The 144,179-nt window shown below is 37.1% G+C and overlaps 1 protein-coding gene across 1 annotated transcript; it reads right to left on the bottom strand.

Annotated features, from left to right (window-relative positions):
• Window positions 1-41,153: 41,153 nt before the first annotated feature.
• On the bottom strand, window positions 41,154-132,417 carry LOC128982888 (uncharacterized). The gene is made up of 2 exons (XM_054401938.1): window positions 128,058-132,417; window positions 41,154-41,419 (listed from the first exon to the last, which is right to left on the bottom strand). Exons 1-2 carry the CDS (start codon window positions 132,278-132,280, stop codon window positions 41,356-41,358), a joined length of 4,287 nt encoding a protein of 1,428 aa, XP_054257913.1. The 5' UTR covers window positions 132,281-132,417; the 3' UTR covers window positions 41,154-41,355.
• Between the last annotated feature and the right edge of the window lie 11,762 nt (window positions 132,418-144,179).

Raw genomic sequence — 144,179 nt, 5'->3', positions numbered from 1 at the left:
TGAAATTATAATGATATATATTCATAGACGCCAAACTGTTTACTCCGTGAATGAAATAGCTTAGAGTAAAAGTCGTCCTCTCTGTCTTAAGTAGACAACAAAATTGTTGGTCGCAAAACGTAAACAAATAAAAAGAAGAAGAAGGTAGCTCCTAATGTTATTCTTATGGGACAAATTTAAAATTGTTTTTAAGGTTTTTAAAATTACTATTGAACGGAATTGTCTAGAATTTTAATGAGGTCTTCCCACTGGTGTCATAATTATTTGTGCAAAATTTGAACGCTATAAGTGCAACGATTCTTGAGTTTTTGGTGCGAACACACGGACTCACAGACAAGCGGACAACTTTTCTCCGACTCCGCTATACACGATACATACCCATGAACTTTTGAGAAAACTACAAGTCACACCCCCATAAACCATATACTTAAAATGTTCGTCATGACGAGAAACCTTGCGCAAAATTATCTATTATTTCATAAAATGCCCTATAAGGTCGTAATTGCTTTCCAAAGGGAACTTTCCATTTACCTAATGTTAAAAATACCTCGGCTGCTATTATTTGTCTGTATTACCATTACTGTATTCTGTTTTGTTTATTTCATCTTAACTTAACCAATCTATAGTTTTATTAATACTAATGTAGTAAAACGGGGTGGAGCCAGTTACGTGGGTAACAGCTAGTTTGTTTAAAATCTAATTTACACCATTATTGTTATGTTAATACAAATATTTAGTCTTCATCAGCTCACTCAAATATTTCCAACACACTTTAAAACCAGTAACTCTTTTCAGACACTCGTAAACAACGTGTTTCTAATAGTCTATTCATAGGTTTGGATGAACATTGACATGGTTGATTGATATTAAGTTTAAAACAGCTGAAATTATTTTGTTTTATATATATATATATATATATATATATATATATATATATATATATATAACGAAAATCAGTAAACAATGCACCTATTTGATCAGTGGTGTGATGGTAGTTACCGAAGGCCCTATATACCATATGTATATTCTTTGACCAAAAGTCTTCACCTGAATGTTTTCCCTCTGCGTTTTGGCCATATATTGGTCGTATTATGGGCTTGTGGTATGATTCTTTGTTTACATTTACGTTGTGATTTGGTAACCATCCAGGGAACCCTAATGTTTTAGGTTAGTTTTAAATTTCTTAGGCTTAATGAAATTGAAATGTGTTTCTTAAAAAACCTTACCAGTGTTTGTCAAAACAACCTAGTTAAGATTGGCTAAAATATGATTAGCTGTTATTGCGAGATGTGATTACAAAGTTTGCATAAGGCCCGATCTTAATCAGCAACCACTGATAAATGACAAAGTAAGTAGCAAGTAGTAAGTAGTAAGTAGAGTAGAGCGACGGAGGTGAACGCCCTACAGGAGTGAGGAGTGAATGTACTTGCTCGGGTTACCGCCATAGCTCAGTGGTAAGTTCATTGACCCGGCTCATGAATACTGGGTGATTATTGGTAAATGTCAACGTACTGTATACTTCACGTGACCCCAGTGATTGTAATGATAACAAGTAATTATAAGTACAGTTGTAGGATTACACTCGCACCCTAGCACGATTGTATTCTATTTCACCACACTTAGGATACTTTCTTAGCCTTAGCCTTAACAAAAAAAAGGTTGAGAAATCTTATGTCCAATTTCCCCAAAATTGTTGTTTGTATTACTAGGTGGCGTTCGCAGAGGCATCCACAAAATTGAGCGGAGCCATCAAGGGTTCATATTATATTGTTTTTGTCGTACTGCGGTAAAAACAGTCTTTTTTAATGCATGCGTTGCGGGTCTAAATTAGCATTTTTACTCTTTTGGGAGTAAAAATCGTTTTTAGCCTCTATGGAGTAAAAATCAGCTGTTGTAAATTTGTTGTAAAATTCGATTTCAAATGATTGCATGTATCGAAAATATGTATCGATTCGTGCTTCGTAATCATTTTAACCTACAGTCTACAGTCTCCCATAGCATTTTAGCATTGCTGATATATTAATCCATTCCCACACACAACACTGCTCAACTTTACTACTTCTTTCACCACCCCCTACGTCGTGGACCTGTTTTCCTCTCTTCCCATAGCATTTTAGGATTGCAAATACATTGATGTAACTGCCAAAGACAGTTCCACACTCTCCAATAATAGCCTTACTACTTCCCATTCACCATTTCCTACGTCATAGACCTGTTTCCTTCCCTTCTCATAGCATTTTAGGATTGAAGATACATTAATCTAACTGCCACAGACAGTTCTCACACTATGCTCACATTGACTGCTTCCCTCACCACTTCCTACGTCTCGGACCTATTTTCCTTTCTTCCCATAGCATTTTAGGATTGCAGATCCTTTAATCTAATCGTCATAAAAAGTTCCCACACTCCGGACTGCTCGCCTTTACTACTGCCTTCACCACTTCCTACGAAACGGAACTGTTTCCCTCCCTTCCCTTAGCATAATTGGATTGCAAATACCTTAATGTATTGGTCATAAACAGATCCCACACTCCGGACGGCTCGCCTTGACTACTTCCTTCACCACTTCCTATATCGCGGACCTGTTTTCCTCCCTTCCCATAGCATTTTAGGATTGCAGATACCTTAATCTAATCGTCACAAACAGTTCCCACAGTCCGGACTGATTGCCTTTACTACTTCCTTCACCACTTTCTACGACACAGACCAGTTTCCCTCCCTTCCCATACCATCATAGGATTTGCAAATACCCTTATCTAATGGTCATAAACAGATCCCATCCCCCGAACAGCTCGCCTTTACTACTTCCTTCACCACTTCCTACGTCGTGGACCTGTTTCCTTCCCTTCCAATAGCATTTTATTATTGCAGATACCTTAATCTAATCGTCATAAACAGTTCCCACACTCCGGACAGCTCGCCTTGACTACTTCCTTCACCACTTCCTACGTCGCGGACCTGTTTCCTCCCTTCCCATAGAAATTTAGGAATGCAGATACCTTTATCTAATCGTCATAAACAGTTTCCACACTCCAGACTGCTCACCTTTACTACTTCCTTCACCACTTCCTACGTCACGGACCCCAAGCGGGACCGCGTCTCGTTGTCCCGCCGTCTAGTTGTACCTACGTCTACTTGTACCTCGAGGCCTAGGGACAACTAGTCGTAGGTACAACTAGACGTAGGTACAAGTAGACGGTGGCACACCCGACTAGTTGTACCTGCAGATTTTTAGGAGGTACAACTAGACGTAGGTACAAGTAGACGTAGGTACAACTAGACGTGTATCCCACCGACAAGTAGTATCACCTAGCTTGTACGGATGCGACCAGTTGTCCCTACGACTAGTGGTCCCTTCTAGTTGTACCTACGTCTAGTTGTACCTACGACTAGTTGTACCAACGCGTATTTTGCGTCCTTATAGTCTAGTTGTATCTATCCTTCAATTCGTTACCCTGTTTAATTGATTACTGCTTGAATACTTTTTAATAATACCCTTAATTAAATCAGAAACTGCAGTGTTCTGAGTCAATTGAGTATGATTGGCAAATATTTTTCATCACACTACGATGTTTTAGTAGTTTTACAGACGTTAATTGGAGGCTGATAAGCTATGCTTTGCTGTCCAGGGTCGAAATGGCAGCTATAGTTGTGATTAAATTTTTCCAGCCCTAGTACCGAAAATCGCTTATTTAATTAAAACATTTATATATATTATTAAACTCTGAATTTATTTATTTAAGATAATTGTTTTAAGTTGTTGTTAAAGATAATTAATGTTAGTTTTCTATAGAAAGGTAGAGTTTAAGTGGAAAAAACAATGATAGCAGATCTTGACAAGAAATAAGGAAAACCAAAGTGTAATATGGATAAGGACTGACCAAGGGACACAGTACATTGTTATCAAGAACAGGGTTTTCTCAATGAGCTGCAAACAAGCCAAAATTTCCTGGCTTTTGTAGCAAGTTGTTCATAAAATCTTTTTGTAAAATTGTATGATTTTTAAAGAAATGAAATAAATCCCTTAAACTGGTGACAAGTTGAAGGGGAGATACGTAGGTACAACTAGACGTAGGTACAAGTAGGCGTAGGTACAACTAGTCGAAGGTACAAGTAGTCGTAGGTACAAGTAGTCGTAGGTACAACTAGTCGTAGGTACAAATAGACGCAGACGTATGAGGTACAAGTAGACGGTGGCGTACCCGACTAGTTGTACCTGCAGTTTTTTAAGAGGTACAACTAGACGTAGAGACAACTAGACGTAGGTACAACTAGACGTCCGCACCATCGTCAAGTTGTACCTACAGCTTTTGACGAGGTACAACTAGACGCCTGTCACTAAAATGCAGCAGGTAAAACTAGTCGCCGGTACAAGTAGACATCGACCCCCTCAAGCTAGTGTCGTAATTTGATTATATTTATGATCCATACCGTTTCTGTTCTAATATCCGTGTAATAATTCTATTAGCTTTTTCTTTATCTACTGCATTCAAAAGTCAACAGCTGATCATATGTCTTTGTGTATGTGTCAAATACTGCTTCCATAAGGATTACATTGAAACTTTGAGACCCAGTGGGGCGGATTCCTGAGAGTATCTTTTAACGCCATACAGATGTTGGCACTCACCGATATGGTCTTTATCACCATGTAAAATTTGAAAACGATCGATTCAGCCGTCTAGGAGGAGTTTGCGTATTACGAAAAGCATAAGAGTCGACGTATAAAAGCTTCGCTCGCTCCGCTCAACGAAATGCATAAGAGTCGAAGTATAAGAGCTTCGCTCGCTTCGCTCACTCCGCTCAATAACAAGACGCCGATAGTAAAATGATGCAATGATCTGCACTTTGATAGCGTTACTATACAGTACCCATGTTTTCTTGTTTTTACTTTAGAGTAAACATATCTAATAGGCATGGATGTACTCAATCTATTATTTTACATTCTTTAGTACATAGCCTAAGTTTTCTTTAGGTAAGTTCTTGGCTAATATAAGTTCGTTGTGTTAAAATTTATTCAACACTAATAAAGCAATCGCAGGAATAAAACACCATACATAGTATACCATTAATTTACTTTATGTGTAATATGTTTCATATTAACATTGACTTGTGTTCTTTAATATGTTATATAATTTATGCCTGCCTTCTTTCTTTATTTTAATTGAACCAACATATGTTTTATTATTATTATTACTTTAAAATAATGTCCAATAAATATACACAACTTTTTTTTTTGTCAAAGTCTTGTCTGTCTTTAATATTTTTAAATTTGGTGCCGAAACCCGACTTTATCATGTCAATAAGGAGATCAGAGAGGGAAAGACACCCTCCAGACAGATATACTCCAGCAATTGGGAATAACAACGACAAAACTGTTAATCCAAAGCCAAGTAAAGACCAACCATCACTATCTGCCAAATCTAGTACTTCCTCTAGTAGACGACGATTAATGGAAGTGGAGTTGAAGAAGCTGGAAGAAATACAGAAATTGGAAAGAGCCCATGAAGAAAGAGAAATGGAGCGACAACGACAAGTTGAAGAAATGGAGCGACAACGACAAATGGAAGCTAGAGAACTAGAGCGACAGAAGCAACTGCTGACAGCGAGAGCTGAGCTTGAGTCTGCTTCAGTGTGTGGCAGTCAACAGTCAAGCCGCCCTAGTAATCGATCTGAAACCAAGGTAGGACTTAGCATAAATCTTGATGATGAGGAAGAACCGCAAAGCAAGGTTGAAAGGTGGTTGAATGAAAAAGAACCGACAGTTCTTAAGTCCTCATCAGCCATCATGACCTCAGCCGTGCAAAAGCTTGCGGATACCTTCCAAAAAGCTATACAGCCTGTTTCATTTCGTCAAAAACTTCCAAGCTTCAGTGGCAAGCCTGATGAATGGCCGATATTTTTTTCGGCGTATGAAAAAACTGCCTATCTTTTTAGTGAGGATGACAACCTCATAAGAGTAAGAAATTGCCTAGAGGGAGAAGCATTTAGAATGGTTAAGCCTCTTTTTGTCTCAAGTCAAAATCTTAAGTCAATTATCAAGACCTTACAGATGCGTTTTGGTAGACCAGAACTCATTTTGGAGTCAATGTTAAAAAAGACTCGTAGACTACCTCCGTCAAGGAAGACGACACTACAAGTCTTGTTGAGTTTTCGACAAATATTTTGAATTTTACTGCTACAGCAGAGTCATTACATCTAGAAAATTATGTATTAAACCCTTACTTACTAAATGAATGTCTCAACAAACTTCCCTATAGTTTAAAATACAGGTGGGCTGAGCATGTAAGTAATAATGCTCTAAGCAGTCCCGACTTGAAGGAGTTTTCCACTTGGTTGGAAAAACAATGCTCAATCCTGAGTATTTACTTTCGTCCTACAGAAGAGAAACTCTGGCAGAAGAAAACTGACATAAAGCCGGTTTATACCAGTTCTACCGAAGACAAACAGTTTAACTGTATGTTTTGTCTCGACAGCCACGAAAGTGAACGATGTGGAGTTTTCAGGAAGGCAGATGTATCGCAGAGATGGAAAATGATTGTCGAAAAGAAACTATGTTTCTTCTGCTTTCAACGTCACCAGCTCCAAAAATGTAAAGTAAAAAAGGTTTGTGGGATAAATGGGTGCAGGTTGTTTCACCATCGTCTTCTCCATATTGACAAAATTGAGAGGTTTCCCAAACAAGACAGCGAACCGCAAAATAAAGAAATTATTAGCAGTCATGTTGTTAATAACCGTGTTCTACTAAGAGTATGCCCAGTGACATTATATGGCCCAAGTTGTCAGATTGACACTTACGCACTCTTAGATGACGGGTCAACAGTATCTTTGTTGGATTCAGCTACAGCCGATAAATTAGGCGTCAACGGTAGTATTGAACCCCTCACGACATGCTGGTCCAATGCAACCCAACATTTCGACCCAACATCCATGACTGTGAAAGTTAAAATTAAAGGGTTATATGAGGACGAAGTATTTACATTAAACAATGTACGAACCCAGTCACCATTGGACTTACCAAAACAAATGGTGGATACTGTCAAACTGAAAAAGAAGTGGTCTCACTTACGGTCAATTGGTCAACCTTTACCGTCAGCAAATTTGAAACCTACAATACTTATAGGTCAAGACAACTGTGACCTTATTCTAGCAAGGAAAATAATTGAAGGTCCTCCCAACTCTCCAGTCTTGTCTTGGAGCCGTTTAGGCTGGACATTGCACGGTAAATGTCATGAACACATTGGGTGAGTAGATAGTCAATTCACTTTTTAACGTCTTTTGAAAGTGAAAAACTTCATGATATTATCAAAGATTCTTTTGAAATCGAGAATTATGGCGTGTCCCTAGTAGAAGATGACAATGTAAAATCAGTTGAAGACGAAAAAGCCCTCAAGATTTTAGAAGATACGACCAAAAAAGTAGAGGATAGGTATGAATCCGGCCTACTATGGAAGTCAGAAGACTTTAAATATCCACCGAGCTATGAAAATGCGCTGAAAAGGCTTAAGGGTATTGAAAGGAAGATGGCAAGAGACGAAAACTTTCATAACAAATACAAAGCCAAGATCACTGACTATGAAGAAAAATGTTACATCAGAAAACTACGTGATGACGAAGCTAATGTTATAAATGACCGGACTTATTATCTGCCTCATTTTGGGGTAATAAATCCAAACAAACCTGACAAACTGAGGTTAGTATTTGACGCAGCTGCTAAAGCGAATGGTGTGTCATTCAATGATGGTTTGCTTAGTGGTCCTGACCTTTTGAACCCTCTGCCAGCAGTACTTCTCAAATTCAGATTAAGAAAATTTGCGATCGCAGGTGACATACAAGAAATGTTTCATCAAGTACGTATCAGAAAAGAAGATGTCGATTCGCAAAGGTTTCTATGGAGAGAAGATCCGAACAACGAACCAGATACCTATATCATGGAAGCAATGATATTTGGATCAACGTGTTCCCCGAGTACTGCCTTGTATGTAGTAAACAGCAACGCCAAGAGGTTTCTACAAATTTACCCAGAAGCAAGTAAAGCGATCCTCTGCAGTGAATACATGGACGATCTACTAGACTCTACTGATACAGAAGAAGAAGCTAGAATTAGAATACAACAGATAACAGAAATTCACAAGTCCGGAGGTTTTAAAATCTGTAACTGGTTGTCAAATTCAAAAGAAATTTTACTTGAAATACCGGAAGATTTGAAGACAAACTCTACAAAACAACTGCAACCTGAAAGTCGTCTACCTACAGAACGTATCCTCGGAATGTGGTGGGATGCTGAAACTGACCACTTTTCATTTCACCGGAACGCCGAAAAGGTACAGTTAGTTGAAACAAGGTATCCGACCAAACGAGAAGTTTTAAGAGGAGCTATGTCCATTTTTGATCCATTGGGATTAGTTGTACCTACTACTATAAAAGGGAGAATGCTTGTTCACGACATTTGGCGAACAAACATAACATGGGACGAAGTTCTTTCGATAGAACTTAGTAAAAAATAAAAAAAAATAAAATAAAACTTAGCAAGACTGGCTACAAGAAGTAAAATGTCTGCAGAGCTTCACCATACCTCGATGCTATTTTAACGTCAAAACAATTGAAGAAGTTGAACTCCATACGTTTGTTGATGCTAGTGAAGAGGCCTATGCAGCAGTTTCATATCTACGCCATGGATGTGCCAGAGGTACTTACAAGACCATGCTTGTTATGGCACGTGCCAAAGTAGCACCACTCAAACAAACAACCATTCCCCGACTAGAACTCCAAGCAGCTGTTCTTGGATGCAGAATAGCTTGTAGCATCATAAAAGACATTGACTTAACTATTTCTCGTCAGATATTTTGGTCAGATTCTGTAACAGTTTTGCATTGGCTGAAATCCGACCCTAGACAATTCAAACAGTATGTTTCCAATAGAATTGGAGAAATTCAAGATTTGTCTAAACCTGAAGAATGGAGATGGGTTCCATCAAAACAGAATCCGGCAGATGTTGCAACTAGAAGTAACAAAAAGTTTACATCAGCCATGCATTCTGAATGGATCCAAGGACCCTCATTTCTAATGCGAGAATCGAGTGACTGGCCAATACAACCGTCCACACTACAAGTCAAGAAAAATGAAGAAACAAAGAAGAAATTTGTCGGAGTTGTGAACCGTGATGAAAACCCTCCTCTTCTGACAGTTGAAAACTTTTCTTCTTGGGAAAAAGTGACACGTGTGTTAGCATGGGTACACAGATTTATTAACATGCTAAGGCCCCATACTACCGCCACCACCAAAAAGAAACTGAAAACTGTCAACGTAGATTTTGGAAATATACCAGAACTTCAACCAGAGGAAATTCAAAAAGCTGAACATACATTGATATCAATGTCTCAAAAGGCAAGCTTCAATGAAGAAAATAATTTACTGCTGAAGAACAAACCCCTACCAAAGTCCAGTAGGATATTCTCTTTAAATCCCTTCATTGATCAGTCCTTAATAAGAATGTCGAGTAGAATAAATAGTTCACCAGAAATAAGCGAAGAACAAAAGCATCCTATCATTTTAGACGGCAAAAGTCATACAGCTAAACTAATCGTAAAAATGTTTCACGAGAAATGTTTCCATCAGGGCATCGAGACTGTTATCAATACTGTATGACTAGACAACAGTTCTGGATCTTAAACGTACGATCAGTCGCCAAAGAAAGTTCAAAGGAGCTGCATGAGGTGTAGCATAGACAATGCCAAACCTTATCCTCCTCAGATGGCTGCACTACCACAGTTAAGGACCTCAAAAGTGCAATATTCATTCTTCTACACTGGAGTGGATTATTTCGGACCTATCGAAGTTACTGTTGGCCGCAGACATGAAAAAAGATATGGTGTCCTATTTACCTGTTTATCGACTCGAGCAATTCATATCGAAACGGCTCATTCTCTTAACACAGAGAGTTGTATAATGGCGATTCAACGATTCATCAGCCGAAGACCAGTTCCCTCAGAATTATATTCCGACAATGGCACAAACTTTGTAGCTGCAGATAGGGAACTTAGAAACGCTGTAAAGTCACTCAAACATGAAAAGATCCAAAAAGACGTGGTGAACTACGGGATAAAGTGGAATTTCATTTGCCCGCGAGCACCACATATGGGAGGCTGCTGGGAAAGACTTGTTAGGTCTGTAAAGACCGCATTAAGGAGTGTTATGCGGTGCCAGTACCCAAAAGACGAAGAGCTTCAGACATTCATGGTTCGCGTTGAATTTATAATAAATTCTCGCCCACTCACACATGTTTCTCTGGATCCCAATGACCCCGAACCAATCACACAAAACCATTTTCTAAGAGAAGCTTACAAAATCAACCTAAACGAAGAACAACTGTGTAAACGACAATTAGCTCGTGTTAGATCACTCCTAGACGGCTTCTGGAAGAGATGGGTGCACGAGTACCTTCCATGCCTTTCAAGACGGTGCAAATGGCACAAGAAATTGGATCCACCAAAGATTGACGATCTTGCAATAATAATTGAGGAAAACTGCCCAAGAAATACATGGCCCCTTGGCCGAATCTCGGCTGTCTACCCAGGTCACGATGGCCAAGTCCGAATAGTAGACATCACAACATCAAAAGGAACCTATCGCCGGCCTCTGACTAAAGTTGCAGTCCTTTCCGTTGGAGGGGAAAAGATGTAATATGTTTCATATTAACATTGACTTGTGTTCTTTAATATGTTATATAATTTATGCCTGCCTTCTTTCTTTATTTTAATTGAACCAACATATGTTTTATTATTATTATTACTTTAAAATAATGTCCAATAAATATACACATCTTTTTTGTCAAAGTCTTGTCTGTCTTTAATATTTTTACATTATGGATTAAAAAATAAATTCCTTATTGATAAATAAAAATAATAAAATACCCCCACCGCAGCAAACCTGCAGACTAAGCGAATTTCCATTTTCCTGATTGGATTTACACTAAAATGTCTACTTAAAAATATAACATTTATTTCCTATTTAAATAGAATTAGTTTAACAAGTACTCAGGTTTGCTGCATCAAGGAGGGTAAAACTGTTTTTTTATGTTAATAGTTAGTAAGAAATAAAAACATTTTCCAAATTTGATCAAAATATGTTCATAAACAAGCAAACTACATCAGTTTACTTGTTCTCCATAAGAATATCATGGGAATTTTAAATTTACATTTTTTTTTAAATTTTCTCCGTAACCATTAGGCGCATAATAACGCTTCAATATACTAAATTATTTGTTTTTTAAGCTCTACAAAATGGTTTGGAAGGAAGTTGCTAAATTTTATGTTTTTTGGGTCAAAAATGGGAAACCCCTATTTTTACCCCATAAAACCCCCCGTAAACCCCCGTTCCCACACTCCGATCATGCTGGTTTGCAAACCCGTTCAAATAAATGAAGGTTTACACGTTTAAACCAAATTTCATCAAAATCGGATCATTTTTGCTCGAGTTATCGTGCTAACTATGAATTTGAACGGATGGTGTTTTTGGCCTCTAGGGACCTCGAAACGAAAAAAATCGGTCCCGCGTCCAGGTCTTACCATTTGTACTACGGTAATAACTTATTCCCTATATGGGAAATTTGCTAAAAGATAACGCTAATAATAAAGCTATTAATTATAACAATATTAAGTACTATTAAGTAATCACAACCCTATGTTAGATGTTGTAAATTTAAAATAAAAATGAACACCTTTATATCGTAGGCTTTAATTTATTCGGTGCAAGATTTATAATTTCTCCTACAACTACCTAAGTAGGAGCACATAGTAGTGTGTTTTCTGTGGTAGGAGTCTTGTTTTTGCACTTCATGCCAAATACGTAGTTGATTTCTGCTTTCTTTCACTGAGCCGTACTACGGTTTTCAATGTAAAAACATAAAAAGTAAGCTCGAAATCGAAACAGCCCGGTGAAGTTATGTAAACGTTGACAACCCTGGCTGTATATTATGGTAGAACAGCTGTTACACAGATGTTGTTTACGTTTTGAATACCTTTGACTGTTGTTATAGGCTTAACCATTTTTTCCCAACCAATTTTTAGTTGAGTTCATAAATAATTATTTGTAGCCTAGTAAAGTTGTATAGTTTGTTTGGTAAAATACTGTAGGTGCAAATAGTGGTAACTGCAAGAATTCATATTTTCACAAAAATGGTCAAAAGAATCTCCGATGAAATTAAACATAAATATTACCTAGCGCAATTATAAACTGTATATCCTTTACAAGTAGTAAGAAAAAAATATGGATACTTATAGTTGAGAGATGTTTTCATCAGTTAGTTGGGGTGTAAAAACAGTACCATATCATGTACAAAAAAGTCCATCATGCGAACCTTACGAGAAATGTAATTCTTACGCAAAGTATACGCGTGTACCTTACATGCAGTTACAGCCAACTACGGTGTGGATTATATCACAGACCATTTTAAATACAACTGTACTGCATGTGTTAAGCCGTGCCACAGCCGGTGTATATATTAAATTAATGTGAAATATAAAACATAATACTGCAACCCGGAAAGTTAAGCTAAGTAAGGTCGTTGATTAAGTACAATACGTTGCTGAAAGTAAATAACAAATCTTCCAAAGAAAAATTTCATTATAATATCAACAACGGAGGTCTATTACAATCAATCTAGATTTTACTCATGACTATTCCGATACATTTGTTACAGAATGATAAAAGTGGATAAAAATATTACCAAAAGCTTGACTCTTGTCTATACAATATGCCTTAAATGTAACTTAATAACACCAAACAATTCGATTAGTCAAAGGCTGCGAAGATACTACCTATAACTATTTTAATGTTAATTATTTTTATCTTAAAAATATTGTAAACGTTGCATGTCGTATCAATTGGTCAACCAGATGACTCAAGCGGGCGGTCAATAGTATTTGTTTTAAATGTTCTTGCTTAATTGAATGAGTACGGTAATGAGTTGAACGAATTTCTCTTTTAGAGCATATTTAATACACAATGCCGAGTCTATATCAATGCATTTTTTTTAATATAGAATGAATTCAATTATTTTACACTAACAAGAAAATGTGTTTACCACTACATATAACACAAATATTGAGGCTCTTACTACTTGTACAAGTATGGTTGACAATCGTCCTTAGTCGGTGCTGCTTTGCTCTATAGGTTGCGATACTGTTCTTCTTTTAACCAACCTTTAGCCGACAGCCGAGAGTACCTTTCCAAACATTTACAAACGGCAAAACATTTCTTTAAATGTCGAGAGAGCATTCCTTTCGTTTCTCGTTATCCATGCCAAATGTCATGGCGGAGAATAGATGCTCGGAATTAGCTTTAAAATTTGAATGATTTCCAATCACGATTTTAATTACATCAACTGTGTTGAATTGCATTTTCCTACTAGTAGTACGCCTATTCTGCGCGTAGTACTACATTAACATTACTACTATATTATAGTATTATATCACCTAAAAATGATTAACAATCCAATATATGTATATCTAACTAATGTATATAACTGCCATAAACGGTTCCCATACACTCTGCCCTGCTCACATTTACCACTTCCTTCGCCTCTACCTACGACGTGGACCTGTTTCCCTCTCTTCCCATAGCGTTTAAGTATTGCATGTGCATAAATCAAATCTAACAGCTACAAACTGTTCCTTTAATCAGAACTTCTCACATTTACCACTTCCTTTACCACTTCCTTCACCACTTCCTCCGACGTGGACCTGTTTCCCTCCCTTCCCATAGCATTTAAGTAATTTAACTACCACAAACGGTTCCCACACTCCGCACTGCTTACATTGACTACTTCCTTCGCCACTTCCTACGTCTTGGACCTGTTTCCCTCCCTTACCTTAGCATTTTAGTATTACAGATAGTTTAATCCAACTGTCAGGGTTTCCACACTCTGCCCTGCTCGCCTTCACCACTTCCTCTGATGTAGACCTGCTTCCCACCCTTCCAATATAATTTTAGTATTGCAGATACATTAATCTAACTGCCACAAACAGTTCCCACACTCCACACTGCTCGCCTTGACTATTCCCTTCACCACTTCCTATGTCGTGGACCTGTTTCCCTCCCTTCCATAGCCTTTTAGTATTGCATGTACAATTAAACTGCCACAAACTGTTCCTACATTTAGAACTCGCATAAGTACTTGATGTAAAGGTGGTTTATAATACTGTACATAAACTGTATAATAACTGCCGATTAATATTGTAAAGTTCAATTTATTATTCTGGAAGTTGTAGAATTATCATGTCATAATATTCAGACGTCACACTGTTTACTCCATGAATGAAAATGTTTAGAGAAAAAGAAGTTCTCTTTGTCTAAAGTAGACGATAAAATTGTTGGTCGCAAAATGTAAACAAACAAGAAGAAGAAGAAGGTAGCTAATGTTATTCTTATGGGACAGATTTAAAAACGTATTTTTAGGGTTTTACTACCAAGTGGAATTATTTAGAATTTTAATGCCTTCTTCCCACTGGTGTCATAATTATTTGTTCAAAATTTCAACGCTTTGTCCAACTGTTCTTGAGTTTTTTACCCGAACACACAGAAGCACAGACAAGCGGATAACTAATCTCAGACTCCGACTCCGCTATACACTATACATAATTGTATAACATACAGTACATACAGTATAATGGTTTTGTTTAGATCTTTGACACAAGCAGAATTACTCTACAAAATTGAATTAATAATTACATAAAAATAGGCCTACATTATACTACCAAACTACTATTCGAAGTTAAAGGCTGTTTTGTAATACATTTTTTGGCATACTATAAGATCAATAAATCAAATGCTTCTAATTCTAAGTAAAAAGTACGAAGCAGAGAGAAACATACTTATTTACAATGCAGAACCAGAACCGAATTAGGGTTATTTCCGCACTTCCTTATCGAATGCACCTTCGCAGTTACTTTAACTAGCACATCTTAATAATTAAATGTTTACAAGATAATATTAAACTCGTAGTTATTTTTAAATTTAATAATATATAACTGCACAGTACTATATTAGATAGGCTAGTTATATATTTTCCTGTAAATTTTGTAAATCCGTTATTTCGTAAAAAATCTGCATAAGAAACGTATTGCAGGAAAAGAAACAAATTTGTGTTCAAGAAATAACCAGGCGCTCCACAACGGCAACTAGAGTCAGCTGCTCCTGACGTTTGGAAATATCACATTTTGTCGTGACAGTTCAGCTGGACTAACAATCACCTCTGAAACTCTCCCAGCTGTAAACGTGATTGTAGAAGCAAACACTGCCTCTGACTAATGAATGTATTACATAACTTGAAATCTATAAAAATAAAAATGAATCCCTTTTTTATGGTATTCCATAACTCGAGAATGGGTGCACCGCATTGGATTATTCTTGTTTTGTTGTGTTCCTTAGTGCGAAGGGAAGGTTTTCATGTGAGGAAATACATCCAACAGTTATTTAGTAATTTGATTTTAAAAATTCCTAAAAATTGCCTTTACATTAGCATTGGAGGAAAATGTTTGCATTGAACTTTGTGATTCAGTAACATGTGTTAATGTTCAACCATAAGGTGAGTGAGCGTGGCGAAAGAACTTTAACCTGGAGCACAGAAAACATATTACTATAACCCAGAATGCCAACCGCATGGTAAAAAGCATTAAGTGTTTTGAGAGAGCTTTGCCTGTCAATCGTAGGCAGCGCCACCAGCGTTGCTATGCTGAGTATGCGCTGCCTACGATTGACAGGCAAAGCTCTCTCAAAACACTTAATGCTTTTTACCATGCGGTTGGAATTCTGGGTTATGGTAGTATGTTTTCTGTGCCTGGAGGCGAGTGAGTGCGTGTGCTCCCGCTATCTCCGCGTTCCGCTACCTCCGAACTCAAATCTGTCCCGCCACCTCCGAATTCTTGAGTGACCCTTATAATCCCGTCACTGCCTGCGTTGGTAGCTGTCATTGCATCCACGGCTGCGAAGCCCCGTGGATGGAAGATTTAATGAAAATTTAAACCGTGGGTTAGGTTAGGTTGGGTTAGGATAGGTTAGGTTAGGTTAGGATAGATTAGGTTAGGTTAGGCTAGGTTATGTTAGGTTAGGCTAGGTTAGGTTGGGACGGAAAGTCTTAACGCAGGTAGTAACCGAGGATTATGTAACGCACTAGACCCTTAACCTAACCTAACCAGGTCCGGCCCATGGCTGCCCAACCGTCATAAGCAGTCACAAAGCTCCGGAGGTGATTAAACAACACAGAAATTGCAGAATACCATTTAATCTCAGTCAAAATATATATATATATGAGTACAATAACAAATCATTACAAGTTACAACTAGCCTACTCAATATTTGTTGGTAAAAAATTAATATATTCAATTACCTACATAAAAATTACAGAATGATATTAAAGGTTAGGCCTACAAATAGGTGAAAAGTTCACCTTCAACAGTTGAACGATTGACGATCGAGCGTAAGTCGTGACATGATGAATTACAAAGTCAAAACGACAAGATTTCAAATAAAATGTTTACGATTTATATCAGAACCTAACTTAGGCACTAGGGGCAAATTTAGAAAGAAAGGCCGAATAAGTAAATTTAGAGACAAAGAAAAACCAATTGTACCCACTAGGCCGGTCAAGAAAACTGAAATAAATTCTAACTAGGCTAGGCCGAGTATCAAAAATAATTACACTAAGTTTAAATTACAAAAAAACTGCTGACACATTAAAGAATTAATTGAAAGGTGTTAAAAAAAAGCAGACATTGGATTATTGTGACAATTGAGGCTGGACCGAGGATGTCCCACACACTATTTAACAGTTTGACGAGTAGAACGGAACGTATCAAAATGGAGTTGAAATTTTTAATTTGGCTAGTAACTGAGTCTGTAATAGGCCAGAGTAATAATGGAACAACACCACCTGGCATAACTGTAGGATGGTCACAGTAGGTAGGCTTCCACCGATGACAACCTGCGATGTGGCGCAGCATGGATCACCAATAGGATAGACAGCCCAAACTCCGGCAGCAGAGTCCAAACTCCGGCAGCGCTGTCCAAACTCCGGCAGCACTGTCCAAACTCCGGCAGCAGTAGCTTCTTACATGGTCAGCAGGATGTGTGTGTGTGTGGTCCTCGGTCCTCTCTTCATGGCCTCGTCACAGGTCTCAAATCAGGCTGGTGTCAGTCATAGCCGGGAGCCCTTTCAACATAATTCACAGCCAATAATATCTTGTAAAACACAGGCCTACTTCAATTACAGGTTAAGGTAGCACCCTTGATTGAAAATCTGTACTAGGCCTAGGCCATAGTTTGACTCTTGAAGAATATAAACTTCTACTAGTTAGGCTAGTTTTAACAAAATTCAGTCTTACTGGTAACAAGGCTTAGATAGGGTGAAGCCCTAGCCTACATCGTAAAACTAACATAAAACAGTACCACTTGCAGTCGTTACCAAAAAATTACTTTTACAACAAAATGACCCTACATATACAAGATAATACACTTAAACAAAGAATCTACACTTGGACAAAGAATAGGCCTAGCCTATAATAAATTTCACATTTCTCTAAACCTAGGTTCGATTCAGGGGAGAGACCGTACAGTCCCAAGTCTCAGATCCAAGGACCTAAATAAATCGCTGAAAGTTTACTTGACTCAGAACAAAGCAAATACTCACAATAAAATACTTAAACAAACTTACCACAAGTGAAAATAAAACTTTAACATTGTGGCCACACGTGGTAATCCTGCCAGTGTGTGGAGCAACAGAAAAAACTAACTCAATTGATTAATTAACGATGAAAATCACTTACCCAACATAATCAAAATTTACGAAGACATACTAGTAGCTCGCCCCTTTGATGAACTTGAAGACAACATATTAACTGAAACTGGCATTGGCATTGCCACAGATCAAAATCCTCAATACGAAGAAACCAAAAGTGGCGAGTAGTCAACGTAACCCAAGAAGAAGACTGGCCGTAGCCGACAACCCAAACGGCCCCACAAAACCTGAAATTGACGTGAAAACTGGAACGTTGGAACGTTGCGAGAACCTTCTAGAAGCTCAACGGCCTACGAATGAAACAAGCGGACACTTCCGCCTAAAAAAAAAAACTTATATGTAATAGAAGACCTGAGCCGTCAACTCGCACGGCTCAATTATAAGGGTCACTCTGAAATTCGGAGGTGGCGGGACAGGGGGGCCACCAGTTGACCGACAAGATACTTGGTCGTCTTGCCACTAGACCGTCTTTTTTAATTAAATAGATAAATACTGAAAACCAGTACGTCGACAAGTTATTTCATCGTCAGTCCAGTTGACCGGCCTGTAAATCTAAATTATTATATACGAGAAACCAACTTGTCGTCAATCCTCCCGACCGACTTACCACTTGCTCGTCTTTTAGGTGGGGATGTGTTGAGCGGCAGTGCCAGCGGCGCGCGCAGCTGTGGAGGGCACTGCAGGCGTACCAACTTCTGTATCTTGTAGCGGCGGTTTTCATTCCGACGATTTTCAGCTATCACAATGCAGCGGACTAGCGAGGTTCTTATTACGTGTAATTGTTTGTTTCTCAATCGATATTTTGTTATACACAGTACAGTGAATATAAATAGGCCTATATTAGTTTACTTCAATGAAATAAATGTTTTATTTAGCTAAATAAATAAAAATACGCCGATTGAACAAATAAAATTGTTACAGACAACAGGAAGTCCTTAATATGATCAAAAAAGTGTTTATCTTTATTAAAAAATTACTGAAATTTGTAAACTTACTGCTGGCGACAAGGGTGGTGCCATACATAGGTTTATCAATAAATAAGATAAACATGGACAACCTTATGCAGCTATAAGTCAGGAAACATTTGTAGAAACATTAAAAAGCAATACCAATTTATGAAATATGATAAAATATTTACAGGAAATGTTGATTACTGTATATACATCGTGAGTATCTCCAGCAGTTACACACTGGTGATCTTTGAGTTGACTCTTTTAAACTCATTGATTATTACTTTTTTTCGTTTTGAAATAAATTCTGTATTACTTTGAAATTGCTCGAATTCGAGCAACATGTACACGAGTTTGAATATTAAATTAACTAACATATTTATGTAATAGGAGGGTCAAATATTGTTAACAGTGGTGAGGTAACTACCGTTACATTTATTCAATTGAGAGATAAATACAAATTGATAATACCGGTTATTTAAAGCTTTGTTGTCTATTTTTCCCTCTCTTAAAAAAATAAAATAAAGAATGAATTTAGACTTTTGGTGACATTAGTTTGTACTATTTCTCCTTAAATGACACTGCTGTCTTGGTAAGCAATAGTTATCTCGGTAAACTATTTATTTGCTGAAGTGCACAGTGTGCTACTTAGCCTTAGAAACATCTTTTGTTTTATGATTTTGTTGTAGGCCTATTGAAAACCTTGTCTAGAAGGAATTCCCATTGCCTGTGTTACCGGGGAGAAGTTTTTCTTAGTAAAGTCTGTAGACGTCTTCGGTTTTACACAGAAACATGTAATTATAATTGAAGAAGTACATGTTTTATCCTCTCACGTTGTTGCGTGGACAATACTATGGTGATTCAATTCTGTGTACTTCAATTGTCTAACTGGCCCTAACTGACGCATCCTTGTTTTTTTTTTACTAAATAATGTAGTCTTTACTTCCGTGGATCTTTGCGTTTTATTGTTTAACTGTCCTCAAGTAAGTCTGTGTTCTGAGTAAGTACTTCAAATGCACGGCACTACTGTATATTCAGATTTTCTAATGAACTATCATAGATAAAAGGAGTATAGACATGTATGTATGACAGAGTATGTCTACTCCTTTTATCTATGGTACTATTTCCAAGTTCATCTGGACAACCCTGCAAATCGTTTCTATTACAAAAAATTGTATTTGGTTTATGTTTATGAACTTGTATGAGTGTTGTTAACTAAAGCTAAATTCACATCAAATTAATTAATTTAATTTATTTTAATAGTATTTCTAATTAATTTCAGTTTTAAGAACATATAGTAAATAAATCCTTGTTGAAACGGCTGTACTATCCATGCAATTATTGTCAAACTATATGTTCAAAGATTCCTGGACGGCAATGTTATAATACTAGTTGGAGCAGAGGTACTGGATCTAGGGTTAATACAGTTTTGTGACGTGTAAGGTATATCACTGCAGAAGTAGTTAGCTGAAGAATTATGACGCGGATGACAAAGATTGGTAGCTTTTGCTATAATTATAAAAAAAACCAAGTACATAAAATCATTCACAGTTTTTTTTCACAGTCTATTGAATAGCCTGCAGTTAAGTTCACTCTAATGAAGAATATAGACGTGGCCAGAGTTCCAAACGATTTAAGCAACAACTGTTTACATGAACTATCCTATATGTAAGTTTTTTTTATAGTGTGCAATGTACTTATTGAATTTTCATTAGTAATATATCATGGCTATATCGTTTATGTAAAAGTATCAAAAGATAGTAAAACGAAAACGAAACAATCAACCAAGACCAGTGACCGAAACAAGTGTCGAGCTGGCGGCGCCGCGCCTACCTCGGGATTCCCCGAGGGCAATAATTCATCTTTGAAGTAACACCGGTAACACTGACTCACTGGCCGACACGGATACCCGCCTACCACCCCCTATGTGTCGTCACCCTATGACCACCGGTCGGTCGGCCACCCATCCAAGGAAACTCTAGACATCGGCGGCTCTTTGTCGTTCGTTGACCAGCGTATTTTCTAGAGTTGAATGTATACCCTCACTCACACCAGGGAATAAGTAAACTGTAGTAGTTTTCTTGTTTATGAAAATATTTGCATTAAATTAGAAAAAAATCATTTATTTATTTATAAAATGTTATTATTTTACAAAAAAAAAAACACACTTTTACCCTCCCTGTTGCAGCAAACCTAAGTACTTGTTAAACTTATTCTATTTAAATATGGAATAACTGTGATATTTTCAAAAAGTCATTTTAGTGTAAATCCAATCAGGCAAATAGAAATTTGCTTAGTCTGCAGGTTTGTTGCGGTGGGGGTATATTTCGTCATAAACTCTTTTGCCACTTAAGAATCTTCAATAGTAAAGTGGCAACTAAAACGCGACTCCAGCGACCCAATTCTGGCGGCGCTCTAGAACTACCCGAAGGCCTTTTCCGGTATTACGCGTGCCGCATCACACAAGTAGTTTTCCCGCGCCCCTATTCAAACGCTTGTAGGCGAAGAAAAAGAAAGCGAGTTGACGACCGAGGCTAGGTCGACCCGATCGACTTCGACAGCTGTTTTACTGTCTCTCTCCCTCTCTCTCTCTGTCTTTGGATGTGTAGGGTTGGCGAGGGTTGTAAAATTGCTGAAAGTGAAAGGGACGTGGCTGGCGCTACGTTCCTAGTTTTTGGCCTCTTGATGCTAACACTGGGTCGGCTACTCGAGATCAAACAACAGCGTGTGTTTAGTACAAAATTGGGTCCACAGTCACATCTATACTTATTTAATACGCAAGTCTATACTTATTTAATACGCAAGCAGGATTTTTGTGACAATTATTCCTCCGAAACTACTGAACCGATTGACATGTTTTTGGTGTCATTGGAAAGAGCGTAACGTGAAGTTGTGCAGGAAACTTTCTTTTTAGGTAAATAATTAGAGAGTGAGGCCCTGGGACCCTTTAAAGTTTCGTATTTCTCCATAAGATTAACACGGGAAACAAACATTGTTTTGAAACTCCAGCTGTTGTCAGGAATTAAATATTAATAATTAGTTGCTCCCCATGGAAGCATGAGAGTTCTGTAGAGTTTGTAGCCTACACCTTATTGTCTACAAATTGGCTAAATAACTTAGGTACAGTACATTATAAAAGCTGACAAACTTTTTATTTTGACTTAAATTGTAAGCTTACCATTTCCCGTCCATGGGCAGTTTGATAGTTAAAAAATAACCCTTTAAACTGGAATAGGACTGTTATGTAAATTGTGAGTATTTCCATTAGTTAATAATCTTTTAGTTGACTCTTTTAAAATCATCGGAAATTATGACTGTTATTAGTTTTTTAACAAGTCATTTGTTTATATGTAACTCCTGTACTTCTTTGCAATTGCTCGATTTCGAGCAACATGTACACTAGTTAAGCTATAATTTTATACAATAGCTAAGATATTCCACATTCCAACCAAATATCTGGCCGAAAGTAGTTTTTGATTGCATTTTAATTGAATAATTTGTAACGAATCGAATTAAACCACGAATCGGACATACCATGATCCGTATGTCAAAATGTATGTTTTAATAGGTGAGGAATCCGATTATGGTATTTTTAAACTTTCGAAAATGTATGGTTTAGGCTGTAGAGATAAAATTACGGTGAAAATCAAATATATAATTTAAACGATTTTTTGTGTTGAAATTCTAAAATAAAATTCTTAACTCCTACCCCAAAATATACCGATTCATAATGTTTATTACAACTATGATCGATGATGTAGCCATAAGGTCGATACAAATTCTTATATTTCGCGCGACGAATATGAAAATATATAGATTTTTATTAAGGAACGGATTGTACAAATATATTGATCCGTATGTCGAAATGTATGTTTAAGTAGGTGAGGAATACGATTTTGGTATTTTCAAAGTTTCGAAAATGTATGGTTTAAGCTGTAGAGAGAAAATTACGGAGAAAATCAAATATTGATTTTAAAAGATTTTTTTGTGTTGAAATTCAAATATAAAATTCTTAACTCCTACCCCAAAGTATGCCGATTCATAATGTTTATTACAACTATGATCGAAAATGTAGCCATAAGGTCAATACAAATTCTTATATTTCGCGCGACGATTATGAAAATATATAGGTTTTTATTAAGGAACGGATTGTACAAATATATTGATCCGTATGTCGAAATGTATGTTTTAGTAGGTGAGGAATACGATTTTGGTATTTTCAAAGTTTCGAAAATGTATGGTTTAAGCTGTAGAGAGAAAATTACGGAGAAAATCAAATATTGATTTTAAAAGATTTTTTGCGTTGAAATTCAAATATAAAATTCTTAACTCCTACCCCAAAATATGCCGATTCATAATGTTTATTACAACTAACTATGATCGAAATTTAAACTGTGTCTATTTAAACTGTGCGTGACACAATGATGATAATATCTTACTTTTGTCATTTTTGGCTAGATAAGCTAATACGATAAAAATCGATGGCAGCGTTATTAAGAAATGTAAGCATTTCAAGTTGATCGAATAGTGGAACTAATTATGTGGAATGTTTGCTGAATAGCATTAGACACTGTGACGTTTGACTTATTTCCAAAGTCAACGAACACTGATAACCAGTGCAAATTTTAATCCAATATACCATGTGGTCCTATTGTGGTTTAATGTCAAATGCTCTTTCATTTTCAAGATGAGCTCGTTTGCATCAATCAAACACGTCCTGGTTGATGTTCGTTTACTACGCTCAATCCGGATATTGTGGCTACACAAATACCAATAAAAATAATCAATTATAATCTGCTATTCGCTTAGTTGATTTTGAAATATTTAAATTGTTCAGATCAGACAAATTGACAACAAAAATTGCGTTGTAAAAAGTCACTATGAGATATTGCTGATGAAGGTATGCGAAGGGGTGGCGAGGTCATCCAACGCGGCTTCTCTTTCATCTACGCAGTTCTAGGCTTCCCTGGACTTCCCCAATACTTTCGTTCTCACGCCGATGAAGGACAGGTCAGGTTGATTGGAAATGGAAAGAAGTTGTAAAAGGTGCTTGTCATATTTATGATAGTCTCTATTCATTTAGGGCTTATAAGGGTGTTCTTAAGTTAGGGAAAGCAGACGCGGTGGCGTTCTTTTGAAGATATTGACCGCCCTAGTGGCAAGTCCCGCACCAGTGGACTTTCCCCGAGGCTTCGGTTCTCACAGTGATGTACGTCCAGAGAATTGTAAATTAAAACTGATTTATATAAGTTCCTCGTGATTTTTACGATAGTACCTTACCTATTCGGTGAAGGTTTTTAGGGGTGTTCTTAAGTAATAGAATAGGGATGACAGACACGGTGACGTTCTTTAGAAGTGGTAGGTCCCGCTCCCGTCAACTTAAATATTTGAAGGGTTTGGTATTTTTTTTGTTTGGAGCAAATATAAGCATTTGTCAATTATATAAGGCAAGGACTATACAGATCTTAGCATACACAGCATATACAGACATTATTTTCTTCCGCGTTCTCTTCCCATTGCGATTACTTATATAGTTAAGTCTTTTTTGTTTTACTTGCGATATCAGTAATGCTCCATATTTATTATGTTGCAAATTTATTGTTAATTTGTATTTTTCAAGTTTCTATGTTAGTTTTACCTGATATTCTCACAGCAATGGCCTTTTCGAACAGAAACAAGTAATATTGGCACGGGCTGGGAAATATGTTTCAAATCAGGCGAAAGTACTTGGAATCACACGATTAGCCGACATTTATGTTATAGAAAGGATTTCATGTGTTCTAAATAACAATCTCTCTAGACATCGCCAGAAGTTATTTTACCATCCATGCGATTCGGGCAACTTTGTCTAGCGATCCTTTAAGCTCGTGATACCCAACATCTGTTGACCGTTATTAAGTCACTGGTATCGCGGTTGGTTAGTAAGTATTCCTTTGGTTAGTAATACATCATAAAACCCAAATACATTAAATAATCAATGCTCAATAGCATTCATAGGAATGCCCTTTTCCTTTGTATTGTATTTTGTAATTTGTTACTCTAGTATAGACTAGTTGTTTCCAGTTAATATTAACTATACAGTACCTATTTAAAAATCATTAAAAAAATTTAATTACCTTTTAACTTCTCAATACAAAAAAAGGAAGAATTTTAAGCGCTTAACTTTTAACTAACCGTAAATAAAAATCTTAAGCTCAATACTGTTTTAATAAAGGTTTTAACAGAGTAGGCTTAGAATACTGACTGACAGACCAGTTAAAATGTTTATCTTACTTTTAAAATGTTAAATAAGAAACTCTTCACATACCATGTCTTTTTGTAAACACTCTAACGTCTTCAGCCAAATGACCTTGGTTTCGTTGTTCTTTAACCATTATTTTTAGATCATCAAAAGCGCGGCATCTTGAAATTGTTACGTACAATTCCCCATGCTGTAAGCAGGGGATGCAGCTCTAGCAGATAAAGACCAACTTTTCGAGGACGAATTTTAGAGGAACACTCGTTTTCCAGCTGAACTTCAAGTAATAATTTCAAGACTTCATCATTCATAACTTACGCCATTAATCTGGTTCTATTAACCAGTCCTTTTTTTGGATTTAATTTTCTTAGTAAAATTACAATTACACCTTTTTTGACATAACTTGCGAGGAGGTAAACCCTTATCGAGGAGGAAAATATGTCATTCTGAACAGTGTACAGACAAAACTCTAATTTTATTTGCAGATATTTTATATACAGCACCATTTAATTAACTGTATTTTTTCACTTCTATAATAGATTTCGTTTCTCATGACGCTTGATGAACGACTTATACACCTAATAACAACTTACTTAAATAGGCAATCCTAACGAACTACTGTTGCAGTAAACTTAACTGTTACACATGTTTGAAATTTACAACATCTTGCATAATTACAATACTTTGTGCCTGTTGGCTACTATGAATCGTTTGGATTAATTTAAGATATTAAACTTTTTTGATATAGGCCTACACAAGGTAAATTGACCTCCATGTTACCCAAAATTATACACAGGTCCTATATATATACTAGTGTACATGTTACTCAAATTCAAGCAATTGCAAAGTATTACAGGGGTTATTTCAAAACCAATAACAGTCATATTTAAAAAAGTTTAACTCAAAGTTTAAAAAGAGTTTAAAAAGAGTCAACTCAAATATTACCATTGTGTAACTCAGACCCTGATTACCTAAATCCCTGATCTTCGTTATTGATAAACCTTAAGCATTCCGGCTGGTTTTCTCCTTCTCAAAATGCCTCGCTGTACAGGCAACACATGTCATTGATAGAGGGTCAAATTGAGAACGAAAAGTCTTTTAGGGGTAGTGTTAGCTCGCATTCGTAACCTAATAGTTGAGATTGTCCAGGGTCAGGTGCTGACGTGTACGCCTCCTTTCTATGTTTCGTTGTTGTCGCGTCGGAGGCATTTAAAAGAAAAAAACAACAAATAAACAAATTATAGCTACACAAAACAACGATAAATGCACAAATTTAAGTTACAATCATGCTAACACGATCTGTCATAGCGACACAAAGCAACGATAAATATATAAATTCAAGATACAACCATACTAACACGGTCCGTTTTCGTTTTGGGGGTTATGTTTACACAAACTCAAATAGTAAATAAATTTACTCAATGCGTTTCATTGAATCGAAAAATAAATAACAGTAATTAAATTATACAGCTGATCAAAATGTAAACAATTATGTTCTTCATAAGGATAACATGGGAACTTTCAAAGCCACTGGGGCAGAACCCAAGGGACTTTGTAAAAAATGTAAGGCCAGTTGGCAAATCTACGCGACACGCTCTTTCCAATGAGATGTCAATGGATAAAATCGGTTAAGAAATGGCGGAGGAGTTCAACTGACAAAGTTTCATGTAGCGTATTAATTATATATATATATATATACACCATATTACCACACTACAAATGTAATTCTACAATATACGGTACGTAGTTTTATCCAAACAAACGATCAAAACCCCCTAATGATATTGTTATTTGATTCAATAGTCAATGCACATAAGCGAGTCTTATCTTTCAAAGCAGATTAAATAATACAAAGGCAGAGGAATGCGCGAGAACGAGGTCACTTCACGGTTGCTATAGAAACGACGAAACTATCCATTAGAATTGCGCGCCAACGTCAACTAAACTCCAGACTGTATAAACACGCCGAGTGTGTAGTGTTCGACGGAGCTAGGCTACTTTCAGTTGGCAAGACTGGCTTCTAGCCTCGAGCGACGTGGTTCAACCACGAGAAGCGCCTCAAACTCCTGGGTAATCCCCGGTTAGCTCCTCCCACTCTGCCCCCTATCCCCACCTAAAAGACGAGCAAGTGGTAAGTCGGTCGGGTCGATTGACGACAAGTAGGTTTCTCGTATATAATAATTTAGTTTTACAGGCCGGTCAACTGGAATGACGATGAAATAACTTGTCGACGTACTGGTTTTCAGTATTTATCTATTTAATGAAAAAAGACGGTCTAGTGGCCAGACGACCAAGTATCTTGTCGGTCTACTGGTAGGCTCCCGGCGGGACACGGAGGTGGCGGGACACGGAGGTGGCGGGACGCGGAGATAGCGGGAGAAAACCGAGTGAGTGCACCGAACGACCTCCAACCAAAAGGTGAGTGAGCGTAGCGAACGAACCTCAACCAGGACGTGATTGAGCAATGCGAACGAGCTCATCTTGAAAACGAACGAGCATTTGACCAAAAACACATTAGAAGAGGATGACGTCTGTCGGGCCAACTAGTATCAAATAAATTAAAACTTCGTGTAATTGAACAGTAGGGAGTTATGTAACAGCATTATTTTGTTTCTGTGATTGATTAGCTTAGGTCTTAAAACACATCATGACAATAATGCAATTAGTGTACATAAAATAGCCGAATCGATTTTTTACGGGCTATTAGTTCAGCTGTGCCTCGTTCAAAACGCATCAAACGTATCCCTTTTTGGAAATATAACAATTGGGCAGTTGATCAATATAAAGTATTTCCGTTGAAGTAATTGAAGTTGAACTCTATGAGGCTCCTGAAAAAATAAGAATACAATATTATTTTATAAACTTACCTCATGTTTGTGGTAAGAATTAAAAAAACCGTGGATTTATACGTATGAGAGTATTGATTGTTACTAAAAATATACAATGAGAGAGTTCGTATAAATCTAATATGGATGTTTCAATTTACTCAACATTAATAAAAAAAACTGATGATTTCTCTGTAAGCTAAAGACTGCAATTTGTCAGAAACAACATGTCGTAATTTGCTTATAATGAAGTGGAAGATGGAGGTTGTTATTGAAGGCTAGTTATGCGCTGTACGCGGGCAATCATTATCATATGATTATACGACGCTTTCACGATCATCTGTCTAAAACGCGCTGTGTGCGCAACACAACTACGACACAATGATGATATGACTAGACGAGTGGCACCGTGTGTGTAAAAATCACTACAACGATACAATGATGATACTTATAGTGAGCCAACTGAATACTGTATACTGTGTACCTACCATCACAACACATTGATGTTAATGCTCTGTTCGGTTATAGTATCATCATCACTACAATTAAACGTCACAGAGATAAGACACTAATGTTAATTGTCTGTCAAGTGAAAGTACCATCATCACTACAGTGGTACAATGATGACGATTGACTGTCTGGTGACACTGTGTGCCTACCATCACAGAGATAAGACACTAATGTCAATTAACTGTCAAGTGAAAGTACCATCATCACTACAGTGACACAATGATGATGATTGACTGTCTGGTGACACTGTGTGCCTACCATCACAGAGATAAGACACTAATGTCAATTAACTGTCAAGTGAAAGTACCATCATCACTACAGTGACACAATGATGATAATTGACTGTCTGGTGACACTGTGTGCCTACCATCACAGAGATAATACACTAATGTTAATTATCTGTCAAGTGAAAGTACCATCATCACTACAGTGACACAATTGACGATTAACTGTCTGGTGACACTGTGTGCCTACCATCACAGAGATAATACACTAATGTCAATTATCTGTCAAGTGAAAGTACCATCATCACTACAGTGACACAATGATGACGATTGACTGTCTGGTGACACTGTGTGCCTACCATCACAGAGATAATACACTAATGTCAATTATGTGTCAAGTGAAAGTACCACCATCACTACAGTGACACAATGATGACGATTGACTGTCTGGTGACACTGTGTGCCTACCATCACAGAGATAAGAGACTAATGTCAATTCACTGTCAAGTGAAAGTACCATCATCACTACAGTGACACAATGATGATGATTGACTGTCTGGTGACACTGTGTGCCTACCATCACAGAGATAATACACTAATGTTAATTATCTGTCAAGTGAAAGTACTATCATCACTACAGTGACACAATGTACGATTAACTGTCTGGTGACACTGTGTGCCTACCATCACAGAGATAATACACTAATGTCAATTATCTGTCAAGTGAAAGTACCACCATCACTACAGTGACACAATGATGACGATTGACTGTCTGGTGACACTGTGCGCCTACCATCACAGAGATAAGACACTAATGTCAATTAACTGTCAAGTGAAAGTAACATCATCACTACAGTGACACAATGATGATGATTGACTGTCTGGTGACACTGTGTGCCTACCATCACAGAGATAAGACAATAATGTCAATTATCTGTCAAGTGAAAGTACCATCATCACTACAGTGACACAATGATGATGATTGACTGTCTGGTGACACTGTGTGCCTACCATCACAGAGATAATACACTAATGTTAATTATCTGTCAAGTGAAAGTACTATCATCACTACAGTGACACAATGATGACGATTGACTGTCTGGTGACACTGTGTGCCTACCATCACAGAGATAAGACACTAATGTCAATTAACTGTCAAGTGAAAGTACCATCATCACTACAGTGACACAATGATGATGATTGACTGTCTGGTGACACTGTGTGCCTACCATCACAGAGATAATACACTAATGTTAATTATCTGTCAAGTGAAAGTACCATCATCACTACAGTGGTACAATGATGACGATTGACTGTCTGGTGACACTGTGTGCCTACCATCACAGAGATAAGACACTAATGTCAATTAACTGTCAAGTGAAAGTACCATCATCACTACAGTGACACAATGATGATGATTGACTGTCTGGTGACACTGTGCGCCTACCATCACAGAGATAATACACTAATGTCAATTAACTGTCAAGTGAAAGTAACATCATCACTACAGTGACACAATGATGATGATTGACTGTCTGGTGACACTGTGTGCCTACCATCACAGAGATAATACACTAATGTCAATTATCTGTCAAGTGAAAGTACCACCATCACTACAGTGACACAATGATGATGATTGACTGTCTGGTGACACTGTGTGCCTACCATCACAGAGATAATACACTAATGTCAATTATCTGTCAAGTGAAAGTACCACCATCACTACAGTGACACAATGATGACGATTGACTGTCTGGTGACACTGTGTGCCTACCATCACAGAGATAAGACAATAATGTCGATTAACTGTCAAGTGAAAGTACCATCATCACTACAGTGACACAATGATGATGATTGACTGTCTGGTGACACTGTGTGCCTACCATCACAGAGATAATACACTAATGTTAATTATCTGTCAAGTGAAAGTACTATCATCACTACAGTGACACAATGGACGTACATCGTAGACCACTTCTAAATATATCTTCCGGCGTTGTAGGGGAAGGTTAGTGATGAGTTATTTTCGTTATGTAGTAACATGTGGTAAATTCAACAACTCTGGAGAATCAAGAAAATATGTCTCCCAAAATAACAATGCAAAATTCTAATATCATTGCCTGACCATATCTGTCTTTAACGTCTAGAATTATCTGTAAAAGTGATCTTCATATTTTTATGAGTGCTATACAACCACTTGAGTACACATAGACAGATAAACAACTAGGCAGTTGCTTTTAGCTGGAGTGTCAAATTGATTATAACATTGTAATAATTTAAATTATATTTATTTGGTTTTGTATCTTCAGCTAATTTTTTATTGTTTTTGTGAAAATTTCATAGTTAGTTTTGTACGATGTTTTGTCATTAAAAGCATACTATTCATGTTTAGTATATAATTAAAAACAGTTTATTAATTATTTTGCTAGAAGATAATTGATATCATTGATACATTATTCTAATACAGTTATAATTATATTCCTACATCGATATGCATCTACGCAACGTAAAACCACACGTTATGTTGTTGAGGGTGCCACAGACTAGTGTAAAACCACACGCTATGTAGTTGAGGGTGCCACAGACAAGAGTAAAACCACACGTTATGTTGTTGAGGGTGCCACAGACTACAGTAAAACCACACGCTATGTTGTTGAGGGTGCCACAGACTACAGTAAAACCACACGTTATGTTGTTGAGGGTGCCACAGACTACAGTAAAACCACACGTTATATTGTTAAGGGTGCCACAGACTAGAGTAAAACCACACGTTATGTTGTTGAGGGTGCCACAAACTAGAGTAAAACCACACGTTATGTTGTTGAGGGTGCCACAGACTACAGTAAAACCACACGTTATGTTGTTGAGGGTGCCACAGACTAGAGTAAAACCACACGTTATGTTGTTGAGGGTGCCACAGACTAGAGTAAAACCACACGTTATGTTGTTGAGGGTGCCGCAGACTACAGTAAAACCACACGTTATGTTGTTGAGGGTGCCACAGACTAGAGTAAAACCACACGTTATGTTGTTGAGGGTGCCACAGACTACAGTAAAACCACACGTTATGTTGTTGAGGGTGCCACAGACTACAGTAAAACCACACGTTATGTTGTTGAGGGTGTCACAGACTAGAGTAAAACCACACGTTATGTTGTTGAGGGTGCCACAGACTAGAGTAAAACCACACGTTATGTTGTTGAGGGTGCCACAGACTAGAGTAAAACCACACGTTATGTTGTTGAGGGTGCCACAGACTAGAGTAAAACCACACGTTATGTTGTTGAGGGTGCCACAGACTAGAGTAAAACCACACGTTATGTTGTTGAGGGTGCCACAGACTACAGTAAAACCACACGTTATGTTGTTGAGGGTGCCACAGACTAGAGTAAAACCACACGTTATGTTGTTGAGGGTGCCACAGACTAGAGTAAAACCACACGTTATGTTGTTGAGGGTGCCGCAGACTACAGTAAAACCACACGTTATGTTGTTGAGGGTGCCACAGACTAGAGTAAAACCACACGTTATGTTGTTGAGGGTGCCACAGACTAGAGTAAAACCACACGTTATGTTGTTGAGGGTGCCACAGACTAGAGTAAAACCACACGTTATGTTGTTGAGGGTGCCGCAGACTACAGTAAAACCACACGTTATGTTGTTGAGGGTGCCACAGACTAGAGTAAAACCACACGTTATGTTGTTGAGGGTGCCACAGACTAGAGTAAAACCACACGTTATGTTGTTGAGGGTGCCACAGACTACAGTAAAACCACACGTTATGTTGTTGAGGGTGCCACAGACTACAGTAAAACCACACGTTATGTTGTTGAGGGTGCCACAGACTAGAGTAAAACCACACGTTATGTTGTTGAGGGTGCCACAGACTACAGTAAAACCACACGTTATGTTGTTGAGGGTGCCACAGACTAGAGTAAAACCACACGTTATGTTGTTGAGGGTGCCACAGACTAGAGTAAACCACACGTTATGTTGTTGAGGGTGCCACAGACTAGAGTAAAACCACACGTTATATTGTTGAGGGTGCCACAGACTACAGTAAAACCACACGTTATGTTGTTGAGGGTGCCACAGACTAGAGTAAAACCACACGTTATGTTGTTGAGGGTGCCACAGACTAGTGTAAAACCACACGTTATATTGTTGAGGGTGCCACAGACTACAGTAAAACCACACGTTATGTTGTTGAGGGTGCCACAGACTACAGTAAAACCACACGTTATGTTGTTGAGGGTGCCACAGACTACAGTAAAACCACACGTTATGTTGTTGAGGGTGCCACAGACTAGAGTAAAACCACACGTTATGTTGTTGAGGGTGCCACAGACTAGAGTAAAACCACACGTTATGTTGTTGAGGGTGCCACAGACTAGAGTTAATTATTCAAAATTAGCACGATATAATTTATAAACATTTATAACTATTGAAGACTGTTGAGGCAATCATAATTGTAGGTCTACCAGTCCACGCATGTACATTGTACGGTACAGTGAGTACATACAGAAGGACGAGCAGCGACCGTAGTACGTAATAGGAAGATGATACGTAATACGGAAAATGAGGGGTTATTATGTGATTAGTACTGTACTAGGGAACATTAACATCGGTAAATATAAGCTTCGTCATTGGTCATTGGTTGAGACGGGTTATACTCCCCAGTTCACGTTTAGATGGCTCTGTTTTACTACCCGAATAAGTTAACGTAACATACTTTGTCCCTTAATATATTCTGCTTAAAAACATGAAACATACTCACTCATTTCACTCATTCCTCGACCACCCTGACAACCTCCCACCCCACTTCCCTAGGGCGGCGTGTCCTCCAGGCTAGGAGCCGTTGTAGAACAATGAGACACTAAGTATAATATGATTAACAGGGCATAGTAGGCATAGTGAAATGAAAATCGAAAATAAAAATTAAATATTTAACACAACAATTAATTAGCAGTGGTAATGCACCAATTAAGAGTATAATTTTCTAATCCAAATAAATGGCACTTAAAACACGGCACACTGTTAAGATTTCTTAAGCTGAGGAAGGAGTGATGAAACAGTTTATATACATTCCTCATTTTAACTCTTTATTCTGTGCAAACTTTGATCCATTACTGGACATTACGATTAACGTAACATTGGGACCAAAGCCTGCACAGCCTCAACACACGGAAATAGATTCACAAGGACATCACTCTTCAGCCTATTTTGAGTGGTTAAGCAACAATAACGATTTAAACTAACTATTTGACGTACGTAGGCCTCCTTTACTTACATTCTACTGTATTTTCTATTAATATACTGCAAGATAAATGACAGTTTGCGTTCGGTTTCAGTATTCTCTAAACACCACAGCGTTTAAAGCTTCAAAAAGAGTTTACGTTGGAATAACATTAACATTAAATATAATTGACGAGACAATAGTAACAGCAAAACAATGACAGAAGAATATTTGTTGAACTAAACTGTGTAATCTATAGCTTATTTTCAGTTTAGCATTTGAGGTGTAACTAGATTTAAGTTAGAAAAACTTTATCAAAATTGTTGTGTGTGTTAAAGTTGTTTGAGGGAATGTAACTTTGTTCATTAAATACTCACATATATCTTTTGGCACTTTTTCACTTTTTAGCATTGACTATAATGCTTTTAGCAAACTTTTCTTATAGGTCCAAGGGAATGACACTACCGTAGGTGATCATGTTAGGTTACATGTTTCGGAACCTTGACCATTTCAAATTCCAACCATTAGGTACGATTTTATTGGTTTTCTATGTATTTTAAAATAACGTTTGTTGTTGATCTTTTTTCTTAAATAGCCAGTAAAGATAGTTTATTTCATAATCGTTGATTTCTTAGGCAAATTGAATTAAGTACTATGTACTATGTACTAATTAAGTACGATGTACCTACTAAGATATAAAAAAAATCATTACTTTCCTTCAAATTTCCTTAGAAATGCAAATCATATCATTGACATATCTTTACCTATATTGTTTTATGATGTAATAAAAAATCTAATCAGACAAATGGGAGTTTGCTGCTAATTTGCTGAGGTGGAGGTAATTTTACTTGTTTTTGCTAATGTTTTAAAACTACACAATGCAGTGCTGCAGGAGAGAATTGTATTAACATAAGGTATTGAAAGGTTAATAATCAACGTAAAAGATTAATATATTTCTTTTACGGGAAGTACACCTGTGTGAGCCTCGCACTAGCATCGGGTCGAATGAGCGGACAGGCTATAAAATATTATTTTCATCATACTGCCTGGAAAGCAGCCGTTTCTAGTTCTCTAAATCGTCCGCAAAATCATCGTTTTTGGGTATCTTCAAATAAGGAACAGAAAAACACATGGTAAATTTGTCGGTTCGCTAACCTCAAAATTTGATCAGTGCATTATGAAAACGCTGCTAATCGCCATAGGGTTGAATGGATTATAACGATATTTAACGCTATGTTTATAAACAACAGAAATGTAAACATTGATGACGACTTTTTACAACCTCAAATTATGTGGTTTAATTTTGTAACGATTATAAGTTTATTTCCACAGTATGATGAAAATAGTTGTCCATCACACGGAGCGAAAGTGTCTTTTTGGTATTTCCGTTTTTTCATTTTTCCAAACATGACGTACCAAAAAGAGCCACTTTCACTCCTAGTGATGAAAATGTCCATTCCATAAACGTAGAGATGACAGAAAAAGTGTGGGAGGAATGAAAAAGAAATATAGATTAACGATGCTGATGCATGTAATTTATGTAAAAATACATGCACTTGGTAGGCCTATCATAGGCCTATACACAATAGTATATTATGTTACCAGTCCGGTAAGTGGTGTTTTACGGTGCAAGTACGGTACACAGAACAATTAGTACATTTTAAACTCATAACACAATTTATTTAGGACATAACATAAATTATAATATTTTTATATTTCAGAAAATAAAATAGGCCGTTGCAATTAGCTGTTTATTTCATCAGCTGACTACAAGATGGCCGGGGCCACACTTGTAATTTTCGACCAGCGAGACTGTTTTTTCCGTTTTCACGTGCGACACACGTGAAACAGTTTGCCCGTGGCCACACTCGTCTTACGAGATAGGTTTTTCGGGCAAACCAGCGAGACTGATAGAGCATGCCACACTGGCAATAAAAATCGTCCGTGACCGTGATACGCACTCCCCCCCTTCTACGCTCTCTGTACAGGTTAAAACTAGAAACGTCCGTGGAAAAAGTTCAGCGAGATAAGATGAGTGTGTTCACTCCCATAAGCCGCAATGCCCCGCGACTAGTTTTACGTGCAACGCCCGTGGGATGTTATTAGAGAATACACGTGCAATTCCGTTTGTCAGTCTCGCTGGTAAAACCAGTGAGACTGACAAACGCGTTCACGGACGTTTTTACTCTAGTGTGGCCTGCACCATATACCGTAATGTATCTCTCAAACCTACGGGTAACGCCCGTGGAAAAAATTCAGCGAGATAAGATGAGTGTGGCCCCGGCCTAAGTGCCCGGTAAAAGTACATTACGTAGGTTTTCCGTGTGCAGTGTATGTGTTACACTCAATCCCCGAATTCGGACAATGTCCGAAATTTCTACCCACTCCGCGATGTGGATAGTGTGAAATACCCACGTCGCGGAGTGAGCATTTTATTCGGTCATTGGCCGAAGTGAAATGCCCAGACCGCGATGTGGGTAAATTGATATACTCAAATGCCAAAGTCATAACGTTCTTCGGCGATTGAGCGAATCAAAAATACCCACAACGCGATGTGAGCAAGAGGGATTGCCCACGTCGGGTTGTGGGTATTCTTAGTTTGTGCAAATGCCGAATTTACGTTTAGACATGTTACCCCCACTATTTGCACTATTTGCGATTAGGATGTACGGACCTGTACCTGCATTGTGTTTTCTTTACTGTTGACCGGGGACGACTAGCCCCTAGAAATGTAATGGCAGTTGTAAATAAGACAAATGATTACTACACTCTTGGCACAAGACATGGAATTCTGGACGAACAGTTTGCGAAAACCCTATTCCAGGTGGCGCTAAATAAATTTCCTTGCCCCGAGGATGTACCCGATGACCAAGTTAACGTACGAAAAGAAGCGATGATGTCATCCGGATCAAAACAAGGTTTTTATAAGATGTGGTTGCAAGAAGAACTGTTTGAGTAAATCATGTAAATGTATTAAGTTAAACGTAAAATGCATTCTAAATGTCATGGCAGCACCTCTTGTGCCAATAAGTAAAAGTAATATGTAACAAGAACTGTGTTATGATCGGCGATTTAAGGTTACTCCTATTTTTGTAAAGCGGAAAAACATAATTTCAGTTTTTTTTCTTCTTATTCGGTAATTTGCAGTTTTCTTGTATTTTCTAAAATGATATTTGTACATTAAATAATAATCACAAACATAAATTTTATTTATTTTAGGCCTACCTAGTGATTGTGGATTTCATGTAGATTTTTTTGTACACGGTAGTTCATATTCAGGTCATATTCAGGCTATTCGGCGTTTGCGCAAAATAGAAATACCCACAACCCGACGTGGGCAATCACTTTTGCTCACACCGCGTTGTGGGTATTTTGGATTTACTCAACCGCCGAAGAAGGTTTAGACTTCGGCGTTTGAGTAAATCAGTTTACCCACAACGCGGTCTGGGCATTTCGTTTCGGTCAATGTCCGAAATAAAATGCTCACTTCGCGACGTGGGTATTTCAAACTATCCACATCGCGGAGTGGGTAGAAATTTCGGACATTGTCCGAATTCGGAGATTGAGTGTAACATATGCACGGCAAAGAGCAACTTTCTAGCCTTTCAATACGGATGGGAAAGTACCTGTTTCTGTATAGTATGATGTAAAACGAATATGAATTTCAATATTCAACTCCAACGGCTTATTTATTAAGCCCCTATATAACCGGCTGATGGTATTTGTGTGTTACTACGAACGCTCCAGGAATGGCTTCCAGTTAGCTATAAACCCAATGTTAATTACCAACAATGCTCCTACCTGTATATAGCTTCCTGTGATTGGCCATGCAGCTGGCTCGTCGATTGTTTGTGGTTAATTTCACACGTATGTTCATACGTTCTTTTTGTTTAGCCTTTCAGCTGTGGATTTATGCTAAATAAGTGCATTAATTTTTTTTATTTGTTTTTTTATCTAGAACTATTGTTTAAACTACATTCTAATTACATTAATAAATACAGTTACTAGGTGAAACTGGAAACCGAATGGAATTAGAGTACTCCTCCTTCTCAATAAATATTTTCTCTGAAATGCTGTGTTGTTTACACTATAAATCTACATTTGACCAAAAGTTCTTATTCGGTCAAAAACAATATCAGAAAAATATTATCCTATATATTACCTAATAGGCAAGCATGCTTCTTAAAAAACCTTTTTTTCTCAGCTTGTGTACATCAAAGGGAAACCTCTATGCATACTAGAAAGATATTTGACCGTAGAAGAGCAGAAACACGTTATAAGTTAAAATAGACTTTAAAATAAGCACGACAAATTAATTAAAAATTTATAAAAGTTAAATAATATGTTGTGGTTTTGAAAGAGGTAAGGTAATATGTTTTTTGGATCAGGTTAACCATCATATAAATAGTTATGTTTTGGAATGTGATCTTGAGACTCCTACTCTATAATGTAGTAACTATTCAAACTAAGAAGGAAATAGCCTACTAATTTTAAAATGTATCTACAGTAGTGTAGTCATAAAACATCTCTTCCACTAAGTGATTAACTTTAACATTTTTCTATCCTTCACTGGGGGAACATGTGTCGTATTGTTACTTATTTCCACTCACAGTTCAGACCACCTGACAAAATTAATATTTTTACATCACGAAAACAACATATTTATGAAACCAGACAAAGCTATAAAAAATTCATATTTAGGTTGTTTATATAAGCAGTTAACTCTTTGTGCTAAAACGAATGTGTATACAACCAGCTCAATAAAAGCAGAGAATACTGCATTTACAAATTTTACTCGCTGGAAACGAAAGGATCCGTTTGTAAGTAGCACATTTTGGTTGGGTTCAAAATTTACCACCGAGGCAAAACGATTAATGCAATACCCTCTTACCTTTGCAAAGATGACTTGATGACTGAAAAAAAAATAAAAATCCACGAAAATATCATGATATAAAATCTGTATGTTGTTTGCGAATGCCAGAGCTGTTATAATACAATAACAAATAATACTACTAATTTACAATATTTAAAATATGTCTACTAGGTTTATACCATTAAGAGTATATATTTACCTCAATCAAGTGTCAATTACAAAAAAAGTAGCCTATTTAACATTGATTTTCATATTTTAGCGAATTTCCCATATAGGGAATAAGCTATTACCGTAGTACTCATGGTAAGACCTGGACGCGGGACCGATTTTTTTTTTCGTTTTGAGGTCCCTAGAGGCCAAAAACACCATCCGTTCAAATTCATATATATATATATATATATTTATATATATATATATATATGTGTCCGTCAGCACGATAACTCGAGCAAAAATGATCCGATTTGGATGAAATTTGGTACAAACGTGTAAACGTACGTTTATTCGAACGAGTTCGCGATCCAGCATGATCGGACCATGGGAACGGGGGTTTACGGGGGGTTTTATGGGTTAAAAATAGGTTTTTCCTATTTTTGACCCAAAAAACATAAAATTTAGCAATTTCTTTCCAAACCATTTTGTAGAGCTTAAAAAAACAAATAATTTAGTATATTGAAGCGTTATTATGCGCCTAATAGTTACGGAGAAAATTCCAAAAAATTGTAAATTTAAAATTCCCATGTTATTCTTATGGAGAATAAGTAAACTGTTGTAGTTTGCTTGTTTGTGAACATATTTTGATCAAATTTGGAAAATGTTTTTATTTCTCACTACCTATTCACATTTTACAAAAAAAAAGTTTTACCCTCCCTGATGCAGCAAACCTAAGTACTTGTCAAACTAATTCTATTTAAATCAAGAATAAATGTTATATTTTTAAGTAGACATTTCAGTGTAAATCCAATCAGTCAAATGGAAATTCGCTTAGTCTGCAGGTTTGCTGCGGCGGGGGTATTTTCTTGTTTACAACCTGGCTGTTGCTGAACAACCAAATGGAGGTAGTCAGCTGTTAAACTACAGTTAATTAACATAAAAATGTTTTTTTCAAGAAAATTTATTATCAGCACTGGACCATAAAATGCTCTCTCCAGAAAGAAAGAAAGGGGTGATGACATTAAAGTAACTATTGTCTTATTGGTTACGAATCTTCATTCCGCTGGATCATGGGCTTTAAAATTTCACCGCAATCGTATAAATCGATTAAAACCAGTTGCAATTTAGAAAAGGCCACAAAGCAAGTTGTATTCATTAGTGTATAGGATTTTTACAAGTATAGAGATTTAATTTATGCATGTATTCAACGTCCTTTACAATATTTACATCAAGGACCTACATCGTTTTATATAAGAAGACCATATAATCATTGAGTAAAAACTTAGGGTATCGTGGAGACATGATCAGGTCTCGAACCGTCGAACAGTTTTGTTTCATTATTATTTTGGAGTGTAAAAATATCTATATCTTGGGGTTGTCTTATTTTTGGCAGTTTATACCTGGATCAACTAGAACCTAGACCATTCGGGCGTTCTTTTCTGGTTTCATTTGCAGCAATGGCATCTAGAAGGTGTAATAATGTAGGTTACTTTGTCCATCAAAGCGTACTCAATCAAACATATGGTCTTATAGTGTTAGCAAAACGGGAGTGCCGATGGAGACCTGTGGGGGTGCGCGCGTTTGAAGTGACTTGATCTGGTCTCCATCGGTACTCCTGTTTTAATAACACTGTACATTATAGTGAAAAAGCGAAGGTGTGAAACCCCCGTATAGAATGTTCTTTACTGTCAAAAGCAATTTTATTTAGAATTTCAAATTAGTTTGCTTTCGAATGAAACAACAATTGTAGGGCCATTATCGATTGAGCTTTTACCATGGATTAAAGGAGTAGCTATGCTTGAACTTAGAGATTCTCAAACGAGCGGTATGAGAGGCCTATAGTATGTACACATTGTACAATATGCATTCACACAAGGTTCAGTAACAACCATTTTACTTTCAAGTCAAGGGTGGCTGTTGATTTGCTATGTAATAAGTCAATGACACTTGTGGTTAAAAATAATTAAGTTGACCTATAGAATAAATAACCATACAATGTTATATGTTTAGAAATAAAAGCATAACGTAGTTTAAATAGGTAGTTTATATTTTTTTCAAAATCATCTCTATTTTCATTGTATTTAAATTTGAATCGCAACAATAAAGTCTTAAATTAAGACTACATATAATCAAATGTTATTTCAAATTTGTTTTTTTTTCAAACTGCCAAAGTACTAGGCTAATGTGCATTCAAAACCACCCCTGGTGTATAAAGTACAAGTTGAATCTTAAAATTGAGGTTAAAATTTTAAATGATCCTTAAATAATTTCTCATGTTTCCAAATGTTTCACCTTAAATTGCCAAAGTGCAATAGCAAACGTGGAGAGGGAATAAATAAAAGACACAACTACAGCGTTTACAAAACTTAACATAAACACACTAATATATTTATTTAACGATATTTATAAATATTTGTATATATAGGGTAGGATTGTAGTAGTAACAACGATGTCGGTGTGTGTGTGTGGTGGGTATGTCGTAGCACAGCCTGAGGTCCCTACCAAGCCCCCTGGTGGGTCTACCAAGGGGGCGGGTGCTGGTAGGGGGGTAGCCAAGGTCACTCGCCTGACACAGTCACGGGGGTAGTCCACTGCCACGGCGACGAGTGGCTCTTCTGTTGGCTGAAACAAGCAAAAATACTACATTAATCAAACAGTTCAGTAAATAGCGTTGATAAGAAATATACATATAGTCTGTCCGCAACAACGGATGGATTGCAAGTTTTGTGGCGTAAGAGTATTGTTATAACATAAAGTAATAGCACTTCTTTACAGAATTATATCATTTTTACGACATTGCGATTTAGCCACCGCATGTGAACTCTCATTCTGTTGTAGGATTTGAAGTCAGTTCTGACGTCGGTTTCATCATTGGGTGCGGTTAGGTGCTGATGTCGTCTAAATGTATTTCTACATGGGGCAATACTATACCCTCGTCATTACATTAGGTTATAATGCCAGAGGAGAGCTAGAGTTTATTTATATGATTAAAACACAATCTAAGATTACCGAACAAAAATATGATACCTAAATAACGTCTTCAGCTGTAATCTGTACTGATCCAAAATGGCAAATATTTAGGAGAGTATCAAATGTAAAATTTACAACGTCCAAAGTAAAATTGGTTTTATACTGTTTAATAATTGGAACTTTACCGATTAAAAATTATGTTTTCCAAATAAAGCATATTAAGTATAAACTAGTGGTATAAACTAGCGAAAATTCTACCAAAAAAATGTAATGTACAGACTTCTCTATTTTCACCCCTCGCTGTGAATAAAACGTGTGATTGCAGTTTCTTCGATTTCTTTGATTTTCTATTTATATTTCGTTGTTATTTCGTCACCAGCATGGCAACCCATAAAATCCATGTTAATTTTTTAAAATTAATTTTTATTACTTATTTTTGAGCCTATTTTAATTTATAATGCGATTCTGCACATCTACAGGAAAATATCTTTCCAACAGTATGCGTAGATTTTCATACATTTATTATACATCGGCTGACTAATCGGCAATAACATACATAGATAAACAACATTTAAACAGTATTAAAATATTACACTAGGATAGGCCACTTGTACTATTCGATTTGTGTATCGATAGTTCCTGTTCGATAGATCGATATCGGTGACAGCTCGTTACTCTAAGCTCGTGTATCAGATATCAGTTTGTTTTTCATTACCAGCGTTGCGCGTCACTATTGGTCGTTAGCTCGTTGTTGTGACGTCATTAGGTCCCGTGTCGTTTATTTCAACAATAATTGGATGGAAACAGTTTTACTTTGAAAATTCAGTAACAATGGTTAGGTACATTAACACAACACAACAAGCGCGTACAGTAACAAGCTACAAAGAGTACAACAGTGCTTTCTGTCGTTTAATCATAAACATTATTACTGTATCTGAAATACTCACGAACTCAATTTGAAATACAAATAACTTAAAGCATGAAAACATCATATTAGTAAACCCCCTTTTTATTAGTAAGCATAAGGTACATTTTTTTTAATTTTGACTCTATAGCTGTTTTTTTCATGTAGTAAAAACCATAACTTCATAACGATATGCAGGCCTATAAATAATTTCAAATAGGCCTACAGATTAAAGATTATTGTTGTTTTTTTAAAACACGGGAAACATCTCGATCGATAACATTTTGTACCAGGCTATTTACATCTTAAATTACAAAAGCATAAAATATGCTTTTGAAAAACCGACAATAAAAGCAAGAAAGTTCATTGTCCATTAAATACGTATTGTAACAATAGCTATGTTTCTATATACGTAGAGCATCTGTACATACGGTATATAACGATAACAATAGCTATGTTTCTATATACGTAGAGCATCTGTTCATACGGTATGTAACAAAAACAATAGCTATGTTTCTATATACGTAGAGCATCTATACATACGGTATGTAACAATAACAATTGCTATGTTTCTATATACGTAGAGCATCCATACATACGGTATGTAACAATAACAATTGATATGTTTCTATATACGTGGAGCATCTGTTCATACGGTATGTAACAAAAACAATAACTATGTTTCTATATACGTAGAGCATCTGTACATAGGGTCCGTAACAATAACAATAACTATGTTTCTATATACGTAGAGCATCTGTTCATACGGTATGTAACAAAAACAATTGCTATGTTTCTATATACGTAGAGCATCTGTACATACGGTATGTAACAATAACAATTGCTATGTTTCTATATACGTAGAGCATCTATACATACGGTATGTAACAATAACAATTGCTATGTTTCTATATACGTAGAGCATCTGTACATACGGTATGTAACAATAACAATTGATATATTTCTATATACGTAGAGCATCTGTACATACGGTATGTAACAATAACAATTGCTATGTTTCTATATACGTAGAGCATCTGTACATACGGTATGTAACAATAACAATTGCTATGTTTCTATATACGTAGAGCATCTGTACATACGGTATGTAACAATAACAATTGCTATGTTTCTATATACGTAGAGCATCTGTACATACGGTATGTAACAATAACAATTGCTATGTTTCTATATACGTAGAGCATCTATACATACGGTATGTAACAATAACAATTGCTTTGTTTCTATATACGTAGAGCATCTATACATACGGTATGTAACAATTAACAATTAATTGTTATGTTTCTATATACGTAGAGCATCTGTACATACGGTATGTAACAATAACAATTGCTATGTTTCTATATACGTAGAGCATCTGTACATACGGTATGTAACAAAAACAATTGATATATTTCTATATACGTAGAGCATCTGTACATACGGTATGTAACAATAACAATTGCTATGTTTCTATATACGTAGAGCATCTGTACATACGGTATGTAACAATAACAATTGCTATGTTTCTATATACGTAGAGCATCTGTACATACGGTATGTAACAATAACAATTGCTATGTTTCTATATACGTAGAGCATCTGTACATACGGTATGTAACAATAACAATTGCTATGTTTCTATATACGTAGAGCATCTATACATACGGTATGTAACAATAACAATTGCTTTGTTTCTATATACGTAGAGCATCTATACATACGGTATGTAACAATTAACAATTAATTGTTATGTTTCTATATACGTAGAGCATCTGTACATACGGTATGTAACAATAACAATTGCTATGTTTCTATATACGTAGAGCATCTGTACATACGGTATGTAACAATAACAATTGCTATGTTTCTATATACGTAGAGCATCTGTACATACGGTATGTAACAATAACAATTGCTATGTTTCTATATACGTAGAGCATCTATACATACGGTATGTAACAATAACAATTGCTATGTTTCTATATACGTAGAGCATCTATACATACGGTATGTAACAATTAACAATTGTTATGTTTCTATATACGTAGAACATACGGTAATATTTGTTACAGCAAAACCAATCGAATTGATCAAACAAGAGATCAAAACTAGTTTTCGTCAAGTGCAGTTTACATTCCAGGACTATTTGCCAACACCGATGTGTTGTTGAACCGTCACACTCCACTTTGTAGTCTTCCATTTGTAAATGTAAATTGAATATACTGTACTTTGAACTGAGTTTCCTTTGATTATGACGGTCTATAAAAAGTGTAAACTACAAAATCATCCCCATATTCCTTGTTTGCACAAAATTATGAAGACGTACTATCATAGCAAGTTCACTATCTTGGATAAAATATCTAATCAAATACTTTTAATGTAAGTTCTGCGGCATCGAAAAATCATAAGATCATTAACATTCGTTTTGCGAACTTCCCGCATAGGGAATAAGTATAATAATAAAGGTACCGCAGGTCTTATAATAAGAGCTGGCCATGAGGTCCCCAGAGGCTAAAAACGCAATTCGTTCAAGTTCACATATATATATGAACGGGGCCATGGGAACGGGGTTTTATAGGGGTAAAAATGAGATATTCTTATTTCTTACCATAAAAAACTAAATTGTTGTAATTTATTTATAAACCATTCTGTAGAGCTAAAAAACAAATAACTTAGTATATTGAAACGTTGTTATGTGCCTAACAATTAAAGAGAAGGTTAAAAATTAATTGTGAATTTATTTTTATGTTATTCTTATGGGAATATTTAAACCGTTGTAGTTGTATTTTTATTTCGTAAATTTATTTATTTCACGATAAACTATTGATGCTGCACAAACAATACTTCATAACCTTCCCTGTAGCAGCAAACATCGCTAAACTAAGTTTACTGATGAATGTGTCCCTTCACCTAATGTTTCACCTTTGAATAAATATGACACTAATGAGCAGATATTTTAGTGAAAATCCAATTGGAAAATGGAAGTTCGTTTAGTCTGCAGGTTTGTTGCAGGGATAATGAATTTTAGTTTATGTTTATATTGATAACAGGTACATTTTCTAGGAGAAACACTATTTACTGAAAGGAATAAAATCCCTTATCACAAGAGAATAGAGCATATTTTACTTGCAATGAATCTTTCTGCTTTGAACTGTTGTGTTCAAGTTCATAAACCGTTGATGCTACTTATATTTGCGTTCAATAAAACTAAATACATTACTTAGGACTGTGCAACGATTTTTACAAATTCAAAATATATTTGTTGTAAAATAGACTACCACCAATGCTGTAAAAATCACGGTTTGAACGTTATTGGAAATTTTGTGATTTTACCCATAAAATATCATTTTATATTACTCCCACCGCATTTATTAGCTTGTCCCCGACAAGCAAATAATAAGAGAAGGTAAGTGTCAAAGCGGTGTCAGATTGCTGATACCGGTTATTTTCAATTGGACTGCCTCAAAATAAAAAAAATAAAGCCAAAACTTTTAATTTTTTTCGAATGCCCACTGAAATTACCTAGGCTAGTAAAAAAAAATAATTGTGTATTTACCTAGAAAGCTTAGGAACACATTTATTTACGCGTTCTGTAAGGGAGATTTTGGACGATTTCTAGATTATAGCTAAACCATGCATGTATGTTTTAGCTCCACCATTTCCCAGAACACACTGTTTGTCTGTGTTTTCAGTTGCAAATGCCAAACAGATGTGGCCGGACAGTAGAGATGCAGGCAGTGTTGCATTCCTCGCCTGAAGGTCATGTCGGATGCATTACGATAGTGTAGTGCGCTCATTTACTTGGCGCAGACCACGGTAGAGCAGATGGATATCCATCGACCTTTCTTACTACAACAATGGTTTGGTTTGAATTTGCCAATTCAAATTGGAGGTACAGAGTTATTAATAAACGATCATCATAAAGCAACGATGTGTGAAGAACACTTTGTTAGATTCATTTGCATAGTTCTAGTTTACTAACTGTGATATAATACTTAGATTTGAACGTGTAAAAACCCTATTATTTGAAAACTTTTGTATATCTATAGCTATACTATTATATAAAAATCTAATGGTGTTGGTGTCTGTCTGTAGGTGTATTACAAATAGGCGCAAATATTACTGAACCGACTGGGCTTAAGTTTTACATAAATATTTCCATACCAAGGACCTTTATTGAACTATTCACACTTCGAAACTTTGGCTTTAAATGTTCTGAGGTGAGGAGTTTAAAAGTAAATATTGATTGTTCTCCATGGCTGCAATGAGAACACTCACAATGTTTACGTTTGCTTTCAAATTTCAATGTAAACAAAAAGAACCGTCAAATTACTTATTACTTAATTTATGGTGGAGCTTATTACTTATTTCACACGACGTTATTATTGTTAATTTCTTGTTCATATTGTGTTAACACTTCTGTGAATAGTGTCCTCATTAAACCAGAAATAAATGCTGTAAAATAACTTATTTCACAATTTCAGACAGCTGATCCAAAGAAATTGAATATAACATTTTACACAATTATAAGGTAGGTTATTTATTTAATCTAAAACTTAACACGGATTATTTATTCTAAAACTATGTCAATCATTATAGAAAAAAGGTGCTATAACCCTTGCTGTATCAACTCAGGCTCTGTTTTCGATTTTTTTTAGTGTCTAAGTTATGCAAACAATGTTATTTATATATTTTCATGGAAATTATGAAAATTACAATGTATATGTTTTGTATGAATTTTTAGGCTCTTTTTTATTTGAATTTGCTTAACATGCGTTTGATTAACGTAATATTTCCCCCCTTCACAGTGACTTTTTACTTTCCGCCCATACATAGTATACGGAGAAAGAATTTTATATTTAGGTAAATTTAGTAATTGTTTTTTGCTACACCTATGCTTATATTAAACAAAAGAATATCATAAATAACTAAATTGTACGCCGTTGGTTTTTGTGTTCTAAAATCTGTGGTATATGTGTAACTATATTTTAATTATTAAATGGTAATACAAAATACTCTTATTTTATCTTAACATAAATTGCAGTTTACATTTACTTCATTGCACGTGATAAATGTATTATTTTTTTTTTCTACAACACTGAAATAACCGAATAAAATATTGAAAACTAAGATGTACATCGTGTTCTTTTGTTTCTAAAATCATAATATCTGTTACTATTTTTACTTAATTTTAAATGTGAAAATGTAAAGGCAATGGACTATGAAACTGATTAAAAGATCTGGGTTGTACATTATGTTTTTCGTTGATAATTTTGTAGAGTAGAATGAAAGATTCAAAGAACCATATAATGTACTGTATTTACTATTACATTTTTTAGTCCTTGATGTTTTGATAATCGAATAGTTTTGTCTGCCGTCTTTAATGCTCAATTTAATTTGTAAATTAAATAATATGTAGGCTACTAAATATATAAAAGATTAGGATACGAGCTAAATTAATAATTTACAACTTTATATAGCACTATATATCATTTATTGAATATTTCAAAAGGCTATTGATAAGGCACAACAATATTTCTAAGGAGTTTATATTAGTGTTGCTAATGATTTATTGTGAGTGAAGATGGAAGGATTTTTATTTAATTTGAAGAAGATTGATCTAAAAAAAATCAATTTGAATTTAATAATTAGGTAGTAGTTTTGATACTTCAAACTTAAAATTTAAAACGTCAAAAATGAAGAAAAAGATATGTAAATAAGGGAGATGAAGGTAAATCATGTATGTGAAAATGATATTCGAAAATTTGTTAAGTCTCTCATTTTTAATCAGCCTACACAAGATTTAAAATTAATCACAATCAAAATTCCAGTACTTCCAGATTAATTTCCACTACTTACCAGATTTAAAAGCCACAAACGTTTGTATAAAGGCCATAAAGCAAAGGTTGAATTTTTATTCTAAAAGCGTTGGCGGGTGTGTAGCTATTTTATATACAGCGGATGTAAAAGTGTTATAAAGATCAAAATATTTATATTTTGTGTCCTCTTCCCGTTGCAAAGCACTGGTACAACAGCTAGTACATCTATAAGAAAGGGAGTCACTGAAAAACACGTAGTATTACTACGTTTGTTCGTGCCAAAGAAACTATGTTTTTTCCTGTAAAGGTTATTGCCGCGCAACATTTAATATATCTCTTGAGCGGTAGAAAACGTAAAAGATAGGAAGAATGGAGATAAGCGGGGAATAAAAGGTTTCTGGCCAAATTTTGATAGAATTTTATTTTGGAAATAAATATTGTAAAACTTCTCTTTGCAGTTTTGACGTTAGTGTAGGTTATTTAAAGTAGGTGCTTATGATATCGTTGGGCAGGGTTATATATAATTTTACATTCATTTACTATACAACGCCTAAACATATTTTCGTGGTTTGGACGGAAATGTATACTTTCAAACTATAACTACATGTTTTAATCATTATAGATTATTTAGTGTTAATCAAGAAACATAAAAACATTTTTTCTGAGAATAATTGAATAAACAGATGATTTTTTTTGTATCCGATAACAATTAGCCGCAGTTTAAAAATACTCTATGTGTAAAAAACTGTTCAAGATGCTGTTCAGCACCACAAGGCATGTATTGGTAAACAGCCGTAATATCAATATTATTATTAAATGTTTGCAAATGTACGCCACAAGTAACTCTTCCTCAATATATGCACTACTGAAACCACGAGTTATTACTTCCTGTGCCTACCTGTTTGTTTATTCTAAATCCTTTTGCAGAAATTATTAAAGTTAGTAAGATAAACTACATATGAATTTTGATCAAATTTGATATTTTTCAACAAGTGATGATCTGTTATAGGAAATTATTTGAAAATACATATCAAAGTTTAATTGTAACCAGGACGTACTATCCGCTCAAGAAGTTTAATTTAGTAATACGCTTGTCTACTATAGATATTCTAGAACGATTTTATTTGTTTTTTTCTATAAACCATCATTCAATCTCCCTTGCACGGCGCATCTTCACAACTACCTACCACCTATTGTACTCTGTTAGCACCAAGTATGGTAAATGTGTAAACCCGCTTGTTGGTTAACTGAACAACTGACGAGTTGTGACGCATTTGTAAAGGATTAATGTAGGCCAACTTTGAATGTAAGTAAAAATGAACTTTTTCACCACACTATGATGTTTTTAGCTTTACATACGTTAATTGGTGGCTGAAAGTTACGTTTTGCTGGCCATACCAGCTGTCGTCATTATTTGGGGACCGAGCAGGTTTTTACATCCCTAGGGCCGCAAAATCAGCTGCCCATTTACTTACTTAAAACATGAATGCATATTAAATACACAATCAGTATCCATAGCATTGCAATATAATTGTTTTTTTGTCACCATTGCCTAGCAACTATTTATTATTATTTTTGCTGATTCCTCAAATTATTTCTTCACATAACCTTAAATAAGTTGTAGTTGTGTTGACTATCCGTGTGCATTTTTTTTGTGGTGAATAGTGGTAATAAGGTATAGTGTGGTGAAAAATAGCGTTCGTACCACGGACCAAAATGGTTTTGCAGCTCTCGATCGTTTTAAGTTCTCGACTTCGTCTATCTCGGGCCGGCAAAACCTCATTTTCGGCCCTAGGTACGAAATACACTATTTTATTATGTTTATTTTCTACCAAATACAATACTAATCAAGCAACCGCTTGCAAGATTTTCAACACAACTACTCATAACCGTTATAAGTTATTTCATAGTTTAAACACACTCCAGTTAGTCTATGGTTATATATTGATGCGTCAGTTACTACTAGTACTGTAGTAGGTAGTTCAGCATCAATTATTTATTACAACAATTTGAGAGTTTCTGTGTCCTTGTCAAAGTGAATTAATCAGAATGTTTCTCTAAATCATTAACACCAAAATGTGTTGTTTAAAGCATTGGTTAGATTTAGAATTTGGTAGACATGTGAATCCTAGTTTAAATTTTCCATAAAACTATTTGCGAAGTCCTATTGAAAAACTCAAATAATAATATAATTATGTTGTTTATTTTGTTATGATAGACAAAGGGTTCACACGGGTAGACTATTAACTAACTGGTAGTGATTTTCAAATCATTAATTTTTGTATGTTGTGTGGTTGTAGGATAATGAATCCTAGAGGAAATTGGGGAAGAAATTCTGTCTTTGTTCTAATTTGTAGCAGTTTTAACGCCTTTCAAAAGAAAAATGGACTGCTGACTAGGTAACGTTTTGCAAATAAATAGCATACGATGATTCAGAGAAATTCTACTAATCCTAGACCCTCCTAGAAGCTCGCAGCGAAGTCAGCAACATTTGCGCGATCTGATAACTGTGACTGTTGATAGTTGAAAACCGCGCACGTTGCATTCCAGCAGCACTCCCGCGGCGGGAACATGACAGAGTACAGTACAGAGGTGCTTGTACACCGGATGAACCGGTTTAAAGGCGGGAAGTGCAGCTTAGCCGTTGTTGTGTCACCCTGGCCATCCCGGCCTTGCCGACAAGGCTGTACTGGGGTAGCTCAAGGTTCAACTCTGGGTCCGCTTCTTTTTGCCATTGTGTTTTGAATCCGGGTTATGTTTCGATAAGGTCATCGAAAACTCTCTATTGTGGTGTTTATCAACGTCAGACTGATAGGTAAATAAAACTAAAAAGCGGCAAAATAACTAATGTTTTAATCAGTGATGTTTTAATGTTTTGTGAAACTGTGCTTTCTCATTGAGTAAATAAACAGTCAATGAAAACTTGTTGTAAGCAAATTAACGTGTTTGATTTATAAATTTAGTTCGCAATACGTATTTGCTTGGTTTTTATGTGTAATTGAAATCAGAAACGAAGTGTTCTCAGCTATGGACTTATAACGATATAGAGATGTTCTGTGTCTGATTGACACCGTATCGAGATAAAGTATTTTTCGACATTGTTTAAAAGTAAGATGACAAACTTCCCCTAGATACTGGTCTAGGAGGTGGTTGGTGTCTCACAGTCTGTTTCTGTCATCACCCTCAGTCCATTGTTCCGTTTCCGGTCTACTGATGAGACCTCCACACCTCCTGGTGGTCAACTAATGAATCATTTATCAACTCCTCAACCCTCCCTCGTCCATCTTACTTCTTCCCTCGTCTTTCTTGTACTTCCCAATGTGTTCTAAGAGAAGCAACACTTTTACTTTCGTACCCACAACGAAGTACAGTATAATATTGATAATGCTGTACTTATAACAGCAGCTGTAGCTTAACATTCATAAACAGTTAAGTTACAATACTCAACTAGAATTAAAACAGTTTTGAAAGATCATTAAATATTTCAAAAGTGGATTAACATTTCAAGTTATCCTGATCAAGTATCCTAATCAAAAAGAAGTATTCTTTTCACACGCTCCATTTCTTAGGGTATCAATTAGTCAACAGTGAAAAGTATTATATGAAAATTTCTATTGGTGAATTATTATCAAAGATTTTAACCAATCCATCCCAATGATACATTGAGACTGTATGTAAACGTATTTATTTATTTATACGTTAATATTTAAATACAACTACCATCTTTAGTGTTGAAATAGTTTTTCGATATGTACTATTATGAACAATAATTTAAAGTTGATTCGATTTCAATTAAGGGTCTCCTTTTATCGTTGAAAAGGAATAAATATATAAAATATGTATACAACGGTCGATAAACTAATAAATTAGCTCGAAAAACGTATAGTTTTTAATGAAACTTTATATTAGATTTATGTCACGAGATTATAAAAAGTTTAACCCAATTTATTACAAAAGAATAGATCTCAATAATCGGAATAAATTTATACCAAAACACTTTTAAGTTATTTAAAATTACCATTTATTCTATGATGCTAGTACGCTTATTTTTAAAAGTAATAAAACTATTAATATTCTCAAGCGGTCATTCCCAAGTACATTGCACCCCATGTGACTCATGCTTGTTTACTCGACCCACGGCCTCCATACTGCACTATAGTAGCTGCTGCCGTCCATATTTGATGGCGATTACTAATGCGCAGTAGAATATTGTACATAAACCAATATAGGTACATTTAAATTTAATCAATTATCAAAATAATCAACTGAATAAGAAGAGCTTTGCTATATTTTACAGTGTTGTACTTGCCTTCATTACCGATTTTACTCATTGTGAATTAAATATCGCGTACCGATACCTATGAGAGTTAAAACACATCTTTTCCCGCCATTCCATTAACACTATGTATTTCAGGTATGAATCTTACTAATATTATAAATGTAAAAGTTTATGTGTTTGTTTGTTTGTTTGTTTGTTTGAAGTTCAATCACGCATTAACTACGGATTGGGCTGAAATTTGGTATGATGGTAGCTCACATTTCCGATTAACATATAGGCATATTCTTATCTCAAAAGTCCTTTCAGGCTCCGCATCAGTGGCCTCACGTTAACCTTATGAGTATTCATATTTAAACGGAATTTAGTCAGCTGTTTCAACTAAAAAAGCTGGTTCTATGATATGCAAAGCATTAAAAAGTTATAAGATTTACCAACAGGGTGCAGCACTATTATTTTTATATAATTTGCAAATTTTTTAATAATTTTTTTTTATCTATTGTTTAGGTGAAATTATAGAACATCATGGCTATGGTAGATGTGTAATACTATAGTATACCGTAAATTTAAAGAAGCAAATTTTATCAATCTGTGTCCTCCCACATTGCAAACGCTAAGCTTGAGTTTAACTGCAATAAACATTTTATACTTATATGTCAACCCCGTAAGAAGGACGGGTACTCTGCTAGAAATTGTATAAATGTGAACAAATCCTGTGTAGGGTTAGGTTATTTAGGTTGGTTTGTGACAGTTTATAACCAAGAAACATCTGATAATTTTAAATTTTTATATACATATTATGATATTATATGGAATAAATAGTGGTGGTCATACAACGATGAAGGTCCAAAACACTAGCAAATCTTTAATCTAGAGCTTTCCCAAATCTTTGTGTCTACGTCAATTTTACATAAAAAAAACACAACATTCTTTAACAAGACAAAAAGATAAGAAAAACTCCCCCAAGCCTTTCAGTGGTTTGAAGGAAATTCAATAGGAAGGGGGAGGACAATGCGATGCCCTTGGAGTGGACCACTAACTTGATTGCGACATTGGGGGGAATCAACGACTGGGGACAGTCAGGGATTGTGTTTAGCAGGAGGTATACGTCACAAGAGACTTAGCAGTTACACAAATACATGAACATATTGATAATTCAACGCAAGAAAGGGTTAGCATTAGTTAATCAACAGGGTTTCCAACAGTGACATAAAAAAGAAGTATATTTTTTGTATAATGGGATTATTTGACATAACGGTAAACACTTGCAACGGCCCCGCACCTTCTCTGATTGTTCTCTATGTCGTGTTGCTTTTGAAGGTATCAAATAATAATATCTGCTCACTTAAAAAGTTTATTTAATTACTAATTTCGATAATAAAAAAGGATATGCTTCTTGGTTACGAAATCACAATAAATACAACTCGAATAACGGAAGTTGGGTAACTAAAGTAATGTGTTAATGTCAACAGTTTCTTCTCAAATACTATTGAATGGGCAAAACACACTGTTTTAAATTTATTGAAGTCTAAAATGTATCTCAGGGTCGGTAAAGGGAACGTGGTGAGGCTTGAGGTGAGGTGTGTGTGTGTGAAGATACAGCAAGGTTAGCCCCTAGAGGTTAGGTTACTTTCGGGTTCTTACATCTTGATTTCCACTCTAGACTAGACTACTAGAATAGACTCAGAAGAACTCCCATCTTCAAAAAAAAATTTTAAAAGGCGAAATAGAGCCAGCGCCTTCTTCATCAAAGTGTAGAACAAGTGAAATTATACTATATTCTTATAAAATTTATTTAAATTATGCATTTATATTATTGAGATAATATATTCATTTTATTTATTTTGTTAACCATGTATAGTCAATAGTGTTTATAAAAAATAATAAGTTAGTATCTACACCATTACATCTAAGTAACATCAGTGTGTTTTGATGACTCAGCCTTAGGCAAAAACCAATTCTCTGAACCAAGCAAAGTCGATGAATTGTTTAAGTACGTAGAACGAGATGTTTGTAAAACCAATTCTGTATAGGTGAATGGTTTAAGGAAACCTTTAATTCACTTATGGACAAAGTTATTGTTGAAGCTATTATTATTATGTAGTGACGACAATCTACGTGACGTGTGTGAAAATGCAAAGTATTCATTCACTTATTCACTTTTCGTAAACATCTAAGTTTGTTATTCAAAATTATATGTTCTACAAGTCCCATTCAAAAACATTATCAACTGATTAGTGCAAAACTAAGATATTGCTGACGTAAAGAGTTTGGTTTCTACTCAACCTGTTTTACGCCTATATTACAAAAAAAAATTAAATATATAAACTATCAATTTACAGTTTTGGGACTATATTTGTTTATTTTTTAGGCCAAATATTGTAAGAAAAACTATAATAAAGCTTTTGGTGTAGGTACAAAAAATCCGAGAAGACCTCTATATCCAATAGTACCAAGTTCTGAGTGCATCTTTGAGATTATCATGCAGTAGTTCACTAAAGGAAGCGTTTCCAGTCACAGGTGCATATGAAGATTGTTCTCATTGTTTGTTATAGAATCAAACTCTGAGAGATTTCCGCGCAATTTAGAATCACTCTGTATATCGAACTTATTCGAAATATGAAAACTACTGTCAAGAATAGTAAGTTCTAGGATGAAACCTATAAATACTTGAATCTCATATGAAATATAGGATGTTCAATCAATGCGGTTATTGTAGCTCTCTGTGAACTGAAACAGGTAACCATTCAAGAGTAGTTCTGAGCACTAGACCTATAGGCAGTACTACAGGCAGTACCTCACCTCCTTTGGACCACACACCAGACTGTTTCCTTCGTGTGCGCACTCCAATTTAAAACAATGTTGAACATTTTAGTCGGACAACTGTTGCGCGACTCAAAATCGCCTGTGTGCGCCTGGCCTAAGGTTAACATGGGAAACTCCAGAGCCACTGGGGCGGAGCCCGAGGGTCCGATAAGAATAAATCAGCTTAGTTTTCCTATTTAATGCCTAAAGAATCAGTGTACCAAATTTCAGCCTCTTAGGTAAATGAGAAGTAAGAGAATTAGTGATGAGTGAGTGAGTCAGTCAGTGAGGGCTTTGCCTTATATATATATAGATGTATTTTATGACATATTGATTCCGCTTAAAGTTTACATAGCCAAAGGGCTTGATAAAGCATTGTGATACTGGAAAGTAATATAAGTGAAAGTAGCTTCAGTTAAAACGCGACATCAATCAAACTGAAAGCTAATGGATTATATAAATCCACGAGGGAGCGAGGAGGCGAATTACGTATTTTGCTTGAATGTCATCCAATTATTTGACCAAATGTGTTAAAATATTTACTGCCGAGAAATGTTGTACTATAGAAAAATGTTGTTGAAAAAACATCATGGTGACATTCTAACTCCCAATAATTGTCACCTAATCACGGTTAGAACTGAATCTTAGCAAGTTGTAATTTGTTAAGTTGCTATGCTCTATTGATTTTGTAACATGTCGTAGACTGATTTAATACCATTTTGGGGATTTAAGTTTATATTATTTAATCATAGTTATCTACAAAGGATTAACCCAATAAGGTTTAAAATAAGCCTTATGAATGCACAATCAGGTGGCTCGGTGGTGAGAATTTTTTATTCTTTCTAATAACTATCTCAGTATAAAATAACTATGAGGAGGCATTTTTCATAAATGATGAACGCAACAGTAACACAATAATATAACCCTTGCCAAGAACAGTCCTCACGGTGCAGGGAGAGGTAGGCCTACTGTATGTGGAGGAATGCCAACAGTAACACAATATATAACCCTTGCCAAGAACAGTCCTCGCGGTGCAGGGAGAGGTAGGCCTACTGTATGTGGAGGAATGCCAACAGTAACACAATATATAACCCTTGCCAAGAACAGTCCTCGCGGTGCAGGGAGAGGCAGGCCTACTGTATGTGGAGGAATGCCAACAGTAACACAATATATAGCCCTTGCCAAGAACAGTCCTCGCGGTGCAGGGAGAGGTAGGCCTACTGTATGTGGAGGAATGCCAACAGTAACACAATATATAACCCTTGCCAAGAACAGTCCTCGCGGTGCAGGGAGAGGTAGGCCTACTGTATGTGGAGGAATGCCAACAGTAACACAATATATAACCCTTGCCAAGAACAGTCCTCGCGGTGCAGGGAGAGGTAGGCCTACTGTATGTGGAGGAATGCCAACAGTAACACAATATATAACCCTTGCCAAGAACAGTCCTCGCGGTGCAGGGAGAGGTAGGCCTACTGTATGTGGAGGAATGCCAACAGTAACACAATATATAACCCTTGCCAAGAACAGTCCTCGCGGTGCAGGGAGAGGTAGGCCTACTGTATGTGGAGGAATGCCAAAGGGTTTTATTTGGCCACGTGCCGCGTCGGGCTGGGGATTAGTCAACAGGATTAAACCCCTCAAATCTCACCCCACCACCCTTGGCTGTCAATCTCCATGCATATCCGAGGATGATTATATCAAGTTCCTAAAATAAATTGATACAACAACAAAAAACAATAGTCACTTAATATACTTGTTGCTCTATCAACATTACTAGTTCTGGGCTAGCAGAAACAGTCATCTTAGCTGTACCAAAAACATTAAAATAGGTTGGAAGATAAAAGCGCGTTTTTAAAGGTTTCAGTTATAAAATGTCGATCGGCTCAATAAATAACAACAGAACAACATTTATTTCATTAAAAGCAAAAAATAAAGTGTCTAGTTATTGTAACGTTGTGGGTTTTAACACCATAGCTACCATTGGTCTATTATCAAACAGGTGTAATTTGGTGTCATTGGGTGGAGTTGTAATAATTTTTGTTTTCATTTTTGACTCCAAAAAAACAAAATTTTGCAATTTACAAATTATTTAATACATTAAAGTGTTATTGTAGATCTAATGCTTACGGTGAAAGTAAATCTACCGTAAATTCTAGATTCCTATTATATTCTTCTATAGAATTAAACAGAAATATTAGAGTTTGCTTGTTTATGACACATATTTTATAGAATAAATAGGCTAACTAATTAATTGTTTGTTTTTAAAATTTACCATGAATAATCTAAGTACTGTCTTTGACGATTTAGATGTGCATTGCATTTGTATTCATGAATAAAATATGTCTACAGTATTATAGATATATATCTATGTCTATCTCTTTGGATATATATTAATCAAATTTGGGAAATCTATTTATTTCATAATAAGCTATTAATATTTCTATAAAATACCCCCGCTGCAGCAAACCTGCCCACTCAGCGAATTTCCATTTGCCTGGATTGATTTTGAATTATTAATCTATTAAATTAACATTTATGTTTAACAAGTACCTAGCTTAGCTACAGGGAAACTAATAAAGTGTGTTTTTTATTAAAATATCAATAGCTTAGTATGAAATAAATGAAAACGCCAAGTTTGATCAAAATTTATCCATAAACAAGCCAACTACAACATATTATAATATTCTCCATAAGAATAACATGGAAATTTTAAATTAACATTTTTTAAATTTTATCCGTAACCAATTATCGTACAAAAACACTTCAATATACTAAATCATTTGTTTTTTTTAAGCTCTTTAAAAAGGTCTGGAGAAAATTGATAAATTGTGTGTTTTAAGGGTAAAAAATGAGAAAACCCAATTTTTACCCCATAAAACCCCCCGTTAAACCACGTTAATGCCCCGATCATGCTGGTTCACGAACTCATTCAAGTTTATCCCGCCTTACAACTTCAAACCAAATGTTTTACAAATCGGACAAAAATTACTCAAGTTATCGTGCGGATGGACACGATATATAAACATTTGAACGAATGGTGTTTTTGGCCTCTGGAGACATCAAAATGAAAAAAGTAAATCGGTCCCGGGCCTAGACATACATCGATTATACATAGATTTATTATGCACGGGAGTTATTATACAGCGATGGTTGGACCGTGTGTGGGAAACCGTCAAACTGCTCGCCCGACTAGCCACAGTTTCCAGTTGACTTTTATTTAGCGAGTTGTGTGTGATAACCGTCGCATTTTCCCTAATGTAATTTAATGATAATAAACAGTTCTGGTCAGAATTTATTTAACTCTACAGAGACCAGAAGGCGTTGTGTGATGTCAAAAGTAAACTCTATTGCAATAAACATGTGCGTAAAGAGGAGCACGATATTCTGATGGAAAAGTGCAAGGAACTGTATCCAGAGTGTAATTTAAAGTTTGTTAAAAATAAAATTGAAAATTTATGAGCCTCGTTCCGTAGGCTCTAAAAATCTCTAAAAATCATCGCTAAAAATCCCCCACAAACAGCTACAGTCGTCTCGAAATCCATCTCAGAACTAATATTTCACCTGACTTGTTGGGTGAATGCTCGACACACACATGCTCGACAGTGTGTGGGAAACACCCGACACAAGTCAGGTTGGATGATGGGTCCGTCGTCAGGTCAGATTGTCAGGTCGGGTGGCATGTTCGATAGTGTATGGGGGGCTTTACCATGAGACCTACGGTAAAGCCCCAAATACACTATCGAACATGCCACCCGACCTGACAACCTGACCTGACGGGTCGCCGGAATTTTATCCCCCTGGAATTTTACCCCCTGTCCATATAACTAGCGTTTCGACAACTGAAGATGTACGGGCCGGATTTTTACCCCCCGGAATTTTACCCCCGGATTTTTACCCCCGGAATTTTACCCCCCGGAGTTTTACCCCCTAGCCGATTTTAGAAATGGAATGATTGATTTTCTCATTTCTGTTTTTAATTAATTGTAAACATTTCATTATTTAGTAGCCTATCTTTATGTATTTATTTCGTAAAGAAATGTTCGAAACAATTATCAATTCAGTTGATTGTTTATACGTCATATTAACCAACTGTTGGCTTCAAAGATCGAATCCTAATACTAAAATCTCAAAATTAAAATTAAAAACCTGTTTGTTTAGTTAATGTTACAAACAAATTAATTAAGGCTACTTAATAATAAAATATTTACTATTAAATTAAAACAGAATGAAGATAATTAATCATTCTCACTAATTTATACATCTGGCCAGGGGGTAAAATTCCGGGGGGTAAAATTCCGGGGGGTAAAATTCCGGGGGTAAAAATCCGGGCCGTGGCCGTACACTCTAGGTTTTTATAATTTGATGTGTTCTGATTAAATTCACAACCGTGAAAATATATGTTCAATTCCGCGTTTAATCCATCGAGCTGATGTCGCGAAACTCAAAAGTTCGCGGCCGGAATTTTACCCCCTGGTTTGTGACGTCACGTTTGCCCAGGGGGTAAAATTCAAGGGGGATAAAAATCCGCTACCCCGACCTGACGACGGACCCATCATCCATCCTGACTTGTGTCGGGTGTTTCCCACACACTGTCGAGCATGTTACCCAACAAGTCAGGTGAAATATTAGTTCTGAGATGGATTTCGAGACGACTGTAGCTGTTTGTGGGGGATTTTTAGCGACGATTTTAGGGATTTTAGAGCCTATGGAACTAGGCTCTTAAATTTTCAATTTTATTTTTAACGAACTTTAAATCACACTCTGGATACAGTTCCTTGCAGTTTTCCATCAGGATATCGATGGAAGGATCCCTCTTTACGCGCATGTTTGTTGCAATAGAGTTTACTTTTGACAGTCCACAACGCCTTCTGGTCTCTGTAGAGTTAAATACATTCTGACCAGAACTGTTTATTATTATTAAATGACATTATGGAAAAATGGGACGGTTATCACGCACAAATCGCTAAATACAAGTTAACTGGAAACTGTGGCTAGTCGGGCGAGCAGATCGACGGTTTCCCACACACGGTCCAACCATAGTTCTATGGGTCCAACATGTCAGGCGGACGGCTCGAGTCGGGTGGTGCTACCGGACCGAGCATCCGACCTGACATATCCGTCGAGCATGTCGGGTCGGAACCCACACACTGTCCAATATGTTCGACAAGACGTCGGATCCCGACATGTCCGTCCAACATGTTGGATAGTGTATGGGGGGCTTAATAGCTACTTCCCTATAGGGAAATACGCTAAAACCACATTTTATTCAATGTAGCAGCAAACATAAAGCCCCCATACACTATCCAACATGTTGGACGGACATGTCGGGATCCGACGTCTTGTCGAACATATTGGACAGTGTGTGGGTTCCGACCCGACATGCTCGACGGATATGTCAGGTCGGATGCTCGGTCCGATAGCACCACCCGACTCGAGCCGTCCGCCTGACATGTTGGACCGTGTGGTGGGAAACCGTCGAACTGCTCGCCCACCTAGCCACAGTTTCCAGTAAACTTGTATTTAGCGAGTTGTGCGTGATGTGTAACCGTCCCATTTTTCCATAATTTCATTTAATAAAATAATAAACAGTTCTGGTCAGAATTTATTTAACTCTACAGAGACCAGAAGCCGTTGTGGGCTGTCAAAAGTAAACTCTATTACAACAAACATGCATATAGGGGAACGATATCCTCATGAAAAAGTGCAAGGAACTGTATCCAGAGTGTGATTTAAAGTTCGTTAAAAATAAAATTGAAAATTTAAGAGCCTAGTTCCATAGGCTCAAAAAATCCCTAAAATCATCGCTAAAAAATCCACCTGAAACAGCTAACAGTCGTCTCAAAATCCATCTCAGAACTAATATTTCACCTGACTTGTTGGGTAACATGCTCGATAGTGTGTGGGAAACACCCGACATAAGTCAGGTTGGATGATGGGTCCGTCGTCAGGTCAGGTTGTCAGGTCGGGTGGCATGTTCGATAGTGTATGGGGGGCTTAAGTACTTATAAAACTTAATGTTATTAAAATAGGGGATAAATTTGACAATTTTAAGGTAATATTTTAGTGAAAATCAAACTAGGCAATTGGAAATTCGCAAATTTTTCCAGTCCAAAGGTTTGCTGCGGGGGGGGTGTTTTTAAATCAAGAGGCTTTAAGTTAGTGTTCGTTTGTATTGATTTTTTAGTTACGGAAAATGTGTTGGTATAATAGAGCGGGGCGAAGTTAATCTTTGAAATTTCTTGCACCATCACGCAGGAACGGCTAAACGTAATCCAGCCAAAGTGGCCAAGGTTGTTTCGACAAATGTTGGAAAGGTTTGTAAAGAAAGATATTTGAATTTCGTAATACCTATGCAATTTAAAACTAACTTAAAAATTAAAACCCTTTAACAAGAGGGATATGGGTTGCTAGTCCGGTTACGAAATAAAACGTATATGTTAACAAAGAATCGTAGCATAGCAATACCTAACATTCGGATGATTATCATTGTTCAAAGAATACACAGAAGGTATAACAGGGCTAGGATAGGGGCTAAACTACGAGCCCTACCCCAGGATTTGAAGTATGATTCATGTTACCCTCATAGTTATTTGGATTTGAAACGTTTTAGGGCGCCATTTTGTTATTAGTGGCCGATTTTGGTTTTCTTTATGTCAATTTGTATGTTTCGTCAAGACTTGTAAAATTATACCAAACTCTCAAAACTGTAAGGGCAAAATTCTCAAAATTGACCATAATAATTGTAGCCCCTCATAGCAAAGAAGGTTGCCACAAAAAGATTTCAAATATCTCTAATGGTTGAAAAGTTAAGGGGGGTGCAAGTTACTTTTCAGCCACCCTGTATATACATATATATGAATTTGAACGGGTGGTGTTTTTGGCCTCTAGGGACATCAAAACGAAAAAGTAAATCGTACTCGGGTCCAGGTCTTACCATGAGTATTACGGTAATAGCTTATTCCCTATATGGAACATTCCCTAAAAAAGCTGATACAGGTTGTTTTTATTACAATTTTATTTATTTATAAAGGTGTATTAAGATGTTTACTTTGTCTCATCTAAAATGAGTATCATATTAATTTCCGTACATAAATATGTTTAATTTAGCTAATTAACTTATAATAAACTAGTGTACACGTTGCTCGAAATCGAGCAATTACAAAGAAGTAAATAAGTTATTTAAAAACAAATAAAATTCATAATTTCCGATTAGTTTAAAAGACTCAACTCATAGATACGTACCTAAGTTCCATATAATCAAAATTTCTTGTAAATATTTTATCATTTTTCAAAAGTTGATCTGGTCTTTTAGTATATTCTACAAATATTTCTCACTTATAGCCGCATTAGGTTGTCCTTGTTGATCTTCGTCAATGATAATGTAGTCTGCATGGTACTACCCATTGTCACCCGTTTACAAATTTCAGTCAATTTTTTATAGAGATAACATTTTGTTTACAAGACTAAGAACTACCTGATTTTCTGCATAACCTCTCTGTCTACTTAAAACACAAAGACCTTTTAAAAGAGCTTAAAACACAATTAATTAAGTATATCAAAGTGTTTTTGTACCGTGATTGGTTACGTAGAAAATTCAAAAAAATGGTTTAATTTAAAATTGCCATGTTATTCTTATGGAGAATATTATAATACTAGGTGAAACCCGTCGAAATCGTCTAATTCGTCTAACTGCGATAAATTGAGTTAAAATTTACATATTTTGAGCATTTAGCATTGTTTAAAGATTAATAAGTGTAAAAACAATAATGATATTAATTGCGTTAGTTACCAAATATGGTTGATCATTCAATGAATAAAATATTTCCCATACCGTACGTCATCGGAGATAGTATGTTATTTGGTATCTCTTCCTTTAGAAGAACCTTTAAATAATATTAAAATCGTATTGGTGGATCTTTTGAAGTTAAACACTTTCGTGATTTCATCAGTGTAATGCAGATTAATCTATGATTTAATTTGAAAAAAATATCTGTTTGTTGGGAAGACACGTTTGTTCTTTACAAATACTACGCTGTATAGGGTCTTCAGCAGTATACCAGGGTCTTTTGTATTCTGACACAGTATAACACATAAATTAACGATTAATTTATATAACAGAAAATGTAAACGCGTTATTAATCTAGGTTGTAACTGAAACAAGTATCAGTTATTAGCAGTTCCCAGTTAGTAACAGTTAGCAGTTCAGTTATCAATATATTAGCAGATTGATGTTTTATCTTATTTGGAAATACATTCTGAAAGGTAATAAAACTGAGTAAAATAATTTAAAAATGTTAAATTTCTCTAAACAAATAACTTGTATATGACGACGAACGTTATCTTTCGTCTATCCAAATTCATGCATGGAAGATTGTTGCTTATCACTCGTTTATCAGCTGTTATGTAAAGTCACAAGGTGATAAAGATAGGCTTAACGCGAGGTCATAGACTGCTAAATTAATGTCAAATGTGTTACGATGGTTGTTTATTAATCTTGAATGTATCTGGTTTCTTATGTTGTTGAGTAGAGTAGAAACAGAATTTTGAATAATAGCATAGATGAACATGCTCCCTAGTGTTGGTTAGTCTAGTGTTGGTTAGTCTATAATAATAGAGAATGAGGATCAATTTACGATTTGGTAGTACTACCTGAGTTGGTAGTACCATTGGCTATTGAAGTAGATATCCCATCAATATGGACCATTGCATAGTGTCTGAAATTCTATTTATACTTTATTTTTTGTTGCTGACCAGGTCTTAACAGTTGCTATATATCACCATAAGTCATTCCCTAAGTTTTTGACTTGGTAAAACAGTTTTTGTATTTGACAGAATTTTGTAATTTAGATCAGCGCAATCTGTAGGTGGTTCAAATTAACTACGACGAATTTGATATAAACTGGCTACAAATTTAACATGGGGATGGGATGTCTAATTGTAAAGTGAAAGGTAGCACACACATACATACATTTGTATATAAACACACACATATATGAACTATTAAAATTTAAATAATTTATAACGGTTCGGATGAGCTATTTGGAGTTTAACACAAAACTATAAAAAAGGCAGCACATTTAAGGAAGGAACGTTTTGTTCATAGTGTTTTCAGTTACATGATTATTAATGTCAATTTGTAAACTCGCTATTATACTTTATTATACATAATAACATATTTAAACAAAACTCATATTGCAGAAATTTAGTTTTTGTGATTTGTTTCAGCAATGTGCATATAGTTACAGTTGGCGTAAATATTTTCTCAAATTTACTATATTACCTTATTTCAACTACAAACTTTATCGACGGCTATGCAAAGAGGACAAGAGAAGCAAGCGTGTTTAACAAAGGTTAAGTTTAGGTATTTTTTCGACACTTTTTGAAAAAATAAATATTATAACATTTTTGAAAGTACTGTACCCTAGAATTTGGAACAATTTAAAATACCACACACCACTACGATTGATATTTACATAAGTACATTTTGACAAAGAAACAGAAAACTTAAAGTTACGGTGTTTTGCTCAATACTGTATGGTTATGACATTTCTTACAAATATTAATTTTTAACCAGAGTTTTATGAAGTTTTATAAACAATCTAGGGTTATAAAACTGTATCTATATTTAATAAGATAATGTGTTTTTTTTATCATATAACTAACTTGATTTCATGTTCTGGTTCATAGTCACATGATTGCCCCTTCTAGAACGCCAAAAATGAAATGTTCAAATGATCACCTTAATGCATGTCAGTCTATTAAAATATTGTAAATTACTTACAGAGGTTGTTATCCACTGTTATCTCCTTACCTGCAAAAGAAAATTAAAAATTAGGCGATACAAAATTTATGTTTGGAAGTAAATTATATAATAATCAAAAGGGAAAAAATGAATGAATCGTCATGTTAATGTCTACAATCTATAGCAATAACTTAAAATTGATAAGATTATTATTGTCTAATATTACAAAATGTGAAAGTTTGGATGTTTGTGAGTATGTCACATTATGATTCATGTTAAAACGACTGGACCAACTGAGCTGAAGTTTTGCTGGAATATAGCAAATACATGACAGGTGACACCGCCTCCGCGCCACTGGCCTCTAAAGTTGCCATTTTACTCTAACGAATACACTTAATTAATAGGTACTGTAATAGAGTTAGTTAGAGTTAGTATATAGATTTAAACTAGCTGTAAATAAATAATTTTTGATATTCATTTCCACTGCGCGAATTATTGTCTTATTTGGGTTATTTTTCCTTAAACGGTAGTAAAACTTTGTATAATTTAATTCTTTTAGCGAATTTCCCAATAGGGAAGTATCTATTACCATAGGTCTCATAGTACGACTTAAGCTCGGGACCGATTTACTTTTTCATTTTGATGTCCCCAGAGGCCAAAAACAACATTCGTTCAAATTTATATATATATATATATATCTATATAATTAATACGCTACATGAAACTTTGTCGGTTGAACTCCTCCGCCATTTCTTAACCGATTTTATCCATTGACGTCTCATTGGAAAGAGCGGGTCGCTTAAATTTGCAAACTGGTCTTACATTTTTGAAAAGTCCCTTGGGCTCTGCCCCAGTGGCTTTGAAAGTTCCCATGTTATCCTTATGGAGAACATAATTGTTTACATTTTGATCAGCTGTATAATTTAATTGCTGTTATTTGCATAGAGATCGATGGTTATTTATTTTTCAATGAAACGCATTGAGTACATTTATTTACTATTTGAGTTTGTGTAAACATAACCCCCAAGACGGATCGTGTTAGTATGGTTGTATCTTAAATTTGTGTATTTATCGTTGTTTTGTGTCGCTGTGACGGATCGTGTTAGCATGATTGTAACTTAAATTTGTGCGTTTATCGTTGTTTTGTGTAGCTATTATTTGTTTATTTGTTGTTTTTTTTTTTATGCCTCCGACGCGACGACAACGAAACATAGACAGGAGGCGTAATCGTGATAACGACCGCAGCTACAGAACAGTGGCGCGTAATAGACTTCAGTCAGCACCTGACCCTGGACAATCTCAACTATTAGGTTACAAATGCGCTCTAACACTACCCCAAAACGACTTTTCGTTCTCAATTGGACCTCTATCAATGACCTGTGTTGCCTGTACAGCGAGGCATTTTGAAAAGGAGAAAACCGGCCGGAATGCTTTTGGTTTATCAATAACGAAGATAAACATGGTCTGAGTTACGCACCGTTAATCTTTGAGTTGACTCTTTTAAACTCATTGTAAATATGACTGTTATTCGTTTTGAAATAACTCCTGTAATACTTTGCAATTGCTCGAATTCGAGCAACATGTGCACTAGTATCTATAATTTATTTATTTATATTTATCAAGAAAAAGAATTGTATTAATCTTAAAGCAGTTGCATTGTTTTTTACCATTTTGAATAGCAGATAGTTAAAAACAAAAAGCAAACTATACGTAGGGAATCATTGTTGTCGTGCCAAACAGGTACATTCATTCAACAATTAGGTACTGTAAATAACACCTCAACCCCTGTGACACCTCTGGTCGGCGCGTGTCATGGGTTTGTCACGTGACACAGTGTCATAACCACGCATGTTGGGGGGGAGGGGGGGGGTGTCCCTTGGGGGCTTCTCCCCCACACTCAACACTTCCCCGTGTTTCTATGGCTTAAAACTGCGGGGTTTTCTGAGTCATTCAGATGAAGAAAACGTTTGCATTTATTTTTTAATAAGGCATAGTGAATTGATCTAAAGTCTTGTGTAAAGTCTGTGTTAATCTTTGTTCATTTTTTAAACAGCTGTGTCACCAGTAATACTCTTTTAGTCATATCCGACATTCATTCTTTGTTCTTAATCAATGTTATGAAAAGAAATGCTGAGAGCTGTTACGTACTAGGGAGTCAAATGAATGCATAAGTTTACCAAAGTACAGAGTGGTCCACGAGAAACGGACACTTTTGATTCGCACATTTCTCGGCAACTGATGGAGAGAGAGAAACTTGGGTTTAAGATCATTCAGCTACCCATCCAATGCCATTTAGTCACCATCATTGCATGTTGGCATACGATGCTTTCGTAAAAAAATGTGAGTCAACTCTGAAACTCAACATGGTGGGTCAAGAGTGGAAGTTCAACGATTTTTTAGATGTCGTTTTCGTATTGGTTGTCAAGGTGGACTCTTATTTAGAATTAAAGGATCAGTTATGAAAATAAAAACACCTGGAACACAGTTAAGTGTGCTGTAGGATTATGTGGGATTTATGGGCCATCTTTCTTTGGAAAAAAAAACGCCTGTCACTGTTAATTTTTCTGAACGATACGTGAACATGATAAGAGACGTTTTCATTCTAGAACTTCAAGGGTAGAAAATTTACGTAAAGAACATAATTATGGTTTCAACGGGCCAATGCCCCCTATGGCAGCAATTTGAGTGTTAGTTCCAAGACGTTTCCATCCATGGTTTGGTGATGTTTTGTGGCCACCACGTTCACCGGACTTTCAATTAGTGACTTTTCCCTGTGAAACCATCTGAAGACACGTGTTTACAAAGAAAAATCACGTTCTCACGAAGAATTGAAGGCCACAATCTGAAACCAAATGGATATAACCAATAGTAGGCCTAACTGAACAAAGTAGGACGTTTTCGATTAAGGCTCGAAAATGTGTGTCTGTTTCAATAGCCACAATTTCAGTGATGTAATTTTCAAAACGTAAACGGTATAACCCTTCCTTTGTTTCTACCTATGTCAATAAGACTTTTATATATTTTACAATCGGAATTTTAAATCCATCCGTTTCCCATGGACCACCCTGTATAAAAAACATGGTAAGAGATTATACCTGTAGCTGAGTATGTTTCTCTGCGCTCGAATTAATATGGAAATAAGTATACCCTCACAACATTATACTAAGGATATAAGGTAGGGCAATTCAATACAGCAAACATATCGCAGTGCATGTTGAGATACAGTATAGCTATTTTTTATCACAACCAACAAAAACATGGAACAAGCAGCAGTAATCGGCTTCTGATACTGCACCTATTCCCAGTAGGGAGCCCATAATAAGCCGCACTCCACTTTACCGCCGAGTTTATGGAGCATAAAATGGACTTGGATGATGAGTAGTATCGCTATCCGACAGCTGCGACGACGAAGGGCTCGTGCGGTGCTGATAACACGCCGCGGCGGATATGGAACTGATAACAGCTGTGGAGGAACTAACATTGGCTTTGGTACTAGGGGCTATATTCGTTTGATATTTGGAAGCGAACGTATGGCGTTACTAATGACATAACGTTGTTTTTTAATTACGTCGAGCTTATAATTTAACACAAAAATTATTGAAGATAATAAACTCACTACTTTCGTTCAAGTATACAAATAATTTGCCCGCAATTATCAGCAAACGTACTGATCCAGCTTAAAATATTTCACCAGTCAGATACACGTGTGGGTGGGTTTTAAGATGTCTTAACAAACATAATTTTAGAACTCAACAAATTTCACAAAAAAATTGTAGTTTAAGTAGGTTTACGGTTTTTGCCACTAAGAAGCCGGATCGAGTCTAATCTCTAATTCTTGTCAGTTTGCCTGGACCATATGAAGAACAATGCTTTTGCGATTAGTCTAAATAACTGTTTAATTGACATCAAACGTCCAGCTCTATACATATTTTTTATTGTTTTACGTGACTTACAACAACTGATACAATTAACGATTACAAACTGTACCGTTTTCACGATGTACCATTTTCCCACCCCTTCTTCCGTACATATTGTAGCATTCACTACGTTCTTTTGGATTTGAATCGTTTATTGGAACCCACCTAACAGTAAACTACAGTGCCTTACAGTAGTCGTTATTTTAGAAAATATTCTAAGAGAGGAGTACAAGGGACTGTTTGTTATAAGGAATATTGCCCGCAGTAGAGATTTATTGCAGTTCTCTAGGTCTGGCTTTCACAGTCTCACAGATTGTTCAGTATTCTCCCCGCGTTTCCCTAGAAGGAGTTTGCACGATCCACGAAAAGTGTCTGGGTTACCGTAACAGTATAATATAATGACACAAAAGCGACAACCAGTGTTTTTGCCGAAACAGCATTTTTATTGCCTCCTCCTCCTTCCTCCCCTTCGGACTGACGGGGCAGCGAGTTTACGTTCAAAACGTGCCGGGAGAGCGGGAAAAGTTTGGCGCTAAACGTTCTGAGAAGCTAAAGATGATTGTGTCACTGTCAACGTCCAACACCGTACTTCTGACTGTGCAGGTCGTTGTATGCTGTGTGTGTGTAGTCGTGTGTCGTGTGGCCAGGAGAGCAAGTGTAAATGTGCTCCAAGAGCGTATGAGCAATGGCAATAGAGTAAAACTACTATTACATACTCTATAGTTTGTGGTATGAGCGTTGTTGAGTATTCGCGGAATAATAGAATCTGCCTGATACTTCTATTTGAAATGATTGTACAATTTGTTATGCAAATTGCTTATTTAAGCGATTAATAACGATTAAAATTATTGAAATTGAATGAGTTTACTAAGAGGTACACTCTAAATCAAATAACATTAGTAATATAATGTTTCATACCACAGGGAACAAATCCTCACATTTATAAAACCTTCATTCCTCTGTGGCCCCACGAGAATCATGCCAATTGTAGGATTTTAACGAATATCACTTCAAGTACAGTAAACTAGCAAAAATCTGGACTAATGTGAGAACGGCTGATCAATGAAGAGAACAAATGATTCGAATTTTCCAAATTACATATTGTGTTCAATAATTAAAAAAAGAATTACAAAAAGTTCCTTATTATGGTGTGGTTTGAGTAAAATGCAAAGCATTCATAGGCTTTGTTAAGAAATCGTTCTCATTGTCTCGCTACACGTCGCGGTACAAGCGTGAGTCTCGGCGACTTCAAAGACGTCTAGCGTCTACACATTGCCACGGTCTATTTGTACCGAGTCTAATCCTTTAACACCTCCTACAGTCCTACACCCGTCCTGTCTGTCCCACCAAGTCAACATCAACCGCCGCCGCCACCGCCGCTGTCGTCATCAGTGTTGTTACAATATTAGATTGTCTGATATTTTATATTACAAGGGATTTGGTACAATATTTCTATACACAAGGAGATAAGAAAAATCGCATTTCGATGTTGAAATAGGTTTCAATCTTAATAACGTATCCTTTCATAACTGAGGATTTCTTAAACTATTAACAACTATAAAAAATTTTAGTAAAAAAATATCAAATTATAACAGTCGTGTCGGATGTAATATAAATTTTATTTTGTGAGAAGCCGGAAGAGAGGGAATGTTGATTGTAGGCTCTCACGGAAAGTGTTATCATTTCCATCTAAGAACAATAAAATAAAGAAGGCCGTCAGAGTTTCTGTCGAACAGCGTTTTATTGTCCCCCCTCTCTCTGAACGACAGTTTATGGGCAAAACGTGAGGAGAATAAAAACATCTTCAAGGAGTGGAGTGCAAAGACAAAACATTCGTCTGCGTATGGACGTATTTAGATTCCACGAACTCATTGCAGTGCAATTCTTTCCATCATTGTCACAGGGCCAACCTATTTAAACTTCCTAGACCTCATTAAATCTAATTAAAGTATAAATCATAATCATCGGTATCTCACAAGAGCAGGTGTGATATTCCCAGTTTCCTACAGTTATAATCATCAATATTCCACAAGAGCAGGTGAGATATTCCCAGTTTGCTGCAGTTATTATCACCAGTTTATCACAAGAGCAGGTGAAATATTCCCAGTTTCCAACAGTTATAACCATCAGTATCTCACAAGAGCAGGTGTGATATTCCCAGTTTCCTACAGTTATAATCATCAATATCCCACAAGAGCAGGTGAAATATTCCCAGTTTCCTACAGTTATAATCATCAATATCCCACAAGAGCAGGTGTGATATTCCCAGTTTCCTACAGTTATAATCATCAATATCCCACAAGAGCAGGTGTGATATTCCCAGTTTCCTACAGTTATAATCATCAATATCCCACAAGAGCCGGTGTGATATTCCCAGTTTCCTACAGTTATAATCATCAATATCCCACAAGAGCAGGTGAAATATTCCCAGTTTCCTACAGCCTACAGTTATAACCATCAGTATATCACAAGAGCAAGTGTAATATTCCCACTTTGCTACAAAATCATCAGTATATCACAAGAAGGTGTAATAATCCCAATTTGCTAAAGTTATAATCATCAGTATATCACAAGAGCGTGTGTTTTCCCAGTTTGCTGCAGTTATAATCACCAGTTTATCACAAGAGCAAGTGAGATATTCCCAGTTCGCTGCAGTTATAATCATCAGTATATCACAAGAGCGTGTGTTTTTTTCCCCAGTTTGCTGCAGTTATAATCACCAGTTTATCACAATAGCAGGTGAGATATTCCCACTTTGCTGCAGTTATAATCATCAGTATCTCACAAGGGCAGTTGGCAGGTGTGATATTCCCAGTTTCCTACAGTTAGGGCCTATAATCATCAATATCCCACAAGAGCAGGTGAGATATTCCCAGTTTGCTGCAGTTATTATCACCAGTTTATCACAAGAGCAGGTGTGATATTCCCAGTTTGCTGCAGTTATAACCATCAGTATCTCACAAGGGCAGTTGGCAGGTGTGATATTCCCAGTTTCCTACAGTTATAATCATCAATATCCCACAAGAGCAGGTGAGATATTCCCAGTTTGCTGCAGTTATTATCACCAGTTTATCACAAGAGCAGGTGTGATATTCCCAGTTTGCTGCAGTTATAATCACCAGTTTATCACAAGAGCAGGTGAGATATTCCCAGTTTGCTACAGTTATAATAATCAGTATATCACAAGAGCAGGTGTGATATTCCCATACATTCCTAGTCACTGAGGCTGGTGAGTGGCCTCAGTTTTATTTATGTATCGAGGACAGACAAGTTAGTGGAGCGGTCAGGTCGTACTGTATTGGGCACAACTCGACACAGCCGCTACGGCTATCCACTACTGTACCGCCATAGGCTCACCTTCTCAGCAAATTGATTCAAAGTGACAAATGCAAAAACAAACTGCAAACGGCATACTGTACATCCTAAAAATTACAGAACTTTTCCTCGAGTTGGGGAAGTATACTTGAAGATGTAGTCTTAGCATGATAGATATGGGGTGGAAACATATTACAGTACTGTACTTCTATTAGCCTACTAAAGAATTGTGAGATTTAAAATCCATCGATACATTTGAGCCACTGGCCGTTTGAGTAGCCATGTGGTTGACGCAAGTTACAGTAATTTTGCGATATGGAATAGTTTTAAAATAAGTCATAGCGTTTCTTAACAATGAAGCCTCTAATGCACAGTTTAGAAGCGCAATACTAAACAAATAACGATTTATTAGTGGAAAACTAAGAAGTAATTAACTAACAGATGCGATTTTTCTTAACACCGATCAAACTGAGACAAGCTATGTTAAATTATAGTTCACTTATTTGATTCATTAACCATAGCGGGATCAACCTTATTTAACTGGGTATAAACTGAAACAGCATAGTTAATTAAATGCAGTACATACAAATGATATTGCCCATTATGTGGTCAACCCTAAAATATCGTGGGATGCCTGAAAACTATTTTACTAGTTTGCGGTTACAAATTTTAAAACGAGAACAAGTCCAGGTGCATGACAGGTTTGGTGTACGTACACCACAGTGTAAGTGACCAGAAAATACGCACCTTCCAACCCCTTTATTTTTAAATAAACAATTTCTTTTTCGAGATACCGTAAGTTTAGTTGTTGTCAGCAAAATGGTAACACCTAAGGCTATGTTTATTCACTAGTATTATTTAGGTTCGTATTTTAACATTTGGTACATGAACCTAAACTACCAGAGGAATGTTTTTTTTTATGTTAAAACCTTTAAGAAGGCTAAACAGCTAACTACCTACCTATAATGAAATTGACATTATAACTATACAATGTCATTTAGGATTTAGGCCACAACATTTTTGACGGTCATCATTTAAAACGTACCTAAAATATCGGGGCAGTTTCATCGTCCCCGGCAAAACAGTGATCACCATAATAATTAATACAGGCAAATCAATTTACCTTATCACTCTGTAGGTGAACGTTTCACAACAAACGAGTTGATGCGACCGAGTTATTAAAGTAGTCGATATGTGTAAAAATAAGAATATATATAAAAACCAGGTCGAGTTAAGAGGAATCAAAGTTTTTTGTCAGTTAAAAGAATGAATAATCAAGCACAGACAGGGTCTGAGACATTATTATTTTGCAAATAGGTAGTTTTAAATATGGCATTAAACTTTAAGATTTGTTTATTAAAGCGGTTTTTAATTCAGGCTTTACAGTAATTTTAAGACATTCTATATTTTTTGAAAGCATAATATGTCGTGTTTTCTGGTTGAATTTGAATTTTCTAGTTCAAAAGTTAGCCAATGAGTTGATCACACTGTAGGCCTACTCACGGGTTGACATTAAATAATAGTGACTATCCATTCTAAACGGGAGGAAATATACGAGTACAATGTAAAACACGTGCGTATTTCCATAATTTGTCCTCTTTCCTCCATGATTTATTACTTAGCACACACGAACTTGCTAAACTCTCTTCCTGCGACGTAAACAGATGTAAACACGGATACAAGACTGAATATAAATGCTACTCTTCTTTGGATCCTGTTTGTTTTCTTTTGAAACAGGCAGGGGATGAAAACAGCACGATCTCTGGAGGGGTAAAACATATTGCAAGTGTTGTACACGGGACGTGTGGAATGCAAATATGGTTCAAGCTTCGCCCTTCTGTCGCTACACAACCATAATTACCCATAACATCCCATGGGGAGCAGGAGGCGAGGCGACGGGAGTCCCTTTGTTCTAACTGCTGACGAGGTGAATAGTGTAGTTTTTGTTTACGCTTTGCTCCATTGACTACTGAGGTGGTCGGTGGTCCCGTAATCACAGTGCCACTGTCCAAGGTTCATTGTACAGTAGCCACGAACACAGACACGACTACTGTGCATACACGACTACACAACTACTCCTACAGGGTACTTTCCATACTTACAAACGTACGGGTACAGGGAGCAAACGTCGACGTATTGAATAGTTTCCCCCTCGGCGCATTTGTGATAGGATTTCGCGTTGCCAGTCCTACCTCCAAAGAAAGACTGTCGTGGGTCTAGTGGGAGATTGTTCAAGATGGGCAGCCTGTCCAGATGATTGAGCTTTTGATCCTTTTTAAGCTTACGGAATTCGCATTCCCACATCTCTACCAATGCGTGTTCAGTAAACTTTGCGTTTTTGGCTTTAGTTCGCTCGTAGCGAAGATGTAGGCTATCGGAGGGATCCTCCTTCAAAGGGGCGTAACGGTCGTAAGGAAAACATTTAGGGCACCCGTGCCAGTAACACCCTTGAAATTCGTAGATGTTTCTACCATCAAACCCATCTACTTTCATCCCATTAACTTTGACTTCTTTGCCTCGTCCGGCATGATCGATCCTAATCCCGTTGGTTTCCTCGACCCAAGAAAGCCACTGTAGCGCAATTGCCGATTGATTGTCTACTAATCGATAGCCGTTCTTAGGGATGATGCCGATAGTGTTGGGTTTTAGGAAGTTTCGTCTGAAGGCTAGATTACAGGCACTCGCGATGGTAACAGCCTCGAGAAACGGGTCAACATTGCACTCTTTTAGGAAGATTGAGCGGAACTTTAGACAGGCTTGAGCCAAGATATCAACATCTGACATACAGTATTCCAACAACTCCTTTTTAAAATTAAATTCATACTTGTTTGCAACCTGCTCACTGTACCATTTGTCAAAGTCATTGTGCGATTTTTCAAACATGGATTCGGGACAATAGTACTCTTTGGCTGGCATAGGACCCACGTAGTTTTGGTTTGCTAATGTGTTGAAGAGATGAGGAAAGTAGCCTTTCTTTTTCTCTGGAGGTAGGTCAAAGGCTTTAGGCAGAGCAGACAGAGCCATAGGGAAGTAACTTAACGAGTCCACAAACCTCACATTGTCAATTTTCATTAAGATAATTTTGGTTCCCCGCATCACAAGTTCCGGTGTGAATTTTGTTTCTTCCAACAAGTACTTTAGCAAGAATTGAAAGTCAAAACCCTGCCCATTATGTGCAATTACACAAACGTTTTTAAACTGCTTTCTTACATACATTACATAGTTCATAAACTGGTTGATAGGGTCGGAATCAAACACTCGTGTACGGTTTTTACACGCTATACAGAATTTTCCCTCAATACACTGGTAACAAAATTGTTGAGAGACACACAGGTTAACTTTATGTACTTTACTTTCAGGGTTAGAGGGCAAGAACTCGTCCTGGCGGGTTTCCAAATCAAAGAAAATAAAAACGTAGTCTTTAGATTTAGGTTTGCCCTCGTTGGGATTCATGTAACATTTATGGTTTGGATCTTTAAATGCTCTACAAGGATTGCAAAATACTTCTCCGCACTTGTGAGGTTTGGACCTCTCTTTAAGCCAGACTAGTTTTTCACAATCTAGACATTTCTTAACATTTTTACATCTATCGGCTTGATGTGCGATGAAACAGCGTTGATTTTTGTAAGTCATGTTACATTTAGGACACAGGATTCCCCCATGCTCCTCTACACAAGGGGGTGAGATGGTCTGACACTGCGAGCAAATGTTTGAGCAGCGGTGCTTACCTTTGTGATCATAGGGGATATGGCAAGCGTCACAGAAATAATTGCAAACAAACGCGGCTGTCAAACTGGTAATTACATTATAGTGCCGGTTATGAAACAACAAGTTAATTTTGAACTTGGGTTTCTCTACATTTCCCTCAAAGTACACATCACGACCTTTAGCATTGTAGTTGTATACAGTGATTTTATAGTCTTTAAGCAAGTCCTGGAATTTTTCAAGTTCAGCAATACCGGCACCACCCTCTGGCAATTCGACTCTGGCTCGACGTACAAGTTTTTGAGCCCTTACAGTGTGTCTTTTTGCTTTATCCATTCTAACTAAATCATATGCTGGGTCTTTATTTACATTAGCTATAGCTACCACCAAGGCACGAGGAAGACACAAATTATCTTTATTATTAATTACAACAATCCCCCTTCTTGCTTTACATTCTTCATCAAAGGTGTTATACAGGCCAGGTCTAACCCTACCTTTACCTACAGGGAGATTAACTCGAGTACATTCGACTTGAAATGTGTCCGTGGACTTGATCGATTCAGCATTTGATTGAACAATTCCCCCAAATATTTGCCACAAGACATCCTCGTTAACTTCATTTGCAGGGCGAAAAGTGACAAACCCCGACTCTTCCCTTTTCAGGTTAAGGGAACGCAAAGTGAAACCTAATTGATCGCCCTCCTGACAAACTCCTTTCATTTCATTTACAATTTGACCAAACCCTTGTCTTAGCCAGTCAATCTCACTAGTTTCAGGCGGGGGGTTAGAAAACTTGAAAACAGTGTTAATACCATGAATTCTGAATTTCTTAACATAATTTTCGTGTTTATCTAATACATTTACAGGGACAACTACTTCAATAGAATCATCAACTATATTTACAGGTTCTACTACTTGAGCAGCTACGTTACTTACGTCCATCTTCGTCAAACGCTGAGAGCAAAGTGATGCGATGGTGATACAGAGCAATATATATACGGTAGGGAAAGGGGTGGGAGTAGCTAATGACTACACAGATCACCTATTTATGACCAATCAGGAGTGAGCTTATTATAGCCAATCAGCGTACAGGATTGTTTTCAAGTTATAACTTGTTTACTACACCGGATGTGGTACTAATTATAATTTTTGTTTCAGATGATGCAATACCACCACACAGGATGTAGATATTATAAATAAACCGTTTTAGCTTTCACAGTTGTGTTCCTTATTTTTCCGGCAGAATATCCAAAGTATTTATTTTATAAACCTACGTATACAATACATAAAGTGAGGCTATGTTATTTGGAGGGAACAGTTGGCCAGAAAGCAATTGAACTTCATATTAAGAACTATAAAGAGCATAGTTAGTCATCAAACATTTAATACACTCATATATAGAATTAACCGTAATTTAAGCTTTAACAGTAATTGGTGTATACCAAGACGATGGTGTTGCAACCTGGTGGAGAATTTGTGAACTATAACAACTAATACAACTCAGAGTAAAACATTTATACAAAATGTTTTAAATACCATTGACACTTAATGATAAATTAATAAACTTGTTTGGTTTGAGGTTATGTTATTTGATGGAAAAACAGAGGTTACATATGCATATACAAAATCACATAATCAGCTAAGTATCGAACCCGTGAACCTCTAAAACTTACCCATTCGGGTTAGAATCGAACCCGTGAACCAACCCAATCAGGTTAGAATTGAGCCCATTAACCCCTAAAACCAACCCAATCGGGTTAGGATCGAACCCGTTAACCTCTAAAACTAACCCAATCGGGTTAGAATTGAACCCGTTAACCAACCCAACCGAGTTAAAATCGAACTCGTGAACCTCTAAAACTAACCCAATCAGGTTAGGATCGAACCCATTAACCAACCCAACCGAGTTAAAATCCAACTCGTGAACCTCTAAAACTAACCCAATCAGGTTAGGATCAAACCACTTAACCAACCCAGTCGGAATAGATTTGAACCCGTTAACTAACCCAACCGGGTTAAAATCGAACTCGTGAACCTCTAAAACTAACCCAATCAGGTTAGGATCGAACCCATTAACCAACCCAACCGAGTTAAGATCAAACTCGTGAACCTCTAAAACTAACCCAATCAGGTTAGAATTGAACCCGTGAACCTCTAAAACTAACCCCTCCGGGTTAAAATCGAACCCGTTAACTAACCTAACCGGGTTAGAATTGAACCCGTGAACCTACAAGCCCGCAAACCTCTGGGATCACATTCAAACGGTTAACTACTCCCACATACTAAAACTCAGAGTGACAAATGTAAAACCATTAGCGACTGTTGGGATTCGAACCCATAACCTCTTGGTTTCATACTCAGACATTTAACTACAGAACAACAAAATTCTAAAACTGAAAATGTCACTCTAACACAACAGTCGGTAATTGGTAAGGATCGTACCCACAAACCTCTAGGATCAAGAACTCACACTACTCTCATTTCAACACCATACAACAGAAAACATCCAAACCGGAAATGAAACGTTTAGTGATTGGTAAGGAATGAACCCGTGAACCTCTGGGTCATAGGTTCATATACAGACAGTTAACTATAATACAACACCATACCAACAAAAGAAAACACCCTAACCGGAAATGGCACGTTTGGTGATTGGTAAGGATCGAACCTGAGAACCTCTGGGACCATAGGCTCATATACAAACGGTGAACTATGATACAATACCATACTGAAACTCAAAATATCACCCTGACAAGAAATAACACATTTGGTGATTGGTAAGGATCGAACCCGTGAACCTTTGGCTCATACACAGGTTCATACACAACCAACCAATAGGAAAAAACATTTACACACTCCCGTTACTCTGTTAGACGCCCCAAAAATACATAACATCCATAAAATGTAAATTTAACATTCAACATTTGGTGGCCTTTACAAAGGCCGTTTTTTATAGTCGACGGTAAAGTTCCGCTTAAGCCTTCTTTCAGCTGTTTTTAACATTAGATACGTGAATTATCATTTGTTTCGCATTTGTTATAAACTAAAGCATATAGATATGTATAAAATAATATTAAAATATAATGTTTTTTTTTACACACTCTGTATATGTAAATTAAGAAATCGAAGTTGTTATTTACCACTATAAACACCGAACCTATAACTGACATCGTGGCCCTATGGATAAGGCTTCGGGCCATCATCAAGGAGGCCTGGGGTCGATACCCAGTCAAGGCACACACTTTTTATCCAATATATTCACAGAAATAGTTTAATCTATCTATATATTAATAGGCAAGCATGTTTCTTTAAAACCTTTTTTCTCAGCTCGTGTGTATCGTACGGAAAATCTACGCATACCGTTAGAAAGCTATTTCCCTGTAGGTGTGCAGAATCCCTTTATAAACTAAAATAGGCACAAAAATAAGCACAAAAAATGAATTTGAAATTTTAAAAAATTAACATGGGTTTTATGGGTTGCTATGGTGATGACGAAATAACAACAAAATATAAACAGAAAATCAAAACAAATGGAAGACATTCCAATCACATGTTTTATTTAACAGTGTGGGGTGCAAATAGAGAAGTTTGCACAAAACATACTTTTGGTCGATTTTTCGACCACGGGGCGTGCTCTCGTAATTAATTTAAAAGGTACCAAATAAGGTTACCTAAATAAGGTTAATAAAGTCACATGGTTTTCAACCCGTAACTACCCCTAACAACCAAAGATACTACCCCTAACAGCTAGGAATTGATTTACTGTATCTACCACCCCTAGAAAACTACCCCTGCCAAATCACCGCCACGCCTACTCATGCGCAGATCCTACTTGGTTCGCAAGTACTGCCACCCCTACTGATAGCTCTTGCTATTTAAAAAAATCAGCAGTAAGAATAGAAAAAGAAGTGAATGGATAAGTGACAATTTGGTTTGTTTGATTAACCGTAAAAATAATCTGTATAAATTGTACTCAAAGAATAGAGACAATAGTCAGTTAAAGTTAGAATATAAAGCTTTTTCGAAAAATGTAACGAAACGCATCAAACAAGCTAAATTGAATTACTATTCAAATCTTATAGAGAGATCAAATGGTGACTCAAGAGAGTATTGGAAAGGTATCAGAAAAATTATTAAAAAAAGCAAAAAGTCTTTTAACAACATAAAAGTGGACAATGTGCTGTTACAGCGTAAAGGAAATGAGGATACTATTGCAAATGAGTTTAATAAATTTTTGCTAATGTTGTCCCTAGGTTAAAACAGGAAAACTTTGGGAATGATATGTTTATGGAAGATGTAGATGAGTATGAAGTGTTTCTTAGTGATTTTACTTTTAGAGATGAGGAGGTGGTTAATACTATTAAGTGCATGAAAAACAAGTTTAGTGTAGGTATTGATGAAATTAGTATTTTTGTAATCAAGGAAAACTTAGATTTTTTTGCCCCTCTCCTGTGTAAAATTTATCAGTTGTCGTTGACACAGGGTGTTTTTCCTGACAAACTTAAAGTAGCCACTGTTGTCCCCATTTACAAGTCAGGTGACCCCTCTGAAATCGTTTCATATCGTCCAATCTCAGTTATAAATACAATAGCTAAAATCTTTGAATCTCTCATTAAGAAAAAAATATTTGAATACTTTGAAAGAAAATCATTATTTTCGAATCATCAATATGGATTTTTACCAGGCAAGGGAACAGACTTGGCTATAGAGAGGCACATTAGCTGCATTACCGAATCAATGGATAGAAATAAGTACACACTGTCACTGTATTTGGACTTCCAAAAGGCATTTGATGTACTAGATCTTAACATTTTATTTCATAAGTTCAGCAAGTATGGTATAGGTGGGAAAGCTTTGGAATGGCTTATGTCATTTTGCAAAGACAGGATGCAGGTAGTAAAAATAGACAACAATTTGAGTGGTGTACTTAAATTAGAATATGGGACACCTCAAGGAGGGGTTCTAGGGCCTGCAATTTTTCTTATTTATGTAAATGATTTGTTAAGTTTAAATTTAAATTCACAAATTTTTGCTTATGCTGATGATACAGCACTTGTATGTTCTTCTTACAACAAGAATTCTTTAAGGCTAAAAGTAAACAGTGATTTGGAAAAAATTTCACAGTGGCTGGTGAGTAATAAACTAGTGATAAATACAGAAAAATCCAAATGCATATTGTTCTTTGACCAAGGTATTTCAAAAGAGTTTTTGACAAAACATTTCAATATCATGTGCCACAAGCATCACTGCGTTTATGTATGTAATTGTACTTGTATAGAAATAGTCAGTAGTGTTAAGTATTTGGGTTTGTTTGTTGATGAATATCTGAAATGGAGTCCACAGATTAACCATTTATGTAGTAAATTGAGAAAAATAAACTATGCTTTGTACTTTCTGAAAGATCATGTGAAAAGTGCTTATTTGAAAAATATTTATTTGTCATGGTTTGAAAGTGTCTTAAGGTATGGAATAATTCATTTTGGTGGTACATACCCAACTCTTTTGAAATCTGTTATTATGTGTCAACGAAATGCCATCCGCACAATATTTAATGTTAAGCGTTATGATAGTGTGTCTCACTTGTTTCTCGAAAATAAATTATTAACATTTAACCAGTTGCATGTCTATAGCGTAATAATGTATGTAAAAAAGTATATTTGTCTGTTTAATGCTAGACCAGTGGTTAGAGATACTCGTTCAGCACAGTTTAATCTTATTCAAGAGAGGTTTTGTGCAAAAGAAATCAGTAGGCATCAATTCAGTGCTCTCGGGCCCAAGCATTTCAATAATCTGGTAAAAATGTTTGGAAATCAAGTTTATGTAGACAGTAGGGAGGTATTTAAGAAAACGGTCCTAGAATTTGTATTACAGTATGATAGGGATGAAGTTGTGCCATAATATATTAGCGTAAGGTAAAGGATGTTTCTATAAATTTAAAATTGTTTAAAAAGTATGCATGTTAAAAATATCTTTAAATTATTATGAATGTACCTATTTAAACGTATTTTTGTATAGCTATATTGTGCATGTTTTATAATTGTAAAAAAAGAAAGAATTATTATTGATTGTTAAAAGTGAAAAAAGTGATGTGACTTACCTAATATTGAAGAAAGGAACAATAGACGTTATGATGATTTAGGCTGCCAGACAGCTATTCTGTACTAACCATATTGTATTTTTTTCCCGCACGAACCCTGCGTGGTTCATGGGAGTATTTGTATTTATATCATATGCAGAAAATAAAGATTTTTGAACTGTGAACTGTGAACTGTGAACAGTGTCAGTGTCTACGGTTCACTGTACAGTACCAGTAGTTCGCCACACAGCTAGCCAGCATTCACAGACATGACTACTGAGGTGGCCCCCAAACTGTAATGTAGTGATCACAGTGTCAGTGTCTACGGTTCACTGTACAGTACCAGTAGTTCGCCACACAGCTAGCCAGCATTCACAGACATGACTACTGAGGTGGCTCCCAGACTGTAGTGTAGTGATCACAGTGTCAGTGTCTACGGTTCACTGTACAGTACCAGTAGTTCGCCACACAGCTAGCCAGCATTCACAGACATGACTACTGAGGTGGCTCCCAGACTGTAGTGTAGTGATCACAGTGTCAGTGTCTACGGTTCACTGTACAGTACCAGTAGTTCGCCACACAGCTAGCCAGCATTCACAGACATGACTACTGACGTGGCCCCTAGACTGTAGTGTTGTGATCACAGTGTCAGTGTCTACGGTTCACTGTACAGTACCAGTAGTTCGCCACACAGCTAGCCAGCGTTCACAGACATGACTACTGAGGTGGCTCCCAGACTGTAGTGTAGTGATCACAGTGTCAGTGTCTACGGTTCACTGTACAGTACCAGTAGTTCGCCACACAGCTAGCCAGCGTTCACAGACATGACTACTGAGGTGGCCCCTAGACTGTAGTGTAGTGATCACAGTGTCAGTGTCTACGGTTCACTGTACAGTACCAGTAGTTCGCCACACAGCTAGCCAGCGTTCACAGACATGACTACTGAGGTGGCTCCCAGACTGTAGTGTAGTGATCACAGTGTCAGTGTCTACGGTTCACTGTACAGTACCAGTAGTTCGCCACACAGCTAGCCAGCGTTCACAGACATGACTACTGAGGTGGCCCCCAAACTGTAATGTAGTGATCACAGTGTCAGTGTCTACGGTTCACTGTACAGTACCAGTAGTTCGCCACACAGCTAGCCAGCATTCACAGACATGACTACTGAGGTGGCTCCCAGACTGTAATGTAGTGATCACAGTGTCAGTGTCTACGGTTCACTGTACAGTACCAGTAGTTCGCCACACAGCTAGCCAGCATTCACAGACATGACTACTGAGGTGGCCCCTAGACTGTAGTGTAGTGATCACAGTGTCAGTGTCTACGGTTCAGTGTACAGTACCAGTAGTTCGCCACACAGCTAGCCAGCATGTTGGCCAGCATTCACAGACATGACTACTGAGGTGGCCCCTAGACTGTAGTGTAGTGATCACAGTGTCAGTGTCTACGGTTCACTGTACAGTACCAGTAGTTTGCCACACAGCTAGCCAGCGTTCACAGACATGACTACTGAGGTGGCCCCCAAACTGTAATGTAGTGATCACAGTGTCAGTGTCTACGGTTCACTGTACAGTACCAGTAGTTCGCCACACAGGTAGCCAGCGTTCACAGACATGACTACTGAGGTGGCCCCCAAACTGTAATGTAGTGATCACAGTGTCAGTGTCTACGGTTCACTGTACAGTACCAGTAGTTCGCCACACAGGTAGCCAGCGTTCACAGACATGACTACTGAGGTGGCCCCTAGACTGTAGTGTAGTGATCACAGTGTCAGTGTCTACGGTTCACTGTACAGGACCAGTAGTTCGCCACACAGCTAGCCAGCGTTCACAGACATGACTACTGAGGTGGCCCCTAGACTGTAGTGTAGTGATCACAGTGTCAGTGTCTACGGTTCACTGTACAGTACCAGTAGTTCGCCACACAGCTAGCCAGCGTTCACAGACATGACTACTGAGGTGGCCCCTAGACTGTAGTGTAGTGATCACAGTGTCAGTGTCTACGGTTCACTGTACAGTACCAGTAGTTTGCCACACAGCTAGCCAGCGTTCACAGACATGACTACTGAGGTGGCCCCCAAACTGTAATGTAGTGATCACAGTGTCAGTGTCTACGGTTCACTGTACAGTACCAGTAGTTCGCCACACAGCTAGCCAGCATTCACAGACATGACTACTGAGGTGGCCCCTAGACTGTAGTGTAGTGATCACAGTGTCAGTGTCTACGGTTCACTGTACAGGACCAGTAGTTCGCCACACAGCTAGCAAGCATTCACAGACATGACTACTGACGTGGCCCCTAGACTGTAGTGTAGTGATCACAGTGTCAGTGTCTACGGTTCACTGTACAGTACCAGTAGTTCGCCACACAGCTAGCCAGCATTCACAGACATGACTACTGACGTGGCCCCTAGACTGTAGTGTAGTGATCACAGTGTCAGTGTCTACGGTTCACTGTACAGTACCAGTAGTTCGCCACACAGCTAGCCAGCGTTCACAGACATGACTACTGAGGTGGTCCCTAGACTGTAGTGTAGTGATCACAGTGTCAGTGTCTACGGTTCACTGTACAGTACCAGTAGTTCGCCACACAGCTAGCCAGCATTCACAGACATGACTACTGACGTGGCCCCTAGACTGTAGTGTTGTGATCACAGTGTCAGTGTCTACGGTTCACTGTACAGTACCAGTAGTTCGCCACATAGCTAGCCTGCAGCTAGCCACCGTATACAGCCCTGCAGTTATGCAATGCTGTTTCATCATGCCAAGAGCAACGGAAATGTCGCACTAAACTTACGTAATATCACTGGTGATTGTGATAAGGGCGACACGAACCGCTTTATGTAGCGATCATAACACAACATGTGAGAGCGGAATGTAAATAGGTTTACCAATATGAGGAGATCGCCTGTTCGGTAGATCATTGTAATTTGTATCGTGTTATAGCTTTGTAATATATTGATGTATTATCAATCAAATTCTAAATGAACTGTTTTGATACAAACGTAATTGCTAGCCAATTATTATTAACACTGTACAATTTATGAAACCATAAAATATATGAATATTACAATAAACCCGCCGCAGCAAACCTACAGACTAAGCGTGTTTTCATTTGCCTGATTTTATTTTTATTTAAATCTATTTACATAACGTTATGTTTAACGAGAACTTAGATCTGATGCTACAGGGAGGGTAATTGAGTATGTTTTTAGTAAAATAACAATACCTTAGTATAAAATAAATAAATTTACCGAGTTTTGTCAAAATATAACAAGCAAACTATAAGAATTTACTTATTTTTCATAAAAAGAATGTGGGAATTTTTAATTTACTATTTTATAATTTTTTACGAAACTAATAACTGAGAAAAACACTTCAATATGCCATGTCATTTGTTTTTTATGTTCTACAAAGTGGTTTGAAAAGAAATTAGTAAACTTTATATTTTGGTAGTCAAAATGGGCAAAGTCAATTTTTAACCCATAAAATCCCCCATAAGCCCCCGTAGTGCGATCATGCTGGTTCCTTAACCCACTCTAATAAACGTTCGTTTGTGGCAAATTCCATCAAAATCGGATGATTTTTGCATGCTAACGGACATAAATATATTTTTGAATGAACGGTGTTTTTAAGCCTTTGAGGTCATCAAAAAAAATACTGTAAGTAAATCGGTCCCGGGTCAAGGTCTTACTATGAGACATACGGTAATAGCTTATTCCCTATATGAGAAATTCGCTAAAACTACTGACTCATTTTAATCGTTTTATTACAAGTGCTGTGGAATGGAATCTCAAGGAATAGGAATACCCGTTGTTGTTATAGTAGGCCTACTGTATTTTGTAATCGTTGACTTAATTAACCTGTATGTGTACGTCAGGTCATATACTGTCTTGTGTTGATACGGAACATAAAACCACAACACAACTGAATCCTACTATGCAATTACTATGTATTAATTACTATGTAACAACGCATTATGTTCCATAGTAAACATGGATTTGTCTACTGCACTCGAATTCCCAATCAAAACTAAACAAAAGTTGACTTCACCATAAACCACACGTAAAAGGGGAGACTAACCCGCATGACTTTCATCGTTTTGGGACAAGGGGCAATTGGAGCTCTTGAAAACCAATTGAGGGACGCGATGAGGACTCCTTATCCACAGTCCCACGGGCATAGGGAATGTATAGCTGGAGTCATCGAACAGTGTGTAGTAACCTACACCGTTACAACAGTTATATAACAACAACTTCTTGGTTACTTGGTAGTTATATTAGTTGGTGGTTACTATAGTTTGGTTGTTAGCTATTGGTAGTTATAATACATAGTATATTAGTATTAGGTACCTGTTCAGGCATCTATTTAACTTAAATAAACTAATACTAGTGGCTTTTATGGACAGAAGTCCCTAAAAAGCTCAAATGTATAACAAATTATTGTAATATTTAAACAAAGTAAGAGTCAAATTATCTATGTGTCAGACTATATGTCCCTGCACTCCATATCCTTTACAATGAAATTCCAGTCGTAATACCATATTTCAAAAACTACGAAATTCCATCGTCAATCCTACCTATAATCCTATTAATCATATTTCTTTGCAGGGCATATAAGGGTCAGGTGTTGAAGCCAGTCATGAAATTCCTTTTCATCATCAGTATTGACATGCATATTTTTGGTTGGTTTAAGAAACGTAAAGAAATTGACACTACATCCAGGTTTTACTGTTATGTATGGATGCTTCCTGTATGACTGCTAGGTTTTTTTTTTTATTTTAAACTTTCGTTGCTTGGAAAAACAGGCCTACCTGGTTAAAATCTCCTCCAAACAATGTTACTTTTCCGACCATTAAAACTTGTCATATTAATTACTAAATTACTAAAATGAAAAAATATATTGCCTGTACTTACCTATTTAATCTTTATTCACTGATTATTTTTTAAGAAAAAATTGCCATTGAGGTTAATCCACGTCATACAAATGAATCATTTAACACTATAATACCGTCAAATGTTAAAAAATGTACAAATATGTTCAAATGAATCTTCATAATATGTTTTGAATAAAACAAGCAGAACTTTTCCATTTGATCTTGAATCGTTGATTATTAATTTAGTCAATGCGGCTATTCCGTGTTGTATACACCTTGACACAAAAGTAATCTTCAACAATAGTCAACGTGAATAAATGTAAACAAAGTAAAACAATTAAACAAAACATCGTGAATATATTTTACAATAAAAAAGAAGCAGACGTGTTTTAATCAAAATAAATTATTTCCCTTTGAGTCTAATTCTTTGTTAAAAATTTTTCAACCATTCCAGGTTCAATTCTTTTGATTTGAGCCGAGCCATCTTCCATGATTTTAACCAGATAAGTGACTTGGTATTTTTTTTTAGGAAATAGAAAAAACAAACTAACACCTTTCTCATTTAAATAGTTTTAATTTTTTATGTTCGCCTTTGTAGGATACACGAACTCTCTACATAAATTTGCAATAAATGATAAATGTTTTTTAAAAATATTTCTAGTTTTGCAACTAACTTGCTGTATCTATCAGCTTTTGAAACGAAGTTTGGCCTTTTGAGCACATGCTTTTGAAACTATGCAATGGAATCGATCTGTTTTTGAAACCAAAATTGAGATACTGGATTAAATAACTATGGCATGCATTTGGTATTGAAAAACAAAACAGTCCGGTTATAATCCATAATTTTCCCTACCAGAAAATAACTAATATTTTGAAAATTATGTGGACTTATCTGGTTTTGAAACTAGACGACTCGACTTATCATACGCTTAACAAATTTGCATATAAATACACAAATTGCACAGTATTTATTTCAAAATTCTAAGATATAACGGAAAAGTCTCGATTATAGATAACATTATTCTTGGTTTTAATATAGTACAGTAAACAGTAAACTACAGAATTAATTTGACAAATAGGTAGCCCAATTGTTAAATATTGAGTACGGGTTTGAATCTAAGGCACGAAGAAACAAAAATCTGCTGTTAATGACATCCAATGATATTCATTTACGGAACATTCAACTTTGTGCTTTGCAACGGGAAGAGGTCACGAAATAGAAAAGCAATGTTCTTTTGCACATCCGCCAACGCTTTTAGAAACAAAATTCAACATTTAGGTGTGTTTTATAGAAACGTTTATGACTTTCGAATCTAAGTGGAAACCTTCATTTTGGTTTTGATTAATTTTAAATCTTGTGTAGGCTGATATGAAAAAAGATTACCTAATTTTCAAATAACATTTTCACGTACATGATTTACCTTCATCTCCCTTATTTACATCTTTTTTTCTTATTTTTGACATTTTAAATTGAAATCTTGAAGTTTCAAAACTACTAATTATAACATTTAAATGAACAAATCTTTTAGGACAATCTTCTTCAAATTAAATCACAAATCCTTCCATCTTCATTCACTATAAATCATTAGCAACACGACACTTACATCACCTGTTTAAACTTTGAAAAATTGTTGTGCCTTATCAAAAATCTTTTGAAATATTAAAGAAACTATATATATACTATAAAAAGTTGTAAATTATTATTTTAGCATTAAAGACGGCAGACAAAGTAATATGATTATCAAAACATCAAGGACTATCAAGGCAGTTCTTCTTGTTTACATTGAAATGTCGAAGCAAATGTAAACATAGTGAGTGTTCTCTTAGCAGCCATGGAGACCAATCAATATTTACTTCTAGAATCCTCACCTCAGAACTTTTTAAGCCAAAGGGGCAAAGCCCGCGGTCAGTATCGAAATGGGAATAGTCCTATTACCATCCATGGTATGGTAGCTATACTTTTGTAAAATTACGTCGCAGCGTCGCAGTAGTTTACAGCCCAGAGTGTACAGTAGTTTTTACGATGATGAGTAACACACAACCACACAGACACCATTAGATTTTTAGATGATATTTTGGGAATTACATCTTTCCCGTCGTCACGGAGTAGCTTTGAGCCATCTCCCATCTTTCTACGACTTTCCAGACTTCCAAAATTGTACACAAAGAATCGCCTTATGTAACTATATAGATATAATATCTACGAGTATAACGATACAACTACCAAGTAACCAAGAAATTGTTATTATGTAGGCCTAATTATTGTAAGGGTGTATGTTACTACACTGTATATGTACGGGGTTTTATAACTAGGAAATAAACCGAGTAAATGTAAAGGACTTATTAATGTAGTGTTTAAAAACCTTCATTTAGTTTGTGCCTACATGTATACTTAGGTATATCAAGAATCATATATGTTGAAAATATTTTAAACCATTGTATGAATTTCGCTTGAAAAATCATTTACATTTAACCTACTTTGGTTGTTTTCTACAATGTTCGACATGTTAAATCTAGAAATTATAACAACTATCATATTATGGACACGTACACCTATTTTCGTTATAATATTAACCGCAAATTCTTCTAGTACACTTACTGAACTAAATTTGAGTGCAGTAGCACAGAAAACATACTACTATAACCTTTCTGTGGCAGTAGTCACTGATACTACTTTCTACAAGGTAAATAGAGCAACATATCCGGCCGTCAGTGTACGGCCACCCCCCACCAAGTTATCATTAGTTATCTTAAATTTGAGAAAACTAAAATTTCTGCCATAGGTTGCTATAGAACGTCAAGGCACAGACAAGGGAAACAAAGGACTTTTGTTTCCTTAGTCAATGGTCAAGGACAAAAAACCAATAAAGCATTTTTTATGCTAAGCCTTTTTCTATATGTTTTTATTATTTTGTAGGCCTAATCACTTTCTAAAAAATAATATCATAAATAATATATAATTCGGCATATCACTAAAATATCTAATAATAATCAGACTAAACATGATGAGACGTTGTCCATCCAAACCACTCTTCAAACTCTTTAAAAATTTAAATGTTTACATTATTACTTTGTTTCAATTTCGTTGTAAGTTAATGATCAAGGACAGCCTAGGTATACTATAATAATATAATATTATGGTATATGATTTTTAATTAGTTAGTACACACAGTTAATAAGCTACGAAGGTGTGTTAATATAGCTATTTAAATCTCACTTTGCCTAGACAAAATCCAACACCGCTTTCCTTATCAGATATAATAAATAAAGACTGTAAAGTTTTGAAACAATGGGGTATATTTTACATATAGTTTGGTTTTTATTTATACTTTGACTTTCAGAGAAACCATGGTTTTTTAGTACACAAATACTTACACGGTCAAAGTGAAAAGATATTAACTGATAAACTATCTTTGCAAATTGACAAGCTGTTTAAAACTAAAGACAAAAATTATAATTACTTTTTAAAATCAATTTTGAAGATACGTATGACTGTTACTACAACACTAGCACTTACTTTAGAGGCTGCTGCTCTTCCAATTAGTCTGTGGGAAATGCCTGTTGTTTCCTCTAGACAAGTAATATGCGATTTACGAGTCGTCTAGTGGTCTTCAGGCGTAATCAACAAAGACTTATATTATCGAGTAGTCTTCAACGTATGTCTGGGTATGGGAAACAATTAGGCTTTAAAGGTAGAACTAAACTTTACAAACTGAGGATTTAATATTTTTATTAGGTACACAAAAAGTCAAAATAATTTAAATTAAGTACACAATTAGTATTAATAGCAACCGAAGATATTTCTCGATTGAGGTGAATGACGATACAATCGAGCGATCAAGTAGTTTTATTACTTTTCCTTGACTGGTAAACCCATGGCGAAACCTTTCCTGAAATGTTCCAACTTACTTTACTCTAGTGTTAACAATATGTGGAACAACGGGAACTTTATTTCAAAATTGAGTAATAAATGGGATTCCGTCAAGTTTGTTACAGTGATACACTTGTGAGTGTTGTAGGTTTTATCATAGATAAAACATACTCCTTAGTACATTTCCCATCCTTTATGGAACAGCTGAAGCCAATTTTACTGTTAGTTCTGTCCGGTTTTCTGTAGATCTCGTGTTTTGTTTACAATTTGTTTCTTGTTATTTCAGTAATTTAAAACCTCGTTTAAAACTATCTAATCATAAACAATAACTCGTCCAATAGCTATATAACCAGACAGTAAGACACAAATAATGAGAAACTAACCCTAAAATAATATAAACAAATTGTAAACAAAACACGATAAATCATAAACAATAACTCGTCCAATAGCTATATAACCAAACAGTGAGACACAAATAATGAGAAACTAGCCCTAAAATAATATAAACAAATTGTAAACAAAACACGATATCTACAGAAAACCAGACAGAACTAACATTAAAATTGGCTTCAGCTGTTCCATAACGATGGGAAATCTACAAAGGAACTATGTTTTATTTATGGTTTTATTGTACGTTTCATCGGCTGACCGCTTACCTTTGAACGATGTCACGTTTAGTTTGATTAGTTTACAACTTGTATGGTATCCATACAGTATATTGTATGTATTATTCACGAAAGGTGAAAATCAGATTTAAAGAATTTTTTTTTATTTTGACTTTAAATGTAGTCAATAACTCAATAACAAATATGATTAAGCATGAGATTATCGGCCAGTTGTCAGACAAGATTCAAAATGAGACATTACCAAAGATAGAAAAGGTTTACTTCCCACGGCAAGTGATAGTGGCAGTTGTCTTCCATTACGGTATCTAGGAAAGTTCCACTGTTATGTTGTATGGTGGAAGTTTTTAGATAACAATATTACTGATAACGCACGGATAACCGTGCCTTGTCGCGGCTTTATTATTTATTGTTATTGCAAATGTAGTTCTGGGAACGTGGAGTGGAAAGTCTGACAGTTATGCACCCAATCCTCTATTTAACTAAATATCTTTAGAGCCAAGCATCTTGAAACGTTACAGAAAATATAACAAGTTAAAACGCTAATGTTGATTTTAAAATACGTCATGACTAGAAAAAGTTGGATTACGCGGTGGGGGATCTACAATGCATCTACAGTATTCTCTACCTACAGGGTGCTCACTCAGGATTCTGCAGTTCCATTGCTATAGAAACAGTTCCATGCCTATCAGAAAATACGTTGTCTTTACTAAAGGTAATCATAAATAAAGTTAATATATTTAACATAGTACTATATACAGTTAATATAGTAGTTTGTGCCTGCTAAATACCGACAAAGCCCCATTCCCATAGTTTTGTACAGTATAACGAATTTTCTTTTTTTTTTACGAAGTATTATATTGGTGAAAACGAAACTGTTGAAACTATTGAACCACCAGTGAAAACCCCACATCTTAACCCCTGATAAATTTCCCCTGGCCAATAAGTTTCAACAAAAATAATATAATACCTAGAACAACTAGAACAAACCGAACACCAGAACAAACCGGCAGATAAGATATGTACACTAAAAAAGATTCACATAAGCTGAAAAATTAAACAAAAAAGTAGCCTATTCCAGTTGTAATAAATATTCTATGTAGTATTTCTGTAAGATTAATACTATTTTAATTTACTTAAAACAATTCTGAAATATATTGACTTTAATATAATAGATATATTTGACAGAATTCATGTTTTTATTTTGGGCATCCAACAGCAAGTTGTGCGAAATGAGTGACAAGAAGTTAAATTCAGTTCATCATATTCAACCCCTCTCGCCAAAGTTTCAGTAATAAGTGGATAACTTACTTGTTTACATGAGGTGGCAAGATTTGTTTTACGAAGAACGTAAGAATCGTCAGTTGAGAGCGGAAAAATGCAATAAAAAACGCTTTTAAAATTCAACTTTCTAACCCTCCGGAATTCAATTATGATTAGGGAACAGAAAATGAGATGCGACTGGGTAAAAGCTATGGTAAGGGACGTTGAGGTGGGAGGGGGGTTAGACAGAGCGAATAAATAATATGAAAGTTTAGGAGGAAAAACAAAGAAACCACAGAAGCGGGGAACAATGGATATTGTTCTGCATTTTCTATACAATACTGAAAGAAAAGTTTAAAGTGGCAGGTTTTTGTGAACCTATGTATCAGCGCACGAAATGTTGATTGTAACTTAACAATTCTTATATGTATTGCAGTAATGATTAGGGGTGTCATTTTCTGTACCTCATGATCTATATTGGCTGTCTTACGGTAAACACCTTTATCCTGAAGATCGGAAAATGTGTGCGAACTGTAACTTAAAGATTATTATGCTTATATATTAGCCTATCTAAATTATCATTATCATTATCATTATCATTATCATCATCATCATCATCCTCCAAATATTAAAACAAAATAATAATATAATCTATAATATTAAAACGAAACAGTGTTTTTAGCGAATTTCCCTATAGGGAAGTAGCTATTACCGTAGGTGGCACGGCAAGACCTGGACCCGGAACCGATTTACTTTTTCATTTTGATGTCCCCAGAGGCCAAAAACACAATTCGTTCAAATGTTTATATATCGTGTCCATCCGCACGATAAATTGAGTAATTTTTTTCCGATTTTGATGAAATTTGGTTTAAAGGTGTAAAGTGGGATAAACTTGAATGAGTTCGCGAACCAGCACGGTCGGACCATGGGAACGGGGCTTAACGGGGGTTTTTATGGGGTAAAAAATTGTTTTTCTCACTTTTGACCCTCAAAACACAAAATTTCCCGATTTCTCTTTAGACCTTTTTAAAGGGCTTAAAAAAAAAACAAATAATTAGGTATAGAAAAGTATTTTTGTTCGATTATTAGTAACGGAGAAAATTAAAAAAATTGTAAATTTAAAATTCCCATGTTATTCTTATGGAGAATATTGTCAAATGTTGTAGTTTACTTGTATATGGATATATTTTGATCAAACTTGGCAAATTTATTTATTTTGTACTAAGCTATCAATATTTTACTCAAAAACACACTTTATTAGTTCCTTGTAGCAGCAAACCTAGGTACTCGTTAAACCTAATGTTATTAAAATATATTTTACTGAAAATCTATTCAGACAAATGGAAATTCGCTTAGTCGGCAGGTTTGCTGCGGCGGGGGTATTTTTTTATTTCACGATTCCGAATCAACCACTTGACGGATTTTCATGATTTTTGTGTTGAAAGAAAGATAATTTTGAGAACTAGGGAATGTCGAAGCCATAATTTTAGTTTAGGGTTTCAGTTTTTTAGAAATTAAGTTTTAATTTTAAAAAAGTCTAGCAGCCGACGCTAAGATTCTAAACTAGCTTTTGGCATAAAATAATTTGCTTAACATAACAGCTGTAAACATTCAGCTTTTGTGTCACAAATTCAGCATTTGGATAAAAATGTAAAGACATACTTAGGGTTGACTTATTTATACTATGTGTAATGCTAATCATTGATACGTTCAATTCTTCTGTAAGAGGATGACAGATTAATCTTACTAATATTATAAATGTGAAAGTTTGTGTGTTTGTTTGTTTGTGTGTTTGAAGTTCAATCACGCATAAACCACTGGACGGATTGGGCTGAAATTTGGCATGATGATAGCTTACATTCCCGATTAACATATAGGCATATTCTTATCTCAAAAATCTTTTCGGGCTCCGCCCCAGTGGCTCTGTAATTCCCCATGTTAACCTTATGAGTATTCATATTTAAATGGAATCAAAGAATTTTGTCAGCTGTTTCAACTAAAAAAGTTGGTTCTATGATATGGAAAAGCATTAAAAAGTTATAAGATTTACCAACAGGGTGCAGCACTATATTTTTTTTGCATTTATGAAAACAGCTAATTTGAACTAAGCAGCAACAAAAAACTGTGATTCGCAATGAGAACTGTCAAAGTAGGATTGTTTCCAGTTATATTTATGTTTTTCATTTCACGAATAATTTGTGATATTTTTTGCGTATTGTTGATAATTGATTTTTCTCTATTGTTTAGCTGAAGTGGTGGAACATTATGGCTACGGTAGATGTGTAATACTATAGAATACTGTAAATTTAAAAAAAGCAAATTTTATCAAACTGTGTCCTCCCTTATTGCAAACGCAAAGCTTGAGTATAACTGCAATAAGCATTTTATACTTATATTCCAACCCCGTACGAAGGACGGGTACTCAGCTAGTATAATATTAAAACTAAACAGGGTTTTTTATTTCACGATTCTGAATCAACCACTTGACGGATTTTCATGATTTTTGTGTTGAAAGAAAGATAATTTTAAGAACTAGGGAATGTCGAAGCCATAATTTTAGTTTAGGGTTTCAGTTTTTTAGAAATTAAGTTTTAATTTTGAAAAAGTCTAGCAGCCGACGCCAGCAATTTAAAGTATTTTCAATGCTGGTTTAACTAACAGCTGGTTTATAACTGTCATTGAAATGTTTATGTTACGAGTTGTTTGTTTACAAAAATATTGTTCGTTGGTGTTTGCCTTCATACTATTTCCCTTTAAAATGTAGGTAGTTTTCCCCTGCCGTGAAGGATCTGCGTTATCAGGAAATGTGTTATTTTGAACTAAACATCTCAAACACTTGCGTTTAATCAAGTTTTGTCGTAAATGCAATCTGTGTAAGTATTTAGTTTATGCATTGCAAATTTCAACTCATATTCGAAGGGAATAAATAGGTGGTCACGTTACATTTGTTTATAAGGTGATCTTCCTCATTAAAACTGCCCGAATTTCTGTCTATGCGTGTAAACTAGATGTTCTGAATTATTCCATTTTAGTTGACAACTCGATTCCCGTACGTAGGACGGGCCACCAGCTTGTCATATATTAAAACGTGACAGGGTTTTTTCATTTCACGATTCTGAATCAACCTGTTGACGGATTTTCACGATGTTTGTGTTGAAAGAAAGATAATTACGAGAACAAGGGAATGTCAAATCCATAATCTTAGTTTAGGGTTTCAGTTTTTTATAAGTTAAGTTTTAATTTTATTTAAGTCTAGCAGCCGACGTAAACATTCTAGACTAGCTTTTGCTATAATGACATTTGCTTAACGTAACAGCTGTAAACATTCAGCGTCTGGATAAAATGAAATTACATACGTAGGGTTGACTTAATACTATGTGTAAAGTTATAATCATTGATACTTCCATTTATTCGGTAAGAGGATGACAGATGCTTTAAATATTCATAGTAAAATACTAGATGTTCTAATTTATTTTTTGAGCAGTCTTTAAAATCTTTAGTTTGTTTTAGTGCAACATAAATTGTTTAAGCTAGCAGCTGGATGGATATAAAAATATTCTATAGAACTATGAGGTTAGTTTATTTACTCTGTGATTTTGTCATTGATCATAGGAAATAAGTAAGATTCTATAACCATTGCTGTATACGAATCAAAGCTCACGAGCTTTCAAAAGAAAGCTTTTGAAGTTTGTTGCTACTCAAATTTTTGAGGAAGGTTGGGAAATACCAATGATCACATGTTTTAATTCATCCCGGCAGCTTTTTCTTTACAATAAAGTAGCATATGTAATATTTGGTAATATAAATATTGATATAACTATTTACAGTTTTAATGAACAGCTCGATTCCCGTACGTAGGACGGGTCAACATCTCGTTAAACATTACAGTATTATGCAATTTCTTTGAACTAAATGAGTGTGAGGCAAGTTATACCTCTCGAAATGTCTGTATGAATCAGGGTTTTATCCGTCGGAAAATGTAGGTTTTAATCTCCTAGACATAATTATGCTAATATAAAAATACAAATACAGAATATAAAATCCATATACTGTATACATTAAATCAAAGATTGTATTAAAAGTCTGTACAAAAAAACGAGCTATAAATTAACTTATAGGCCTACATAGTATATATGAAGAAAGGTTTGTTTTCGTCAAAATTCGAGTTGAAGTTTTGGATAGATATATTCCTTTTGGGCCCCCCTGAACCCAAAAAGTGGTCTTTGAAGTGATGTGTGTGTGTGTGTGTGTGTGTGTGTGAGGATGTGTACAGAGCTACAGACCAAACCTGTAGTCCGATTCTGGTGAAATTAGATTTTTGGTACCAATCGATAGTACCTCTAGGCCTTATTTTTAATTTTTTTAGTTTGTATTTTTTATGGTGATTTTCTTTTAAAAACTCTTAAAATATCAGAACTGAATTTTGTTATAAACGATTTTTATTAAAATTTTGTTTGCTATGGTCAACTCTAAACAAAACGGTACCCTTTGCTATAAAATAACGGTTCAAAAGTTATATTGTAACTGATGTAATCTATTCTATACAATTCAGTTTTAAAAATCTTTGTACTACTAAATCTAGAGTTCTACTGGACCGATTTTATTAATTAATGGGTCATTGGAAAGCTTAATTCGTGTAGATTTGCAAATAATTATGAAAGTAAGTTTTTGATATGATTTATGGTGAAAATAAAAAAAAAAACATGTTTTCCATAAGAAATGCATTGAAAACGGTGTTTATCACACTTTTTATTTGGGTGAGACTTTTGGCTGCCTTTTTTAGTGTTTCCGAGAAGTGTATGGTATCAATTTGTAGGAAATTTTATTCTCTTTCAGAATATCACCTTCCACTTTGGTCGATTTCCTCACCATTTAAAAGTTATTTGCAAAAAAGCTAAGCAACCTCCGAATTTATAGTAATGAGAAAATACTGAGTTAGGGATATTTTTGTTAAACTTTGTACAACTAAATCTAGACTTCTACTGGACCGATTTTGTTAATAAATTGGTCATTGGAAAGCCCAACTCATGTAGATTTGCAAATAATTATGAAAGTGTGGTTTTATTAAATCTTTGTGGTAAAAAAGTAAAAATAACAAAAATACATTAAAAACTGTGTACTTTTTTTAAATACTTTTTTAAATACTAAAAAAAGTGGTGTATAGATGTCACGACCATTATTTTACTAGAGACCGTTGTATTTAACCACAACGGGCATTGTTGCTAGTTTTCTAATAAAACAAAAAATCTAAGTTTTGAAAAATCTAGACAAATTTTGATTAAATACGGTATTTGATGTTATAATTATGGTAATGAAACAGTAATAACATAGACTAGTTCAACCCCGTTACTATAAAAATCACTGTTCAAGAGTTATTGCAACTGTTGTGATTTCAGCCGTAAAATTGTTATAAATAGTGATTTTACCACTTGTTCATGATAAGGGTTGTTGGGAGGCTAATGGGAGAAAGTATGTGTCAGATTGCTGATACCGTTTATTTGAATTCAATTCAATGTCGAAAACATGATTAGCGAATGATGACAATTCATTGTAACTACTAATTGTACCCCCTCCCATCACAAAGGGTAATCGTATCTTCAGTTCGCACCAAAAGAGAAATTCGAAAGCGGACTAGTGCAAAACTAATCCTTTTATTGCCTAAGGGAATCAAATTAAACCACTAATACAGGGCTGATCACCAGACGAGGGTCATAGATCAACAATCAACATTGTGCATGCAATCCCCCCCCTGCCGCGATGTGTTGAAGAGGTGCAATTTATAGTGCTATTACAAAAATAAACTTGCCCCTACACAATCCCTCCCTAGTCTCACACCGGCCGCACCCTTCAAGTGGCGTGAAAGGCGAAGATTGGGAATTAATAGATGGAGATCGCACGAGAGGGGAGCTGCAGCACTTTAAAAATTACCGCCCGTCGCCGCTCTGCCACTGTTTTGGAAATTGATTGATGGTGATTTGATCCTTAGGGATGTGGCTCGGCACTTGATATTTGTTATATGGAATGGCTTCCTTTTGTTGGTATTAAAATGTATTTTGTTGGGGAAATCATTTTTTTCTGCGATTTATTTACTCGTATTTGCTAGTAACAGAGACAAATATTTTGTACAAGTGTGGTACTTAAGACTGAAAACACTGTATACTATATATTTTTTTTACCAATGACGTTTTAAATGGAGGTGCACTAACGCGTTTGCGGGAAAGCGATACAAACCCATTACTTCAGTGAAATTCTGTGGATCGGACCCGTTGCTCTCGCACCGATGTCCGAGACGTTATTTACTAGGCTAGCGTATATTGTATATTGTACAACAGCAATCAAACCAGATACTATCTGCGTATTCAGAATCACATTTTCGTATGGGGGGGAGGAAGTTTCCGCTTGTTCACTTGTAATTGTTTGGTTTTTGTAATGTCTAAACATAAACAAATGATGTTACTTATATTTTTTTAACGATCAGAAAATAAAACGCACAGCAGCAGTTACATTGAGAGCAAGTTTTGTATTCCATTACTTTGTCACTGTATCGTCCATTCTGAAGTGCATCTGTAAACACCGAGGGGCCCACTTGTGAGGCGGTCCCGAGTCTGATAAGGAGAGGAGTGTTGAGTCTGTTTTATCATCTCTTATCTAATTTATGACACAGTAATTCAAACCCTTGTTAATCCAGAATGTCGACCCACATTGTATCTGGCTGTAAATTCTCCAGAAGATTCTTTAAGTTAGGGAAGTAACATATATCGAGATAAGAATATGTGTGTAGTAAACGAAGAACTACTACAGAAGCATACAGCAACACATCTGTTAGCAATCAGGTTATAAGATAAGTTAATGGTTTTAAGTTGTAGATCAAATAAAAAAAAGACTGCTGTAAGATAGTAGGCCTACACTTAAAGCAGGTAGGGTCATAAGACTTCCGTAATTATAGTACTGTAATTTACCCGCGACACCAGTAAAAAAATTGACTACAACTGTGACAGGTGTAGGTTGTAACGTAGTTATCACATACGATCACGTTGTATGGTTGTAGAAATTTTAGGAAACATGGATTTCTACAAAGGAAGTACTGCAGTGGTTGGCAGTAAAAAGGGTTGGGAGAGGAGGGGAGAGACAAGGCAATTACAAGAACGCAATTGGACTGGAAAATTAATTAGTTCGATCAGTTCAGCGTCCGGACAGTCCGATGCGCTTTCTTGTGCGACAGCCCCGCGCGCACTGCGCCGTCACGGCCGTCACGGACGTCACGGCCGGCCTTTTCCAAAAGTTGTTCCCATGTAATGTAATGGAGGTGCGCGCACTAGGACGGCACGGCCGTCACGGACAAATTAATCCAACTACCACCACGTCTTCGTCGATATCCATAGCTCACACACTCTCACTGCTCACAGCAAAACAAATCAATTGCAAAAAGGTACGCGCGCACTACGCCGTCACGGCCGTCACCGCCGTCACCGCCTTTTTCAGGGGGGTGCGCGCACTACGACGGCACGGCCGGCCGTCACGGCCGTCACAGCATTTTGGACTGATGTATTTTGCAGTTGAGTTGTTTTGCTGTGAGCAGTGAGAGTGTGGGAGCTATGGATATTGACGACTATCGATATCAAAACTACGACTTACAACACTTAAACATATATTAACTTTTACACTGTTAACACTTCTGACTGTAAATATATATAAAGGATGGAAAATGGAAAACTCCATTTAATATATGCAAATATATACCACTTAATAAAATGCCAGTATATATATATTTACGTGTTGTAAGTCGTAGTTTTGTTTACATCTGACCATTTGTTAAACCATTGAAATAAAATTAAATTATGTGTGCTTTGTTTTAAATATAAACATGTTTACAAAACATAAGTATATGTTAAACTATTCATTCTCTAAACTTACCTGACTCGTTTAGAGATGCTCCGATCTCTTCCCTAATGTTCTCTTTTCGCACAGAATTAAAGTAGTGCGGATGCCGCATATCATACAGCTCTTGATACTTCTCAACGAGGATGATGAGTTTGGAAACATCCATCTCCGAGCACTAGCGTATTTCTACTGCTGTAGTTTTACAAAAATTCCTTGGCGTCCGTCGCGTCTGTGACGTCCGTGCCGTGGGGTGCGCGCACTGGGACAGCACGGACGTCACGGACGCCACGGAATTGTCCTGAGATTCGCTCCTCCGAACTTTCTGACAGACGTCGGTGGCGGCGGTGGCGTCCGTGACGGCCGTGCCGTCCTAGTGCGCGCACCTCCATTACATTACATGGGAACGACTTTTGGAAAAGGCCGGCCGTGACGGCCGTGACGGCGTAGTGCGCGCGGGGCTAAATACATCAGTCCAAAATGCTGTGACGGCCGTGACGGCCGGCCGTGCCGTCGCAGTGCGCGCACCCCCCCTGAAAAAGGCGGTGACGGCGATGATGGCCGTGACGGCCGTGACGGCGCATTGCGCGCGTACCTTAAGCCCGCAGGGGGCTCACGCTTGCGTGGGTTCGTGGCCTGGGCGACCACGCGGACCCTAGCTCTCCCAGAGGGGAGGTAACTGCCCGGTGTCAGACCCGGCACTTCAGGTAGACCACAGTTATGGACGACTGGTAAGCGCCAGCCCCTTAGGGGGAGCCTCCAGTGACATTCCCTCCATTCAGGGTGGGGGGGGTGTTTAGCTCTCAGTGACGCCGTTAATTCCGCCTCTCCTCATCTACCTGTAACTGTGGTTGTGACTGAGTCCTACCTGTTGTGTTCGACTGACATTTTGTGAGGCATATCCTCGACTTTGGAAGTAGCCTCGTCCTGGGAGGTGAAATACCTAGCCCCCAGAGGGGAGGTAAATGCTCCGTGTTGGTATCGGCATTTTCAAGTTGGCCACAGACATGGTCGACTGGGCATCGGGTCCCAGTGACATTCCTTTATCCAGGATGGAGGGGTGTTTAGCTCTAGGAGAGATGGAAGTACATCATAATCTCTAACCTACCTGTGTCTGTGGTTCTTTGGGCTTCGGCCTGCTTGTTGTGTGCGACCAGCATTCAGTGGGCAGATCCTCGACTTTGGAAGTAACCTTTCCTGGAGGTGAAAACGGGCAAGTACCCGCAGCTCACGGGGACACTCAAGGGCAACGTAACTTTCCGCAGTGTGAGGGCAACGGTTTGTAGGTACTTATGCAAACCTATCCCTGTCTCTGAGCACGAACGGTATGGTTATCTTGAGTGTGGGGGGTTCTTCCCGGAACCTCAATTGAGTCAAGGGTGTCGCCACCTCTGGTGGATAGGTTCATCCGGGTGGGTCCCACTTCTATACCTGCCTCCTTTTGGGAAACCCTGATGGCCTGGCAGTGATGTTGGGTCTGACGGGCAAACGAAGTAGATCGGGTGCTGGGTCCGAGCCCGCCAGGGGTATCTGGGGATCTTTCGCTCTGGTTATCTCTGGTTTCCCAGCAATGGGTAAGGCCTCGATCGGGCAGCGGTGTAAATGGGAGGTTGGGGTTCCCCCCGTCAGCGTGCTGATGGTCCCCTTCCTCCTGGCTATTGATGGCGGGTTCTGCCTGTCAGGGATTAGATAGGTCCCGAGTGTTGCTTGCACTAAATGCGTCGGGGCGCTCTACTATGGACCTCTAGGTTCCGACCTAGTGGAACCCAGGTGGAGTGACGCTTAAACAAGCAGCCGGAATCCCTGGTTAGGATTGAGGGGCAACCCTCTTTCCGAAGGGTCTGCTTCGGCAGCCGGCGAGCCTGATGACCTTAAGTCATCCGCCCATGATGTGCTAAAGGTTGATGCGTAAGCTTCGGCCTACATCATGGGGCCCGGGTATGTCCTGAAGGATAGGTACCGGGTAAGCAGTCAGGGGGCTTCGGCTCTCATGACAACAAATGTAAATGTAAATGTAAATGTACCTTAAGCCCATGTCCCTCGGAGCGTTGCGCGGCGCGCAAGGCGCGAGGCGTGCCAAACCTCGCGCCGTGGGACAGGGTAAGCGCGTGGTGCTACGCGCAAGAGTGGCGCGGAGCGGGGTTGCGCGTCCGTTCCCGTGAGTTGTCGGTAAACATCAAAGGCGCGGGTTGGAGCGTGAACGCCCTGGGCCAGTACGAGACGTTTTTCCACCGGGTGAACGTTGAATGAACTTGCAGTTGTTCAGCAAATGTTGGTGTGAAACTTTTGTTGTATGCATCCATCCACCAACGCCTCTATTTTTTTTTCTTTGAATTCAATTTTAACTTCAAATATTCACCACTCAACAATAGATAACAAGCTGCGTCGCACGCTAATTCACCGTCACTTTCCAAATCACTCATCATTAAATCACACGGATCTTTACAAATACAGTGTAGCACGGAGGTCTCTATGAGGTTTTAACACTATCCACTACGGCCTCTAGACGGCGTGTGTCGCGGCGCGACACGCGCCGTGGGACAGGTCTTGCGCGGACCTAGACGCGAACAGACGCTACAGCCCGCGCATTTTCGCCGTCGCGTGGAGCGCCGCGCAACGCGTCGTGGGACATAGGCTTAAAGCCTTTAAAGGCCCCCCATACACGTAAGGATCGGCCGGCCGGCGAGGGCCGGAAGGCCAAACTGAACAGTTTGGCCTGTGAAAGGAGGGTCCCCATACACGCAACGATTCGCCTGCCGGCCGGACTGAAATTTCTCCGCCTAGTGGCAAGTTTGCAGTCAGTTTTCGTACGGCAAAAACGTTTTTGTTAACTTGCTATAAGCTGGATCTTTTAAGTCCCTGTTGTGGTATGCCTTTGTTTTGACCCTCCGCCGACATTCATGATTTCTGTATTCTTCTATAAAGGCTAGCACATGCTGATTAGTCCACGTAGCCATATTAGTACAAAGACTGAACAGAAAATAAAGTTAGGTTATGTCAATGACCTTAAAAATGAACGTAAATAAAAAAAATAATGCTACTACTGTACTGTCGGCCTTCCGGCGGCCTGCCGGCGACCCCATACACGTAACGATCGGCCTGAAGGCGGGGGTTGGCCGGACGACGACTGATGGGAATCCCATCAGTCGTCGTCCGGCCAATTTGGTCGTCCGGCGGCCGGACGACGACCCCATACACGTAACGATCGGCCGGCCGGCGCGGACTGTTCAGGCCGGGCCGGCCGGCCGATCGTTACGTGTATGGGGGGCCTAACTCGTCTCTCCCTAAATTATGGTTGACATGGCTACAAAAAGAGCCACATGATGACAGGCTGTTTATTAAATACCATCGTAGCAACAAACTTGCAAACTGAGCATATGTCTAGCTGTGATATGCATATTAGTGCAAACAGCTGCAAGCAGAGACTTTTCAACCAAGATCAAGGTACAATTATACCTACTAGGGTTTGCATCAATGAGGATCACTCAAAATTGTGTCTCTTTACTTAAAGCTTGCGAAAAAGAGACAAATGTCATTTTTTGTGCTCATAAACAAGGAATCTATTTTAGCAATCAATTTAGTGAATAATTTGTCAAAATAACATGCAATGCAACGCGTAGACTTCTACATCCATTTGAAACGATTAATTTCTCGGTAGCCGTTAACGTGGACAAAGAATAAACGTGCCAAGCCGTTTATCGCCGATTTTTGTGGAGGTAAGTGTACAACAACAACAAAATTGTTATATTATTTTTCTAAATCAATTTGTGCAAAACGTTAACAGGTAAATTACTCGATGATAAGGTAAATTAAAAACTTGTTTGTATTAATTAACAGCGACTCTATGTTAACTCATATGAAAAGTTGGATAACAATATTTCATTAATGTAAAAGTAACCTATAACTAAAACATTCAGCTGGACGTATAGTAACACTTCTGCTGAAGTTTAAATTAATATTGTTCAGTTCACATGTTTTCATGTTACATGCCTGGCCTGGCCAACACAAATTTACTCGAGTGAAGCAAGTGTTGGACTGACTTCTCTGGCGCGTAGGCTCTAATTCTGTTTCACCTGTATAAATACTTGTACAGTTCTGTCAACACGTTTCAAGGCCCGTCTCTAATGGCTGACTGACGAATATTGGTGTTAGAATACCGTACAGTTTAGTTTACTTCTACCCAATGAAAGGCGAGGGAAAATACTGTACTTGCATCATAGGCGAATGCACTGTAATGTGTTATTTCTAGTTATAGTTTATGTTATTATAGGTCTATGATAGTTTAAATATTTTATGACAAATAAATGTCTTCCTTACGGTTATCTAAGTAATTGATAGTTTGAATTCCTCAAAACCACGATTGGTTTATAGAAACAGATTATATACTTGACTAAATTATGATCCACACAGTTTCTGTTCTAGTATTCGTGCTTGCAGAGGCGTATACTGTATATAGCGACGTAGCCTGAGCCGCATTGTTGGGTCGTGGGGCGGTGCAACTCATATGCAGACATTCAGTCGAGTCGTATTTACATAGTAAATTATGATCCACACAGTTTCTGTTCTAGTATTCGTGCTTGCAGTGGCGTATACTGTATATAGCGACGTAGCCTGAGCCGCATTGTTGGGTCGTGGGGCGGTGCAACTCATATGCAGACATTCAGTCGAGTCGTATTTACATAGTAAATTATGATCCACACAGTTTCTGTTCTAGTATTCGTGCTTGCAGTGGCGTATACGGTATATAGCGACGTAGCCTGAGCCGCATTGTTGGGTCGTGGGGCGGTGCAACTCATATACAGACATTCAGTGAGTCGTATTTACATAGTAAATTATGATCCACACAGTTTCTGTTCTAGTATTCGTGCTTGCAGTGGCGTATACAGTATATAGCGACGTAGCCAGAGCCGCATTGTTGGGTCGTGGGGCGGTGCAACTCATATACAGACATTCAGTCGAGTCGTATTTACATAGTAAATTATGATCCACACAGTTTCTGTTCTAGTATTCGTGCTTGCAGTGGCGTATACAGTATATAGCGACGTAGCCTGAGCCGCATTGTTGGGTCGTGGGGCGGTGCAACTCATATGCAGACATTCAGCGAGTCGTATTTACATAGTAAATTATGATCCACACAGTTTCTGTTCTAGTATTCGTGCTTGCAGTGGCGTATACAGTATATAGCGACGTAGCCTGAGCCGCATTGTTGGGTCGTGGGGCGGTGCAACTCATATGCAGACATTCAGTCGAGTCGTATTTACATAGTAAATTATGATCCACACAGTTTCTGTTCTAGTATTCGTGCTTGCAGTGGCGTATACAGTATATAGCGACGTAGCCTGAGCCGCATTGTTGGGTCGTGGGGCGGTGCAACTCATATGCAGACATTCAGCGAGTCGTATTTACATAGTAAATTATGATCCACACAGTTTCTGTTCTAGTATTCGTGCTTGCAGTGGCGTATACTGTATATAGCGACGTAGCCTGAGCCGCATTGTTGGGTCGTGGGGCGGTGCAACTCATATGCAGACATTCAGTCGAGTCGTATTTACATAGTAAATTATGATCCACACAGTTTCTGTTCTAGTATTCGTGCTTGCAGTGGCGTATACAGTATATAGCGACGTAGCCTGAGCCGCATTGTTGGGTCGTGGGGCGGTGCAACTCATATGCAGACATTCAGCGAGTCGTATTTACATAGTAAATTATGATCCACACAGTTTCTGTTCTAGTATTCGTGCTTGCAGTGGCGTATACAGTATATAGCGACGTAGCCTGAGCCGCATTGTTGGGTCGTGGGGCGGTGCAACTCATATGCAGACATTCAGTCGAGTCGTATTTACATAGTAAATTATGATCCACACAGTTTCTGTTCTAGTATTCGTGCTTGCAGAGGCGTATACTGTATATAGCGACGTAGCCTGAGCCGCATTGTTGGGTCGTGGGGCGGTGCAACTCATATGCAGACATTCAGTCGAGTCGTATTTACATAGTAAATTATGATCCACACAGTTTCTGTTCTAGTATTCGTGCTTGCAGTGGCGTATACTGTATATAGCGACGTAGCCTGAGCCGCATTGTTGGGTCGTGGGGCGGTGCAACTCATATGCAGACATTCAGCGAGTCGTATTTACATAGTAAATTATGATCCACACAGTTTCTGTTCTAGTATTCGTGCTTGCAGTGGCGTATACTGTATATAGCGACGTAGCCTGAGCCGCATTGTTGGGTCGTGGGGCGGTGCAACTCATATGCAGACATTCAGCGAGTCGTATTTACATAGTAAATTATGATCCACACAGTTTCTGTTCTAGTATTCGTGCTTGCAGTGGCGTATACTGTATATAGCGACGTAGCCTGAGCCGCATTGTTGGGTCGTGGGGCGGTGCAACTCATATGCAGACATTCAGCGAGTCGTATTTACATAGTAAATTATGATCCACACAGTTTCTGTTCTAGTATTCGTGCTTGCAGTGGCGTATACAGTATATAGCGACGTAGCCTGAGCCGCATTGTTGGGTCGTGGGGCGGTGCAACTCATATGCAGACATTCAGCGAGTCGTATTTACATAGTAAATTATGATCCACACAGTTTCTGTTCTAGTATTCGTGCTTGCAGTGGCGTATACAGTATATAGCGACGTAGCCTGAGCCGCATTGTTGGGTCGTGGGGCGGTGCAACTCATATGCAGACATTCAGTCGAGTCGTATTTACATAGTAAATTATGATCCACACAGTTTCTGTTCTAGTATTCGTGCTTGCAGAGGCGTATACTGTATATAGCGACGTAGCCTGAGCCGCATTGTTGGGTCGTGGGGCGGTGCAACTCATATGCAGACATTCAGTCGAGTTTTATTTACATAGTAAATTATGATCCACACAGTTTCTGTTCTAGTATTCGTGCTTGCAGTGGCGTATACTGTATATAGCGACGTAGCCTGAGCCGCATTGTTGGGTCGTGGGGCGGTGCAACTCATATGCAGACATTCAGTCGAGTCGTATTTACATAGTAAATTATGATCCACACAGTTTCTGTTCTAGTATTCGTGCTTGCAGTGGCGTATACAGTATATAGCGACGTAGCCTGAGCCGCATTGTTGGGTCGTGGGGCGGTGCAACTCATATGCAGACATTCAGTCGAGTCGTATTTACATAGTAAATTATGATCCACACAGTTTCTGTTCTAGTATTCGTGCTTGCAGTGGCGTATACAGTATATAGCGACGTAGCCTGAGCCGCATTGTTGGGTCGTGGGGCGGTGCAACTCATATGCAGACATTCAGCGAGTCGTATTTACATAGTAAATTATGATCCACACAGTTTCTGTTCTAGTATTCGTGCTTGCAGAGGCGTATACTGTATATAGCGACGTAGCCTGAGCCGCATTGTTGGGTCGTGGGGCGGTGCAACTCATATGCAGACATTCAGTCGAGTCGTATTTACATAGTAAATTATGATCCACACAGTTTCTGTTCTAGTATTCGTGCTTGCAGTGGCGTATACTGTTTAAAGCGACGTAGCCTGAGCCGCATTGTTGGGTCGTGGGGCGGTGCAACTCATATGCAGACATTCAGTGAGTCGTATTTACATAGTAAATTATGATCCACACAGTTTCTGTTCTAGTATTCGTGCTTGCAGTGGCGTATACTGTATATAGCGACGTAGCCTGAGCCGCATTGTTGGGTCGTGGGGCGGTGCAACTCATATACAGACATTCAGTGAGTCGTATTTACATAGTAAATTATAATCCACACAGTTTCTGTTCTAGTATTCGTGCTTGCAGAGGCGTATACTGTATATAGCGACGTAGCCTGAGCCGCATTGTTGGGTCGTGGGGCGGTGCAACTCATATGCAGACATTCAGTCGAGTCGTATTTACATAGTTAATTATGCAAGACGACGCCACATGGAAATGTGGCCCGGGCGGCTCTTTAGGCCGGTCTACACGCAAGGATTTCGCGAACGTTTTATCTGCGCAGGTAAAACGTTGCAGTCAAGTCGTTGCAAAGAAATGCGTCCACACGGTACAGGTTTCAGCACCAACTTTTAGTGTAGTTTTGTGATAACTTTCAGTGTATGTGCATGCAATATCATAAAAGATGTGTTTCTGTTGGCAATTTCTACAGCCAGTGTTACAAGTAAGCAAAGAAATAAGTCTGAGATACGACGGCGCTCGTATGGTCAAGACGTTGGTTACTAAAAAGACAACAAACTTCATAATAGTTTCTCTGTTCACGTTTAAACTACTGCTTTGTATTTTTCAAAAGTATCTAAGTCTATTTTCTTATCACAGTCACTATATTCCTTACTCTTGACCCTCCATAAATTAAGGACACTTCTGGACAGTTCGATGAATTGAACAATAAAATCACGGGAACATTGGCGAAGATCTGCGATCGTAATTAAAAAAACACACTTATACCTCTGACAGCACGTGAAGACAACACTGCATACTGGGGTTTAGAGCGTGAAGACGGAGTTGAAACGGATGACAGTGTCCACACGCAACGACTTGTCTGAAAACGTTGTCAAAACTATGCTCTCAGCAATAGTTTTATCGCTCCGTCTTCCGTCTCCGCGCAGTTCTCAAAAATGCACAGTTTTGTGGTACACACGCAACGATTTGACTGCAACGATTTACTTGCGCAGGTAAAACGTACGGTAAATCCTTGCGTGTAGACCGGCCTTTACAAAAGTATCTGTTTTAAATAACCTCTTAAGAATATAACGTTTAACCACAGAGAAGTAAAATAAACTTTGGACTTGACTTAACTCATGTAGGCTAAGGCCAATATGAGTGTCGTAGGCCTATATTTAAAGGTGTGCATCAAAATATCTTATCCAAATTTTAACTGCTTTTTCATAGTTAGATTCATCAATATATTCTGAAAATGTAAATCAGTCATAATGCAGTCTTTAACTAACGTTTCTTTAGAGAAGCCTCTACAGTCTAGAAACATGGTGAAGGACGGTAGAAGAATTATGCTCTGTTTGCCTTGTTTTTTAATTAGGGAATACCCAATGTATCAAGAACTCAACTATAGTCAGTCAGTATGTTCATATTGCACGGCTACTACCCTACCCAATCTACCACGAACTCTACTATATACAGTCAGTAATGTCAGTGTCTATGTCCACATTGCAGGCTACAACCATCGAAGTATATAACAACACACAACCCAATGTGTTAAGGACTCCACTGTAGTCTGTCAGTAATGTCTATGCCCACTCTTTGCGGCTACCACTCTACCTCATGTACCGCAAACTCCACTGTATACAATCAGTAATGTCTGTGTCTATGTCGACATAGCACGGCTACTACCCAATGTATCAAGAACTGCACTATAGACAGTCGTCAAGAATGTATCAAGAACTCCACTGTAGATAGTCAGCAATGTATGTGTATATATACACGCTGGGCGGCTACGACCCAATGTATCAAGAACTCCACTGTAGATAGTCAGCAATGTCTGTGTGTCTATGTCCACGCTGGGCGGCTACGACCCAATGTATCAAGAACTCCACTGTAGATAGTCAGTAATGTCTGTGTCTATGTCCACGCTGCGCGGCTACGACCCAATGTATCAAGAACTCCACTGTAGATAGTCAGTAATGTCTGTGTCTATGTCCACGCTGCGCGGCTACGACCCAATGTATCAAGAACTCCACTGTAGATAGTCGGCAATGTCTGTGTGTCTATGTCCACGCTGGGCGGCTACGACCCAATGTATCAAGAACTCCACTGTAGATAGTCGGCAATGTCTGTGTCTATGTCCACGCTGGGCGGCTACGACCTCGGACGGCCTCTGTAATCAATTTACGACTACAGTCTGTCCGCCGCAGAATGGTCTCTTTACATTGAGAAGTGTACAGTATCGTTACTTAAAGCTAGCCTACGATATTACAAAAGCAAATTTTCCATTGCCATCATCTATTGTTACTATACCCCCAAACATGGATACATTATGTATTACATGAATACATTACTACCATAAGAATACTGTGTTACCATTGTTACGAAGGTTAGTGTCAGCGATGGGGGTAGAAGTCAAAATCTTATATTATTTAGTCGAGGAAATGCTATGTGAATAAAGCGTGGAATAAATCCCCCCTAAACTTTCACAGTAGCATTAATGATGATTAATTCTATCTGCTAGCCTCTAGATACATTTAACACTGTAATCACATTATTTGCCCAAATTCCTTATACTAGTATAGATTAAAGAAAAATTAACCTTGGTGAAATCAAGAATCCTAACTAATGAATCAAATTAGAAAAGCGTATGATTGAAATATGTTCACTTCCTTCTTCTATGCTATCACCATCGAGTCAATTCAAAAGTTTGCAGCCATTCTATGGATAAAATTTTCTTGTCGGTGAGAAACGCGCAATAGCATATTAATGTATTTATAAATGCAAGACGAGTTTTTTATGCAGTCATTCTTAAATGCAAAACGAAATGTAATGATTAGCCCACAAGCTAAATGTAATGTTTATAAGCTAAATGTAAAAGGAGAACAAATTCTGACTCTGAGGTGTAAGTTTTCTATCTCAACAATGTGTTATACACATTGTATCGAATAGCTTGAATAAAGTTAACCATTATGTACATGTCGAGAAGTAAATCTCGTTCGACACCTAGAGTCACCGGTCCTCCCCAACTTCAGTGCTGGTCTTCGCGGTATATATGCAGTATATACTAGTCCAGGAGCTGAGGGGGGTTGAGCATGCATGAAAGTAGTACGCAATGTTATTGCTGATAATTGTAATATGGACTGTGGTGATCAAAATTACGTATGTCGCCTATTTCAAAAGTGGTCGATAAGGTGGGGGGGAGGGGGCAAACATGTCGGTTTGCGCTATGCGTTAAAATGCTGATAGTTCGAAAACGGTAAAAGATAGAACATCGGTTAAAACGTCGTTGTAATCCTAAAAATGTGGACAACAATAATGGCCATTGGGTCCGAGGTCGTATCTCTATAAATAAACAAGTTATTGTATAAAATATGTAAAAATGGACTTTTCGTGTAGATTTTTTACCGAAAGTAGAATTAATTTGTGAGTGTCGCAAAGAAGTAATATCAAATATCTTTGCTGATAGTTGTAATATGGACTGTGGTGATACAAAATACGCATGTCGCCTACTTTTCAGGTGGTCGAGAACTTGGGGGGAGGGAGGCAAAGATGGCGGAACGCGCTATACATCGAAATGACTGTAGCTCGAGAACGGTACGAGATAGGACATCGGTTAAAACGTAGTTTTAATCCAAAAAATATTACCAATAGAAAAGGTCATTGGGTAAAAAGTCGTATCTTAACTAATAAAAAAGTTATAACAATAATAAGTTTAACAAAATCTACATCGTACAGCTATTTTTTTCGAAAATCGTATGGATTGTTGATAAATAATAGTGTAATTACTTAATTACTCGGCTAAATATTAACTAGATGCATTTTCTTATAAGAAAAAATTATATTATTACGAATACATATGGTTTAAAATGTAAAACACGGCCTCCAAACGCCTTGGGGTTCGTCCGTTAGGTTGCGTTATAATTGCTGCTGTTTTTAAAATAATGATTGCTTGTATTTTGTATTTCATTATACACTGAGTATATAAATGATATAATGATAAATAAATAATCAAACAAATAAGATAATAATACAAAATGGGGTACAAGCAATCATTATTTTAAAAACAGCAGCAATTATAACGCAACCTAACGGACGAACCCCAAGGTGTTTGGAGGCCGTGTTTTACATTTTAAACCATATGTATTTGTAATAATATATTTTTTTCTTATAAGAAAATGCATCTAGTTAATATTTAGCCGAGTAATTAAGTAATTACACTATTATTTATCAACAATCCATACGATTTTCGAAAAAAATAGCTGTACGATGTAGATTTTGTTAAATTTATTATTGTTATAACTTTTTTATTAGTTAAGATACGACTTTTTACCCAATGACCTTTTCTATTGGTAATATTTTTTGGATTAAAACTACGTTTTAACCGATGTCCTATCTCGTACCGTTCTCGAGCTACAGTCATTTCGATGTATAGCGCGTTCCGCCATCTTTGCCTCCCTCCCCCCAAGTTCTCGACCACCTGAAAAGTAGGCGACATGCGTATTTTGTATCACCACAGTCCATATTACAACTATCAGCAAAGATATTTGATATTACTTCTTTGCGACACTCACAAATTAATTCTACTTTCGGTAAAAAATCTACACGAAAAGTCCATTTTTACATATTTTATACAATAACTTGTTTATTTATAGAGATACGACCTCGGACCCAATGGCCATTATTGTTGTCCACATTTTTAGGATTACAACGACGTTTTAACCGATGTTCTATCTTTTACCGTTTTCGAACTATCAGCGTTTTAACGCATAGCGCAAACCGCCATGTTTGCCCCCTCCCCCCCACCTTATCGACCACTTTTGAAATAGGCGACATACGTAATTTTGATCACCACAGTCCATATTACAATAATCAGCAATAACATTGCGTACTACTTTCATGCATGCTCAACCCCCCTCAGCTCCTGGACTATACCGTCGTCTCACAACTTTCCTGCGAGAACCAACTATGTCGGTATCGGTTGTTAAAACATTCCGGAATCCAATTAATCCAACTATAATTGCAATAATGTCACAGCATTATTTCTCGAGTGATATAGCAATCATAGCTTGAAATAGGGCTGTACCTTGCTATTTAACAGTAGGCCTATGGATTTATAAGATTAGTTAGACGACAAATTATACGTGCGGAACGTACACAATTTATTATACGTAAGAAGATAGGATATTTTTGTGAACTGCATAAATTATTTGAGTTTTTCCACAAATATCCTTAGATATTCAAAATAGGAAAATAGTAATTGAACGGCTTGGGGTAGGTATATTATTCATTATTGCCCAAGAAGGATAAAATATTTTTTGTGTTTTCGTTTTTAAAAGAAAATTCCGGAAAATTCCAGAAGGCATTCTCAAAATCTGCCTGATTTGTAGAAAATGAAGACGTGCAATAATCGCCTGAAACCCACGAACAGCTACTTCTGGCAACGTTTTGAGATAGTTGAATGTAGAGCAATTGCTTGAAAACAATGCTTCTCATACTAATTATGATAAATGTACAACATTTAAGAAAACAAACCTCATAAGGTATGGTGACAACTATTTGTGCAATTGTCAAGCAGGCAAGTCTTTAAAAAGTTACATCTGCTAATCATATGGATCCATGCAGTATTATTTCTGCCTAAATTGCAAAATCTGGTCAAGGTTGAGAAAATGTCTATTGTTTTAGGTTGAAAGTCGGGTTCAACAAAAAAAAAAAAAAAAAAAAAAAAAACACACACAGGGAAAATACCGATACAAAGGATATGTATGTAGGCTAATGTCCACATATTTATTTATGAAACTTGTTGGCGTAGATGTTGATAGTTCTGAGAGAAACTGATAAGTAAAATTGATGAAATAGTGATATAGTTGTATTTTGTATTATATCCATACAAATTTTATTTTATTTATTGCTTTAAAACCATGAAACGTGATCGCTCCTGCTCAACTGGATTTCACTGCTATGGAAGCAATCCTAGTAATTGTATAAATTATGACTGCTCGGCACGACGGCTCTTCCAATAAGTGAAGAGTAGGCTACCTATGTTCGTTTTGATAGGTTGGATAGTTAGTCAATGAGTCTAGACATATTCTATACACGATCTTAGTGGGTTTGGACTTGGATAAATTTGATTACCATGCCTCCTGACATTAGGACCATTTATTTAAAGCCCAATGATGTGGCTTTTTGATGGTTCGAACCGGCGACCTTTTGATTACCAGGCGAGCATTGTAACCACTGAGCCACCCAGCTCACTGTATAGATCTGCCACAGCGAAGCACGTTTATAGTACTGTACCAGTAGTAATAAACGAGCAATTCATTGTTAATGCTATTATTTGCTTGGCCAATTCTTCAAATATGTTATGTATTTGGTGGTTTATAACTCTCCATATTACAACATAGATTTTAGTATAATTTATAAAATTAAACGGTATGTTAAAAATGTACATACTTGACTTGTCATTGTGGCTTATAACTGTTGGCCCCCTTGACATCTGCTAGTCGAAGAGCTGTAGTATCCTAATCCACATCAAACCTACGTAGGGTATATTTTTGGTTCGTAAACTCAATTGTACAAGAGCGGAAACAGCTAGACTATTGTCTGGGGCGAGCAGAGCGTGAAAGTCTGGCTGCCGGAAGTGGGTTAAATCCTTGAGATAAAACATATGGCGTTCCAGAACATCTCAGTGAAAGGTTGATGTATTTAGAACGGAGAGTAAAACAGGGTATGTTTGCAGGACGGGGTGTACGACAATCAATAGTGGAGTAATGCTCTCACTCCTCTCTCTCTCACACTTGGGGACTCGCTCTCTCCGAGTACTTGCTTGGAAGACCAGATTGTACACTCCCACCGCCCCACGTCCCACACATTCTACAGGAATGTTAAATAAATATAATACAAGATAATTCGTTTTTGTAAAAAAAAAAACCGACTTCAAACGCTCTAAAAAGAATTAAATAATTTCAATAAAGTAAACTTTTGTAGGCCTATTAGTCAAGCTCACGTATTTTAAGTTGGCGCGGCTCTATGATGATTTTGTATACAAAATATAAAGAGGATGTCCACATTGCAGGTGACTAAAAAGTGTTAATCTGCATGTATTTTTTATAGTTCTGCGTTGGATGTTATTGTAACCAAAGATCGGCAGTCACCATCATAACTTTTTTTAATAAGATAATAAATTATAATCTTATAGTGGTATTATAACGAGTATCTTTAAAAAAGATTATAATGCATTTAAATGTTTCTAACTTGGAAAAGTAACGTTTTAATATTGAACTAACTTCTTTTCCCTATCATAATATCAAAATCAATAATTTTCATATTAATATAGAACATTTGTGTGTGTTATTTTCATAATGCATTAATTCTGAAGTAAACATAAAATACAAGAAAATACTTCCTTTGATATATAAACAAAACAATTCAGTATGTATTATATGTATATTTATGTTATCCAGCTACAATTTATTGATTATCAAAATGCACTCTCAATCTTTTATTTTATTCATATTTGAAGTTAGAGCCGTCTTGAAATACGTGAGCTTGACTAATACAAAAGTTTACTTATTGAAATTATTTCATTCTTTTTAGAGCGTTTGAAGTAGTTTTTTTTACAAAAATAAATTATTTCATGATTTTTAGTGACTGTATAATTTGTTATCCATTAATAACTTGAGTTTTTTTTTTAAGAAAAACTGTGAAACACTCAATCAGTGCCACAGAACAATCATTATTTTAAAACTGCTCGAGTCACCTGTTCAGGTTAAATAGTCAATGGGTATACAAATTAACATTTTTAGATTTTCCTTAATAAACAAAGAGTTGTCCATTACATTAGGCCTAATGAAAAACTAAATGTCTTTCCTAGAGACATTGAAATGACGACATCATTGTTTCCTGCAATCGGTATACTTCGACATTATAAAAAGAAATACAGTAACGTCTCAAGCCTTTTGGAACAATATGAAAGTTATTCCTCAGCCACCAGCACTAAAAAATCTCTCAAAAGTAGAAAATTTGTTGTTATCACATATAGTACCTTTGGAAAATATGTATATGAAAGATAGGTTTTACAGCTAAAAGTGGTGTAAGGAGTAGGTGGTTTTGTTTGCTCAAGATTTAGTCGAAATTGCAAATCAGCTTCCTCTAGGACTATCCGAAGCAGGCATAATAGTATTGATATGATATAGTACATGGGTGGAGAACATTAATAAACATTCCACATCTCCAAATACATATTTAGTAATTAAAATATTTATCACTTTTAAGACGATTGACGATTAAATGCACTCTCACACTTCTTAGGTCGTGTAACGAATAATTGCATTTAATTTATATTTTTACCTGTATTACGAATGCTTTGGTTTTCACAATATAGGCTACTTTAAATTGACAATATCATACAGCTATTAACTATGTTTTTATAAGTCAGAATATTCAATACTCAAAAACAGAATTACTGTATACACAAATCAGGTCATACGTTGAAATACCTTTTTTATAGTAACCAAAACAAAATGCATTTTTTCAATGTAATTTATTTAGGCTCCATGGCAAGAAATAGTTTATTAATCAATATGAAACAACTGTGTCATGAAGAACTGTCAACTAACAGCTGTAGGGATATTATTATTATTTATTGCCTTATCTGCACAAATATCCACAAAATAAATGTTGAATATTTTTGATTTTCAGCATTTCTCACCGAAACAAATATTAAACTTAAACATAATGCTATATATGGTATCAAATAGAAACTCTCCTGGTTATTTTGGTGGTAAAACCACGCTGATCGGTAAAAGAATCACAGAGAAATTGGTGAACATACATAGAAAAAAATGTCCACAACAAATTGAGAACCAACTCCTTTTGTTGGTAGTGGGGAATTCGGTTAAAAATAAATAGGTATTACACGACACACATTAGCCTGAAACATTGACTCTGTTGTTGACAAATTCTTGTTGTATTTTTTACCTTCTATAAGGTTGCAGTTGCAATGAATTTGTTTAAAGATGTATTGCACGGTTTTTATGACATGCGAGTTTTTCCATGACTAAAGACTCAGGTAATATCGTAGTCACTATTACAGTCATATGAGTCTGTGTAACTTATGAAATGTTGGTACAATAACAGAAATAATAAGTAATACCCCCGCCGCAGCAAACCTGCAGACTTAGCGAATTTCCATTGGCCTGATTGGATTTAAACTGAAATGTCTCCTTAAAAATATCACATTTATTCCCTATTTAAACAGAATTAGTTTAATGAGTACTTAGGTTTGCTGCAACAGGGAGGGTAAAAAGTTTTTATTAATGTAAAATGTTAAATGATACTGTGGTTTAGTAAGAAATTAGTGTATTTTCCAAATTTGATCAAAATATGTTCATAAACAAGCAAACTACAACAGTTGACTTATTCTCCATAAGAATAACATGGGAATTTTAAAATTTCAATTTTTTTGAATTTTCTCTGTAACAATTAGGCGCATAATAACGCTTCAATATACTAAATTATTTGTTTTTTAAGCTCTACAAAATGGTTTAAAAAGAAAATGTGAAATTTTGTGTTTTTAGGGTCAAAATGGGAAAAACCTTTTTTTTCCCCTTATAAACCCCCGTTTCCATAGTCCGATCATGCTGGTTCGCGAACTCATTCAAGTTTATCCCGCCTTACACCTTCAAACCAAATTTCATCAAAATCGGACAAAAATTACTCAAGTTATCGTGCGGATGGACACACACATGTACAGGGTGTTCATTTGAAAACTTTCCATATCTGTTGTGTGCAAAGGTAAGGCTTTTAACACTTGTTTGTTCTCATTTCCCCCTAATTTGGACATGCCAAATCCAATAAAATTATTTTCAATTTTGAAAAATGCCCCAAAAGGGCCCAATTTGGGGGGTAGGGGTGCTTTTTGAGAAATTTTCAAATGTAAACATGGGTTGTGTGATACATCAATTTAAAGGTCTAATCACCCCGATCATTTTGGTGCAAAAAAAGTTTAATTATCTTTAACCGTATTTACAGGGTGGGTCAAAACGTTTTAAAAAAGGACTTTGAAAGTTAAGTACCGTATTACCCTAACTACTGAACGGAACAGCGCCAAATTTCTTTCCAAGCTTATTCTTGAGCTACTCTTTAAGATAACTTGTAGTAAGGGCATTTTCCAAGTTATTTTCTAATTTTTAAAAAATCTCAAATTTTAAGAATAAAAGAAAGCTGAAAACTCAAAATTCTTAAATAGCAAGGTATAACAAATTTCATACCACGTGAAAGGTCCTTTTTTAACAAACATTTTACGTATTTAAGTTTTCTTTCTATCTCTTACCGTTTAAAAATTGCAGTAGAAAAACATAATTTTCTGTGGTAAAATTGTAACTAGTTTTCTAATAAAACAGACAAAATTCGTCTCTAGACACATTAAATGGTGCAATAACTGAAGGAAACAATTCATAATTATTTTTAGGCAGATAGGCAAACAAGTCATTACGTTTTACTTTGTGAGAAACAAGTTTTATAGCTGATGAGAAAAACCCAAGCGTGGGCCGCTTTCTGTAGTACCATTGACTAATTTCAAAAGTACCATTTCCTGTAGTACCTAATCAAATATGGTGTAAACTTAAAAAAATATACTTTATTTTACTTATTGGTCATAACAAAAGTGTTCCAGGATAACTGCAAAGTGTTTAACAATAGACATCCAGGTATAACCTTGAGTCATATGGCTGTAAATGATTTAGTTAGAAAGTTTTCTGAAACTGGCTCAGTTACCAATGAGAAAAGAACAGGATGAAGGGTCCAAGATGAATTCTGACACACGTAAAAGTAGTCGATCAATTTGTTATGAATCCTACTACATCGTTGAACAAAGTGCAATGTGTTTTATTAGAAAACTAGTTATAATTTTACCATGGAAAATTATGTTTTCCACTGCAATTTTTAAACGGTAAGAGATAGAAAGAAAACTTAAATACGTAAAATGTTTGTTAAAAAAGGACCTTTCACGTGGTATGAAATTTGTTATACCTTGCTATTTAAGAATTTTGAGTTTTCAGCTTTCTTTTATTCTTAAAATTTGAGATTTTTTAAAAATTAGAAAATAACTTGGAATATGCCCTTACTACAAGTTATCTTAAAGAGTAGCTCAAGAATAAGCTTGGAAAGAAATTTGGCGCTGTTCCGTTCAGTAGTTAGGGTAATACGGTACTTAACTTTCAAAGTCCTTTTTTAAAACGTTTTGACCCACCCTGTAAATACGGTTAAAGATAATTAAACTTTTTTTGCACCAAAATGATCGGGGTGATTAGACCTTTAAATTGATGTATCACACAACCCATGTTTACATTTGAAAATTTCTCAAAAAGCACCCCTACCCCCCAAATTGGGCCCTTTTGGGGCATTTTTCAAAATTGAAAATAATTTTATTGGATTTGGCATGTCCAAATTAGGGGGAAATGAGAACAAACAAGTGTTAAAAGCCTTACCTTTGCACACAACAGATATGGAAAGTTTTCAAATGAACACCCTGTATATATTTAAATATATCTATATATAGATAAATAAAAATTTGAACGAATGGTGTTTTTGGCCTCTGGAGACATTAAAATGTAAAAGTTAATCGGTCCCGGGCCTAGGTCTTACCATGACACCTACGGTAATAGCTACTTCCCTATGGGGAAATTCGCTAATAATGCATTCACAGTCATCAGTCTGTGTGTTACAACATTTGACTCGATACTGGATTGTAAAATGTACAAAAATACATAACCTACTATTAGTGTAAACGCAAACTCGGAAATATCGTATGGACATAACGAGATATCCGTGGTACAGAATGTAAGGGTGTCTCAAGTAACGGAAATCTGACACGTGGTACTGTATGTCAATACGCTCTTAAGGATAAAAAAAATCATAATTGTCAAAAGATTACTTTGGAAGGCTCAAAGGTCTATGATAGAAATGATGTTCTTGACGTAGGTAATAACATTACCAGAAATAGAGCACATCATTGTCTTGAAACATTGATTTTTGACATACAATTAATTAATGGCTGTTTTCCACACGTGTAAACCTCCGTTCATTCAAACCAATCAAAACACATCACGACTCGCCTACACGTAGAAGGTTTGACCTCAGTCGCTCAGCCAAATATCAGCACAAGTTAATATCTGAAAGACATGCAACCTTAAACCTATACGATTCAGGGATCGTGAAAGTTCAAAAACATTAACTGATTTTTACCTGATAATGTTGTAATCTATGTTTTTGGACATCATTTTGTAGAAATGCAAAACTGGATATAACACTTGTAGCTGCTATCGTGTAGAAATCTAGTGACACAAACTCACAAACAATGGTGCGGACAATGGTATACAGTGCACACATTTCGCTTTTCGGTACCTAGCTCCTCTCAAATGCTGTACAGGTACCGTAATGTAGTTTTGTTGTCTCCCGGCACTACCTTAGTTTTTCAGATGTTTACTCGAAAGGTGTCCTACTGGCACTTTTGAATATTCTACCCACGGTTCTAAGCGTTGGTCCATCGGTATGTGCAATTAAATACCCCCGCCGCAGCAAACCTGCAGACTAAGCGAATTTCCATTTGACTGATTAGATTTACACTAAAATGTCTCCTTAAAAATATGACATTTATTCCATATTTAAATAACATTAGTTTAACGAGTACTTAGGTTTGCTGCAACAGGGAGGGTAGAAAGGTGTTTTTTTGTAAAATGTAATAGTTTAGTATTAAATTAATGCATTTACCAAATTTGATCAAAATATGTTCATAAACAAGCAAACTACAACAGTTTACTTATTCTCCATAAGAATAACATGGGAATTTTAAATTTACAGATTTTTTGAATTTTCTCCTTAACCATTAGGCACATATTACCGCTTCAATATACTAAATTATTAGGTTTTTTCAGCTCTACAAAATGGTTTGGAAAGAAATTGCTAAATTGTAAGTTTTTAGGGTAAAAAATGGGAAAACCCCATTTTTACCCCATAAAACCCCCCATAAACCCCTATTCCCATAGTCCGATCATGCTGGTTCGCGAACTTGTTCGAATAAACGTAGGTTTACACGTTTGTACCAAATTTCATCAAAATCGGATGATTTTTGCTCGAGTTATCGCGTTAACGGACATATATGAATTTGAACGGATGGTGTTTTTGGTCTCTAGGGAAAAAGTAAAACGATCCCGGGTCCAGGTCTTAACATGAGTACTACGGTAATAGCTTATTCCCTATAGGAAAAATTCGCTAAAAAGTACAACAGAGTGAGAAAACACTAAAACGCGAGTAAAAGTTCGTAACTATGAATTTATTGTAAAATAATTGTACTAATAAACTTGTGTTTTGTTACGATATTTTTTATTTTTCACGTAATTGATATGATCGAAAAGGTTGCATTGAGCAGAACAATAATAGTCTTGGGGTAATAAGGACTCAGCACCTTCCTTCCAAAGTACAGCGTACAGATGTCTTTGAACCTAATGTGAATGGCCTGATCCACCGTCCAGTCAGCCATAGTTGTATCGACACGTTTGGAACGAATAGGAGCAAAATCGCAACCAACCGCGACGAAAACCGAGGACGACCACGGTAATAAACACAGGTTAACAACACTGTGTTCCTACTTCTGCCCAGGGAAATCCTAACAAAAAAACCATAGATAACGAAATATTTTGAAGAAAAATAACGCGACTACAGCCCATAATTTTATTGTCAGATATTCATATCATATTTTAGTCAATCACTATTACCTTGTATTGTCAAAATGGATTTTTACTACAAAAATAAACACAAAAAGTTCTATGAAAAGCTAAAATGAGGCCAAGCTCTGAAGCGAGAAATTAAAATTCCACGCCGGCTAGCGTTCCTGGGATTAACATTCCACATGCATGAACATTGAAGTGCGGCGGTATTTCAAAACCTTGGAATCTGGACAGAACGCAAATTAAATAGCTACTTCCCTATAGGGAAATTCACTAAAAATAATTACTGATAGAGACATAAAACAAAGTTGGATATGAATTGAGGTGTGACCATGGTAAATGAACGTATACTATATGAAATAGCACGCAGAATGCAAAATCAAAATGCACGTTTTCTCTAAGTACTGTAGTTACAATCAGTTTTAAATACGTCCGCGTTTATTTTACTTGTCTGTAGGCTATAGTTTTTTACCTCAACGTTGCTGTAAATAATAGCAGGTGAAAAGTAAGCAAATTAAATTTATAAACCATATTAGATTTCGATACTTGGCTGGACTTAACGGCTATGACGTTGAAAGATGTATTCACCATAAATGTCAACTGTAGAATTTAAATACAGATTAGGTGGTGTTTTATCCACGCAAAGAACAATTTACACGGTACCGTTTCTCGTTTAAGAAGTTCTTTAGCAAAGGTATAAGCGTATACTGTATTCGCTTTATTGATTTTTTGTTGTTTGATCAACTCATAGATTCATGTAAGCTTAAGAAGGATGCAGTACTTTAGCAAATTGGGGAAGGGAATTATTTACGATAAAAGAACGAATAATGTACTATGTGCTGGGGAAAGTAAGTTATTCCAAGACTATTCAATTTGGAAGAGGTTTGATAGAAATTTTTTAAATTTTTAACCCTAAACCCTAAGACTTACTTAAAAAAAAAAAAAACACGAATAGAAGGCTTCAAGAAATCAGATGCCGCTTCTTGCTAACCCGACATAAAAAGTATTATGCTTTGTGGCATTGACACTCTCAATGCTATTACTGTATAGGATTAAGGTAACGGTGGCAGATCAAGGCCACACTATAATACTATAGTTATTGTAGTATAGTGTGGTATAGTGTGGTATAGTGTGGTATAGTGTGGTATAGTGTGGTATAGTGTAGTATAGTGTGGTATAGTGTGGTATAGTGTGGTATAGTGTAGTATAGTGTGGTATAGTGTGGTATAGTGTGGTATAGTGTGGTATAGTGTGGTATAGTGTGGTATAGTGTGGTATAGTGTGGTATAGTGTGGTATAGTGTGGTATATTGTGGTATAGTGTGGTATAGTGTAGTATAGTGTAGTATAGTTTGATATAGTGTGGTATAGTGTGGTATAGTGTGGTATAGTGTGGTATAGTGTAGTATAGTGTGGTATAGTGTGGTATAGTGTGGTATATTGTGGTATAGTGTGGTATAGTGTAGTATAGTGTAGTATAGTTTGATATAGTGTGGTATAGTGTGGTATAGTGTGGTATAGTGTGGTATAGTGTAGTATAGTGTGGTATAGTGTGGTATAGTGTAGTATAGTTTGATATAGTGTGGTATAGTGTGGTATAGTGTGGTATAGTGTGGTATAGTGTAGTATAGTGTGGTATAGTGTGGTATAGTGTAGTATAGTTTGATATAGTGTGGTATAGTGTAGTATAGTTTGATATAGTGTGGTATAGTGTGGTATAGTGTAGTATAGTGTGGTATAGTGTGGTATAGTGTGGTATAGTGTGGTATAGTGTGGTATAGTGTGGTATAGTGTGGTATAGTGTGGTATAGTGTGGTATAGTGTAGTATAGTTTGATATAGTGTGGTATAGTGTGGCTTTGGGCAGATCCTCCTCTGCTCCTGCTGCAGTACAACATAGATGCCATATGATATAATAACGACTTTACCATACGAAATTTAGTAAATATAACTGCCCGATACGATAGTCATTGTAAAATAAGCCGAGAAGTGTTTATAATTGAGTCCTAATCTAGAGGCAATCTTCTTCTCTACTAGAATCCGGGATTCCACACCTATGGTACACTCTTGTTCACAGACTAACAATAGAATATTAGCACTTGGTGCATTTTTGTTTGTGAACATTTAGGCCTACTATGTAGCTAAACACGTAAACTCTAGTTGTTGCTATATATCAGAACCTCGTTTATACCTGCGTTTGGTGTTTTTCCGCTTACACGTGGTGTACACATGCCTCCAAGTACAGTAACCCAACCTATACCATATACTGGGAGTTTGTAACACTATGTCTGATGTTGAATAATATACTGTTCTTCAAAATTATCGCGAATAATGATTGATATTAATATTAACTTTGGAATAAGATTCATAAAAACACACAGTATGCCCGGTTCAACAATTAAGAAATGATCTTGTCAATGCGATAAAGCTATGAGCATGAGTTACACACTACGTTAATATTATATGTACACGCCAATCATCAAACTTTGGCCATATAATAACCACAGAACATTTTATGAATGAATCTGGAGAGATTGATCCAAGTTGAATGCCCTACTGGTGAATCAGGAAGTGAGTGGCGAAGTGGAGTACTGGAGTACAACGGGAGTTCTAAATTAAACGCGTCTGGATAGCGTTGGCGTTCAATATCCAGGTTAAAGGGGAACGCCGCCTCCCCGCCGCCGCCCTGTGTTGTGGGTTGTGGGAGGGGGGATGTTGCACCCTCACTATAGACACTAGGTAATGTTCAGTACCCTACTTTCACTATGTAAATCATCATCATCACGTCACGACCTAGACCTGAACGTGGCAACACTTTGGCTACGGTCGAGGTAATAACATTACAGTATTACTGTACTGATTGAACCAGACTCATATAAAATACGTCCATGTCTGTGTGTGTGGTGATCATTAATATGAAATCAGTTTTGTTGGTATCTCACTGCATTGACAAGGTAGAATGGCAACATTTGATACAATAATATTCACACAAGTAACCGCTCTACCATCAGACATTGCCTTATTCAGATGCTAGACCGTAAATTCACAGAGTTTAAGTTGTTATTTATAAGATAGAGTAGATTTTCATTATTGACAAGACAAATTTTGAAAGTACAGTATATCTTGTTTAAAGGCCGGAACAAGACGGGGTTAAGGGTACGGACTACCTCCTATACAGATACAGTTTTTTTTTTTTTTTTTTTTTTGTCCTAAGGACGCTAGGCACGAGCCTGGGATTGTTTTTCACATTACTTCAGGCTAGACCTAGGGGTTGCGGCATTATCACTTAGATCAAATCCATTGGTGACTTGGCGGGGATTGAACCCGGGACCTCAGGGACTGAAGTCCCGCGCTCTAACCACTACGCCAGCTCGCTCCCCGATACAGATACAGTAGGCTAGATTATTGATCACCACCGCCGACTGGCGTAGCGCGACGCTGCCCTGGCCTTGACAGCCTTGGATGTATTGTAGGCTACTGTCTGCCATACAACCCCAACGGTACGAGTGCTAGCGACGGGGTGTGGGGAGGTTAAGGGCGAGACCTACTTGTCGTACATTGACTGAGATCAATGTTTACCACCGCCGACTGGCGTAGCGCGACGCTGCCCTGGCCTTGACACCCATGGATGTATCGTAGGCTACTGTCTGCCATACAACCCCAACGGTACGAGTGCTAGCGACGGGGTGTGGGGAGGTTAAGGGCGAGACCTACTTGTCGTACATTGACTGAGATCAATGTTTACCACCGCCGACTGGCGTAGCGCGACGCTGCCCTGGCCTTGCCACCCTTGGATGTATCGTAGGCTACTGTCTGCCATACAACCCCAACGGTACGAGTGCTAGCGACGGGGTGTGGGGAGGTTAAGGGCGAGACCTACTTGTCGTACATTGACTGAGATCAATGTTTACCACCGCCGGCTGACGTAGCGCGACGCTGCCCTGGCCTTGCCACCCTTGGATGTATCGTAGGCTACTGTCTGCCATACAACCCCAACGGTACGAGTGCTAGCGACGGGGTGTGGGGAGGTTAAGGGCGAGACCTACTTGTCGTACATTGACTGAGATCAATGTTTACCACCGCCGACTGGCGTAGCGCGACGCTGCCCTGGCCTTGACACCCATGGATGTATCGTAGGCTACTGTCTGCCATACAACCCCAACGGTACGAGTGCTAGCGACGGGGTGTGGGGAGGTTAAGGGCGAGACCTACTTGTCGTACATTGACTGAGATCAATGTTTACCACCGCCGACTGGCGTAGCGCGACGCTGCCCTGGCCTTGACACCCATGGATGTATCGTAGGCTACTGTCTGCCATACAACCCCAACGGTACGAGTGCTGGGGATGGGGTGTGGGGAGGTTAAGGGCGAGACCTACTTGTCGTACATTGACTGAGATCAATGTTTACCACCGCCGACTGGCGTAGCGCGACGCTGCCCTGGCCTTGACACCCATGGATGTATCGTAGGCTACTGTCTGCCATACAACCCCAACGGTACGAGTGCTGGGGACGGGGTGTGGGGAGGTTAAGGGCGAGACCTACTTGTCGTACATTGACTGAGATCAATGTTTACCACCGCCGACTGACGTAGCGCGACGCTGTCCTGGCCTTGACACCCTTGGATGTATCGTAGGCTACTGTCTGCCATACAACCCCAACGGTACGAGTGCTAGCGACGGGGTGTGGGGAGGTTAAGGGCGAGACCTACTTGTCGTACATTGACTGAGATCAATGTTTACCACCGCCGGCTGGCGTAGCGCGACGCTGCCCTGGCCTTGACACCCATGGATGTATCGTAGGCTACTGTCTGCCATACAACCCCAACGGTACGAGTGCTAGCGACGGGGTGTGGGGAGGTTAAGGGCGAGACCTACTTGTCGTACATTGACTGAGATCAATGTTTACCACCGCCGACTGGCGTAGCGCGACGCTGCCCTGGCCTTGACACCCATGGATGTATCGTAGGCTACTGTCTGCCATACAACCCCAACGGTACGAGTGCTAGCGACGGGGTGTGGGGAGGTTAAGGGCGAGACCTACTTGTCGTACATTGACTGAGATCAATGTTTACCACCGCCGACTGGCGTAGCGCGACGCTGCCCTGGCCTTGACACCCATGGATGTATCGTAGGCTACTGTCTGCCATACAACCCCAACGGTACGAGTGCTGGGGATGGGGTGTGGGGAGGTTAAGGGCGAGACCTACTTGTCGTACATTGACTGAGATCAATGTTTACCACCGCCGACTGGCGTAGCGCGACGCTGCCCTGGCCTTGACACCCATGGATGTATCGTAGGCTACTGCCTGCCAAATTCAACCCCAACGTGTACGAGTGCTGGGGATGGGGTGTGGTTACTGTCTTATTGGTACTGTAGCAATAGTAACCGAAATTAAATGTTGGGTCTCTGTTCACTGTTGGTTTTTTGGTGATTGGCGACAAGTTTGTTTATTGGTTAATTCGTATGAGAGTTCAACAATACAATATGTTAATCAACTATCTAAAAGAGCAGATGTTTGCCCCTTTTGGTAAAGGGCGTAGACATTACCATGACAAATTACTCACCTACTAGGGTGAGTTCGCTAAATGTAATAAATCTGAGGTGATGGGCCTCTCACTGGTCTAATTAAAAGTACTGTTTTAATTAGATGACTTGTAAAAAGATTGAATTTCTTTTTTTCTTTATTCAAAAAATAATTTAAGTGATTACACTGAAGACATATAATCTAGATTGACACTTAATGTTTCAATGCTGTTAATTATTGTAGTCGTTACGCATTGCAAATGACAAGTAATAAATTATTAGGCTAGTCCATGGCAATTGTGATTGTAAAACATTGAAAAAAGTACAATCTTACCTGCTAAAGAGAGGATGCCACAGATTTGGATGATTCTCGTCGACATGTGGAGTGAGTGATCCAGTGGTACTGCCAACCTCACCGTGCTCGTCGAAGTTGAGAAGTTTCGGTCTGGAGTTGGGATCCACTAAATGCTGAGGTTGCTTGACCTTTAACTTGGGAGGATCCGAAGTAATCTTTACAGGTTGTGAAGTCATCTTGATGGTAGTCTCTTTTGGGATCATAGTTGTGGAAGTTGGATATACTTTGCTGACATGGCTTTGGTTTTTAACATCTGGCTGCTTGGGCTTGGAAAGAAAGTTCATCATCGCTTTGGTATTGTAATTTGTAGTGACGCTGCTGTTCTGCTTTGGTGGATGACTCCTGCTGAACAACTCTGATCCATTAAGAGCGCTTACAGTTGAAGGTTCGGTCTTCGGGGTGAGTGATGAATATCCGTTGTAGTTATAACTTCTTTGTTTTCCCGTATATGATTGAGATTGTGCTGACGGCGTTGTTTTGTATTGGGAAGTACTGGAGGAAAGAGATGTCGTGGGTGTAGAGGTCGGAATGCTGAACATTGAAGTGTACGGGAACTGACTACTAGATCTGTATTTATTCTGCTGATAATTTTGACTGATAGGGCTAGTTCTCGCAGCTGTATGTTTGGTTTCTTGATGTTTGCTGACTGCAGGCGTTTGGGATTTTGGAGTATACTTAGTGTCTTGGTAGTTTTGATAAAATTTTGATATGTTATTTGGATTAGATGATGAAAGAGACTGTGCGGCAAATTGGTTCGTAGCTGCCTGCATCATAGCCTCGTTCCATAAAGCAAACGCTTGTTGAAACTCCAGCTGACTTTTGTAGTCGTAGGCGTTAATTCCTGGAGAGGTAGCTGTAGGCATGAGATATGGATTCGTCATCTGTGGATACGTTCCTGAAGGGAATACCATGTTTAGCATAGTCATAAAGTCTTGTGTATTTCCACATGCCATAGCAGCTGCTTCCAACTGACTCAGATATGGTAGCCACATCATTTGATTTAAGGCAGTAGCAGTAGCTGCGTCTAAAGTAGCTTGTTCTTGTTTCATCTGTTGTTGCAAATACTGTGCCTGTTGTTGGTATTTCAGCATTTCCTCTTCTTTACCAGCGACTTGTAGAAGGCTCTGCAGGTGAGAGAGAGACACGACTAGCAAATCTGGGTCGGTTAGCAATTTTGGATATGAGAGGTTTTCAGATTTCATTGTCAAAAGCTTTGGTATTTCTTTTGCTGGATTTGCGACCAAGGCTGGGAGTCTTTCTCTGGGTACCAATAATGGATCAGGGACATTCAATTCGGGATCTGAAAGGACTTCTTTAAGCTGGGTTAATGGATCCATTTTACTGATGTGCTCATCGTTTTCGTTGGTTAATAGTTCTAGCAGCCTTGATTTCGTGGTTGAATCTGCAGTTTGTTGAGTATCTTCAATGTTATTAATTTTGCTGACTTTATTTTTTGTAAACGATTCTTTGTTTCGGTTCAAAATGGTTTTCAATGTTATATCCTCAACTTTTATACGTTTAGGCTTAGGTTCTAACTCTGGTGACGAAAACTTTCTCCCATCTGATGAACTAACTGTTGGACTGGCACTTTTCCTTGATACACCTAAATACAAAGGCTCTTGCTGATCAGAAGAGTCAGGTTTTTCAGCTGTTTTATGACTTCTTTTTGGACAAGACAAAATAGATTCTAGGAACTTGGTTTTGCTCTGTTGGTGAGCATGAGGAATTTTCTTTTCATCTTTCACCTCCTCCTTCTTAGTAGCTAGTGTAACTGGCACTGGAGATATCATTTCATTGGGGTCTTTCATTGGAGGTGGAGGGGTTGGAAACATCTCTAGGAAGTCATCAGTTCTGAGAGAAAGTGGTATTCCTCTGTTATCTACTTGGTCCTTACTTTTCAAGTCTATAACTAAATTTACAGGAGATGAATCGTGACTTGCTGAATATTCTTCTGGCAAGTCATCGTCACTAAAATCCTCAACACATTCTTCTCCTTGAAGGATTTCTTCTATCGCCAAAAGGTGATCTTCGTCTAAATCTGCAGTTATTTGTCTTTCAATCTCCTCCTGGCGAATCATTTCTGCAGTTTTCAACTGATTTCGAGTTTGTTGACCTAGTTCTGTTATAGATTTGGTTTCAGTATGAAGGTGGTCATCTAAAGTTGTAGACTGACTCGACTGGCTGTCTAGTTCAGCTTGGGGTTTAGGAATAGACAGTTTTTGACCTAAAGAAATATCAGTGCTAATCAAACTTGATGAATCAGATTTAGTTGTAGTGTCCGGTAGATGGATAGCGTCTGAATCTAACGATGTTTCAGGCTGGAGAGATATTTCAACCAAGCTCTTTTGCGGCTCTTCAGAAGAAGGTTCAGGTACTGGTTGTGGAGACGGCTCTGGAGTCTGAAGATGTGGTTCAGGTAGAATTATGTCTTGGAGAGGTTCATCTTCTGCGTCGTCCTCTTGAATGTTGCCCTCTATTGCGTCGGATTTTTTATCATCAACTTTTTCACCTGTACTAGATTCTACTTCTTGCGCTTCTTCAATCTGTGATGGTTTGCTTACGGTAGTGTCCGTTGGTAAACATGTTTCTTCGCTAAATGTGTGAGGTTTTTCTATTTTACAAATGGGCGTTTCTTCAGAAGGTTTGATGATCTCGTTTGAGTCCTGCATGTTAGTAGGAGTAACCAGTGTCTGGTTGCTATCTAGAAGATTTGCTAGTGGTATTTGACTATTCTCTTCTAATTTCAGTGAGGGGTCCATCCCTTCTGCTACCTTAAGTGTATTATTTATTTGTCCTTCTGACATTTCATCTTTGTCGACAGATGATTCAACTTTATCAGTAGAAATTGGTTCTGTGACACTCTTGATCTCAACGGATGAATCAGCTACTGTGGCCAACTCTTCATGGAGCCCTAATGTAGATTCCTTAATTCCTACACTCTCATTTGAGCATGTTACTTGCTCAGAGTGTTCAGGTTCACTGATGATTGTGCTGCCTGACTGATGGGTGCTGGTAATGTGACATTCGGTGACATATTCTGTGGAATCAACTCCATTTTCCATATCTTCATCACGTGTTTGTGGCAATATTTCATTTTTCACTTGTACATTTTCTATTTTGTGCTCACAATTCGGCTCTGTATCATCTTCAGCTTGGTCGGACTCCGTATTTGGTGTATCCACAAAATCATATACATCAACATCATCCAACTTATTGTCTCTCTTCTTTTTACTTAGTTTCAAACTTTGATGGCACGCTTTTTTGTACCCGAAACTTCTCAACGTAGGATCAGATATATTGGACTCAGTTACTACCCTATTTTCAACATTATTGTTATTATTACTTAAACTACAGTTATTATTATTTACAACATCAACGTGTTTACATACATTGACGTAATCTTCATTTTTAAAGCTTTTGTCTCTTTTTCTATCACAGCGTTTATTCTTTCTAGACACACACCTTTTCGTCTTCTTCTTCTCTTTGGTCTGGGGGTGGGAGACTAGAGAGGGGCACTCCGTCGTCGGTGGCGGAGAGGGGGAAAGGTCCAATGAGCTCCTAGACAGAGCGGAGTCGAGGCGCTCCGTCCTAGGCATCGCTCTCCAGCCGTGAGCAGTTTTGGTCAACCTAATCCTATTTCTTTTGTCGTAGTCCTCGCAAAGAACTTCAACTATTCTAGTATCGTCCTGTTTCACCCACAAGAAAATTGGGTTCACTCTGGGACTAGGATCTTCTTCTTTCCTTCGGTGATGTTTATGTTTTCGTCGATGTTTCCTCGACACGTCTGAGCACGCCGAAGAGGTCGTTGAGCAAGACGTTGACCTCCTACGGGACCTTTTTCTATCGAGGTCCCGTTTTCTATGGAACTTCTTTGTGTCATCGGCCTGAGGATCAACGTCGTTAGATTTGTTATCACGTGATCTGTAGTCATCGATTTGCCGCGCGTTTAGTTGCACGCTTTCCCGCGTGGGCGCGTTGACCGCCGCTTCCACTCGGTCCAGCAGACAGTCCAGGATGCCCGACACGACCGCACCCCCCTCCGTGGGTCCCGCGTCGTCGCAGGTGATCGACTCTATCAACTCGGACAACTCCAGCTGACTATCCGAGTCACTGCACATCCTTAGATCCTCGTCCACTCCTGTACACATCGGTAACGGCAACACGCCTTGGCCCTCGGGCCAAGGCATCCCAACACTCATCATGGCACTAGGTCACTCCGCACATCTACGCGAACACCACACTGTTCACTGTCACTGATAACTGTATTTTACACTTGGCGCGAACTACGAGAGATACGAGTTACCGGAGTCACTGATCTACTGACACTGAGAAGCTCGCGCCCGACGTGCCCCGAACACCGACGAAGACGCCCGAGTGGTCGGGCGGAGCTACCGAGAGGCGTGGCTCTTTGGGCCAATCACGTCACCGCTGCCACCACCCTTGCTCGATACCCGCACCGCGCCCCTCACAGCAGTAGAGTAGTGGAGTCGCTGGTGTCTGGCAAGCCAGGCCACTCATTGGCTCACACGTCCCTCGTCACATGTGTTCCTGATCTCGATTATTAGGGGAAATTGACAAATTAATAGTCCAACTCATTTAACCCATTTTTAAAATACGCTTCTTGTTATTTTTGCACTATCTAAATTTTTTGTTGCAATGAGAGATATAATATGTTGAGCATTATGCAAAATAAAATACTAATGGAAGTATGTACCTAAAAACTGAATCAATGGCTCGTATTTTAGAGGAGAATCTTATGATCGGTCGTAATAGAATAACGAGAACCCTAAATGCTTGACTTTGACTATATATGCAATAAGTTATTTAGTTTCGTCATGTTTCAGCCAAGAGAGCCGAAACTCCACTGGACTGACTGAGGCTGTTCTAGGACCATGTCGGAGGTGTCGGCCGCAGGTTGAATCAATGACCAAACTATTATTGTATTACTGTAGTAGGCAACTAGGATTACGCGTCAGCGGCCTATCTTCCTTGAAACCCAGAAGACGACTAGCAGTAGCAGCTCCACAGTTCAAACAAATACTGTACTATTATAAGGCATGGTACAGGTCTCTTGTTCCCGTTCATATCACCATGTCAGAGTCTTATACAAATCCATACCTATTAAGAATAGCTCAGGGTTGGGGTCTTACTTTGTTTGTTGTAATTCCTTTTCGTAGTAATCGTGCAAAAAGATACACATCAAAATAAATTTACTGACTTTTTCTGTTAGGATTAAATTAATTGAACACGTTGAAACAATTTTAGTTATTCGTTATCAAATTTCCCTTAGACCCTCAGGCTATAAAGTCTCGAGTCTTGCCTAGTGTAGCAAAGCGCATCGATCACGTTATCCCCATCAATAGTTTGTACATTACATAACGTATGTTGCCAACGTGTGTTTTTCCAACGTTCCTGCAACAATTACACCTTGGCTGAAGAATATCTTACAGCTACTTACTCCGATAAATAAAATGCAGTGTGTTTTAAATTAGAGAATGTATAAAAAACAATTATATTTTCCCCAAGGGTTATTTACCTTGAATTAACTCTCATTCCAGTTATATCCACTTCCATGTGACAGATCCAAGATGGCGGTAAAGAATGTATAAACGGTCCAACAGTCCCTCAGTTAGTCAAAAGTGACCGATGGCATAGTCAGGAGAAAAAAAAATGGGGACATTGCCTTGTACTGTAATAATTTTATTTAATTACTAGCTGTTGTACCCGTGCTTCGCAACGGAAAGGACACTGAAGCGAAAAAATTTGATCTTGAATTCTGTTGTATAAAATAGTTACACATTCCCCTTTGATTTCAGGAACATAACTCAATTGAAACTCTTAGTTTGACAAATATCTTTCTTTAAAGCTAACTTATAAGGCTACCTAGTACGAATTATTTGAGGCGCTGATGCATTTATGGAAATAATGTACCCATACGATTCAATTTTCAAATGATAAGCTTTCAAACATTAATTTCGTTCATAAACGTACATATAAAGTAAATAAGGAAAAATAATCGCACAACATAAAGGTCACTGTAGTAAAGCAAGAAAAAAAAAACACAGTTTATATTGATTTCACATATAATTGATATGTTTTACCGTGGCTAATGAGCTTTTTTCAAAGTTCAATCTTTACCTGCAGATCAGTGTGTATATATCACAATAATAAGCAAAAATAAACTAATGGAAAACTTGTAGGCCTATTACCTTTTGTTAGAAAGCCTACCACTAGGGCACAAATTTAACCAATTTAAATATAAATGAACAACGAAATACATAACAGTAATTATTTTAACTCGTTCCATAGTTCAAAACGTAGTCTATTTTATGTATTTGCATTAAATTACATCATTATTTAAAACATCAAGTAAAGAATCATAGTTACGTTACAGATTTTGGATACAAAAGTGAATTGCTGGCAGCTTTGTGATATTCTCCATAGTCAAATTAAAGCAGTGTTGTAAATATACAACTACGCGAATGTGAAGTAGATGATAGAAGAAAATATAATTAGTAGCTACCTCTGGACAGAATAAAAGTAGGTATAGTTGAAATTTAGTTTGTAAATTGAATTAAAACACAAATAAAAGTGTAAACATTGAGTCAGTCAAATTTTTAAAACTGCACCAGTAAGTTATATTTCTTAGTTTTAGCGAATTTCCCATATAGGGAATAAGCTATTACCGTAGGTCTCATGGTAAGACCTAGACCCGGGACCGATTTACTTTTTTGTTTTGAGGTCCCCAGAGGCCAAAAACACCATCCGTTCAAATTCATATATATATATATTTATATATATATATATATTTATATATGTGTCCGTTAGCGCGATAACTCGAGCAAAATTGATCCGATTTTGATGAAATTTGGTACAAACGTGTAAACCTACATTTATTCGAACGAGTTCGCGAACCAGTATAATCGGACCATGGGATCAGGGGTTTATGGGGGGTTTTATGGGGTAAAAATGGGTTTTTCTCATTTTTGACCCTAAAAACTTAAAATTTCTAAATTTCTCTCTAGACCATTTTGAAGAGCTTAAAAAAACAAATAATTTAGTATATTGAAGTGTTTTTGAATGTTCATTGACTACGGAAAAAATTTAAAAAATTGTAAATTTAAAATTCCCATGTTATTCTTGTGGAGAATAAATAAACTGTTCTAGTTTGCTTGTTTATGGATATATTTTAATCAAATTTGGCAATTTGGTTTATTTCATACTAAGCTATTAATATTTCAATTGAAAAAACACATCTCAACATCTTCCCCGTAGCAGCAAACCTAACTACTCACTAAAATTAATGTTATTTAAATAGGAAATAAATCTGAAAATTTATAGGGAATATTTTAGTAGAAATCAAGCCGGGTAAATGGAAATTCGCTTAGGATGCAGGTTTGCTGCGACGGGGGTATTTAAAATCTATTAAAATCCCGATCAAAACATTTGTTTATCAGTTCAAATTTGTAAACATAAAGCTACCATATGAAAATTATTCGAAAATACTATACATTGTAATGATCCTTATGGTTTCCATGAAAATAAGTATATTTTCATAAATATATTAATCAAACTATTCTCATAATCATAAAACATTAGAATCTTGGGAGCAGGAGCTGTACCTCTTAACCTCTGTTGTTTGAACTGTCAAATATATAGTATATATAGTATTTACAGCTTACTTCAATTAATACTTTTTACTATTTTACATTCTTCCAAAATGTAAACATTGAAACTTTGGAAGCCCACGGGGCGTAGCCCAAGGGAGATATAATAAAAGGAATAGGCCTAGGCCTATATGTTAAACAGGTGTATAAGCTACCTTCATTCAAAACTTTATTTCAATCGGTTTAGTGGTTCTTGCGTTATTAGAATAAGCTACCTTCATTCAAAACTTTATTTCAATCGGTTTAGTGGTTCTTGCGTTATTAGATAACAGACAAGCATACACACACACACAAACACACACCATCTCATTTTTATATATTAGTATAGATATAGATTTCCAACGGTAAGCGTAATTTACAAAAATAAATTACGTACACAAAATAACATTAAAATACAACAAGAAACCAGCTGAACAATCATCACGCTTGGCTAAAGCAGAGAGTCTACTACTGTAGGCCCTATACACATTATGTTGGTTTATATCATTTTCTACAGATAATGAGTTCCGACTCTGATGCTTAAATATATTTGAAAAGAGAGACACGGTTTTTATTAACTTTCCGGCTGGGATCAGAAGTGATTTTTGTGCCACCATCCATTTTGCCTTGTAAAAAATGCTTAACATTTTAATTCAAGCTTAGTGATGCTTTGCTATTAGTTATTGAGTATAGGCTACTATAATTTCGTATATGATACTTTACTACTGTATTAGTAATTTAGTATTATTATCCGTATATATGTACATCTCAAGTCATTGAAGTCCATTAAAATCTGTTATTAGGACGTAAAGTTAGTAAATAAACATGATTAAACAGTATTTTGTAACAAATTGGGATAGTAGGTCTGAGTTTAAACAAATCGGAAGGAATTAATTTTTTATCCATTTCTGCAAGCAACTCACTCTAATTGTTGAAATGGCATTTCCGGCTGATCTTAGTAGATTTCCATGTTTTAGCGAATTTCCCTATGGAAGTAGTTATTACCGTAGGTCTCACGGTAAGACTTAGGCCCGGGAACGATTTACTTTTTCATTTTGATGTCCCCAGAGGCCAAAAACACCATTCAATCATATATATATGTGTGTGTGTGTGTGTGTGTGTGTGTGTGTGTGTGTGTCCGTCCGGACGATAACTTAAGTAATTTTTGTCCGATTTTGATAAAATTTGGTTTGAAGGTGTAAGGCGGGATGAACTTGAATGAGTTCGCGAACCAGCATGATCGACCATGGGAACGGGGTTTAACGGGGGGTTTTTTTTTTGGTAAAAATGGGGTTTTCTAATTTGTTACCCTTAAAACGCAAAATTTATCAATTTTTTCCACACCTTTTTAAAGAGCTTAAAAAACAAATAATTTAGAATATCAAAGTGTGTTTGTACGGTGATTAGTCATGGAGAAAATTTCCGGTAAATTTTGTTAATTTAAATTTCCCTTGTTATTCTTATGGAGGATATTGTAAAATGTTGTAGTGGCTTGTTTATGAATATATTGTGAACAAACTTGGCAGATTTATTTATTTCATTTCATACTACGCTATTTATATTTTAATAAAAAAACACACTTTATTAGTTTCCCTGTAGCAGGTAACCTAGGTACTCGTTAAACATAAATGTTAATTTAATAGATTAATTGAAAATCTATCCACGCAAATTGAAAATTGCTTAGTCGGCAGGTTTGCTGCAGCGGGGTATTTTAAAAATTCTTATCGGGAACCGCATTATGCAGATTTGCAGCCATCCCGGAAACCCCCACCATCGATGTGACCCCCACAAGATATTTAACAATATTGATGTTTACAGAAATACCAGGCAAGAGATGATACAGGAGAAATGCCAAGTCCCTCGGATCGTCAAACGTGCGTGTTGTTTGCACGTGCACTGTGCAGTAGCTGGCTGCTATTATCGTTAGAAAATGTCGCTATTTCGTATCACGCTTTGAAGGCAGCAATACATTTCCGAGATAAGAGTGTGATTCGTTGACGGCCATCTTGAGGTAAGGATGAAATGAAATGAAAATACTTTTTTATTGAGGCGAACATTAGGACCACATGGTCCTTTCTTACAGTTAACCTCTTATGTACTAAATATATACTAAACAATGTATTTTTACAAAACTTTTAAAACTATAAACAAAATAATAAGTAAAAACTAAAGTTATAAATCTTTGTCCCTAATATACGCATACACACACACATTCACTCTTTGCCATACCTAGGCCTAACGCACGCCATCCCACCAAGCCACGGTCATCCGATCGAGATAGTACGCCTTCAGCGTCGCCGTCAGTTGGGAACGGGATTCTATACTCCTGATAGTGAATGGTAGTGAGTTCCAAAGGCGACATGCTGTTACTGTAAATTATCTATTATAAACTGTTGTCTTATGGTGAGCAATTTGGAGAGTTGATGAGCCAGAGCGGGTATTTCTTGCACCTCTTTCGTTTAAAAATCTAAAATTGATCGCGAGATAATTTGGAATTTTGAGATTGATGGCCGAATGAGTTATATTAATAATGCGTATTTCTCTAACGTCAGACAGTTTTAAAAGAGAAGAATTTACATAGTACGGTGTGACGTGATCATCTCGTCGAAGATCATACAAAAATCTTATACAGTAATTTTGAGCTCGTTGCAATTTTGTTGCCAAAGCCACGGTCATATCATTAACCACGGTATTACAGTAATTGAAGTGGGGAAACACTAGTGACTTGATCAGTAAAAGTCTAATGTGAAATGGTAAAAGTCTTTGCATCTTCTTCAGTGTGTGGACAGCGGCAAACACCCTTTTACAAGTGTTAACCACCGTGTCAGTCCAGTCTAGTGTGTTGTGTATCGTCAAACCAAGACTTTTAACTTTGTTTTGGTATGGCAATACAGTACCATTCACAGTGATGTGAGGTAAAACGTTTTGGTCAAGTCGGTTTAGTTGTCGTGCGTGGCCAATAATGATTGGTTTGGTTTTGTCAGGGTTAAGTTTTAGTCCATTCTTTGCTGCCCACTCAACAATTCTGTTGATGTCGTCGTTCATTGATGTGATTGTTTCATTCACCACACTGACTTTGAAGTGAGCGTAAATTTGTAAGTCATCAGCGTAAGAATGAAACTTGGCGTGTTGTAAGACTGAACTGATGTCGTTTATGTAGATAGTAAAAAGTAAAGGGCCAAGTATTGATCCTTGAGGAACACCACAAGGCACCTGCCTCCAGTCAGACATAGTTTTGTCATGAGACACACACTGCTTTCGGCCATGAAGATATGATCTCATCCAGGATAATGAACTATTAGAAAAACCTATTATTTTGAGTTTTGTAAGAAGAATTTCATGATTGACTGTATCGAAAGCCTTGCTGAAATCAAATAAAGTTAAGATTGTACATTGGCTACGATCCATAGCAAGGCGTATGTCATCAGTTATCTTTAGCAAAGCCGTTTCAGTGCTATAGGATTGCCGGAAACCTGATTGAAATTCGTTTAAAATATTGTTTTGAGAGAGGAAATCGGATATTTGAGAGTGGGCAACTCTTTCGAGTGCCTTAGAGAGAGCTGGAAGAATACTAATCGGCCTATAGTCTTGAGGAAGTTTAGGGGATGAGATCTTATTCAAAGGACGGACAATAGCAGACTTCCATTTTTCTGGGAAAATACCTGTTCTTAGAGAAGAATTAAAAATGAAAGTTACCGTAGGGAGGAGAGCAAACAAAACCCGTTTTATTAAAGAAATTGGGATATTGTCAGCACCATTAGCATCAGACGTAATTCGTCTTATAGCTTTCAAGACATCAGATTGCAAAATTGTACGGAAACGAAATTCAGGAAAATCATTGTTTAAATTGCATTGCAGTTTTAAATCATTTAAATGGTTCTGAATAACTGTGCTATTTAAATTTGTAGAGGATGATAAAAAATAATCATTCAATACATTTAACGGGACAGATACAGTGTTCGACTGTTCTTGTTTTCCAAGACCAAACTTCTTTAAATTACGCCATAGCACAGAAGAAGCCTGTTTTCTATCTGAAAACAGCCTATGGAAGTAATGAAGGCGAGAGTTACGTAATTGTTGCTTAACTTGGTTTCTGAGCTGACGGTATTGGGCCATTAGCCCCACGTCTCTAGTTCTCCTGGCTCTGCGAAAGACTGAGTCCCGCTGAGCCATTAACCTGAGGATCTCATTTGTGATCCAAGGCACGGGATGCTTCTTATTAACCCTTCGGGTAATGATTGGAGCGTGCTTATCATATAACTGCAAAATCATTTCATTTAGGGAATTTACCATGTCATCAACAGACTCTAGAGTATGTATAGATTGCCAAGGTATCAAATAAACATCAGCTAACAAATTAGCTTCGTTGAAATTTCGAAAGTTTCTATACGTAATGATTTTTTGTTCGGGTTTTGGTGCTCTTATTGAGAGGGCGCAATAGATTAAATCGTGGCGAGATATGGCCGGGACCGGAAGCTGTCCGTGGTGGACTGAAGTTTCTGGATCATTTACAATGATGAGGTCTAATAGAGTTTCAGCTTCGGCAGTGTGATGCGTTGGGTCCAGTGGAAGTATAGTAAAATTGCAAGAGTCAAACATGTTTTTTAATTGTCTGCAGTCGTAGCGCTCAGGTTTCAATAAGTCACAGTTGAAGTCGCCCATGATTAAAATACGACCGTAGCCAGGCATGAGGCGCAAGAGAATGTCTTCAAAATCTGCCAGATGCCCCACGCCATTGGAAAAGTCGATAACTTGATAATAATAACTCAATGACAATAACTCACGCCAAAGGATAACTTTTATGAAATGTTATTTGTATATTTAACACAAAGTCTGTATAATGAACAATGTAAGCTTGAAAGTACAGTACCCCCTATTTTCTTCATTCGCCTTGATGACAAACCCGCAGTTTGGTTGTGTAACATTTTTGTATTACTGTATTTATATCTATGTGATATGCATTGTAAAGTGGTGTAATCAGTTTATGTTAGTATCTGATTAAAAACTTTTCCAATTATAAAAATATATATTTGGATGTCATTGCATTCATTATTTTACAGCACAATGAGGCTCTTTATTACTTCTAAAAGGGGAGTAGTTGCTCATACCCTACTTGATTTCATAATTGTAAAAACTGTTATACTGTCTAGATTATTGTTTACCTATCCCAATTAATTGTTACAGTAGCACAATTCCTTGTTCAGTATGCAGCTTCCTTTATGCATACACAACTTTGAGAACTACCCCTGTCAACTTTTGTTTATTTTGGACCAGAGAAGAATAATTGCATTAATTAGTTATCTGTTGAGAGATGTGGCTGTTGGACGGAGTGGGGCTGTAGAGGGGGACGCCCAAGGGGGGGATGCACCTAGTGGGGGACAGGGGGACAAGGGGGGCAGCCCGAGGTATCAGGAGACAATGAGACAAGGGGCGAGCAAAAGTGGTACGAAATTAACATACTGTACAACATTAACAACAACTCACTTTGTTTCTGTTAATTTTTTAAATAAACCTGATCAAAAATCGTCCGACGATTGTTTGTGGTGTGTCCGAAGGTTCGGAGGAAGAAATTTACTTGACAGTTTATTTCATTCAATAAACCCTTACGTATAGCCTAACACTATTGTTTGTCTCAAAAAGCTAAATAGTAGCCAATAATGCACAGGCTAGCCCTCCTATAAGTCACTCAAATTGTGCTTTTGTTACTGAAAACATAGAAAAAGGCTATTATATTATATTACAGTATACGTTTTAGATCAATATTGTGTTTGAAATCCATGTTTTACAATATTGAAAACTCCTTTGATTTCCGGTCCAGGTGTGCCAGCTAGGTAACACACAAGAAATGTAATTAGTTTACCATATAACCAAACGGTTAAGAGGACGATGACACAGTATCATCATACCATACAACTGACATAGATTTGATAATAGATAAATAACTGTGAAATGATTAGAGAGGAGAGAATCAGACTAGAATCTATAGAATAACTAGCAGAGTACCCGTCCTTCGTAAGGGGTTGGAATATAAGTACAAAATGCTTATTGCAGTTATACTCAAGCTTTGCGTTTGCAATAAGGGAGGACACAGTTTGATAAAATTTGCTTTTTTTAAATTTACAGTATTCTCCCTTGTCTGTGGTATTACACATCTACCATAGCCATAACTTTATACCACTGCACCTAAACAATAGAGAAAAATAAATTATCAACAATTCGCAAAACATCACAAATTATTCATGAAATGAAAAACATAAACATAACTGTAAACAATCCTACTTTGACAGTTCTCATTGTGAATCACAGTTTTTTGTTGCTGCTTAGTTCAAATTAGCTGTTTTCATAAATGCAAAAAAATATAGCGCTGCACCCTGTTGGTAAATCTTATAACTTTTTCATGCTTTTCCATATCCTAGAACCAACTTTTTTAGTTAAAACAGCTGACTAAATTCTTTAATTCCCTTATGAATACTCATAAGGTTACATGGGGAATTGCAGAGCCACTGGGGCGGAGCCCGAAAGGATTTTTGAGATAGGAATATGCCTATATGTTAATCGGGAATGTAAGCTATCATCATGCCAAATTTCAGCCCAATCCGTCCAGTGGTTTATGCGTGATTGAACTTCAAACACACAAACAAACAAACAAACAAACACACAAACTTTCACATTTATAATATTAGTAAGATTAACTGAATAACATGAACTGCTGTAGGCTATGATCAAAACTAGAGGTCGCCCCGTGGTCGAAAACTCGGCCAAAAATATGTATTATGCAAACTTCTCTATTTTCACCTCACACTGTAAATAAAACATATGACTGGAGTTTCTTCCATTCGTTTTGATTTTTTGGTTATATTTCGTTGGTATTGCGTTGCCAGCATAACAACCCATAAGGCCCACATTAATTTATTTTTATTTTTAATACATTTGTTGTGTTTATTTTTGAGCCCATTTTAATTTATAAAGGGACTAGCTGCTGTACCCGTGCTTCGCAACGGGAAGACAAATTAGTTGCATAATCTTTGACATCGATTTAGAATAAATAAGGCTGTAATCCTACTTTGACAGTTCTCATTGTGTATCACAGCTTTTGTTACTGTTTTATTTAATTAGCTGTTGTCATAAATGGAAAATACCCCCGCCGCAGCAAACCTGCAGACTAAGCGAATTTCCATTTGCCTGATTGGATTTAGACTAAAATGTCTCCTTAAAAATATCACATTTATTCCCTATTTAAATAGAATCAGTTTAACACATACTTAGGTTTGCTGCAACAGGGAGGGTAAAAGTGTTTTTTTTATGTAAAATGTTAATAGTTAGTAAGAAATAAAAACATTTTCCAAATTTGATCAAAATATGTTAATAAACAAGCACACTACAACGGTTTACTTATTCTCCATAAGAATAACATGGGAATTTTAAATTAACAGTTTTTTGGAATTTTCTCCGTAACCATTAGGCGCATTATAACGCTCCAATATACTAGATGATTTGTTTTTTTAAGCTCTACAAAATAGTTTGGAAAGAAATTTCAAAATTTTATGTTTTTTGGGTCAAAAATAGGAAAAACCCATTTTTACCCCATAAAAGCCCCCATAAACCCCTGTTCCCATTGTCCGATCATGCTGGTTTGCGAACTCGTTCGAATAAACGTAGGTTTACACGTTTGTACCAAATTTCATCAAAATCGGATAATTTTTGCTCGAGTTATCGCGCTAACGGATATATATATATATATATATATATATATGAATTTGAACGGATGGTGTTTTGGGCCTCTAGGGACCTCAAAACGAAAAAAAAATCGGTCCCGGGTCCAGGTCTTACCATGAGTACTACGGTAATAGCTTATTCCCTATATGGGAAATTCGCTAAAACTAATAGTGCTGCACCCTGTTGGTACACCTTGTAACTTGTTAATGCTATAAATATCATAGAACCAACTTGTGTTGTTGAAACAGCTGGCAAAATTATTTAATTTCTTTTAAATATGAATACTCATAAGGGTAACATGGAAACTTTGAACCCCCTTGGGGCATAGCCCTATAGGATTTTCACAACTTGGATATGCCTATGTGTTTCTCAAGACTATCAAGTATCTCTCTGCAAAATGTCAGCTCAATCGGTCCAGCAGTTTTCATTTGATTGAACTTCAGAGTTACATACAAACATCCATACTTTCACATTTATTATTTAGTAAGAGTTTGCTCATCTACAGGCAAATATTTTTAGTATGCATAGATTTACCCTGCGATGCACTCGAATCTGTGAAAAAAGGTTTTCAAGTAACATGCTTGCCTATTAATATACTAGAGGGCGTCTAGCAGTCGAAAACTCGACCAAAGATATGTAATGTACAGTTGGATTTTTTAGCTCGATTAAGGTGTGGTGGAATATCTTTGAAGATTAACCTTTTTGGCTGTATTGCGACCATTTGTTCATATTTGTCGAA

The sequence above is a fragment of the Macrosteles quadrilineatus genome, unplaced genomic scaffold (genome assembly GCF_028750875.1).
Source record: "Macrosteles quadrilineatus isolate MER2022 unplaced genomic scaffold, UCM_ALF_1.0 Scaffold_1__1_contigs__length_201487025, whole genome shotgun sequence".
Lineage (NCBI taxonomy): Eukaryota > Metazoa > Arthropoda > Insecta > Hemiptera > Cicadellidae > Macrosteles > Macrosteles quadrilineatus.
Note: the sequence above shows the minus strand (reverse complement) of the source record. Positions and strands in the feature narration are given on the sequence as shown.

Bases quoted from the DNA above. Each gene is read 5' to 3' on its own strand.
- LOC128982888 (XM_054401938.1), bottom strand. From the start codon at position 132,280: ATGATGAGTGTTGGGATGCCTTGGCCCGAGGGCCAAGGCGTGTTGCCG. The intron at 41,420-128,057 runs GTAAGATTGTAC...TGCTTGTTTCAG, and splicing joins TGGCATCCTCTCTTTAGCAG to CCAACAGAAGAGCCACTCGT.